Below are 144179 nucleotides of genomic sequence, written 5' to 3'. Positions count from 1 at the left end.
CTGGAGGGAGATTTTTGACAACTTGTTCAAGGAGTTAATGGAATTTCTGAAATCTCCAGGGACTGGGGGATCAATTCTAGGTTTGCGGTTTCTACATGAACACTTGCTAGTTGGGTACAGTTTTGAATTAAAATATTGTATATAGAAGGAACCAGGTAAATATTTGGGATAAGGATAAGTGTAGTTTTACTATTGAAATAGGCTTATCCAGAATAAGAGAGCAGGGACCTGAGGATATGGAATCTGCAGCTGGATCTGCGGGGGATCTCTGCAGGTACATGGGCTGGAAAGGGAAAAGTTTGTACTGATTCATGGCAGATTTCTAGCTATGCACTTCCATGGTCATCCGTCTAATCTCTCAAGGGCAAAACACTCATTTTAAGGAGCTACAGAACCCAAATCAGCAAGTGTCTTAGGGGTACTAATAAAAGCATTTGAATGAGGGATAGGAAAAGCTGGTTCCTCTTAAGCAGTTAATCCCCTTGGAGCTAACTACCAGTTGTCCTGTGAAAGATGTTTTCGAAGAGTCAGCTCTTAGAAGACCTCTTTAAAATGTTGAAATCTGAGCTCCTGGATAGTAAAACTTGAATTTAAGACCTTCACTTTTGTGCCGGTACTCTCCAACAAGTTCAGGGTTCAGTAGCTTCCTCAGAACGCACTTTTGTGATAATCATTACCCTTCACAATCCAGATAACACAGGTAGTTTAAAAGGGTTTATTTCTTGGCATTATTTCCGCTCTTATTTCACATTTGTTTCAAGTTTTAACTTGTATGGACTGCTCATAAAATAACTGGCTTTTATAAATACACGGCTAAGTACAGCTCATTCCTGTTCTTGCAAAACCTGTACAACAAAAACTCAGTCATTCCAGACCCCTGCGGACTATACCAAAGACTGAACGTCCACTTCAAATGCCCTTGTACTTTCATCCATTAAGTTGTATTCTGTTATCTCAAAGTTCTCTCCCAGGGAGCCTTTCTTGTCTGCATGGGCAAAGGGAAGGATCATATAACTTTCCAAGCACCAATTCCCTTCATCTTTTTAAATCATCTATTTCAACAGAATAGGAATTTATAAAATAGACCCTACTTTCACAATGCACGATCTCAAAACACAGTTAGGTACACCTTTAAAAGTAAAGAAACTCTCCAAATTACAACTAAATAATAAAACAGAAGGATATGGAAATCATCTTTCCTCTTCCATATAGTTTTTACTCAGCCAAACAAAGGATCAGGACCACAATTCAAAACCCTCTGAGGATTTACAGCCACTATTTTCACTGTTGACATGAAGTAGAAAAAATAAAATAAAATGAAAGTATTCCTATTAAGTTATTCTATAAAATGCTAATCCATGTAAAATCTTGTATGTATATTATGTGCTCTCCATACATTATGCTCTTCTTTTAAGGGTGAGATTGGCAATTTCCTAGGCAAAGAAACAGATTCAGATTTTAAACTGTGTTCTGTCCCTGAAAAATCTATTCACTCCACAGTTAAGAATTAGCTCCAGGCAAATATGATTGCTGGGCGTGTTACAAATAATATGATTTTAATTTGCTTCACCCACAATATGCCTACTAAGTGGGGAGATAAAAGCGAAATCCTGTTAAATAAGAAAAAATAATATGAATTAGTGGACTTTTTTCTTTTCTTCCTTCTTTCCTTCCTCCCTTCCTACCTTTCTTTTCTTTTTTAAGATTTCATTTATTTATTTGACAGAGACAGACAGAGATAGCAGCTAGAGTGAGCATAAGTTGGGAAGGGAGAGGGAGAAGCAGGGGGAGCCCAATGCGGGGCTTGATCCCCTGACCCTGGGATCATGACCTGAACCAAAAGCAGACACTTAACCAACTGAGCCACCCAGAGGCCCTGTGGATTTTTTAAATTTTGGATTGCAAAACTACCTTAGATTATAAATTACTTAAGTAGTTTATGTCTATATTTCATTTGTGGCATTTAGCATATTTTAGGGATTTGAGCAACATTGGTGATAATAATGAGGGCATCCTTCCAGTTAACAAACACCTGAGGGGACGTAGCACCAATAATTTAATAAATGATGTGACACTATAGTAGTTAAAGATTAAAGAGAAAAGTTTACTCGATATTGTTTACCATATTTCTATCTCATAGTTGAAAACATATCCCATTTTAAACAAAAATGGTCACTTTAATTTGGAAATATATGAATCAACTTAAAAATCTAGGTTCTTTCACTTAAGACATATTATCAGATATGTGTATAATTATTATTTATGATAAGTTATTTGGTAAAGACAAAAATATTTTCTTGAAGAGACATACTGGTGATACGAAATTTGATTTACCAGATAATTGCTAATTGTTAATTTGTGCTATTAGGGACTGCTTTAAGGTCACCAGGCTAAGGTCATATTCATCTCAACTGAAATGCTTCCAAACGTATTAAATTATGATGATATGAATGATGACCTATCAAATTTTTAGTTATAATACCTTTCACTTGGCAAAGGAATATTCTTAAGAATTTTCTTTTCTTTTCTTTTTTCTTTTTTTTCTTTTTTTTTTTTTTTTTAACCCCCAATATGCTTCCCAGAGCCTGTTCATTTCAATCCGGAACTAATCAAAGTTGAGTTAAAAAAAAAAAAATCTACTTGGCATCTGTTGCTGTTACTCTGTCAAATAACTCACCCATTGTCTAGATCTCAGTGGGGGATATGTGGGAGGTCCCACCGTTTCTTTCCAGCTGTTACTTAGTCTGGGATAATGTTTTTGGTTTCATACAACTCCCAGCATGCAGTCCGCTCCTGACAGCCTCAATAAAATTCCACTTAAGCAAATGAATTAAAAGTCCGTGTAAACAAAGTTTAGAAAGAAACAATTAAGAACTCTTCCTGAACTGACTTATGACTTGGAAAGTTTCATCTTCAGGAAACCTGTCACCTTGAAGGATCTAACACCACAGGCAGCTTTACTGTAGTCTGAGCCTACCTTTTGCTTCTCTGAACAAACTCTTAAAAGAGTTAGAAGAGTTTCTACGGAAGTGTCTGGAGCTTAAGAGCTGGCAGCATCTGTTCAGTATGATAACAGTAGCAGCCTCCTTGGCGGCAGTCTAAACCCTGAAATCCCCAGATCTACCCCAGACCTAGCACTGGAGAAAAAAAGACTGCATTAAGCCATCATTTTTCAAACTTTCCAAAGGGAATCACACCTGAAAGAGAGTTGCAACCCCCTCCCTCCCTCCCTCTGCTCCTGTCTGCCTCTCTGTTACACACACACACACACACACACACACACACACACGGACACAAGTGCACACATAGTCACAGGGAGAATAAGATGCTACAGAACAGTCCAGAGTGAAGTGAAAGTGCTAAGTGTGTATCAGAAAACTTACTAAAGGGAACATCATGATTACTCACTGAAGTAATCACTGATAATGGTAATTTGTGGATAATCAAACCAACATGGATCAGTAATATGTCAATATATGAATAAATATAGATTACCAAGAAATCTTAATTTTCCAACACCTTTGCCTACACCTATGTTAGCATGCCTTACTTACACTGGCTCTGCCCGATGTGTGTATATTATGCTATTATCATCCCTCACCCATGCTGCTGATTATCCAGCCTATTCTGGTACTTCTACTCTGTCCCAATAGCTGCTCCTGGGCCTCAGGTTCCTTGCCTGCAAGTGACTATGATTATAGCACCCACCTCTACAGTTACTAAAAAGATTAATGAATGAACATACATAAAGATCTTAAAATAATGTGAAATAATAAAGACATGTAAATGTTTGTTATTCTTATTTCTCTTTTTTCTAATAATTTACATCGTTTACTGAAATCAATCATATATTTAGTTGAAAGCATCAGCAAATGAACTGCAAACTAGAAAAGTACATTCACATCTTATAGTTTCCCTCTGAAATGATGCTATTGTTCAAATAAATGGGATTCTTAAAATGGGAACACAACTGACATATTCCCCAAATCATTATATTGTTTTCTGGATATTTCACATATATAAGCATTGACAAGAAACAGGTTATATTCATTTTCTTTTTAATCCAGCATCCTTAAGTGACATATTAGCAATCGAGTATTAAAAACAAACAAACAAACAAACAAACAAACAAAAAACAGTGTCATATAGGAGAATATCTTAACAATTTTTAAGGGCTAAGTACTAGTTTGTCTTTGATTTCAGGAAGAAAAAAAGAAGTGTCATATAGACCCTAAGTGGTTAAGAATTACTTCAGGGCCCACAAATAGAATTTTAAAAAAGTCATTTCATGGCTTTGAGCTATTCTAATAGGTTTTCTGGATTTTTTCATTGTTCAATTCCTTATACTACTTAGAAACTATAGGATTACTAAACAAACAAACAAACAAAAAGCCACCAATTTCTCAGGGAGTTGTTATATTTCAGTGATTTAAGCAAGATTTTAGTAATTCCTTCTCGACTTTATTTATGGAATTCATTAATAATACCAAAATTTGACAAGATATAGAATAATCAGTTACTAAGAAATAGGCATAGAAAAATTTTACTTTAAGAAATATTTTTCTGAAAACTAATGACTTAAGAACACACTCACATTGAAGAAAATTATACCAAGTGCTCAAATGGATTCTATTGGTCATCCATATCTAATTGGTTTAAATATGATGGGACTTAGAGATTGAAACGTGAAAAGAGTATGATGGTCGTAACTTAGACCATTGTTCGTAGTAAAATAGTAATATTTATTTCTGAAATGCGTGACTTGGTCTGGGGCTATGGAAGGGTATCTGAGCCAGTGCCCCGGGGCCAGCAGAGGGCGACACAGGCCTGCCCCAGCGGTTTTGGGCTCCGGAGTCAACACTGAGAAGTCTGTGGATGCTGGTATATATGATGCCTTCTCCCTGATTTCTTATCTGTGGTACTTGTGTTCCGAGGAAACTCTGAAGCCTTCTAGAGATTTCAGTTCCAGCTTCACATTCCTTTGTATTTTTCCCTTAAATTCTGAGCAGCCCAATTTGATACTTTCGAATTTTAAATCAAATATCCAAATGGCAGAAGGTGCTTCAGCACCTCTAACCATTGAGGCTTTTGTGATCAACCCCTACCAGTAGAGTCCCTTTCTATCTCTGTCTGTTTCAACGTGTTGTAGATCAAAATATGCTATGTGTTATATTTTGAACTCTTTTTCACTCAAGAGTGCTCTAATTTGAACTAAAAATTGCATGATTACGCTAACCGTTGGAATTTAAAATCTGGGCAGTTGTGGGGCACCTGGGTGGCTCAGTGGGTTAGGCCTCTGCCTTCAACTCAGTCATGATTTCAGGGTCCTGCGAATGAGCCCCTCATGGGTCTCTCTGCTCAGCAGGGAGCCTGCTTCCCCTGACGCCTCTGCCTGCCTCTCTGCCTGCTTGTGATCTCTCTCTGTCAAATAAATAAATAAAAATCTTTTAAAAATCTTGGCAGTTGTAATATGCTTATGTTTACCTAAGAAATACCCTTTCTTCCAAGACAGGCTCCATCAAGGTGGGCACCTCATCCCTGAGTTCCGGGGCTACTTTGCTTCTTTCTCATTATGCAATGACTGGGGATTGACACATTTTATAATCTTGATTTTTCCCAAGCTCCTTAAAATAAGAATGCCCTGTCCTAAACCTTCGTCTAGGGCTATTGACCTTGGTCCTTTCAAGGATCTGTGGCTTCCCTTAACTGTCAAATTCTCCATAGAAATAAAGTTCCCAATTTATTATCTAGCTTGGAATATTTGGGGAGACCACACTTAAGGTTTGCTGAAGTCTTTCTGCTTGGCAAAAATGTCAAGAGAGGAAAGAGGAAGTACAAAATAACAAGGTCCGTGGTGTTTATCTCCTTTCCTTTCCTATGTCTTACATTCTGTAAGTACTTCTTACCTTTTTCATTTAGAGACTGCTTTTGAAAAGAGTAATTGAAAAACAATAGGATGATTTTGAACAGCTTCTTTCTATAGGGAAATTATTGATAGAAAAGGAATGCAACTCTTTAATTTTTTACCTTAACAGATGACAGAGTGTATGTACCACAAAATGCCTTCTAAATTCTTATAAAATAAAATAAAATTCTTATAAAATAAAACTATCTTTGGATTTCAAAATACAATTGTAAAGCTCTATGATTCCCTATTGTTATCAAATTAAGAATAAGTTTTAAGTTCAGACAGTCAATGTATTTCTGTGTATTATCTTTAGAAATAGGACTGTTCGTGAATGAGAAAAATTGTTGGATACTAGGTCCTAAATAATTGTTTCACATTTTTACACTTAACCCCTCTTTCCCAGGTAAGTTGTAGCCCAGCGGTTGCTGCATCCTATTGAATATATACGTCCTTCATTTCATGACTTCTATGCCTCCTCCTCAGGTAGTTTCCTCCCTGAGAAGGCCACTGAAGAGTGTCCACACATCACGATCCATTTTGATATCTCTCATCTCCAAAATGTTACTCCTGATGCCCTAGGAAATTAGATTGTTGATTACTTTGTCCATATATAACAATTTTCTGAACATATTTTAGGACTCCCTTTGGGCACTGAAGTTATTTGAAAATAGGAATTATGATTTATGAATCTTAATTCTCTCTACGGTGTGTAGAATGTGTGGAATGTAAAGATAGGGCAGTATGAATGATAAACACTAGATTTTTTTTGAATTAAATTAGTTTTTAATAGGAAGTATGTAGTTTTAAGTCAATCATTTTGAAAGTAGCTTTATGTACAAAAATATTGTGCATAATATATAAAGCATTCTAAGTAATAGCTGCATATTATATACACATTTATCTATATGTATAATCTTTCTATAAATTTTTTTACAATTCTCTGTGATTTTAATATCTTAGAATTATTTACTTGTGATAATGCTTTATTTTTATTATTCTGTCAATGAACTTAGTTTTAAGTTCTCAGGTCAAAAACATGAGTTCCAAAAGTATACTTTACCTGTCAGAAGGAAGTTTCTTTGTATTATGAGACATATTCTAAGAAAACAAATATGAAAAAACAGGTAATTTTCTTCTTCTCACCTTCCTAAAATATTGTTAGCATTCTTAAGGATAGGAGAATTATAAATATAATAATTATGTATAATTTTTTATAATAATTACTTTTTCAATAAAGATATTTTAATATGTAGATAGGTAACAAAATATGGGGTTCATATATCTGCTTTTCACATTTTATATCTTATAATGACTTGATTTATAATTATTTTATGGAAAAGAAAGCCTAGACTGATGGGCATTTAAGAAAATACTTATTTTGTAAAGTAGCTGATATGTATACACTCAAATATTTCCTGGGCCTCATCTACCTCTAGTTATCCTTTTCTGTTTATTCATTCAACTTGAGAAGAGGAAGAAAACAATTGTTTTTCTTATAAAAATGATTTTTTCTATAGTTTCCCAACTGTGTTTTCAAATGTGTTGTAGATAATGTATCAGAAATATCTTTAAAACTTTATTGGTTCAGAGAAGTTGTGTAGTACCAAATTTATCCTGGCACCTGTAATGAATTTTTGATGTACCAAATGTTCTTTTGAAGACTCATCTTATGTTTTGCATGAAGCATTTCCATTTTTCCTCTGAGAGTTTGAAGGAAAGGAAGTGAAATCACTAAACAGTTTTTCAGAGGTTAAATTTGCTCACTTATAAAAATAAGCCTAATTACTGCTTAAACACAGAATGTACAGAATTAACAAGAAACTTCACTTGAGTACTCTAGTTTGTGAAATACAAAACATCCAAAGTTTTACTGACAAGATTACATAATTAGAAATCTCTAAACTGAATAATCACTCTATAAAAATTAGAATTATTTAAGCATGCAAGATTTTATCTATGTTCTAAATATTATATCCATAGAGCAGACAATTATCTTTAGGTTGGTAAATAGAGTTTTACATTAACTCTGGCAAGAGGTAAGAATAAAAAATGAGGATGACAATCTTAAAAATTTATTGATAAAAATATCTCTAACGACAGCTTTTCTTGTTCAGATTTTCTGACAAAAGTTGGTAGAGCAAATTAACCTCATATATATTATATGTGCATGTATATAAGCATATATAATGGAGATAATATCATGACTATAAAGCTGATATTTTTTCACTTTTTCCTACAGAAGATAAATCAAGTCCCTCTAAAGCCATTCAAATATCACAGTGACAGTAAAGGCTCAAGGACAAGAATTACTTCACGAGGAAGGAAAAAATGTTGCAAGGAAGTCCTGCTTCCTTGTATACAGAAGGCTCTGGAACGTAGAAAGAGGAGGAAAAGGAATAAAATAGTCAGGCATGAGTATTCTGATTCCCTGTACTTACACACCCACCCACACACCCACCCATCCACACACACACACACACACTCACACACACAAGACTGGGAGATTATAAAAGAAACAGAAGTGAAAGAACTTTACGGTAGACCCGATTCCATGGTGGTACTTTTGAAAAAGCCTATTGCCACAGACCATCCCTTACTAAAATAACCATGAACCCATTAGGCATAGAAGGAGACACAACTATCGCTCACCACCATCCTTCTGCTAGCATTGTTAGTTAAATTCTAGAAATGGCAAATATTTTCTGGCAGACACAGAAGGTGCTTACAGGAGAGTCAGAGCCTGGGGAGCTGATTTGGGTAAGAGCCAACAGGCTTACCAGTAACTTGAACAGCTTAAGTGAGGGACCATTTAGAGAATGAAAGTGTGATTCAGAAGAATTTACAGTACCATGCAGAGCTAAAGATCAACTGAACCAACAAAACCATTTTGCTTTAGCCAAGAATTATGCCTCCATATTTCAAGTGAACGGAGGAAGAACAGTGAGTGATTGGTTAAATTGGAGACATCTCCCAGAGAAAAGACTTAGAGAACAATGTATAGCCATTCTCACCCTGCATGACAGAAGGGTGACCCATCTCTCCATGCCTGCAAACCTGAAATCTACCTCTCCTTGGACATGAAATCTCCTATGTACCCCCACTTATCCGTCATCCATCTGTGTTCATGTAACACTAGAGAAGTGAGTTATGTCGACGGTCGGGGTCACACCCCTAAGATGGCGCCGGTCGCGCCCCTAAGATGGCGCCTGCTACATAGCCCGAGCAGCACAGACAGCCTGAAAAACATCCACCCTGGCCACACGTGACCTTGTGCTCGTCACATGAACACCACATGCCACCACTGCCTACGAGCCCCAGATACCTCCTGTTCATGTGAACACCTCTGTGATTGGCTGTATACCTCCTGTTCACATGAACACCTCTGTGATTGGCTGTTATGCCCTATATAAGGCAAGGGAACTTCCCGGGGGGGGGGGAGGAATCGACCAGGAAATAAACAAGAGCTTGTGCATCGACCTGTGTGTGTGTTGGTGTTGCGTCATCTCTGTAGGCAGGGAGAGCGCAACATTTGGTGCCGAAACCCGGGAACTGTGAGTATATTTAAAAATAGCAAAGATATAGTGAAGGTAGAAATTCTGATACTGGTTGAGATATGTTCTGATTTACTGATAATATTGAGGTATATTTAACTTTTAAATTTTATGTGCATTGATCTCACATTGAAAAGTTTTGTCAGAGTGAAATACAATGTTTCCATTTTGTTTACTTGATTTTTAGAAGTGGTACTTCTAACAGGAAGATTTCATGGAATAGAAGTTGTGCAGCTTTTTAAACTTAGCATTTTGGGGAGAAGGTGAGAGAAGGCAATACATGGGTACCTTTTCCCCCTCGTCATATTGCACGTTCGTCACTAGGACGACCACAAAGGAAAGGTTAGAAGTTTGCTAAAGAGCAACCACGAAGGGACAGCAGCTGTATGTTCATGGATCGCTACTGTAAAGGTAAAGATAATGGGGTCGGAAATTTCTAGACTCCGAATGGAGAGCCCCTTGCGGGCGCTTTTGAAAGCTAACGGAACCCCTCTTGAGAGTTATTTAAGAAGTTGTTTTTCAGGAGGTGGGAATTTGAATAGTAAACCTGCGTCATCTCTGTGAAACCTTAAGATGATGAAATAGAACCTTTCTTTGTTCCTATTTCTTTAGTTATCACTGTCTTATCTAACACTTTGAACCAGTTAACTCAGTTGGAGCATGGTGCTAATGTGGCTAAGGATGGGAGTTCAATCCTTTTATAGGTCCCTTAACTTTACACACTTACACAGAACTCTTCATAGCTACAGATTGCCACTTCTTGTAGGTATATATCTCGCAATTCAGCTCTTAGTCACAAGGAAGGTGAGGAGTATAGCTTAGCATAAGCCTTTCATCTCAAATGGAAAGACAGCTTAAATAATTGGTATATGTGATACTATAGACTTTTAATCTAATATTTAAATTAAACATAATAATGTAATATCTAAAATATGTGTCACTATAATTTTCTCTGGGTAAGACCATTTTCTAAATAGTATCTTAAAAATTAAATTTCAATAAATTAAGTTTCAGTAAAAATTAGGTACAAATACAAATAAAACATAGTAAGAAAAGGTGAAATCCTGTTAACACTGAGTTCTTGTGCCTAAGTTTGGGTTTATAAGGCAGCAGAGTCTTCAGTTCACATATACTATTCAGAATCACACAACTCCTAATTTCTGCTCTTGGCCTTTGCAGTTTATGTTAGTACTTTTCTCAGTTATGAGTTATGATTAGTATTATTTTTAGTACAATTTTTTAGTAAAAGATGTTAGATAAGTAAATATTGTTAAACACTTCAGTTGCTCTTAAGCTCCTCACATGCTGTTTAATCAGAAGAGTGTTGATTTGATCTCCAGAAAGAACCAAAGAAAGAGTTTACAAAGTATTTTGGCTGTTGTACTGACCTAGATTAGGATAGTTGCTGTCTGTCATTGAAGTACAATTATGGGCCATGGTGCAAGCCTGGCCCGCTCTTCTGCCCCTCTCTAACGACTCGACAGTTTTTCCTTTGTTTTTCTCTACCAATGCAAGTACTGGCTTCCCATCTCTACCATACGAGAACACCGAAGCAGCTTACAACATCACTTCCTTACTCCTTCCCGGGAGCCTTTGCTTCTTTGTTCGTTTTAACCATTCTTCTTCCTTTCAACGCCTTTGTATATCACTCGTAATGATCCTCAATCAAAGGGTAGATCTCCTCCAGGAACAAATGAACCTAATGTCGCAAATTCTCTCTACCAGTTGTATCCAGCCCTTATCGGGCATATGCATCACATCTAACTTGTATTCTAATCTCTCCCGAGCAGTGAACCTCTCCCGAGAACTATCCAAGATGCTTACAGGCAACTGGAGTGCCAGATTCGAGAATCTGACAATACAGCTTCGTGCTAATATTGTTAACGTTAATTCCAGTAAGGTAGAAGTAGCTTCAGTATCTCAATTTGTTGCCTTTATGAAAAATGTTGTAGGATGGGGGAAGCAATGGTTTGGGACTATTGCACTCGGCTGTATTGTGCTCTTCATCCTCCTCCTGGCTCTGCGTTGGATAAGGGCCCTCCAACGCACATTAGCCAGAGACCGGCAGGCTGTACATCAAGCCTTGGTAGCCATAGAGCATGGTAGCTCACCCCAAGTATGGCTTAGCATGCTGGACCGGTAGTCAATGATGGGTAATGAGGACGATAACGGCGTACTAACCTAAGACAGAAGCTGCAGCATGCTCTGCAGTATTTGATGACGGGTAAGGGCGCAAGTTGATCGTCCCAACCTAAGACAGGCACAGTCCCTTATCCATACAAATAAATAAAGAAGGGGGAGCTGTCGGGGTCGCGCCCCTAAGATGGTGCCGGTCGTTCCCCTAAAATGGCGCCGAACAGCACGGACAGCCTGAAAAACATCCGCCCTGGCCACACGTGACCTCGTGCTTGTCACATGAACACCGCATGCCACCACTGCCTATGAGCCCCATATATCTCCTGTTCACGTGAACACCTCTGTGATTGGCTGTTATGCCCTATATAAGGCATGGGAACTTTCCCGCAGTGGGAGGAGAGAGATCGACCAGGGAATAAACAAGAGCTTGTGCATCGACCTGTGTGTGTGTTGCGTCATCTCTGCAGGCAGGGAGAGCGCGACAGTCGACTAAGGAAGATTTGTTCAATAAGATTATTCAGGAGTCCTGTTCTTCTGTATGTGGTTCTTTCCACTAAGCACTAGGGTGTTTCCATCATCTCTATATTTAAAACTAGATCCACACCATTATGTTTTATAGATCAACAGAAGGGAAAATGAGGATTTTGAGGCCAAACAATCTCTTTACAGAAAGTGATTCAGAAAGTGGTGCACATCACACTGGGAAACCCAAATTGCAAGCAGGCTGTGAAATATTATCCTAATCTCAGTTTCCATGTCCCTCTAAAATTCTACTACCTGGAAAAAGAAAAAAAAAAAATGAAGAGAATTTGCCCATCTGCCACACTTACTGTTTTTCAAAAAGACACTGAATTTGAAAGAAATTAACTTTAACACTCCACCACTAATTATGTATGCCTACAGTTCATTGCTGTCCAGCAAGATGGGGAAAGCACAGTAGATAGGATTAGCTACACAAACTAAAAAAATATATAAATTTTGTTTGCTGATTTAATTGGAATTATGAAAATGTGTAGACATATTCTATATATATTCTGTTGACTTATGTGTTTAAATTAATTGGGATTCTTGGTGACTAACACTTCTTTTGCAAGTTTAATACAATTTCTATAACATAATCTGAGATTCCCGAACGATCATGGATATGTAAATTTCTCCAACATCATCTCAATTGCTCTCCAAATTCCTCACTGTGATCCAGGCTCATTGAACTCTGCCTCTATTCCTAGAACATACTAATCTCTTTTCTTCCTTAGAAATTCTGCACTCTTTGTGACCTCTAGCTTTATCATACCTCTAGTTCTTCACCCACCCACCTGGCTCCCCCTTCTCCTTCAGATATCTCCATAGCTTCTCCAGAAAGAGTTGCATTTTGCATGAGGATTCTGTGTAAATCTATCCCTTACCTATCTCAGTTACATCAACCTGGGCATTCATTTCCTTCACTGAAATTTTCACAATCTGCAATTATCTTATTGATTGATTGATTCAGTAGTGCACTATTTGTATCCCATACATAAATGTAAGTCCACATCTACCACCCCACTATCCTCTCTGTCTTTTGCAGTAAATGACACAAAGTGAGGTTTAAAAATGTTTGTTGATTGAGCGAATGGTGAAGATAAACACTTTGAGAAACAAATATAAATAGCTATGTGTGTACGTGTGTGTATATGTGTACTCTGAGCTAAATATTACTATTCCTCAAAGGATGGGCTAAGAGAACCTTGTTTACAGAAATCTCAGGCAAGTTTTTCATAACAAGTACTGATAATGTATCGCTATAAAAATCATGTTGTTACCCTCAAGGCATTATGAAATCCAGCCAAAAATGGATTGTTGATGACTAAATCAACACTGTTTCACATTCTGCTCCATACTCAGAATAGAACATATGCCTTTGTAGCCCCTGCTTTATGCAAATCTGTGTTGTTTTATATTAGTTCTTTGATTTTATTTTTATGTTTCTGTAAAGGAGTTTTAAGAGCAAATTTCCATAAAGATAGGGCTAAAATTATTCTACCATCAGTAATTACTCTTTAGACTACATGATAAACAGCGTGATTCAGTTGAATTTTATTATATTGTTTTATGGAATAGTATGGTATAGGTTTTTCTAATGACCCATAGATAAGATTTTGTGCATGTTTAATGACCTCGGGCAAATGACGAAAACTCTTCAGACTTCAATTTCTTCATCTAGAATAATGGACAGGATATCAGCTCTAATACCTTAGAACTGTTGTGAGGATCAAAGATGTATTTGTAGATACTACATAGTAGAGGGTCTGCCACTAGCAGGGAATCAGTGAATCTTAGCATGTTACTGGATGACTACTCAGGGGTTCTCTGCTAAACTTTGGCACTATTTAAGGTTGACTTGTTTAAACCTCCCCAAAATGAAGCAAGTTAGAAATTATGATATCTGTCCTAAAGATGAAAAAATTGTAGCTCAGAAATGTAAATTTCCTACTGCTACACAGGTTATGGGCAGCTAAGCCAATTTATTTTCAATTTATTTGCATTATCTAGCTTTTAGTTAATAGCCTACCTTCAGATTCTTTTCATTTCAGACAACCTGGCAACCAGAACTAGAAAATAAATGTTTAAATTATTGTTTCTCTTATTTGGAACTGTTGGTGTGTTGGTAGTTAAGCAAGAGAGGGTAAAGATAAGAAAAAGTGAGAAAGGCAGAGGAAAAAAATAGAAGAAGATCAGAAAAGAAAAGTCTAAAGTGCTAAAGACAGCATAAACTTTAAGAAAACTAGACAAGTAAGTCATCTCTCTTTCTTGTCCCTATAAACACCTCAGTAGTATAATCTTTCCAATTATTGGACAAATGTTTTTAATCAGGAAGAAATCAGGGGATTTTGTGAAAGAATACATGTCTTATTATACTTATTCTCTTTTAAACATTTAAACTGGTATTTAATTTCAATGATGGGGGTTCAAAGATGTGTGTATTCCATTCTTAACTCAGAAGATGTATTCCAGAGCAGAATTTAAAACATACTGTGCTGCCCTTTCTATGTATTTTTCTATAATTATTTCTATCTCTTTCTATCTCACAGGCAAACGTAGTTGGTCAGAAAGAATGTGAAGTTTTGAGGACATCAAAGGTGGAAACTATTCTAATTACTGTGCAGAGCTGATGTACTTTTGATTGTGAAACAGCCCATAAGTTCATATTGGTAATTAAAATCTACTATTTCAAAAAAACTAACATATTTCATAAATCATACACCCAAAGTACACTAGACATTGGAGACAAATGGAAATTTGAATCCTGAAAAAAATGAACTTGAGATTTTTCTCTATGTTATTATTCTCTCCCTTGGCAATGCAAGAGTGCTTCTGTTTCATTTAAATATTATCATTTAATATTTAATAATATCCATCCTTTCTTGGTTTTTGCTCTCACACACTGGTGTGGCAATGACTCATGTCTTTTCCTGAAGTCTCTGTATTCTAGGATCTTTAACATCACTGTCCATGCTTTCTTCTTAGGACTGAACTGCTTCAGCTTTTTCTGCCTCTTACTTCCAAAAACATATCAGCAGCAAAAGGAGTCTTGAATCATCAAAGATTAATAATTTATCTCTCTGGGAACATAGGAGTCTGCCTCTCATGCTCATCTGAAGGATTGATGGCTGTGTGACTCTCTCAACACTTCCCACAGAGCAGCCCTGAGCGTCAATGGACCCTTCAGGTCTTTCCCAGCAGCATGAGGGCAAAGTGATCCAAAGGAAAACTACTCTTATCCTGTTATCTTGTTTCATTGCATGAGACCATGGGTGTGTGTGTGTTTTATTTTGTTTTGTTTCTGTTTTGTTCGTTTGTTTGTTTGTTTTAACCTACATTCATTGACTGGGTTTTGAAAAATTTTTCTAAGTTCTTGGCCATTTTTTGACTTCTCTTGTAGTCTTAAGATTAAACCAGGATAATGCTAACTTCTGATTGTTTAACTTACATACATTAAATCAAAGTTTTTAAGGAATTGGTGGACGTGATTTTTTTTTTAAAATTTTAAAATATACTTATTAAAACAGAACAGATTTTTTTTTAACTAAAGATCTTAAAAATGCGAAAATGCAGCTACAAAATCCTCTCACTGTTCAATTCCTAATGTCTGAAAGTGACCTACCTACAGATAAACAAATCTGGGCATTTGTGTAAATGAGAAAGGAACCATGGGAAAGATTTATTCCCATGTATTGCTGTAGAACACAAGCATAACAATCTACAAAGAAACTTCAGCAGTTAATATTCTCCATACAACAATAATTCGCAATGTGATTGTACACTTCACCAAATATGTCCAAACAACAATACTCTTAGCTGCTCCAGGCAATCAACTGTAGAGAGAAATCACAAATTATGTTTTGCAAAATGCATTCTTTTTTTTTTTTTAAAGATTTTATTTATTTATTTGACAGAGAGAGATCATAAGTAGACGGAGAGGCAGGCAGAGAGAGAGAGAGAGAGCAAGCAGGCTCCCTGCTGAGCAGAGAGCCCGATGCGGGACTCGATCCCAGGACCCTGAGATCATGACCTGAGCCGAAGGCAGCGGCCTAACCCACTGAGCCACCCAGGCGCCCCTGCAAAATGCATTCTTAAGGCTACATTCACAAAGACTTTTTGATCGTACTCTGCCTATCAGAAATATGGTAGAACACATGTCAATGAGAAGCCAAGGTCTTACTGTGATGTTAGCTGTACTTGGGTTGGAATAGCTTCCTTGGACTAATTATCTTATCTAAGCTGAATTTTCACATTTCTAACTTAAAAAGCTGGATTTAGCTTATACAATTGGCATATTCTAGTAATTTAAAATAATGTCTCCATGGAAAAAATGCTAAATAATTTATAAGTATTATTAAGAAGTAAGTTCCAAATTCTGAAAAATTGTTCTTGTTTTCTTGAATCTTATTTCTTGGGAATTCATCGATCACTCTTTAATTTTTTCTTCAGTGTTCCAAGATTCACTTTATTTTTTTATTTAATTCTATTTTTTCCATGTTCCAAGATTCATAAGTTATGCACCACACCTAGTGTTCCATGTAATATGTGCCCCCCTTAATACCCACCACCAAGCTCACCCATCCCCCCACCCCCTCACCTCCAAAACCCTCAGTTTGTTTCTCAGAATCCACAGTCTCTCATGCTTAGGAAAGGAAAAGTGAGTTGGGGTAAATTGGAGGGCAAAGCAAGGAATGATCACTCTTTCAAGTTTAGATTTGTTAAGTTTATCACTCAAGATTTAGTTATATTGAGAATGACCAAGAAAAAAAATAAATTAAACTACAAGTGGCTAGTTATAATACTTTTTAAAAAATTGCAGTATTTTTTCTCCCATTCACAGAAATTAAGTACAGAAGAAGAAAATCTAGGGCTAATGTCACAGCTTACTCTACCACCTTAAAAAATATAATTTTAAAAAAAGTAATAGTGAATATGCCTTTAGTGCTTCCAAAGCAACAGGAACATAGCAAACAGTTTTACTTGTATCTCATTTAATACCCTGACAATCATAAAATTTCCCAATGTCATACATGAAATAACTTGGGCACAGAGATAATAAATATATTGTCTAAGATCACACAATTCCAACAGTTGTCATGTCTACAGCCACAACATCTGCATTAAAGCAAATAAGATGGAAAAAGAAACAAAGAAAGGTATGAATTTTAGGAAATATCTTGAATTTTACATTTGAAATTCCACCTTTATCTCCTTGGCCTCAACTCAGTAACAAATAATACCTACTTGCAAAGGATGCTGGGAAGGATGGTCCTTATGTTGAAAGACAATATACCTCCTTAAATACTTGGAAGTTCTCCTGTTAGACAAGAGTGCATATTGAAGGACATCAGCCTATTTCTCTTTCAAGGATATATGCAATTCTGTTAGATTTTGTCTTCACGGTTTAGTGCTATACCTTTTACAAAAACATACTTTATTCAAATCTATAGTTTTTTTTTCTCCTTGTAGTATCTTTCTACTAACAGTAGACCAAGATCTCAATCATCCCCAGAAGACATTGTGTATTCCATACAAGACAGGTTAACACTCAAATCAAATCTCCTTCAAAATCTTTGCTACTGGTGATCTCCTATATTTTTTTCAACTTAATATAAAAAAAGTTAGTCTTTTATAGACAAGTTCAGAAATTTGGGATTTCTGATCATTCATTAATTATGTATACTTACACTATATAGTATTTTCAGGCACTTTTTTAGCACTAGGTTTGAAGAGATAAGTAAGTCCCTATTTTCATAGATGTTATACTCAAGTGAGGGGAAATAAATGAAAAAGTAAGAAAATATAAATTCCTATATTATTTACTGGGTGACTGATATATAAGTTACATTTTCTACTTTTGAATATTTTTAAATATCATGTGATAAATGAATATACCCATAGAATTACAAGTATAATCCTATGTTCCTACTAATGGTATAAATGATATTCATTGTGGATAACATCAAGAACTATGAAGGTTCTGGGGCGCCTGGGTGGCCCAGTGGGTTGGGTCTCTGCCTTTGGCTCAGGGCATGATCTCAGGGTTCTGGGATGGAGCCCTGCATCAGGCTCTCTGCTCAGCAGGGACCCTGCTTCCCCCTCTCTCTGCCTGCTTCTCTGCCTACTTGTGATCTTTCTCTCTGTCAAATAAATAAATAAAATCTTAAAAAAAAAAAAAAAGAACTATGAAGGTTCTGGAGTTTTTACTCTACTTGCAAACCAGTAAGTTAGCCTACTGTGATTTCATAAATGGTGAAGACATAAGTTTCCTGTATCAGAGACAAAGAATGCAATATGTGCCCTCCTTAATACCTACCACCAAGCTCACCCGTCCTCCACCCCCTCCCCTCCAAGACCCTCAGTTTGTTTCTCAGAAATACCATAGAACACATGTCACAATTGACAGTTGTCATGGCTAAAGCCACAACACACAGCATGAGGTTTATCTTCATACTAATTCCCTTTGCTTTCCAGGTCCCATGGGGGTGATGAAGACTGGCCCAGTCAACACAGCATATACAGAAGTTCTGTGTCACAGTGAGAGACCCAGAGCATAAGAAGCCCTGATTTTTCAAAAAGGACCTGCTAGCAAATCAGGTCAATCCCTTTCCTTGAAAGGGGACATTATGTTTATCACTCAGGTTAAGAAATAAATTTTCCCTCTGCTCTAAAGAGAAACACTGTCTCCTTCTTGCAAGGTGAGTTGCTATACAAACATCCATTAAAAGGTAATCCAGAGCAGGAACAGATCCAAATGTTCAGAGACATCATGGAGAATTGTTTCCCACTAAGTATATAAGACCACAAGGTTAGTCATTGAGATGGCTTTCCATAAAATAAGAAGTGTAGGTATTTAAATAACTCAAAAAAGAGATCATTGCTTCAGTCCAGATACATAAAGCAGAGATTTTTTTTTTTTTATGATAGATTACAAGATCTGGTAAAGATGAAAGTAAAATAAGGATATTATTAAGTGCATAGAGAAATCAGGCTTTATCCTGGGGAATACAGAGAGTCAGTTAAACAAGAAAAATGGTAGTGAAATAAAACTTTGAGGAAGATTTTATAGACTTGTTGGAGTGGGATTATTACCACAAACTCTGGTGAGAGACATAAGCATGGGGAGAATCCCCTGATTAGATAAGAAGGACAAAGCGAAGGAATATATCCAACACATTTCCAGTGTTTTGAGCCTGAATCATCATGATAAGTATGACATACACAGAAAACAAATAAGTCAAGTCAGAAAAAGAAGTATTTCTACAGCTGGGAGAATCAGGCTGATTTGAATTACATTTAATTTGATCTAGTCTGAAAATATCTCGTAATGGAAAATATCCAATAGGATGTGGGGGATTTGAGATTAGAAGATGTGTTGAAATCAAGCATTTGATGGATGTGAAATTGGCAGACTCACTTGTGAGCTTGGAAGCAAAATAGAATCTCAGAACCTTCTCAGTTCCTGACAATCTTGTCCATTGTGGATGGGGAGGGGTAGAGATTCCCTAAGTAATGCTAAGAAAAAAGAATATTCTGTACAAATTGAGGTCACTTCCTAACATGAAAGAACTTTTTATTCTAAATGTTAATAAGTTTCTATATTTCACAGACCTGAACTTTAGTTCCAATCTGAAAAAAAATAAAATAAAATAAAATTACGTTTCATGCAGTCTGGCAAGTACGGTGCTCAGTCTCTTGTTGGCCCAGAGCATGTAAGTACACTGGATTCAGTTAATTAGTAAACTAAATCTTCCTTGTCTAAAAAGTCCCTGAATATTTCTTCATTGCTTTATATACTCTGTGGAGTTATATCAGAATTTGAGGACGATTTAACTGTAATTTGAGTTAGCTGAATGGCACAGAATGCTCTTCAACTTTTCCCTCTGGCAGTTGATTTATTCATTCCTTTACACACACATTTAATTATACAACAAATTCTTCTTTATCAACAAGTTTGTGGCAATGCATTGTGCTAGGTATTATATATTAAACAACAATGAATCAACACATTTTATATTTCATTTCTTGTTAAAAAAAAATGTCTGCATTGAAACTTAGGTTTAACAATTGAAACAGTGTGGTTGTGCCTAAAAACCTGTCATCGTGCCTACCCCAAGTAAGACTCTCAGCCACAAGCAGCATAACTAAATATAGTTGACTTAGGTAGAAAATAAATTTGTTTATAATACATTTTTTCAAAGGAAAGACAGATACTGCCATCACTCTGGGAATGCTGTAAAATCAAGGTTGAAACATGAGCAGAAGGAGAACATGGGGTCAGAGCAAAAACCAAATGGGAAGGGGTTTGGTAAGAATAGTGCATGCTTCATGTCTGTATCCTGAATCTTATACGGCCACTGCCGGAAGCCAAGCACATGGTATGTCAATGGCCAGGCTCTATGGATATGTCTGGACATCCTGCTACAAAGCATTTCTTGTGCTCCAGCCTTTTACTTAGACTTTGCAGGTGTCCATCCTCCTAGCTATTGGGACCACTCCAAAAATTAACAGAATTAGTTAACCAACCATGAACAAATCCAGTGTTAGACACTTTATTTTACAGTCTTAAATTAAAATATATATATATATATATATATATATATATATATATATATATATATATAAAATTTTAAATAGCAGTTAACCTTTCCAAGATATTTTGGGGTGTCTAATAAAGTCTTGGGCCATGACAAGTATTTTGGGTACAAAAAAACAAAAGACGCTAACTTTGCCTTCAGGATGGTCACTGCCTAGCCATAAAAAAGCTAACTATCCATTATATTAACTATTACAGAATAAGTAATCTCATGGAGTTTTGTGGCAAGAATGATGAAAATGCAGATGAGAAACTACTGCCTGCAATAGTCAAGAGAAGCTGCAAAAAAAGAGATGCGCACGGCCTTTAAAATACCATTCAGGCGTGGACATAATTCCTCTACTTGTTCAGAGTGTGTATCTCCCACTGTATTTTCAGACAAACATGCACAGTTAATTTGTATTTTGCAGGGCTGAAGTAGTAAACTGTACCTCAATGAACATAATTTGGCTAGCCTCAAACAACATCCCCAAATCTACAGTCATAGAGCATTTTGGTCCTATCCTCCCAAAGCCCTGGGCAACACAATAAATTTCCTTAATATTACAGTTGTTGGATGATAAGGGGAAAATAACATGTAACCAGAAAATAGGATTTTAAAAGCTGTTTTTAATGTACTGAGGAAACGTATTCTGGAAATGAATTCTTTATCTTCAAGATTTAATCTGCCTGGGGAACATTCTTGGGATGAGAGGAAGACAAGGCAAAGGTAGACATAAAAGGAAAAGTATTCAAAAGTTTACATTTAAAGCTTTCCATTTGATATTTTAAGGTGTCGTAGATATTTTTGTGAGCTCTCTCTGTGTGAGCTGAATACATCAGCCTGCTTATCTATGGAATATCACGAACAGCTCAGCAGTGCACTCAACACAGAACACACTTTCCTACATTGTTCAGAATTTGGTGCCACCGTTGCAAAAATGTGACTCAACTTTGGCATTTACATCAATAAGAGGCATTTTATTTTATTTTATTTTCATGAAGTGGAATTCCTGGAATAAGGGCTTTATCCCCTTGTTGACAGATTCCAACGTGGGCTGGGTTGGGTCACCTGCTTCAAAGTGTCTCAATTGCCCAGTGCATCTTCTCACTCTGAGAGGGTATGGACCTTGTTCTTTCAGGGATGTGAAGTACCTGGCATTTGTGAAATATCTCCTTCCAGTCTTTACTTTCCCCTAAAAAAAACATTCTGGGTTTGTTTCTGTAGAAAATAATTGCTCCGAATCATAGAAGTGTCTCTACAAGAAAATCTTTAAAAATATAAGTATATAAGAAAAGTTCTATATTCTAGGAAGTAGTACTTTTTTTAAAAACTTTAAAAATTTTTTTTAAGATTTTTATTTATTTGTTTGATAGAGAAAGATCACAAGTAGGCAGAGAGGGAGGCAGAGAGAGAGGAGGGAGCAGGCTCCCTGCTGAACAGAGAGCCTGATGTGAGACTCGATCCCAGGACCCTGAGATCATGACCTGAGCCAAAGGCCAAGGCTTTAACCCACTGAGCCACCCATGCCTCCGGAAGTAGTACTTTTTTTTTTAAGGTTCATTTAAATTTATTTGTCAGAGAGAGAGAGCGCAAGCAGAGGGACGGGCAGACAGAGGGGCAAGCAGGCTCCCTGCCGTGCAAGGAGCCTGATACAGGACTTGATCCCAGGATCCTGGGATCACGACCTGCACCAAAGGCCAACCCCCAATGGACTGAGCCATCTAGGTGCCCCAGAAGCAGTACTTTTCTAGAAACATTTTATTTACCAATAAATTGCATGATATATACCACTACGGTAAATCCAAGAGTGGACATATGAATAAGTGGATGGATGGAAATTTGTTGTCCACAACTTTTGACAGCAAAGCCTAGGATAAGTAAAGATTGAGACACAGGATACATCAGATTTCTATATTGCAAAGATTGGTAAATCCCTAAAGTAGGGAAATTTTCCAGAAATAGTAGGATCAAAGGATCTATCAAACTGGAAGTAAGCCAAAATATAGATAATCTGTCTACAGAAAATGAATTGAATGGAAAAAAAAATATGTCGCCTGATTTGACAAATACATGTTGAAGGATTTACAGGGTAGTCTCTGTGTGTGCACAAACATGTGCATTTGTGTTTAGCAAAAATTTGTACCAAAGCTTTTTGATGGCAGACATTAGTCCCAAAAGGCTGTGACCAGATGCCTGCAATTGCCAGTTAATACTCTATTAATATCTTCAACAAATACTTTGCTCCATTGATTTTCCTAATTTGAATTTTACAAAAACACCCTCATGATGTTAAGGATTATCTTGCAATTCAGATGACTGTGAACACTGATCATTGGTTATTTGATTAGTTTGTTGTTGTTGTTGTTTTGTTTGTTTTTTTTAAGCCTGATTGCCCTTCCCATAGAGAGAAGATGCTGAAAAAGCCCAGGACTGAAAATTGATTATACCAATTAAAGATTCATGGAAGTTGTGAAACAAGTGTTTGATCTGCCTTGTGCATACCATCATTGTTGGGCCTTGTATTACTTATCTCCTGCTTTATAAAATATGACCCTCAAAGCTTAGCCAATCAACACAGCATGCCAATTATTGTCTCATGGTTATTGTGGGTCAGAAATTGAGGAGTGATTTGGCTGGGTGATAGTGAATCAGGGTGCATTATGAGTTTACAGTCATGATTTGTCAACAGAGGGATCAACTGAAGGATAATCTACTTCGAAGTTCACTCCATATAGTTGTGGTGATCCTTATTTAGATTCTCACTGGCTATTGGCCGGAGACTATACCTCCTCACCACATGGGCTTCTCATTATCTGACTCAGGTGACATTACATGGTAGTAGGCTCTCCCAGAGTGAGTGATGAGTGATGACATGTAAATACAGATGTACATAAAGAAGTAGATGTAGATGAGAGGAGGAAATTCAAGACAAAAGCTTCTGTCTTGGGTAACCTAATTTCAAAAATTGACATACTGTCACTTCTGCCATATTTTGTTGGTTACCTAAACTAACCTTGGTGCACTATGGGAGGAAATTACAAAAGGATTTATACTAGGAGGCATACCTGACTGGAGGTCATTGAATGGTGATCAAAAAAAATTTATTTTTTATTCTGGCATCTGAAAATCTGTAGTTATTCACTAATGGTTAGACTGAAAAATAATGAAAAAAAAGTACAAGAAAAAAAAAGAAAAGAAAAGAAAACATACTAAGTTTTGGCCTGTCAAATACAGTAAAATTCTAAGTCTTAGGCCGCCTGGTGCCTCAGTCAGTTAAGTCAGTTAATCAACTCTCGATTTCAGCTCAGGTTCTGATATCAGGATTGTGAAATTGAGCTTGAAATTCTGAGGTCTGCTTGAAATTCCCTTGCTCTCCCTCTTCCCCTCCCCCAGCTCATTCACACACTCTCTTTCTCTTTTTTCTTTTTTTTTCTTTCTCTTTTTTCTCTCTCTCTGTTTAAAATACATTTAAAAAGCTTTAAAAAATTCTAATAGTGTCATTTTCAGAAGAGTAAGTTGAGACTCAGAGTCTTGCTTAATATGTAAAACAAGCATTATTAATCAAATATATACCATCCCTGTGATATTTCACTGCATAACAAACTACCCCCAGAATAAGGGTCCAGGTCCAGAATAAACTTTGTTATTTTTTTAATAATTTTTTTAAAAGATTTTATTTATTTATTTGACAGAGAGAAATCACAAGTAGATGGAGAGGCAGGCAGAGAGAGAGAGAGGAGGGAAGCAGGCTCCCTGCCGAGCAGAGAGCCCGATGCGGGACTCGATCCCAGGACCCTGAGATCATGACCTGAGCCAAAGGCAGCGGCTTAACCCACTGAGCCACCCAGGCACCCCAAACTTTGTTATTTTTCACAACTTTCTGATGAGGCTACACAATGTGTTTTGTCTGAACCACTGTTACTGATTTCTGTGGGCAGCTCGTGGTTGAGCTGAACCTTGATGGTGTAGAATATCCTCACTCAGAAGTCTGGTTGTGGACTAATGTTATGTGAGGTGACAAGGATGGTTTGCACAGGCATCTCTTATCTAGATATTAGCCTGGACTCACTGACATGAGTGTAGTCAAAGTTTTCCCAGGATTAGCAAAGTACAGGAAGTCTTCCAATCTGTGCTGGCATTACATTTGTTATTGTCTGTCCTCAAAGTCTCATAGACTCTGCCTCTTGATGTAAAGTGCTACAAAGTCATATTGCAAAAGGACCTGAATATAGGGATGAAGATAATTGGTTTCTTATTTTGTTGTCAATAAAATCTCTAATTCTTGTTAATACCAATCTATTATTTCTAGGAAAAATCCAAGAATGTTGTTAATTTTGTCTTTGTGTGGAGCATACTCCCAGCCAGAAAGGGAAACTAGGGTTTACATGTCATAATCTAATTTGAAAAGTCATGCCAAAGAGCAGGAGAGGGAAGAGTGACAAAGACATTTGAAAAAATAATAATAATAATAAGATAAATTAAGACAATACAATGGTAAATTCCTTAAATGATATACTTGGGACAACGGAGGTTTGATCTAACCAGAACCTTCAAAGGACACATGCTCCATGAGCCTCTGAAGAATCAAATCCTGGAAGAGGAGAGCTTTTTCCACCAACCATCACACTCTTTTTGGTCAACGGCTGCCCCGTGGCATATAATGAATGCCCTTGCAATCTCAGGACATTCTGGCATTAATACGGATTTCCCTTCATGTAAACCTCAGGGTAGTTAAGGAATTCCCTGAGAGAAAACTAAATATGCACAGTGCATCTCAGAGACTGGTGACTACACCAATGCCTAGAGAAAAATGTGGACCAAGAATTATGTAGAGCACAAAAGATTTCTAAACAGTATTTGAGCAAAGTTATCACATTTTATGTAAAGAAAGTATGCAAAAGTTGTTATATGTTAAACCTCATTTGTTATAGGATAAACCTCATTTAACCCCCACTACAACTGTCAGAAAAATTAGGTAAGTTCCCAAAGCCACAGAATTAGTTAGTGAAAGAACAAAAATATGAAGGTAGGTTTTCTAACACCAAAGAATAAGCTTTTCCAATGTATTTTACTTCCAAAAATTCTCATATGTATGGTTGGAGAGTGGGGTGCGTTCCCCCTTTTTTTGTGTGAGGGATAGAGATTGGGTGTGGGTTATCAGTCATGGAAAGACATTATGAGATCTCTCTCATTACTCTATAATGCAAGTCATGGATCTTTTATAATTTATTCATTCAAAAACAAAGAAACAGGTTTATTTAGAGACCTTTCCTGATAAAAAATGGGGGGGGGGTATGAAGCCAAACACATACAAATTGATATTAACTGAGTTCGAATTATTTTTCTCATCAGAGTGAAGTTGGTTGATAGCGCTTTCTCTCAGGCCACATAATTCCCGGTCCCTCAAGTAAGCAAACAGACAAGCAGGGAAATTAGGAAATAAGGGTTATTTTAAGACATAGTGAGTTTAAAGCATTTGAATGGAAATTGTATTTCCGTGATTGTACAGGATCTAAAAAGGTTGGTTTACTCGCCAGTGCTTCAGCCAGAACTCCTCATTAATGATCATTTCTTTACATCTTTCAGTAAAATGAAAACTGATAGTCATAATGATGCCCTAATATATTGTGAGACCATAAAAATGTCTTCTGGGTTATCATGGCAGTGAAATAACTCTCACCATGGTTTTCTCATTGATTTTATTTTATTATAAGTTTAGAATATTACTGGTTCATTTATCATACATATAACTTCATTAACCCTAAGATTTGATTAAAAAGAAAACTTTATTCTCCGGCTGCGTAATAAAATAGAGAATTACTATAGAAGCAGTTAAGTGTATATGTGTTGCTTTCATGAATGAACAAAAGAGGTCAAATAGAGAAACCTACTGAATTTTATTGCTGTCTCATAAAAAGTGTATATAGCACCCATAAAGAATACAGTAGGAAAGTAAATTATTTACTGTGAGAACCTTGGCTGTGAAATCATTTATATACCACTAAGGGATTTGCATACAGTGGAGGAAGACTGAGAATCGTATTTCTATGCCTTCCTTTACTTTTCCATCAGAGTATAAGCTTCTTAGATTTTAGTCACACGATCAAAATGTCTATCACGAATTTTCTGGGAGATCATTGCTGAGTGGATTTCTGACATTTTAAATTTTTAATTATGGCTGTCTTTATTCCTTAAACAATATAATGGGTTTTCTAGCATGTTTAGTGTGCTTAAAAGTGTATTACCAGACACTTCGAATGTATATTATGTAAATTGAAATATTTATTAAATACCTGCCATAGTGTTCTTTAGAGAATACACTGTGACTCATGTATATAAGAAGCAGAAGAATCCATGCCACCTGCAAATAGACTATGGCTTATAGGAGTCTTCCTCACCGTATAATGATACTCTATGAAGAGTCCTGCATTCTTGGAGAATATTCAGGGGAAAGAAAAAAAAATTCATATTGCAAACCAGATTGCCTCTTCACTGAAAAGTAGAATGGCGATCAATTATTTATGCTTTTTAAAGCCACTAAATGTTAATATCTTGGCACATTTGAGAAGGAACAACAAAGAAACATCTTTTGAGTTTGAAATCCTATCTTTCTCAGCATTGCACATTAGAGTTTCCAAAATGAGTTCACATACATTGTTTTAACCTCAAAGGAAACACTGGTATTAGAAATAAGCATTGTGTCCTTCTCACTTTACAAATGGAAAAGCAGAGGCTTGAGGAGGAAGTGACTTTTCCAAAGTCAGGGAGAGAGATAGGACATCACTGAAGCTGGAACTGATTTATTTTGTCCCGTGCATTATTTACTTAGAAGCACCATCCCCTTCTCCAGTCTGTCTGAGTACACAGCCATGGGCAAGCTTCTCCCCATTCCCCTCCCTCTCTCTAAGAGTAAAGCTGCACTCAGTTCAGATGAGGTGCCCTTGCTCTCAGGTTGAGCAAGATTTTGTTTTCTCAAAAATTGGCATAATTTTTCCTCTGCAACTTTATTTAGCTCATTGGCCGTTATTATACACACATAACTCTGTGGAAATAAAAAAAAGTAGGATAACAACATTTTTTTATTATACATGTACTAATATCAGAATAGCAAAAAATAAAGTTGTGGATTCGATCCTGTTAGGGTAGTAAATAACCCATTCCATGTCTGACTGACTGATTGTACAGTCCTGACAGAAAGACTAATTTCATATACATTTCCCGACAAGCTTTTATCACCACAGATACAACGTAAAGTAATGATATTTCAACGTCCTGATAGCCATATTAATGTATTTGAGAGAATCTCTCTCTCTCTCTCTCTCTATATATATATATATATATATATATGTGTGTGTGTGTGTGTGTGTGTGTGTGTGTGTATACACATATACATATATAATAAAATATAATTAAATAGAAAATAAAATAAAATAGAAAATAAAAAATAACATTGCAGTAAACATTGTTTTTTCTGCATTTCTTACAATAAATTTTATTTTTTTATTACCTACCATTTTCTAAGGAAACTCCATAGTATAAAAGAAGATTGAAATTATAAATTTGAAGATTAAATTAAAAATTATTAAGCTATTTATGAAGCATACTTTTTAGTAATGTATTTTACACAATTTTTTAGTAATGGATTTTTTAGTAATATATTTATGAAGCATACATTTTAGTAATGTATTGTACACAGTTTTTTATATCACAGATTAAGAAACAGTGGCCCAGGATACTTCAAAAGTTCACGAGTCAAGTTAATGGTACGTATTGCAATTTACACTAAGTCTCCCAATCCCTACAAAAATATTTTAAAAATTTTGTCTGCCATGAAGCCATTTATAATTTGCTTACTTGTAAGCTTACTTGTAAGTCACTGAACACAAATTGTGTATCAGGGAGGGTTATTAACTAAAACGTAAATATAAATTAAAAAAAATTTTTGAAAGGATGCCTCCAAAAATTATTAGTGGGTCTTCTGAATGATACTCAGAAAATGGTTTGAAATCATGGTGGCTAACAACCAGAGGGAAACTGATATCATGTGCCAGGAACTCTACAAGAACTACAAGATCACTCCTGCCTTTGGACAATGGATGCTGCGAATCCCATTTCTTCCCCAGAATGCTTATCCCTTAATGGTGAGAACCTGAAAAAATTATATGCTGACTTTTGGCTTTAATCATGTAAAGGATTTGGTCTCTCACCAAAGCTTTCTAAGTACAAAAAACAAAAAACAAACAAACAAAAAAATCTAAGCACTCATAAAAATTAAAGGATAAATGCATTAGAGACATTAATAATTGAAAGAAATATGCAATTACTAAACTATTGAAAAATTTAGTTGCATATTTATATCAAAAATGTGTTGCATTTGCATATTAAACTTAACAATATAATTTTACATCTTTAATTCATCTTTTTCTTCTCAGAGAAATCCTAATAGGTAATGGTAATAGTTTCTTCTCCTTTATATAAATTAAGGACACTGATTATAGAGAGTTCCAAAAATTGGGGCAACTTTAACTGAAAGTGATAGCAGAAAAATAACCGGAATCTACAAATAATTTTGATATCTCAAAAGATAAAGGGATATCTATAGAATCAGTTCCTAGAATAGAATATGATGCCATTTTATCTCTGCTTCTTAAAATCATGTATATAAGCATATTAAATTTATTATATATATATTTAGTTTCAAATGAAGAATTTTGTGATCCATCACTACACACAACACCCTCATGTTCATCACAAGTGCCCTTCTTTATCCCCATCACCTATTCAACCCATCTCCCCACTCACCGCCCCTCCAATAACCATCAGTTTGTTCTCTATAGTTAAGAGTCTGTTTCTCGATTTGCTTCTCTTCCCCCCAACCATGTTTATTTGTTTTATTTCTTAAATTTCACTTATGAGTGAAATATTATGATATTTGTTTTTCTCTGATTGACTTACTTTACCCAAAATAATACAATCTAGCTCTATCTACATCATTGCAAATAGCAAGATTTCATTCTTTTTTTTGTGGTTGAATTACATTCAATTCTTTGTATAATTTAAGAGTTTCCAAGTCTTCAAAATTTTGAGTAATTATTATTAGAAAAGAAAAAGATAAGATAAAAGTCACTTTTCCTTCTTATGCATTTTTTTGTTCTCAAATTGTTATGCAATGTTAAGCTACATTTTTTTTTTTAAATAATTGGACTACTACAAACACAGAAGATATTTGCAAGTGTCTTTTTCTTATCCTTTAGAAAATATCAGGAGTTTTCAGTTTGCATTGCTATTTTCAAAAGTTTAATGCTTTGTTTGTAAGTAAGGATAAAAATGAAAATAATTGATTCTGGGGGCTTAGCTTTATACACATACTACAGTGTTTCTTCTTACCACAAAAGTTTTTGTTTGTTTGTTTGTTTGTTTTAAGATTTTATTTATTTATCTGTCAGAGAGAGAGTGGAAACACAAGCAAGGGCAGAGGCAGGCAGAGGAAGAACCAGGCTCTCTGCTGAGCAAGGAGCCCAACGAGGAACTCGACCCCAGGACCCTAGCATCGTGACTGGAGCAGAAGGCAGACGCTTAACCAACTGAGACACCCAGGTGTCCCTACCACAACAATTTCAATATAGTACACTCAATTGATAGATATCAATACAACCACATTTAATATTTGACATTCTGTAGTGACTTCTTCAAGACTAGCAGTGAGTAGGGAAAACTTTGGTCTTTATGTACTCTTTGCACAGAAAGCTTTTATTTTTCTCATAAAGTTAAATCACACTTATTTGAATCAACCAGGTAACATTTATACTTCTACTTTCACATGTGAAAATTTGAACTAGAAAAGGAGAGAAATAGGGAAAGAGAGACAAGGTGTATTAACTAACTCCCACTTACCTGACTCACACTCCCGGTCTCCATGCCCCTGTAAATCCTGTGCCTACAGCATACCACCCCTCATAACAAAGTCAGTCCTATGTTTGCAGAATTGAATTTTTGTTTCCAAACCTGTGATATCAGTTATATTTATTATTATAATGAAAAAATAATTAAAATTACACAAATATATAAAATATATTTGAAATTAAGATGATTTATCTTCTCATGCAGTACATTTGTATGTTTTTGGAGTACTTAGTTAAGGTTTGCCAATGAATTTTTGTATAGGGCGATGGTAAAAAGTTAGAATACAGGTTGCTTTATAATATCTAACCCTGTTGAAATGGCAGAGATGCATTGGGGTTTGAATTGTCAGCAAAACTCTTTTTTATAATTTAAAAAAAATTTTTATTAACATATAATATATTATTAGCCCCAGGGGTTCAGATTTACACTTCATAGCACTCACCATAGCACATACTTTACCCAATAGAATACTATGCAGCCATCAAAAGAAATTAAATCTTGCCATTTAAGATGACGTGGATGGATATAGAGGGTATTATGCTTAGCAAAATAAGTCAATCAGAGAAAGACAATTACCAAAACTCTTAATACAAAGGTATTACCAGGAGATTAAAATAGAGAGAAGGGGAAGATTGGTTCCAATCTAGAGACTGGTGAATAAATATGTATGTATGTGTTTTATGTGAAACTAAAGTATTTAAAATAGGGTAAAAGGCAATGTTAAGGTTTGATTTCTACTTAAATCTTGGTAATCTCCTATCAACTTCCACTTAATTCTATTCAGAATTCCAGTAAAGTAAGTCATCCTCACTTATTACTCCATACATGTGTTATTTCCATGATCCTTGTGCATTCTACACATGCCTTGGACACTGAAAAATTCATGTGTATCTGCGGAATAGATGTATGTTTATTGAACTCTAATTTCACAAAATTTAATAATACAGATATAAATTAAATATTTCTTTTTTAAAAAGATTTTATTTATTTATTTGGCTGACATAGATCACAAGTAGGCAGAGAGGCAGGCAGAGAGAGAGAGGGAAGCAGGCTCCCTGCTGAGCAGAGAGCCCAATTCAGTGCTCCATCCCAGGACCCTGAGATCATGACCTGAACCAAAGGCAGAGGCCTAACCCACTGAGCCACCCAGGCATCCCAAATTAATAATTTCATAATAAAAAGAATGCATACTTTTATTTGGTATAAAATCACTTTCCTTCAAATTTGGAAAATAATTTAAAATAAAAACATTGCCTATCAAGGAAAAGAATTCTTAAATAATTCTGTGATTCCCCCAGAAACTAGAAATATGTTAATACATACTGGGTACACACTCTGCGCGTATTGTCTATCAAATTGTAGAGTTTTAATTTTAAATTTCAATTGTAGATTTTTAATTTTAAATTTTTTTATCTTTGATCAATTTGTCTCCATTATATGCATATAGATAATATGTCTGTGAGTGCACAAGTTTCTATAGTTTTACTAAGTGACAAAACTGCTCTGTATTTTTATTCCACATTGTGAGATAAAGATAATAAGTTTTTGTGAATATTGAGAGGGTTAATATATTTAAAATGTTAACAAAGGAAAAAAAACTAATTTTTGATATTTTTATTGATCATTAAACACTATTAACCAAATGATATTGAATGCTGTGTTTTAATTTATTTCATTGTTAACTATTAATAGAAAAAAGGAAGACAAGATTTGATATTACTGTTTTCAGAGCACATGCCCTACTCTTTTGGAGAGTGATGTGATAAATAAATGGTCTCTTTTTTCCTTATCTGTATAAAGTTTCATTCTACTTTCCAAATTTCTAAAGTTGGTATTTTTAACATTCAAGGAAGATACACTCACAAAGTAAATCACCAGAACACTTGAAATCATAAATTTATTCTATGATCATTTATTTACACTCAATATACTGACAAGAAACTATAATAATGGAACACAAAAAAATATTTTTGTAAAATAAATACAGATCATTCACTAAACGGAAATTTGCACACTTTGAGAAATAAAGACCTTACTTAGAATTTATTTCGTGAAACTATTAAAGTAATTTTCTTCAAAAAAATTTTTTTTTTTATTAAGAAACTGTATGATCCAGGGTGCCTGGGTGGCTCAGTGGGTTAAAGCCTCTGCCTTTGGCTCAGATCATGATCCCAGGGTCCTGGGATGGAGCCCCACATCAGGCTCTCAGCTCCGCGGGGAGCGTGCTTCCTCCTCTCTCTCTCTGACTGCCTTCTGTCTACATGTGATCTCTGTCAAGTAAATAAATAAAATATTAAAAAAAAAGAAACTGTATGATCCAATTCAATACACACTAAGTTATCAAGCTCTTAATTTTAATTTCTCCTTAATTTCTCTTTTTGATGGATGTGAAGATAACAATGTTACACTAAAGAACAGTAGGCATATTTTTATAATTTGTGTTTTTGGTCATGTCTTCTGAGAAAACTAATTGAAAGTAACTAACTAGAATTTAAACAAACTACTTTAAAATAGGATAGGTGGGGAAACCTGGATGACTTAGTGGGGTAAGCTTCTGCATTCGGCTCAGGTCATGGTCTCAGTGTCCTGGGATCAAGGCCCACAGAGGGCTCTCTGCTCAGCAGGGACCCTGCTTCCCCCCACCTCTCTCTGCCTGCCTCTCTGCCTACTTGTGATCTCTCTCTGTGTCAAATAAATAAAAAAATCATAAATAAAAAAAGAGAGAGAGAGAATAGGTGATTTATTTATCTCTTTTATACTCCTATAGTTTCCTTTTATAAATGTGCTGTGTAAATGAATGGAAAAATACACATATCACATACTGCAAAAGTGTAAATACTAAGATAATTGTCAGTTGGATATTGTCAAAGAATAGGATTATTCAGCAATATTTCAATTTCATATATAAGGAGAGATGATAGCAGATATTTGGCTTAGATTAGATATATTGATATATGCACCATTTTTTGCCTTTTTTTCTATATTTGCACCAAAATACAAGATATCATGAAATGTAAGTTATTCCTTGGTTGAGCTTACTCTTTTAAGATTAAAAGATACTGTGAACATTCAAAAACAAAGGTATTGAGCACTTAAAAACTCTACAGATATTCAAAATTAAAAATTTGGTGAAAACATTTTTCAAATGTCTTCATGTGTCATGTTTTGTACAGGTGATGGTCACAGAATTATTGAGAACCACGTTTTCATAAGATATGACCATAACAAGAGTTTCTAATGCTCATTTCTCTAAAGAGGTGAAGAGTGGAGTCCTCTAATTCCCAGTTCAGTCACTATACATTTGCTCCACTGGGTCGCACCTCATTATTAACAGTTACACCCATTTAATGCAGCAAATCTTTGGGATAGGATCAGTGACATATTCAGTCAGTGTATCAAACTTTTCTCATTTTTCATAATACATAGGTTCTTTCTCATTTTTCATAATACATAGGTTAAAGAATTTCAGGTGAATTTGATTTTAAATTGGTTTTAATTTGATTTTTAAGACTCCCCTTATAATTCTCCAGGTTCTTGAAAAATCTATTAAACAATTTACAGTGTTTAAATGGTTCCAGTGTAAAAATGTTTTAGTGACTATGTATTTTCCTAGTAATTTTAATATTTATTGTGTTCTCCTCCTGTATTTTTGTTACTTTCTTTTTGAAATGATCATGTGATTTAACAGAAACTGTGATACAGGAAAGTGAACATTCTGCCCCTCGACCACAACCCACAGATAATAAAGTTCAGAATTATTAGCATGCAAATCCTTATCTTCCAATTCTAAATATTATACCTTTTCCCCAAAGCAGAGTTGCTTGGATATGTACATCCTAATTTCAAATCCTGAGAAATAAAAGTTGATATCACAACTTCATGTGAAATTTCTGGGGAAGGAATTTTAGCTACACCATTGATTTGGTCAATTCTCAAAACTTTATCTTATAACAACACAGTACTACAAGAAGTCTCTGAATTTTATACAATTTTACCATTTTGTAAAAAATCAAATATACTTCTGCCAGGAGATATGGACAGCTGTGGCATGTTCTGGACTTAACTCTATACATTTTGAAATCTACTAGTTTATCAAATGCATTCTTCTAAAAGAATCATCATGCTTGATCTTTAAATCTACAATCTAAGGAATCTTCTTTAAAAAATGTTTAGTTATATTTCCAAGTCAACTAAAAATATTTCTGAGTGTAAGTTAGTTACTGCATTCTACTTGGTTTGGTGAAGCTACCAGCTTCATATTAAATGTGACTTGCTGGTTTTTCTGGGATATTCAATAGGATGATGGTTAGGATCTTTCTTTAAACCACAAAATACCTATTTTTGTTAAATATAAAAATGCTGTTTTCTTAGGTTATTTATGTTTCAAACATGATTTTTTTTTTTACTTATTATGCCTTTATGCAAAAGTTCTGTGTCTAAAAATTTTCCAAGCACAAAAGACTTGGAGAACTTTGAAACTAGGAATAATAATTAATAGTAGAGTTCACTCAGCTCACCAAATATATGCAACTATTCACCAAATAAAGTAGCATCTGTACACTTAACATAATTGGTCAGTTCCAACATTTTACAAAAATCAAAGGGTTTAAATATCCTGCTATTTCAAATAACAGAATGAGTGTACACTGATTTAAAAGTAAAAAGAGAAGAAGGGCCATTTATTTTGCTCTATGTCTTTACTTAAAAAAAGTGATGCTTTAAAGAGATCATTTACTTATTATTAATTTTTAGAGGACTGACCAGGGAATTTAGTCTTAAATATGCAATAAATCCAAATTGATGAAAATCTCTTGGGTGGTCAAAGTCAATATCCGAGTGTGTATCTCTTGAGACAGGCCAAGTGTTTCTATCTCTAGAGCCTGAGTGATTACACCATAATCTAGGATGTGATCATCAGTATTTTAGGACAAGACAAATCTATTTATCAAAGGTAGACTCATACTGATAAAATTCATCTGACTAAGAAGAAAATTAAAAAGAAAATTGATTCATTATAAATGAGAAATAGAGCCTCTAAGGACGCACTCTTGGATACAACAAATTCATTCAATATGTGCAAGATGAATTTGCATAGTTCTCTTATTATTCATTATGTATTGATATGAAAATGTCAGTTTTAAGGACATTTTTCTCATTTCCATATTCTTTGGGAAGTCTTCACTGAAGCCTCTTCTTCATTTCCCATAATGTGATATCGTTTCTTCACCTCCCCAAAGGGGGAACAAAAAAAAAATATTCTTGACAAATGTAAGGTCTATTGGGCCAATTTTTAAACCAGTATCTATTGTGAGAACATTCAACCAAATTTCCACCTAAAAATAATGTAAATCTGTGCTTATATCAATCTAATTGCATTTTGCCTGGCAGTCCATTATTTGTGGTTTTTGTTTCCTTTGGTTTTCAGATACATTAGCCCTCAGAGAAGCCTTTATTCCAGTGCACAGAATGGCTGCTCTACCTCTGTTATGTTCCTTCAGAATCTGTGGCAATCAGCTTCTCTTTATGTGCTGGGGTGGACGTTTCTCACCTAAGGCAGTCATATCAGCTTCCAAAATAGAAGTATGCATGATGGCCCTTACCACACACTTTTTTACAAATCTCATAGGAAATTGATCAGCTTTGTTGATAAAGCTTGAGATGTTGGACCAGTTGACATTTAAAGTGCCCTCTTTCTATTATATTTTAAATAATGCATATGCTCAATGCAGAATCAAGTGTATTTTATTATTCTTTTAAAAATTTTCAACAGATCCCAATTTAATGAATGTATTTAATAAAATGTTTTGGTTTGAGAGGCAACAAAAATTTTAGCATATTTCTAAGATTACAGTTTGTCCACTTTATGGGAACAAAAAATTCCAACAATTTATTGTTTCTCATGAAGACATCTTAGCCAAAAATCTTTTTATGTTTCTGTATTTGTTGCCAAGGTCTGAAAAAAGTATTGAAGATTAATTATAACTTTTCTTTGTTGGCACAGCATGGTTAGTAGTAGTTAGAAAAAAGAATTCCCAAATACTCTGCACTCGCTGATCCAATTTTTTTTTTCATTTATATCCACAAGGGAATAGAGATTCTAAGAGTGTATTCAATAAACTATTTAACATACAAAGAAATTTCCATTTGTAACTCATTAGTTCACAATGAAATTTTAGAGTCTAAAATGCAGGGTCCTAGGGTAGTTCTATTTTTAATTTCTTAAGGAATCTTCACACTGTTTTCCAAAGTGGCTGCACCAACTTGCATTCCCACCAACAGTGTAAGAGGGTTCCCCTTTCTCCACATCCTCTCCAACACTTGTTGTTTACTGTCTTGCTGATTTTGGCCATTCTAACTGGTATAAGGTGGTATCTCATTGTGGTTGTGATTTGAATCTCCTTGGTGGCTAATGATGATAAACATTTTTTCATGTGTCTGTTAGCCATTTGTTGTCTTTGGTGAAGTATCTGTTCATGGCTTCTGCCCATTTTTTTGACGTGATTATCTGTTTTGTGTGTGTTGAGTTTGAGTTCTTTATAGATTTTGAATATCAGCCCTTTGTCTGTAGTGTCAACTGTGGATATCTTGTACTATTCCGTGGGTTATCTCTTTGTTTTGTTGACTGTTTCCCTTGCTGTGCAGAAACTTCTGATCTTGATGAAGTCCCAAAAGTTCATTTTTGCTTTTGTTTCCTTTGCCTTTGGAGACATGTCTTGAAAGAAGTTGCTGTGGCCAACTTCCAAAAGGTTACTTCTATGTTCTCCTCTAGGATTTTGATAGATTCCTGCCTCATATTGAGGTCTTTTATCCATTTTGAGTTTATCTTTGTGTATGGGAAAAGAGAATGGTTGAGTTTCATTCTTCTATACATAACTTTCCCAGCACCATTTATTAAAGAAACTATCGTTTTCCCACTATATATTATTTTTCCTGCTTTGTTGAAGATTAGTTGACCATAGAGTTGTGGGTCCATATCTGGGCTCCTTACCCTGTTCCACTGGTCTGTGTGTCTGTTTTGTGCCAGTAACATGCTGTCTTGGTGATCACAGCTTTGTAGTAAAACTTGAACTCAGGTAACGTGATGCCCCCAGTTTTTTTCTTTTTCACATTTCCTTAGTGATTCAGGGTCTCTTCTTTCCATACGAATTTTAGGATTCTTTTTTCCAGCTCTTTGAGAAATGCCAGTGGAATTTTGATCAGGATGACATTGAAAGTATAGATGACTCTAAGCAGTATAGACATTTTAACAATGTTTATTCTATTCTAAGCAGTATAGACATTTTAACAATGTTTATTCTTCCCATCCATGAGCATGGAGTGCTTTTCCATCTTTTTGTGTCTTCTTCAATTTCTTTCTTTAGTTCTTTTTAGAGTATGCTAAAAGTGCTCAAGATGATACAAATTCAGTATCAGTGTAGTACCTACACTAGTCTCATAATCAGTGCTGCTTCAGCTGATAGAGAGATAATCAATATTATCTCAATGTAAGTTTTTGTAGAAAACATTAAAATTGCAGTTGTCCTTCTTTTAACGGGTCTCTAAGGAAGTGTTCATTCTGGGGTAGATAAACTGGTGAGATGTGAATATTGGGAGACTTTCATGACTACACACAGAGAAAGTCTGTTCAAAGAATAAAAAGAGACAAAGAAGCATTGTTGGAGTCACTGGGCCTAACCAAATCTGAAGTCTACTAAATGGATTTTCCGTATCAAGGGTCAATAAAAACTATTCCATTGCATCATTTCCTTCCTTCCTTCTTTTTTCCTGCCTTCCCTCCATTCTTTCTCTTCTTTATTTGGCTTGTTTTAAATTGTGTCTTTGTTATATGTAACCAAAGTGTTCTCAGTTAAATATATTAATCTAGCTAATATTTAATCTAGTTTCCATCTACTTTATATCTTGTGCCGAGAACAGTATCTAGGAAATAAATATTGCTGAACAATAAGTGAAATTTCTCAGGATACCATCAAATCTTAGTCACCTAGATGTATTTCTTTCCCTGTAATGTGATTTTAAATATTTCTGTTTTGATCTTATCCTCAGAAGCCTGTTTTACCCTTCTTACTACCAACTTCTTGATGGAAAAGTGATTGTAACTGTTTTGATAACATTCATTAAATAATTTTGTGTACTTAAATTTAATATTTACTAAAAAGTTTAAAGAACAAAGTCATGTGCTTCTACTGAAGATAACTTTTAGACTTAACCTAAATATTTTTTGCCAATGCTTAAGAGACTTCTATGAAACTTTTATAAAGTAGAGTAACATAGAAAGATTAACTGCCCTAATATAAAGGAGAAATGTATGAAAATTTATTTAATAAATATTAGAAATAAAAGATTTAAAATAATAAATGAAGAAGGCTAAAATGCTAATTTCCCTATCACCTTATATTACAACTATAAGATATGCATGGGTTAAAATCTCTAAAAGAAATTTTCATGAAAACAAGACACATGGTTTGAAATACTTTGGGGAAACATATTGTCCATTCCATTCCCTATGCACTGTCCCCAACTCATAAGGGGAGCATGATAACTTATAACCTCCAACAGGAGGTTATAAGTTATCTTTTGCTTCAGTTCACCTAGGCATTTCCCATATTGCAACCATAATAAAATTCCTAAAATACAATATTAATCTATTGCTCCCAAGTTAGAAGCCTTTCAAAAGCTGGACAGTGACCTCAAGATAAACTTCTCACTCGTCTCCCCTGACTCTCAGACTCTCTTTCATTACCCACTACCTGGCACTGAGCCATCTCAAATACTGTCGGGACTATAAACACTTGTTTCTGTGAACTGTGGTATCTTTCATGCTCCGCTCCTCCTGGTCAAAAACTTTTCATCATCATTGAGGCCTCTCTTCACCTTTTCTTTCTCCCCCACTCCCCAATCTCAAAGCTTTTCCTCATCCCTTGAAGATTTCTCCATGGAAAGAATTTAGAATAGTGACCCTGCATCTCTGGTACCTAGAACGTGGAAATCATTCAATTAGTATCTTATGAGTGAATAAATCAGTGAATGAGTGACTGAATGATTACTGAAAAAGACTAACTTGAATTTCATCTAAGACCTTGATTCATCTATCTTTGCCATTTCTAGGTTTACCCCTGGTTAGAGAAAAAGCACAAGATTAAATAGTTTTCTGAGGCTTCATTTAGCTTTTGCCTTGAAAAGTAAATTATGTATTTTTTGCCTTGCTAGGTATCAAAATGGCTCTAATCACACCTGGAAAGAACAGAATGATATCTAAACACCTCAAAATAAAATTATAAAAATTCTGCCTGTTTCCTAATCTGTGTTTTCAGCTCAGCAGCAGAAAATGCAAGCCTTTTGTCATCTCCACTTTCTGTCAAGGAAGATAATAGCAATGCTTGGTTAATGGTTCAGGGAAAATAAAATGAACCCACTGAGTTCTCTGTTTTATTTATTCTATTATGATATTTTATAGCATGCAATTTCATTTATGGCACTATTTATCATTAAGTAATATACCATAAGTGATGTGACAGGGCTTGAAATAATGAGAAAATATAAATATAATAGTTTATCTGTTTTAACTTCAAATTTAGGATTGGAAAGAATGCCAAGGCATCTGAAGGTGGAATTTTTAGAGAATATGGACTCAAATAAACAAACTGGAAAGTTCTAAAGAAAAAACTTGTTCTAAGATCTCTTTAACCAGATTAAATTAGTGGCCATTTGTTGAGTCTGATTAATCTTAGATCATTCAAATATATTTCTTAAAATAATATGAAATGTTAATACAACTTCCTGCTAAAAATAACTTACAAAATACTGCTGAGCCATTAAACATTTTGAGATTATTGGTATCTCAGCATATTTAAAGTAGTTTATATCTCTATTTTTTCCCTTTTGTTTTTCACATGAGTTAATGGAATCATTGTAAGTCTTTTACAATTAGGACTCTGTCTCTCTTCAGGATAATCCTCAAATTGTCTAGTTAATTTTTATGTTAAATTCACAATATAAAAGAGATTACTTCTCCTGTTGGTCTCTCATTCTCTTTTAACAGCCTGTAAGCCCTGCAGGTATCAATTCAATGACTCTCACTTAAGTGTCCTCAAACATATTAAGTGAAAATAAATCTATTGACTCATATATATAGGCTTACATTACTATAGCTAGATTCAGTATCTCAAAAAAATATGATTTTATTTCTTTCTCTTAGGTCTTCTTCCCTATGTTTGGGCTTCAGATGGTAGCTCCATATTCAGACCCAGCAGGAAAAGACTGACTCTATTTCAACAATCCCAGCAAAAATCTTACCATATGGTCCTGATGCTTGTTGGATCACATGTCTATCCCTGAAGCAAAAATGTTATCCAGAATAATTAAGTTCTCAGTGGTGAGACCTGAGTTAATAAAAAGAGCATGGAAGTATGGTGAGTAGTCTAAAAATGATAATACTAATATTAAGAATAATACTGATGTTCAAAACAGAGAAAGTATAGTGTTGTTCAAAACAACACAATTTTGTGCTAGTGATTTAAATACATGCATATCAAGAGATACATTCTTAGAAATATAGAATGATTTGTATTTTTCTTATTAAGGCAGGTATAGGCTAATCACACTGTCCCAAATTACCCTAAATACGCTGCCCAGTAATTTTTTCTTTTAATAACAAAGTTATTTTTTCACTGTTTACCGATAGAGAGGAAATAAGAAGTTCTAAATAAATTATAGACAAAATAAGTAAAAAATAAAATAGAAAACTTAGAGACACTAATATGTACAATTAATTTCTTTGACAAGTTGCTATTATTAAAACATGTAGTTGATCCTGGTGTCTTATGCAAAAATAACTATTGAAACATAAAAAATGAAATATCATTGATATTTATGCAAATTTCAAGTTTATTTTCTACCAGAAAATGTGTTTTTAAAACAATACTATATTAGAATTTAAATTTTTAAACCCTACTTCAATAGGAAGCTGGATATATTTCCAAATGTATGATTAATGATGGATTTCTGAAACAGAGCTATTAAATTAATTCTCTGCTTTATTATATACAGTTATAAAATATAATAAAAGGCTTAATTAAAAAACAATCAGATATATTTATTAATAAAATGTATGTTTGTCCAACAAATTGCAAAGCGTTCTGTCATTCCAATTTTGTTAAAGTAAATTTTGTTTATATCTTACAACCCTATATTGGGAGCAAATTTTTAAATATCTCCCTATATTTTTGTAATAAATTTCAAAGGACATTGTCAATTAGCATAGGTAAAAAAAATATTTAGAATGCCTGGAATTAATAAGATAATGCTCAAACATTTGTATATACTAAAATAAAAAAAAAAGAAATTGCTGCCAAGAATAAGTGGTTCTATAATTAAAATATATTATTTACTGAAAGGATATGAAGGGGAACATTGAAATTACAAGGGATGGCAGATTACAGAAATGAATAAATAAATGAAATTCTTCATTAGAATGTTGGTAACACATGAAGTGTTGGTAAAATGTCTAAATTTACCCAAGGACACTTCCATCAACTGAATGGCTCAGAAAGATTTGAGAAAATTTTTGCATTTTTTTAAAGTGTGGCAATAAAAAATATAAAGAAGTGATATAACAGAAACACACATAGTAGTTCACAGAACAATTTAGTTCACTGCAAGTACAATGAATATTACCAAAAGTTATAGAGGACATTAGCCTTTGCAAGTGTTCAACTGAAAATTAATTACTAGTGAACTCAAGTAAGCTTCAGGTTTGAGATTAAAAACAGATAACTTAATAATGATTGCATAATAAAAATATTTATTTATTTGACAAAGTTTGTTAGCAAGTTATTTACTTGTTCCCAAAAGAAATAACAAGAATAAGAATAATGATCATGGTCAGTATTAAGTTAACTCATGGGCATTTTATTTAAAGTTAAAAAGCACTTAAAAAATGAGATATAATTGAGCCACCTGGGTGGCTCATGTGTTAAGCCTCTGCCTTCGGCTCAGGTCATGGTCCCAGGGTCCTGGGATCGAGCCCTGCATCAAGCTCTCTGCTCAGTGAGGAGTCTGCTTCTCCTTCTCTCTGCCTGCCTCTCTGCCTACTTGTGAACTGTTAAATAAATAAATAAATTTTTTTAAAAAATGAGATATAATAGAACTGCCTTATTGCCATATTGTCAGAAGGATAAAATATATGTGTGTGTGTGTGTGTGTGTGTGTATAGATAGATAGGTAGCAATCTATGTATATATATATAAATATTTCACATACTAATAGTTCAGGAGAAGAAATCTTTTTTTTTTTTTTAAAGATTTTATTAATTTATTTGACAGAGAGAGATCACAAGTAGGCAGAGAGGTAGGCAGAGAGAGAGAGAGGAGGAAGCAGGCTCCCTGCTGAGCAGAGAGCCCGATGCGGGACTTGATCCCGGGACCCCGAGATCATGACCTGAGCCAAAGGCAGCGGCTTAACCCACTGAGCCACCCAGGTGCCCGGATAAGAAATCTTTTAAAAGTTCTCCTTAATTTATTGGTATATGCACAATAATGGCAGATTTTTTAAATAAAAAGAACACTTCATTTGTCAACTAAAACAAAGGACATCTGATGTAATCAGCAGTTGTTGATTGATCATTTGGAAGAATAGAAAGGCATATTTATAGGATTAAAAGTAATGTATTATTTTCCCAACCCATAACATAGTTTAATATTCTTAGAGTGGATGTTTATAACCTGCTGAGTAATTTTGAAAATAGTTATGATTCCAAGTAAAATGACATTTAAAAATTAATTTAATAGAGTTTCATTTATTATTTTGAATGCATATTGAAGTGGTATGTTCTTTTTATTATGGCTATTGAAACAACTAGATAGGTTAAAGAGAAAAAACTTGATCTATTTTAAATGTATTATTCTAAAATATATCTACATTGACTATTATGTTAGTTCTTATCCAAATATAAACTTTAATCAATATGTGTGAGTACCACAAACTATTTGTTCATTTATATGATTTTATATGCATTTATTATTCATTTGTAAGTCTTTTCATAGGGAGTCTTCATTCCCTATGCAAAAAATTGAGCTAAACATAAAGCTAAGATAATCATAACCACAAAGAAGGGATCAAAATTAATCTTTTGAGTAAATATTTAAATGAAGATAGTTTTAGCCATCATCAAATAATTTTTATTTTAATCATTTTTAGAATAATCATGACAGTTAAAACTTTCGTTTTTTACAAAATCTGTTGATTCATATTAATATCAAATTTCTGCATAGAAATAATCAAATTCCTGTTAAGATTGATGGAAAAGGCAGAAAATAAAGCTGAACATGTGTGGTAACACTTTCTACAGAATTAAAATTGTACAATTATTAATAGGTTTTTTGGGGTGTTTAGGAAAACTCCCCTAGTCAATATCTTGGGACAAATAGAAGTTGGTTGGCTATTACAAAAAGGTAACATAAAAGTGGAGTCCTAGTCAGCGGTGCACAAAATATTCTGAGAAATTTGATTTTAAATTTACACTTGGAAATTTGCTTTCATTCACCAATATTGTGGAAAACCAAGGACTTATCTCTCAAAATAGGCGAAACTTGAACTAAAAACCACAGAGAAGGGGCCCCTGGGTAGCTCAGTAGGTTAAAGCCTCTGGCTTCAGCTCAGCTCATGATCCCAGGGTCCCGGGATCAAGCCCCAGGTCAGGCTCTCTGCTCAGTGGGGAGCTTGCTTCCTCCTCTCTCTCTGTCTGATCACCTCTCTGCCTACGTGATCTCTATCTGTCAAATAAATAAAATCTTTAAAAAACAAAACATATAAAAACCACAGTGAAGAGTGCTTTGTGACTTTTATTTTTTTATTCCAGTTGTTTTCAATGTCTTAATTTAAGTTAACTCTTGAATATTTTAACAATTTGTCTTTATCAAAACTTTTCAAACATCCATTTCCTGCATAATGGATCTAGTCAGATAAAATTACTTGTTTTTACTCAACACATTATACGTTTTCACATCCACCTTCATCAAATTACGATGATCCTTGTTCCTACAATCCAGTGTTTCTTAATCCAGTTTGGTCAGTAGTATCAGCTTGTTGATTAATAAAAATAACATTTTTTGCTCAAATTACTGTTATGAATTATGTAAAATTTTCTTCATTGTCATTGGAAAAATCTTATTAACATCTTAGACTAATTTCACTTTCACTGTTTTTATAACATACTATATTCCCATGAAAATTTTTTAATTTTATTTCTTTAATATCTAATTTATTTATTTTTATTTTTTTAAGATTTTATTTATTTATTTGACAGAGAGAGAGAGAGATCACAAGTAGACAGAGAGGCAGACAGAGAGAGATGAAGGGAAGCAGGCTCCCTGCTGAGCAGAGAGCCTGATGCGGGGCTCCATCCCAGAACCCTGGGATCATGACCCAAGCTGAAGGCAGAAGCTTAACCTACTGAGCTACCCAGATGCCCCTAATATCTAATTTAAACACCCTTTTAACTCTTTCACCTTCTATCCCTGTAAATCAGACACTGCTTCTTTGCTGTCAAGAGGTTGGCTTACTTTTCAAATACTCCTCCTTCCATATCCATGCCTCCGGTGAGCCTTATTTTATAATGCAGAGAAAGAAAGGCAACATATTTTGTTTCACTAATATATCCTCAGTGTCTAGAAGAGTACTTAACATATTTAATACTGCATAAAAACTTATTTAATGAATGAAATAAATACAATAACAATCTTCCTATTTTATCATAATCCCTATGGAATAGCAATATAGTTGCTTATGGACATACAGATGCTTAAGTATTCCACTGACTGAAATTAGTCTTTTTACTCCCTAAAACACAAATACTTTAAATAATATATTAGTATTTTCACTCTCATTTATTTTTTTAGCATTATGAGAATTATAATAGATGATATTTTAACTAATGATAAAATGAGGTTTTTGTGTATGTGTTAGTAGAAACAAAAGGTTAATATCACCAATAGGATCATTGTAGGATCAGGATTATAATAGTTCACTCAATAAATAGACCAGATCCTTTCTCAGGGATTATTGACATTAAACAACTAGAATTTTTCTTAAACATTTGAATATTTAAATTCACAGCATTTTATTTTGTGTTAATTAAGTAGTTACACCATAAAGATTGTTGTGAACCAAATATATGTATAATAAATTCACAACAAATAGACACTTTTGCTCTTTTAATTCATTTCCGTTGGATGCAAATTAAAGTCACACATTTAATAAAGTCTTGACTTCTTAGAAGTGCATTAGAATAGAGCTAGAGCTTATAATCACATTCTCTTCAGAATTTATTTCACATGCACTGAAAACAAAGTCATCCTTATTTACAAATGTTGATCCATAAATATGAAAGAAATGATATGATAAGGGTTAGGCTTTGAAGTAAATGGAAACATATGAGTAAAATAAAACTCTCTTAGTGACACAGCAGTGAGACAATAAAATCCATTACCAATGGATTTTATTGTCACTATTATTTTGTCACTCCATTTTCTCTGCTGTTAAAAAAAATTACAAAGCAGTGTGACAAAATAATAGTGATAATATAATTAGACAATTGAAAAATACAGAACAATTAAAAAGAAAAAGTAATATTCCATTTAAGTATATGATAGTATTCAGTAACATTTTTACCATATAAGTATGATCTCTAAAGATAATGTGTGTGTGTGTGTGTGTGTATATATATATTTGATAAACTTTTTACCATATAAGTATGATCTTTAAAAACAATATAATAATATAATAGCATATTAAGTCATGTCCGTTTTTTAGTTTAAATACTAAATACAGACATTTTGTTCAATATAGTGACCAGATCTGTTCGATAAGTGATGATAAAAATAAAATCCATGAAACGTAAGTAACTTGAGTAAGGAAAACAAAATTGGTGATAATTTTTGTAGTGATATCTTTTCTAAACTCCTTAGGTATTACTGTACAAATTTCTCTATATCTGTATATAAGTAAATATTCATTACATATTAATAGATATTTCTATTTTAATGAGATAACTCATTTTATTAAGAATATTAGCTCTGAAAATACAGTTTTATAACACTATGAGAATTTAGTTAATAAACTGACCTATATTCTGCAAAGCAATAGACAAACCACTGAGGGGTGATTTGCAGGATCCATTTTCAGAGTGAAGTGGGAGGACTATTCTAGTTAATATAAAAAAATGCTAAAAAATATATTTAAACTCAAAATAAAATAATTTATTTGATAGTTGCATTGGCTTCATATCAAGAAACATAGTGATTTTAACAGAGAACCTTAATTTTATTTAAAAAAAAGAGTCTAAGAAGGTAGAAAAAAAAAAACTCTTCAAGTTCATCATATATTTATTTTTGCAGCATATACACATGATTAAAACACCTGCAAACTTACTACATCTATAACATATAAATATATATATATATTTAATTCAGCAAACTGCTCTGGAGACTATATATATCCAAGCTTATAGAAATAAATCTGACTTAACAAAAAACGCATAGAAGAAAAACTATAATAAATCTTATTATTCTTACTTTTCATGTGAATGAGGAAATTGACTACTTGTATTAATCAAGCAAGTTTACACTTCTGAAGATAAATAACTGTCCTTGACACTATTTTTGTCTGTGATGATTGAGAATCATATCATGATACCCGTTGTTTTAGAGTCTATTACATAACTAGACAGTAGAAAACTAGAACAAAATTAAATCAATTAAAAAAATTTGTAGACAGGGAGGTATGAACTCTACTCTCTCAGAAAATAACAAAGAATCAATATATCACAATGCTCCATAGTAGTTCTCTATATTACTTTATAATGCATAAGTACACATCAATTTTGATAATACTTAATATTCTATAATATAATAAATGATAATAATTATTCAATGAAGACTGTGGCATTGCTATAGAGGATGTAGATATATAACATTCTAAAAGTGGAAATTAGAATAAGCACTGTTTAAAATATACCTTTTGGGAAAGCATATTAGTCACAAAGGCCTTTCTTACCTTCTTTCTGTAGTCAAATTAATGTCATACAGTAATAAACCACAAATTCAAGGCAGGTGGTACCCTAAATGAGGAGGTGAGGTGTTTTAAAATTTTTGGATGTTTGCTTTATAGCATTATCATGGGGAGAGTATTTTCAGAAAGACTTTCAATAATAAGAATCTTACAACAGCTACATAAATTACATAATCAAAATAAATATTAATTAGTTAAAAAGCAGGGGTCATCAAAATGTATAAAGAATAAAAAAGTCATTTAAATGTTTTCTAGAAATACATAACTTTTACAAAAAATTTAAAAGTAAAAACACTAGAAAGATATTTTACTACTAACCAAAACAGACAACAAATGCTGTCAAGGATGTGGAGCAACAGGAACTCTTATTCAGTCTTGGTGGGAATGCAAAATGGTACAGCCACTCTCAGCCACTTGAGAAGATAATTCAGCTGTTTCTCACAAAGCTAAACATAACTTTACTATATAATCCAACAACTGTAGTCTTTAAACAAGTTTAACAAGTGAGTAAAAACATAAATTTAAACAAGTGAGTTAAACAAGTGAGTTAAAAACATATGCCCGCATAGAGTAGGAAGAAGGAGGAAGAGGTGGAGGAAGAGGAAGAGGGAGAAGGGAAGAAGAAGAAGGAGCAGGAGGAGGGGATGACAAGGGGGAGAAGATCCTGTATACTAATGTTTGTGGTAGACTTTAATCATGATTGCCAAAAATTTGAAGTGACAAAGATTTCCTTTGGCTGTTTAATGAATAAACACACTGTGGCCATGCATATATGGAATATTATTCATCAGTAAAAAGAAAAGAACTATCAAGCCACAAAAAAAAGACATGAAGGTAAATTTAATTCATATTGTCTAGTAAAAGAAGCAAGTATGAAAAGGCTACATATGGTATGATCCCACATATATGATATTCTTCAAAAGACAAAAATTATAAAGGCAGGAGAAAATTAATGTTTGCCAAGATTTTAGGGGAAAGAGGAGAGGAATAAATTGGTACAGCACGGAGAATTTTGGGGGCAGCAATACTATTTTGTATGATATCATAACAGTAAATACATGACTCTATGCATTTGCCAAAACTCAGGGAACCACACAGTCAGAAATGAAAATGTAAACCATAGACTTCAGTTCATAATAATGTATCAATATTAATTCAGTTATAACCAATGCATCACAACAGCACAAGATGTTAATAGGAAACTGAGTGTGGAAGGAGAAAGGAAGTATGTACTTTCTATTCATTTTTTTGGTAAGTCTAAGATTCTGTAAAAAATAATCTATTAATAAAAAAATAAATATATAAGCAAGTAAAACAAAATTTTAAGTAGTCATATACTCTGAGGAACGATGCTTCCTTGGATTATAAAATCCACACTAACAAAACTTTTCATTGATTAACAAACACAAACATTCCATTCAGAGAACACAAAACATTTCCTCATACTAGAAATAGCCTGATTATTTAATCATTTTATCAAAATTTTCTATATCACTTTTGTAATTCTCTGAGTAGCACTTTTTGTTTTTGGCCAAACTGGCTGACACTTTAACTCACTGCCCCACGCCCCCCATTCTGCCTATTAAATTTTATTCAGAGACCTCTAAACAGAACTCAGATAGTTACCATTTTAAAACAATTTGACTTACAATTTTTCAACTTTATGTTGGTGTGAAAGCAATACATTCAGTAGAGACCATACTTTGAATTTGAATTTTCATCTCTTCCGGGGCTGGAGATATGCTATATGATACTCCCTTCTTTGGCAGTCGGTGATCACAAGGACAAATAACCCATTCCGTTTTTTCACTTTCAGTACAGTACTCAATAAATTACATAAGCTAATCAATATTTTATTGTAAAATAGGTTTTGTGTTAGATGATTTTGCCCTACTGTAGGCTAACATAAATGTTCTGAACACACATAAGATAGGTGAGGCTAGGTGTATTAAATATATTTTTTATTTACTGTATTTTCAACTCATAATGGTTTTATAGGGATATAACCTCATCATAGTCCAGAAAGATTTGTAGTTTATCAATTAAAAAAATAAAGATATATGAATGGTTCATGGAATAAAAGGGTGGCAAAAATTTAAAAAAAAATTAAAACATCTTTAAAAAATGTTGGTCATTACCAGATATTAAAAATATCACAGAATATGTGAGAGTAAAGTTGGGACCTCAAAAATAAATAGTAAAACATAAGAGAGGAAGGGGGAGGAAATTCTAAGAATAAGAGGTAAAATAAAAAAAAAAAGTCACAGAGGAAATATGAGATATAACACAATAAAAGGAAAATATGTAAACTAGTAGAAGTACCAACACAAAGAAAAATTCATTAGCATATGGAAGGCTGGGTTGACTAGTTATTTAAGCAGCTGCCTTCTGTTTAGGTCATGATCTCTGGGACCTCAGATGGAACCCCACATGGGGCAGGAAGACTGCTGCTCCTTCTTCTCCTCACTTGTGTTCTCTTTTGCTATCTCTCTCTCAAATAAATAGATAAAATCTTTTTCTTTTTTTAATTCCTTAGCAGAAACAGGCAAAGGAAATAGATAAACATCATAAAACTCTGGCATGATTCTGGACAGCTGAGAAATCCCTCATGCCCTTCATATACTTCCTCCCAGAAGAGGAATAAGGAAGGGACTAATTATACCCATGCTGGACAGAATAACTGTTTATTTAATTTGTACTACATAGAAAGCAATTTCCAGTTTGTTTGTTTTTTTTTAAGATTTTATTTATTTATTTGATAGAGATCACAAGTAGGCAGAGAGGCAGGCAGAGAGAGAGGGGGAAGCAGGCTCCCTGCTGAGCAGAGAGCCCAATGTGGGACTCGATCCCAGGACCCTGAGATCATGACCTGAGCCGAAGGCAGCGGCTTAACTCACTGAGCCACCCAGGCGCCCCTGCAATTTCTAATTTTCAATCATTTCTAAAAGTCAATGGAAAAAGCAAGTACATTTTAGTTTTATATAATTATGCTTTCTGGATCTTGTTGTTTACCTAAAGTTCCCTTTACATTCTGTTATGAGGTGGAGAAGAATAAATGTAGATATCAAGAATAAATGTGGCATCTTTAGTATATTATTTTCTTAGCCTGTGCAGTTAATTTTCAACTAAAGTTTGCTAAAGTTATTCCACTATTTTATTTCTGTTAAAAATGTTTCAGTATTCCTCCTGCATGAATCTACTTACACATTTTCGAGTGTTTTCTCTCTCTCTCTCTCTCCCTTAATGCCAGCTAAGTTCTAATGATGGGAATTTACTGATTCCCTTCCGTCTGTTCTTAAATTAGACATTTTCAAATAAATTAACATTATAAAACTAAAAATACTGTCTTGTCTTTAAAAAAAATTTAAGTGGACATGGGTGGGACAGTTGCCTAAGCAAAGAACTCTTGGTTTCTGCTCAGGTCCAGGTCTCAGGTTGTGAGCCCAAGTATGGCTCCACACTCCACATGGTGTCTGCTGGAGATTCTCTCTCAGTTCCTCTGCCCCTCCCACTCGTGCTTTCTCTCTCTCTTTTAAATAAATAAAATAAATCTTTGAATAAAATAAATATAATATTCTTCCGGTTATTTGATAAACTAGTCTGAATTGATTGTGTTTGATTATTTTTTTCTTAAGTATATTATGGAGAATAATAACACTTGAAATGATTTCTTTAGGAAACATTTTCAACACTTGCAAATGAAGACCATGGTTTCAGATGTTGACTTTAACAGATAACTCTGGAAATCTGTTAGTTAGAATAAGCATATTGCAGACCTGGTTGGAACTCCTGTTTTGCACTTTGCTGCGGTTTCCACCAAGTTCTTCATCCATACTATTGGCAAATTTGAACATCTACATAGTATGACAATATTCATTTACAAATGTTTCTATTTAAAAAATCTACAGAATGGATGTTGCCCAACTTCAGGTTAAAATGAAGCTCTTAGAATCATAGTCACATTTTATATGAATAAACCATAGGAAAGCTGATTGATTATAGAGGTCATTGGATAAGTTACATGTTGATTATAAAATATTCTAAAAGATCTCACTGAAGAATTCTGCTTTCTTGGTCTGTTAAAAACATTTCCATAAATATTTCTTCAGAGAATTAAAAAAAAAACTAATTTTAAGAATGTTAGGAAGTTATAACAAGAGATTCAAATAGATTTTTCTGCCAAATCATATGAAAATTGTACTTCTATATTCAGCTAAAATGATTATGAGAGATTTTTATGTAGAACAGTCTACTTTGATATTTTTTATCTTATTTTCCACTTTTCATCCTTAGTATACCCTTGCTGGATTTATTATAAATATTTATACAGAAGCTGAATGCTTATTCTTTAACTAATATGATTTCCTCATCCTTACCTTTGCTCCAAGTTTTCATGAGGACTTCTACCCACGCTTGTGCTAGCAAAACATAAACACTTCTATAATACTATGCTTTTCTCTCCTGACATATCATTGTGCTGCATAGGTTCATTTTTGACACAAATATTTCCTTTTATGTCATCTAGCATGCATATGTTTGTATGTTTTTTCTCATAAACTTTGTTCATGACAAAGTTAGATTTGTTTCTTTTTTTTTGGTATTTGGAAACACAAATCATTTTGTAAAGTACTCTGCACACAGTAGGTGCATCAATTTATCTGTCATATTAATGTTGTCAACATTTGCAAATGCTTACCTCTTCATTTATATAGCATTTTATGTAAGAAACATAGAAATTAGAACAGAAATACTTTCTAAGACCTATAAAATATCTCTTTAAAAGAACCTCTTTATATAGAAAACTGGACCATTCTTTGAAAATGAATGGATTTAATTTAGTAATTACTAATAAAAATGTGTAAACAAACTCAATTTTTATTTGTTGACACTGATTAACCTAAATATTTTATGACTTCACTGACACTAAAGATATTAGTCAAAATGAAATATTTTTGAAATAATGAATAAAAATTAACAGCTTTCAATTTAAATGTTACAACTGTAAATGAAAATGATTACACAAGACATTACATAATTAGGGTAACGTATATCCATGTTTTATTTGTCAATATACAGATGAACAAAGGGTAGTTTAAAAGATGCAATAAAGAAAAAAATGTATAAGCTTTGAAACTAAAATCTACCTGTCTTACATGAAAGTTTAGTAACTATGAGTGACTTACTAAAAATTCTTTTTTCGAGGTGCCTCGTTAGCGCAGTAGGTAGTGCGTCAGTCTCATAAAAATTCTTTTTTTGGCTCTTGCTCAGCAAATGGACAAATATTTCATAAAATTTTAAAATACTTTATTGAGATATAACTGACATAACATTGTAGAAATTTTATGTGTACAATATATTGATTTGATACATTTACATATTGCAATATGAATACCACCATAGCTTCAGCTAACACCTGCATCATGTTATATAATTATTATTTCAGCTTGTGGTAAAAACATTTAAGCTCTAGTGTTTTAGTAACTTTGAAGTACAGGCATATCTCATTTTATTGCACTTCCCTTTATTGAGCTTCAAAGATAGTCTTTTTTTTTTTTTTTTTTTTTTTTTAACTTCCTTTTTTAATTTTTTATTGACGGATAGTTAACATACAATGTTACATTAGTTTCAAATGTGCTTAGAGTGGAGAAGGGAGTTGGGGGAAATTGGAAGGGGAGGTGGACCATGAAAGATAGTCTTTTTTTTTTTGCACAAATCGAAGGTTTACAATAATGCTGCATGAGCAAATCTATTGGTGCCATTTTTCTAAAAACATTGGCTCAGGGACGCCTTGGTGGCTCAGTGGGTTAAAGTCTCTCCTTTGGCTCAGGTCATGATCCTGGGGTCCTGGGATCGAGCCCTACATTAGGCTCTCTGCTTGGTCAGGAGCCTGCTTCCACCCCCCTCTCTCTGCCTACCCCTCTGCCTACTTGTGATTTCTGCCTGTCAAATAAGTAAATAAATAAAATCGTTAAAAAAATAAAAAAATTAAATTAAATTAATAAAAAAATAAAAAATTGGCTCAATTTGTATCTCTGCCACATTTTAGTAATTCTAACAATATTTCAAATGTTATTATTACACTTTGTTATGGTGATCTGTGATTTTTCTTTTTCTTTTTTCTTTCTTTCTTTTTTTTTTTTTTTTTTAAAGAGAGTGAGAGAACACAGCTGGGGGAGTGGGCAGTGGGAAAGGGAGAAAGAGAATCCCAGGTAGACTCCATGCTCAGCACCCACTACCCTGAGATCATGACCTGAATTGAAGTCAAGAGCCAGACATTCAACCAACTGAGCCACCCAGGCACCCCTGTGATCTGTGATCTTTGATGTTACTGGCGTAATTGTTTTGGGATACTATGAACCACACACATATAAGATAGTAAACTTGATTAATTGATAAATATTGTGTTTGTTCTGACTGTCCCCCAATCTTCCATTCACCTGTCTCTCTCCCTGTCCTGAGACCTCCATAGTCCCTGAGACACAACAATATTAAAATTAGGCCAATTAATGACCTTGCAATGACCTCCAAGTGTTTAAGGGAAATGAAGTGTTGCAGATCTCTCACTTTAAATCAAAAGCTAGAAAAAATTAAGCTTAATAAGAAAGTCATGTCAAAAGGTGAGATAGATTGAGGAGGAGTCAAGATGGCGGAGAAGTAGCAGGCTGAGACTGCTTCAGCTAGCCGGAGATCAGCTAGATAGCTTATCTAAAGATTGCAAACACCTGAAAATCCATCGGCAGATCGAAGAGAAGAACAGCAATTCTGGAAACAGAAAAACAACCACTTTCTGAAAGGTAGGACCGGCGGAGAAGTGAATCCAAAGCGACAGGAAGATAGACCCCGGGGGGAGGGGCCGGCTCCCGGCAAGCGGCGGAGCAACGGCGCACAAAATCAGGACTTTTAAAAGTCTGTTCCGCTGAGGGACATCACTCCAGAGGCTAAACCGGGGCGAAGCCCACGCGGGTTCAGCGTGGCCTCAGGTCCCGCAGGGTCACAGAAGGATCAGGGGTGTCTGAGTGTCGCAGAGCTTGCGGGTATTGGAACGGGAAAGCCGGCTACAGAGACAGAGCCGACAGTAAGCTCACAGCTCGGTGTTACCTTGAACTGGTCGCAGGCTCGGAGAGCTCGGAGCGCGGCCGGAGGTCAGGCAGACGGGAGTAACTGGGCGCTGTTCTCTGAGGGCGCTCTGAGGAGTGCGGCCCTGGGCTCTCGGCTCCTCCGGGCCAGAGACCAGGAGGCCGCCATTTGTATTCCCGTCCTCCGGAACTCTACGGAAAGCGCTCAGGGAACAAAAGCTCCTGAAAGCAAACCCGAGCGGATTACTCACCCCGGCCCCGGGTAAGGGCGGTGTAATTCCACCTGGGGCAAAGACACTTGAGAATCACTACAACAGGCCCCTCCCCCAGAAGATCAACAAGAAATCCAGCCGAGACCAAGTTCACCTACCAAGGAGTGCGGTTTCAATACCAAGGAGAGCAGCAGAATTCCAGAGGAGGAGAAAGCCAAGCACGGAACTCATGGCTTTTTCCATGTGATTTTTTTTAGTCTTGCAGTAAATTTAATTTTTTCTTTTTCATTTTTTTTTTTTTTTTTCTCGCCTTCGGGTAAAATTTTTTTTTTTTTTAACTGTTACCTTTTTCTTTTTTAACGATTTTTTACTAGTTTATCTAATATATATATTTTTTCTTTTTTGCATTTTTCTTAGGTGTTTTCCTTTTTTTTCAAAATTCTTTTCTTTTCTTTTTTCTTTTTTTTTTCTTTTTTCTTTTTTTTTCTTTCTTCCTTTTTGAACCTCTTTTTATCCCCTTTCTCCCCCCTCACGATTTTGGATCTCTTCTAATTTGGTTAAAGCATTTTTTCCTGGGGTTGTTGCCACCCTTTTAGTATTTTACTTGCCCCTTCACATACTCTTATCTGGACAAAATGACAAGACGGAAAAATTCAACACAAAAAAAAGAACAAGAGGCAGTACCGAAGGCTAGGGACCTAATCAATACAGACATTGGTAATATGTCAGATCTAGAGTTCAGAATGACAATTCTCAAGGTTCTAGCCGGGCTCGAAAAAGGCATGGAAGATATTAGAGAAACCCTCTCGAGAGATATAAAAGCCCTTTCTGGAGAAATAAAAGAACTAAAATCTAACCAAGTTGAAATCAAAAAAGCTATTAATGAAGTGCAATCAAAAATGGAGGCTCTCACTGCTAGGATAAATGAGGCAGAAGAAAGAATTAGTGATATAGAAGACCAAATGACAGAGAATAAAGAAGCTGAGCAAAAGAGGGACAAACAGCTACTGGACCACGAGGGGAGAATTTGAGAGATAAGTGACACCATAAGAAGAAACAACATTAGAATAATTGGGATTCCAGAAGAAGAAGAAAGAGAGAGGGGAGCAGAAGGTATACTGGAGAGAATTATTGGGGAGAATTTCCCCAATATGGCAAAGGGAACGAGCATCAAAATTCAGGAGGTTCAGAGAACGCCCCTCAAAATCAATAGGAATCGGCCCACACCCCGTCACCTAATAGTAAAATTTACAAGTCTCAGTGACAAAGAGAAAATCCTGAAAGCAGCCCGGGAAAAGAAGTCTGTAACATACAATGGTAAAAATATTAGATTGGCAGCTGACTTATCCACAGAGACCTGGCAGGCCAGAAAGAGCTGGCATGATATTTTCAGAGCACTAAACGAGAAAAACATGCAGCCAAGAATACTATATCCAGCTAGGCTATCATTGAAAATAGAAGGAGAGATTAAAAGCTTCCAGGACAAACAAAAACTGAAAGAATTTGCAAATACCAAACCAGCTCTACAGGAAATATTGAAAGGGGTCCTCTAAGCAAAGAGAGAGCCTACAAGTGGTAGATCAGAAAGGAACAGAGACCATATACAGTAACAGTCAACTTACAGGCAATACAATGGCACTAAATTCATATCTCTCAATAGTTACCCTGAATGTTAATGGGCTAAATGCCCCTGTCAAAAGACACAGGCTATCAGAATGGATAAAAAAACAAAACCCATCTATATGTTGCCTCCAAGAAACTCATTTTAAGCCCGAAGACACCTCCAGATTTAAAGTGAGGGGGTGGAAAAGAATTTACCATGCTAATGGACATCAGAAGAAAGCAGGAGTGGCAATCCTTATATCAGATCAATTAGATTTTAAGCCAAAGACTATAATAAGAGATGAGGAAGGACACTATATCATACTCAAAGGGTCTGTCCAACAAGAAGATTTAACAATTTTAAATATCTATGCCCCCAACGTGGGAGCAGCCAACTATATAAACCAATTAATAACAAAATCAAAGAAACACATCAACAATAATACAATAATAGTAGGGGACTTTAACAGTCCCCTCACTGAAATGGACAGATCATCCAAGCAAAAGATCAGCAAGGAAATAAAAGCCTTAAACGACACACTGGACCAGATGGACATCACAGATATATTCAGAATATTTCATCCCAAAGCAACAGAATACACATTCTTCTCTAGTGCACATGGAACATTCTCCAGAATAGATCACATCCTCGGTCCTAAATCAGGACTCAACCGGTATCAAAAGATTGGGATCATTCCCTGCATATTTTCAGACCACAATGCTCTAAAGCTAGAACTCAACCACAAAAGGAAGTTTGGAAAGAACCCAAATACATGGAGACTAAACAGCATCCTTCTAAAGAATGAATGGGTCAACCGGGAAATTAAAGAAGAATTGAAAAAAATCATGGAAACAAATGATAATGAAAACACAACGGTTCAAAATCTGTGGGACACAACAAAGGCAGTCCTGAGAGGAAAATATATAGCGGTACAAGCCTTTCTCAAGAAACAAGAAAGGTCTCAGGTACACAACCTAACCCTACACCTAAAGGAGCTGGAGAAAGAACAAGAAAGAAACCCTAAGCCCAGCAGGAGAAGAGAAAACATAAAGATCAGAGCAGAAATCAGTGAAATAGAAACCAAAAAAACAATAGAACAAATCAACAAAACTAGGAGCTGGTTCTTTGAAAGAATTAATAAAATTGATAAACCCCTGGCCCGACTTATCAAAAAGAAAAGAGAAAGGACCCAAATAAATAAAATCATGAATGAAAGAGGAGAGATCACAACTAACACCAAGAAATACAAAGTATTATAAGAACATACTATGAGCAACTCTACGCCAATAAATTTGACAATCTGGAAGAAATGGATGCATTCCTAGAAACATATAAACTACCACAACTGAACCAGGAAGAAATAGAAAGCCTGAACAGACCCATAACCAGTAAGGAGATTGAAACAGTCATTAAAAATCTCCAAACAAACAAAAGCCCAGGGCCAGACGGCTTCCCGGGGGAATTCTACCAAACATTTAAAGAAGAACTAATTCCTATTCTCCTGAAACTGTTCCAAAAAATAGAAATGGAAGGAAAACTTCCAAACTCATTTTATGAGGCCAGCATCACCTTGATCCTAAAACCAGACAAGGATCCCATCAAAAAAGAGAGCTATAGACCGATATCCTTGATGAACACAGATGCAAAAATACTCAACAAAATACTAGCCAATAGGATTCAACAGTACATTAAAAAGATTATTCACCACGACCAAGTGGGATTTATTCCAGGGCTGCAAGGTTGGTTCAACATCCGCAAATCAGTCAATGTGATACAACACATCAATAAAAGAAAGAACAAGAACCATATGATACTCTCAATAGATGCTGAAAAAGCATTTGACAAAGTACAGCATCCCTTCCTGATCAAAACTCTTCAAAGTGTAGGGATAGAGGGCACATACCTCAATATCATCAAAGCCATCTATGAAAAACCCACAGCAAATATCATTCTCAATGGAGAAAAACTGAAAGCTTTTCCGCTAAGGTCAGGAACACGGCAGGGATGTCCATTATCACCACTGCTATTCAACATAGTACTAGAGGTCCTAGCCTCAGCAATCAGACAACAAAAGGAAATTAAAGGCATCCAAATCGGCAAAGAAGAAGTCAAATTATCACTCTTCGCAGATGATATGATACTATATGTGGAAAACCCAAAAGACTCCACTCCAAAACTGCTAGAACTTATACAGGAATTCAGTAAAGTGTCAGGATATAAAATCAATGCACAGAAATCAGTTGCATTTCTCTACACCAACAGCAAGACAGAAGAAAGAGAAATTAAGGAGTCAATCCCATTTACAATTGCACCCAAAACCATAAGATACCTAGGAATAAACCTAACCAAAGAGACACAGAATCTATACTCAGAAAACTATAAAGTACTCATGAAAGAAATTGAGGAAGACACAAAGAAATGGAAAAATGTTCCATGCTCCTGGATTGGAAGAATAAATATTGTGAAAATGTCTATGCTACCTAAAGCAATCTACACATTTAATGCAATTCCTATCAAAGTACCATCCATCTTTTTCAAAGAAATGGAACAAATAATGCTAAAATTTATATGGAACCAGAAAAGACCTCGAATAGCCAAAGGGATATTGAAAAAGAAAGCCAACGTTGGTGGCATCACAATTCCGGACTTCAAGCTCTATTACAAAGCTGTCGTCATCAAGACAGCATGGTACTGGCACAAAAACAGACACATAGATCAATGGAACAGAATAGAGAGCCCAGAAATAGACCCTCAACTCTATGGTCAACTAATCTTCGACAAAGCAGGAAAGAATGTCCAATGGCAAAAAGACAGCCTCTTCAATAAATGGTGCTGGGAAAATTGGACAGCCACATGCAGAAAAATGAAATTGGACCATTTCCTTACACCACACACAAAAATAGACTCAAAATGGATGAAGGACCTCAATGTGCGAAAGGAATCCATCAAAATCCTTGAGGAGAACACAGGCAGCAACCTCTTTGACCTCAACCGCAGCAACATCTTCCTAGGAACAACGCAAAAGGCAAGGGAAGCAAGGGCAAAAATGAACTATTGGGATTTCATCAAGATCAAAAGCTTTTGCACAGCAAAGGAAACAGTTAACAAAATCAAAAGACAACTGACAGAATGGGAGAAGATATTTGCAAATGACATATCAGATAAAGGACTAGTGTCCAGAATCTATAAAGAACTTAGCAAACTCAACACCCAAAGAACAAATAATCCAATCAAGAAATGGGCAGAGGACATGAACAGACATTTCTGCAAAGAAGACATCCAGATGGCCAACAGACACATGAAAAAAGTGCTCCATATCACTCGGCATCAGGGAAATACAAATCAAAACCACAATGAGATATCACCTCACACCAGTCAGAATGGCTAAAATAAACAAGTCAGGAAATGACAGATGCTGGCGAGGATGCGGAGAAAGGGGAACCCTCCTACACTTTTTGGTGGGAATGCAAGCTGGTGCAGCCACTCTGGAAAACAGCATGGAGGTTCCTCAAAATGTTGAAAATAGAACTGCCCTATGACCCAGCAACTGCACTATTGGGTATTTACCCTAAGGATACAAACGTAGTGATCCAAAGGGGCACATGCACCCGAATGTTTATAGCAGCAATGTCCACAATAGCCAAACTATGGAAAGAACCTAGATGTCCATCAACAGATGAATGGATCCAGAAGATGTGGTATATATACACAATGGAATACTATGCAGCCATCAAAAGAAATGAAATCTTGCCATTTGCGACAACATGGATGGAACTAGAGCGTATCATGCTTAGCGAAATAAGTCAAGCAGAGAAAGACAACTATCATATGATCTCCTTGATATGAGGAAGTGGTGATGCAACATGGGGGCTTAAGTGGGTAGGAGAAGAATAAATGAAACAAGATGGGATTGGGAGGGAGACAAACCATAAGTGACTTTTAATCTCACAAAACAAACTGAGGGTTGCTGGGGGGAGGGGGTTTGGGAGAAGGGGGTGGGATTATGGACATTGGGGAGGGTATGTGCTTTGGTGAGTGCTGTGAAGTGTGTAAACCTGGTGATTCACAGACCTGTACCCCTGGGGATAGAGTATTATGCCTCCATCAGAAAGGATGAATACCCAACTTTTGTAGCAACATGGACGGGACTGGAAGAGATTATGCTGAGTGAAATAAGTCAAGCAGAGAGAGTCAATTATCATATGGTTTCACTTATTTGTGGAGCATAACAAATAGCATGGAGGACATGGGGACTTAGAGTGGAGAAGGGAGTTGGGGGAAATTGGAAGGGGAGGTGAGCCATGAGAGACTATGGACTCTGAAAAACAATCTGAGGGTTTTGAAGGGACGGGGGGTGGGAGGTTGGGGTACCAGGTGGTGGGTATTATAGAGGGCACGGATTGCATGGAGCACGGGGTGTGGTGCAAAAATAATGAATACTGTTATGCTGGAAATAAAAAAAAAATGAATAAAAATAAAAAACCTTACTAATAACCAAAAAAAAAAAAAAAAAAAGGTGAGATAGATTAAAAGCAAGGCCTCTTGTACCAGTCAAGTTGTGAATTTAAAACATAAGAATATGAAATAGGCTGATTGCTGATATGGAGAAGGTTTAAGTGGTTTGGGCAGAAGATCAAACAAGCCACCTCTCTCCCTCCAACCAAAGCCCAATCCAGAGAAAAACCTTAACTCCCTTCAGTTCTGTGAAGGCTAAGAAAGGTGAGGAAGCTGCAGAAGAAGAGTTTGAACCTAGTAAAGGTTGGTTCATGGGGTTTAAGAAAACATATAAGCAAAAAACAACAACAACAACAAAAAGAAACCTCTCTCCACAACATAGAAAGGCCCTCTGAAGAAGCAAGTGCTGATGTAGAAGCTGCAACAAGTGATCTGGAAGATCTAGCCAAGATCATCCATAAAGGTGGCTACACTATACAGCAGATTTTCAATGTAGATGAAAAAGACTTCTGTTGGAAGAAGATGCCATGTAGGACTTTCATAGTAGGAAAATTCAGTGCCTGGCTTCAAATCTTCAAAGGACAGGCTGGCTGTCTTGTTACAGGCTAATGTAGGGGGTGCCTTGAGAATGATATTAAGTCTACTCTGCCTGTGCTCTGTAAATAGAAGAGCAATGCCTGGATGGCAGCATATTTGTTTACAATATGGTTTACTGAATATTTTAAATTCACCATTGAGACCTAATAATAAGATTAAACAAAAAAAGAAGAAGAAGAAGAAGAGAGAAAAAAGGCTTTCAAAATTTTACTGCTCCTTGGCAATGCACTTGTCACTCAAGAGCTCTGATGGTGATGTGGAAAGATATTATTGTTGTTTTCATGCCAGCTAGCACATCCTCCACTCTGCAATTCATAGGTCAAAGAGTCATTTCAACTATCAAGTCTTATCATTTAAAAAGTCCATTTTGTAATGCTCTAGTTGCCATAGATAGTGACTTCTCTGATGGATCTGGGCAAAATCAATTGAAAAACTCCTGGAAATAATTCAGATGACATTAAGAACATCCAGGATTCATGGAAAGAGGTCAAATTATCAACATTAATAAGAATTTGGAGGAAGTTGGCTACAACCCTCAAAATCACCTTGAGGGGTTCAAGGCTCCAGTGGAGGAAGTGACTGCAGATGTGATGGAAACAGATGTGGCAGAGAACTCAAATGAGAAGTGGAGCCTGAAGATGGGACTGAATTGCCACCATCGTGTGATAAACTTGTGATAAAACTTGAATGGATGAGGAGCCGCTTCTTATGCATCAGCAAAGAAAGTGGTTTCTAAAGAGAAAATCTACTCCTGATGAAGATGTTATAAAGATTGTTGAAATGATGACAAAGGATTTAGAATATTACATGCATCTTACTGATAAAGTGGCAGCAGGATTTGAGAGGATTGACCCCAATTATGTAGAAGTTCTACTGTGGACAGAATGCTCTCAAACAGCAACCCATTCTACAGAGAAATCATTTGTGAAAGGGAGAATCAATCAGTGTGGTAGACTTCATTTTTCTCTTCTTTTAAGAAATAGCCACAGCCACTCCAGCCCTTGGCAACCACCACTCTGATGAGTCAAAAGCTATTAACATCAAGGCAAGACCCTCCACCAGCAAAAGTATTAAAATTTGCTAAAAGTTCAGGTGATGGTTAGCATTCTTTACCAATAAAGTATTTTGTAAGGTATATAATTTTTTTAAACATACTTCATAGACAATACTGTGAACATAACTTCCATATGCAGTGGGAAACAAATTTTTTTACTTGACTCTATTATAATGTTCACTTTGTTTTGGTGGTCTGGAACCTAACCCACAATATTTCTGAGCTATAGCTGTATATGATACAGGATTATCAACAACAACCACAATGTTTTGTGTTAGATCTCCATAACTTATTCATAATCTATTTGAAAGAACATATCCTTTGTTCAACATCTCTCCAAACCCCTATCCTCAAGCTCTTGGTAACTGCCATTCTACTTTCTGTTTCTAAGAGTTTAACTTTATTACATTTTATATATGAGTGATAGCATGTTATTTGTCTTTCCCTGACTTACCTCACTTAGCATAACACATTCCATTAGATCTACCTGTGTTGTTGTAAATGGTAGGATTTTCTTCTTTTCCATGGCTGAATAATATTCCATTATTTTTATGTAGATAGATAATATAGATATAGATGTAGATATATATCTCTATCCAGTAATCTGTTGACAGAAACTTAGGTTATTTCTACATCCTGGATCTTGTGAATAATGTTGCAATGAACATGAGAGTGATTTTTTGAAAAATATTTTGTTTTCATTCTCTTCAAATATATACTCAGAAGTGGGATTGCTGGATCATGTCAGAGTTCTATTTTTAATATTTTGAGGAATCTCCATACTGTTTTCCATCATGGACAAACGAGTTCACATTCCCAATAATAGTTTATGAGCACTTTCTTTTCTCCACATCCTCACTAAAGCTTGTTATCTCTTGTCCTCTAGTCTTTCCAACAGGTGTGAGATGATATCTTATTATGATTTTGGTTTCCATCTCCCTGATGATTAGTGATGTTGAGCATCTTGTCACATACTATTGGTCATTGTTATGTCTTCTTTGGAAAAAAATAAAAAAAGGTGTATTCAGATCTTCCCATTTAAAAAAAAATTAGATTATTTGGGTTTTTTTTTTAAATTGAGGTGTATAAATTATTTGTGGAATTTTGATAGTAATACTTTATCAAATACATGGTTTTCTAATATTTTATCCATTTCATAAGTTAACTTTTTATTTTGTTGATTATTTTTTCCCTGTGCAGAGCTTTTTATTTGTTTGTTTGTTTGATGTATTTTCTCTTGTTGATTTTGTCTTTGTTGCTTGTGATTTTGGTGTCATATTTAAAGAAATAATTGCCAACACTAATGCCAAGGAACACTTTCCCTTTATTTTCTTCTGTAAATTTTATACTTTCATGTCTTGTCTTTAAATATTGAGTTAAAAAATGCATCCTTAATACAGTCATGGTCACATACTAAACATTTGATTAATACTAGGACATATCCTCTCTTTCTTCTTTCTCCTTCATTTCACATATCTGAAATGTCTGTATGCCTAATTATATTATGCCTAAAGAACACAAGTGTAGTTAATTTTCTTGAGAGAAGAAAAAACATTTCAAATATATGTAATACTTTGTATAAATAAAAACTTCTAGCTTGATTAAATGTCAACAGATAAAAATGTGTTTGCTTAACAGAGTTCCGTGGTAATAAATTCAGACTTGTAAAATTCAAGGACGTTCTTTGTATAGCTGGAAAAATTATTTAGCCTTAGAGAGGTCCAACAGCAATACAATAGTTAATTTGCTAATTGCTTTTCCTTTTATGAAAATTAGCTGGGTATAATTCAGTTATATTTAAAATAATATATATGCATTAATATAGTTGATACTACTCATGACTCATTGACTATTTGTTTTTATATTTTAGGCATTAAATATAAAATCATATTTATGTAAATTTATTTAAATTCTGCTTAAACTTAATTTAATAATATAGTTTAATATTAATATATAAAAATCTCTATATTGACTAATTTTCATTTGTTAATAAAATTAGATTATGCTTAAAGTCAGTCAACCCCAACAGAGGGGTACACAAACTTTTAAAAATGCAATTTTTTAAGATATCCATTTATCCTCACCAAACCCAAGCAAAATGTATTACTGCCAATTATCCTGACCATCTTGTGCTACCATGAAGGCTCACTCAGGATTAGGATTCATCACACATAAAACAGGTGCTCTAAATATCTGAGCAAGAGAAAACCAAATATAGAAACACAGAAACAGTACTGCAAGCAGAGTGACTAGCATTTTTGCTGCCCCTATAGTTGGGCAATATTGAGATATTTCAAAGGAAAAAATGCATCGGCAAACCCAAATTATTCTCATTTTCAAGGAAGGGTGGTTGGGGTAGTATTTTCATGAATAAAGGATGTATATCTTTCTGTATGACTACTCCATAGATCAGAGAAAATTAATCATACCATTAGGACAAACTGAAAATGTCTGAGACCACCCTAAAATGCAAAAGATGTGAGTGAAATGTTGGAATCATGTTTAGAGCTAAGAAGGAAAAGGGAAAGTCCATATCCCTGCCTCAACCTTAAAAGAAGCTAGGCATACCCTGACAAATTATCTTTTTTTTATTTATTTTTTTTAGATAACTAGCTTTTTTTTTTTTTTAAAGATTATTTTAATTTATTTGACAGACAGATCACAAGTAGGCAGAGAGGCAGGCAGAGTGAGAGGAGGAAGCAGGCTCCCTACTAAGCAGAGAGCCCGATGCGGGGCTCGATCCCAGGATTCTGAGATCATGACCTGAGCCGAAGGCAGAGGCTTTAACCTACTGAGCCACCCAGGCACCCCCCTGACAAATTATCTTAACTATCATAAATTACATAAGTAGTGGTTACATGAAATATCACCAAGAAACAAATGTAATGACACACAATAATATGTTTTACACAAGAAATCTTCTTGACCTAGGAAAATATCTCATAAATTTTTATCAGATGTTTGATATTTCATAATCTGCTGCTATTCTCCTTTATGATGCACCTCTTTTGTATATATGCCTATTAAGTTAGGTGTCGAAAAAAATTGTATTGTAGTCCTTATTTTGCTTATATCTAAGGCAAATTTATTCTTCTACTCAGTGGTTTACTTTTCCTCTGTCTTAATTTTGTACTCTGATAAACAAAACTTTCTAATTCTATTGGAGACCATTAACCAATCTCTTAATTTATGGTAGTGCTTTATGGGCTTTAGGAAATCTTTTCTACCCCTAACTTTATAAAATTATTCTCCAATGTACTCTTCCAGAAGATTTATTGATTTACCTTTGAAATTTATATCTATAAACTGCCAGTAATTGATTTTTTTCTTCAATGTATAGCAGAAAATTAAAAAAAAAAATTGCTTACTACATGTTAGAACATTGGGCATAATGTTGGAGACAAGTGTGATAAAGTACATTATTGATTCATTGACAATTGACATTTTCAGTATGGGTAGAATGGCTACTGTAGATTTTATACTCTTTTTCATATTATTGAAGCTCTCTTTTATTTAGTTTTCTGGGAGCTTTTATTTTGAATGGGTGTTAGAGATTCATGCAGATATAAAAATGTTCTATCTTCCTTATGGATTGGTGTTTTTAAAAAAGGTATTCTGAAAGGCCACTCTTCATTTTTGGAAATGTTTTGACTTTAAAAGCTACTTTATGATATACACTATCTATGACAGCTGTCTTTTGATTAGTGTTTATATGACATAGTTTTCCCTTGGTTATAGTACATCCTTCTTATCTTTTTAATTTAGGCATATGCACATCTCTCATTGGTCACTAACCCCTTCTTCCCATTCCAAAAATCTCATCATTCTACTGAAGTATCTTGTTCCATTTATATTATATACCTAAAATTTTCAACTCTGAAGTCTTCTGTTTTTCTCATTCTTTTGGATTAAATTATTTGTATTTCAATTTTTTATTCTATCAGTTTCTACTCTATTAATTTTACTTTATTAATTTTTAGATATGTACTTTTAACACATTTATTTATTTATTTATTTATTTATAAAGATTTTATTTATTTATGTGACAGAAAAAGAGAGAGCATGGGCAGGTAGATCGGCAGGCAGCAGGGAGGGAGAAACAGGCTCCCTTCTGAGCATAGAGCCCGCCAACAGGCCTCCATACCAGGATCCTGGGATCATGACCTGAGCCAAAGGCAGATGCTTAACCAACGGAGTCACCCAGGTACCTCTAGATAGGTACTTTTAAAAATATGCTATTCTACCTGTGGATACTCTAAAACTGAAAAGGTTCTTGGTTAATTCAAATATATTTTTAATCATGATTTTACAACTTCTAGGATGAAACAAGGCACATGGAACATTAAAACTTAATTTACTCCCTTCTTTGCTTTTATACTATAGTTCTAATCTGTTTAAATTGTGGATATATTTAAATTCTGTTAGTTATTGCTATTATTGCACCAATATTTATTGAGATGTATCTATATCCTTGCACTCTGTACTGTTCTTTATTCTTTCCTACATTTCCATACTTTTACCAAAGAGCATTACTATCATTTTGTTTGAAAATTCATATCATTTAGTGTTTGTTAGAGATAGTTTCTTTTGGAGCACCTGTGTGGCTTAGTGGGTTAAGCCTCTGCGTTCGGCGAGGGTCCTGATCTCAGGGTCCTGGGATGGAGCCCTGCAGAATCCTGTAGAGCCCTGCATCAGACTCTCTGCTCAGCAGGGAGCCTGCTCACCTCCCCACCTGCCTTTCTGCCTACTTGTGATCTCTGTCTGTCAATAAATAAATAAATAAAATATTTTTAAAAGTCATGCTCTATTAAAGATAGTTTCTTTCAATATTTGTATAAACAAATCATTATTTTGCTTTCAATTTTAATGGTTTTTTTGGGGGGAGAACTACAGAATTATAATTCAATGGGTATTTTCTCAGAACTGCAAAAAGTTTGTTTACTTTGTCTTTCCCATTAATTCCGTTTTCCATCAAAGCTGTCAACCTTATGGCTGATTTGTTGAAAATAGTGTGTCACTTTGACTTCTGATTTCTTTTAAAGTTTTCTCCTTGTCTTTGACTCTCAGCAATTCTGCTGTTTTTTTCCTGGACATGGGTTTCTTTGTGTATTTTTATGCTTGTGGTTTATAGCATTGTTTAAATCTGTGTTTTGATGTGTCTGATCACTGTCAATATTTTTTTCCGTTAGCTTTTAAAATATTGTTTCTAATTCTCTTTCTCTCTTCTTCCCCACCTCTCTCTCTCTCGTTACCTTTCCATTGCTCATGATACATAACTCTCAAATTTCCCATAAGATGTCTTCATTGTGTGCCATATATCATATGCTAACTTTGGACTTTTTCCGTTATTTTCTCAAATGCTTCAATCATCATTTTTTTCTGATCTATCATTCAGTTTGCTTATCACCTTTTTAGCTATGACTAAACTGTTATGAAACCTATATATAAAATTCTCAGTATGCTAAGGTATTTCTTATTACAATAATGATCATTAGATTACCTACATATAATTTAATTTATCTTGTACTCTAGTCCATGTACATATTAAATATACATGAAATATCCAGTTTCTTGTGAATTTGTCTTTATTTTCTGCTTTTGTCTTCTAACTTGGGTTTATAAATCATAGGTTTATTTTTCCCTGCAGTATTTGGTAATTTTTTAAAATTTATTTCTTTTCAGCATAACAGAATTCATTGTTTATGCACCACACCAAGTGTTCCATGCAATACGTGCCCTCCATAATACCCACCACCTGACTCCGCCAACCTCCCACCCCCCACCCCTTCAAAACCCTCAGATTATTTTTCAGAGTCCATAGTCTCTCATGGTTCATCTCCCCTTCCAATTTCCCTCATATCCCTTCTCCTCACCATCTCCCCATGTCCTCCATGTTATTTATTATGCTCCACAAATAAGTGAAACCATATGATAATTGACTCTCTCTGCTTGACTTATTTCGCTCAGCATAATCTCTTCCAGTTCCGTCCAGTATTTGGTAAATTTTTAATAGATGCTACACCATGTATGAAAAGTCTACGGAAAATTTGAGATCTACATGGCATTGTTTCTCCAAAGAGGATTTCCTGTTGCTTCAGACCAACAAACACATATAGTATATATAAGATATTTATATATTTGTATATTTATATACAGAATATATAATCCATTTATATTTATACTTTAAATTGTATTGTTCATCCTTCCATATCAGACCATCTGGATTTTTAAAATTTTTATTGCACATAAATACAAATTTACATGTAGTAAATATAGCACAGGGTATTTTAGAGTATACTTTACCTACTTTCCTCAATCATATAAAACCAGTATCTGAACAAGTTCATTAACAAAACCACAAAATCACTATTATTACAGTGCTGATAACTCAACAACTATTCAGACCATTCATGGATACAACTCCTTATTCTTAATGGGTGAATTTTATATTATTTTATAAGTCTACCATAATTTAATTAACCAATGTTATGATAGTCATGTTACTTTTTGTTGTTTTTTTTATTACAATTGTCAGTGAAATTTATCTATATGGTGTATATATTTATGAATTTATGTGAGATTACCTGTAGAATTCATTTATTGAAAATGATTGTTTATTTATACATGTTTATGTTGATAGATGTTGCCAAAATATTTTATAAAAATGTTATAGATTTGTGATTGTAGTAGTCAAAATCTTTCCAAAATGTTCTAGTATCAAACTTCACCAATTTAAGTTAAATAACTATTTATTGATGTGTTACCGTGTATTTTATTGAGTAATTAATGTTAAATATTGTTTCATGGTATTTGTGTACTCTGTGAACTGTCTGCTTATATTTTTTTTCCTATTTTGTCTAATGGTATATTAATCTTAAAAGCACTGTATGTACTCATGAACTTAGCACTTTTTCCATATGAACTGGAAGTGTATTATCACTTTATAATTCACGTTTTGCAGTATCTTACCTACTTTCTATGAAGATTATGTTTTATGTAGTCAGATTTATTAATCTTGTTCTTCATAGCTTCTGAATTCAAGTCTTTTTCCTATCCAACAGAGTTGTAAATTTATCTCCATTTGTGCTCCACACTTATTTTAGTATATTCATTCCTGGTGATTTTACATTTTTTCTAGTAAAATGGGATTTTTCTCCTTTTTCAATTTTTATACAGCTTTAAAAATTACTCAAAGTCAATGGTGTTTTTACTTAAATACTGCATTTTCTTATTTAAAAATGTTTCTCATTGATTCCTTTATATGTTTTAGATATTCAGTCTTATCATGTGAAAATAATGATAATTTTGCTTTTTCCTGTGTAATATTTGTATCATATTTACTTTTCATATCAAAATGTCTTGACTAGTACACCCAGAAAAATGTTAAGTGATAAAGATCAGCATAGATATCCTTGTGCTGTCCTACACTTTGATGGAAAAAGATTAGTAATTCTCCATTTAGAATGCAACTGACATTTAATTATTTATATATCTATATCCCTATAATATATCTATGTATATCCATGTACTAAATAAGAATCCATCTGTTCTTGTTTCATTAAATGAAAGTCAGCATTGATTCCCAATTAAACATCAGAAGACATTTATAATTTATGGAGTTCATTCATTTTTTTCTTTTTTGATTTATTGTTCAGGTGAATTATATACATACATTTGTAATAAAAAGCTTGGAATTATAGAATTTTATACATAAAATCATTGAATTCAAATTACCAAATGGATTTTATACATAAAATTATTGAATTGAAATTGCCAAATGTTTGGTAAGTGTTTTGTGGTTTTTTTTAGTAAACTGAGTCTATGGTGTCTGATTTTGTGTTTTGATTGTGTTACTTTTTAGAAATTTTGGTATTTATAGAAAAGCCTGAATCCAAAATTTAATTAAAATCTTTTCCAATGTTTTTGTGCTCTGGAATATTTTCAGTAGTATCAGAATTATTTCTTTATTAAAATTTGAGAAAATTTACTTGGAAAATCCACAAGCTTAAACTATTTTTCTGGTAGTTTTTTACATTTTTTTCTCACATTTCCATCAACAAATCTATGTTTTCACATGAGATTGAGTAGAAGCAATTCACTTTTAATGTGTAATTTAAACTCTGGCATACTTCCTGAATTTTCAACTGTACAATTTCCTTTATAAAATCAATGGCTCCCTTTGAATGTCTAATACACTTGAAAGACTTAATACATTCATGACCAAGCTCTTGGTATTTCTCAACTAGTTTAGCTCTGTGGTTAATATGTTAATAACCTTTGCAGAGATGTAAGTGTTGTGTAAAATCTAAAGAAGTAGTTATAGAATCTAAGTATCCTTGTACATGAACTCTGTATATCACAATATAAAGTTCACCATCTGGAGGTTAGGGCTGTTTTACACCTACTTTTGTGAGAAATAAATTTGTCTTTATCATTCAATGCTTTTGTCATTTTGTGGGTTTTTGAAAAACATGAAAAAAATATCTTCACTTTTTACTTAATTTTTTATTAGGTGTCAATTTTTACCCAATTTTTAATTTTTTTTTAATTTCACTCTATTGTCAATAAAAAAGAAAAAAAAACACATTAAATCCTTGTTTACATTATCAGATCAAAATAATTCACTCTTTCAGACCATGTTAATAACAAACTAAACTCTTTTAGACCATGTTTCAACAAACTTGATTTATATTTCTTTCTGATAAACATTTTTGGGAAATCTTTCCTCTAATTAGCTTCAGAATTTATTAAAACTTCTTACTTCCTGTGGAATTCCTTTCCTTACCATGGTTCTTTTAATTAGTCTATTTATATCACTATGTTATACTGAGGTTTGAGTGACATGCTCAGTAACAGAAAAGAAAAAAGAAAATAACAAACTTGTGGGAATTACCTAGGAGATTAATAGCACCTTTCAGCATTTCCATGACTATATCCATAGAGTCACAAACCAGGCCAGACCAAAAATGGAGGTGAACATCTTACTAAGTAATTTCTGGGGTGTACCGACTGGGGAGGGCTAGTGCAATGGGAGGTGAAAGAATTCACCCAAGGCAGAACAAAAGAAATGTATTGAATACACTGCAAGGGAACAGCAGGAGGACAGCAAAGAAGAGTCTGTGTGCCATGAGGTGGTGGTGAGGGGCCACAGTAATATAGCAGAGTAAAGGAATATGGAGATGCATTGAATTTCCTTCTTTTGATAATTGTGCCTGGTTGTAAGTAGCCCATAAGTTGTAAGTAGCCCATTGTTTAGGGAATGTATTACAGTTTTCCAATAAAACAGAACCAAAGGGGTGCCTGGGTGGCTCAGTGGGTTAAAGCCTCTGCCTTCGGCTCAGGTCATGATCCCAGTGTCCTGGGATCAAGCTCCGCATTGGGCTCTCTGCTCGTCAAGGAGCCTGTTGCTCCCTCTCTCTCTGCCTGCCTCTCTTCCTACTTGTGATCTCTGTCTGACTTGTGATCTCTGTCTGTGAAATAAATAAATAAAAATCTTAAAAAAAAAAAAAGAACCAAAAGTATATATATGCATGTGTGTGTGTGTGTGTGTGTGTATCCACATATGTGTGTATATCCATTTATATATGAATTCCCTTAAATTTTAACACAATATTTTTTTAAAAGATTTATTTCTTTATTTTAAAAAGAGAGAGAGCATGAATGGGAAGGGCAGAGAGAGAGGACAATGATCTCAAGCCGACTCTGCCCTAAGCACAGAGCCCAATGCAGGGCTTGATCTCACAACCCTGAGATCACAAGATAAGATAAAACCAAGAGTGGATGCTTGACTGACTGTGCCATTCAGGAGTCCCAATTTTAGCAAATTTTTTTAATTGAAATTTTAGTTTACTTAAATTTTTGCTAAAATTCCCAAACATATTACATATTTAGATTAATGAAGGCACTTTATAGTTTTGCAAAACTATTTCTCAAACCATCCTAGATGATAGGTCTTTTATTTGGAGAAACTTAGACTGAAAATAAACTACCCAAGGTCAAAGGGTAAGGAGGAAATTAAACTTAGTTCTTATTACTCCCAGACATTCCCTCTCCAATATCCTAACTTTGTGTGCAGACTTTGGGTGAGGCAAAGTTTCATATTGCTTCTCCAGAAGACTTAACTTCAATGAGATTAATCTCTGACCTCAGCAGCATCATCATTTAATAAGGATAATTCTAGTACATATCCCAGATGATTATTCTGGGTATTAATTGATTTAAGATATATACAATATTTAGGTTTTTGTTCCATAATAAACCTGTACATGTTAAGTAATTCTATCATTATTGTTACTATCATTTAATAACAGCAAGTAGCTCCAGTGCAATGCTGGTATATATTGAACAACTGACACTCCAGAAGACATAGAAAGCCCTTGCTTTCTCATTTCCATTATCTACTCCCCCAACCCCCCACATACAGGTGCACTTATTTAAAGCTGCCAGAGCAACATCACCAACTGTAGAGTTGGGAAGACGTATATGTAATATGTATGATATGATTCCAGCATACCACTGTTTGGCACCATTATTTCTTTAAGCAATGAAATTAGGTTTCTTGTAAAATATACTGTGATAACTTACTTAATGTAGAGTTTAAATGTGAGCAGGAAAACAGCAGAGAACTTGCAAAAGCTTTGTAGGACAAAAACAGGTAAATTTGTGTTTCTTGCTGGGAGAGCGAGAGAAGAAAGTAACAAAAAAGAAGGGATAGGAAATCAGGAGACTAACAAGTGAAGAGTCAGTGGGTGGGAGACAGGAATTAACCCAAGAGTAAATGTTTGGTTGGCAAAGGATTTTTTTTTTTTTCTTTTAATTCCTGTTTCATTTTTTTTTTTTTTTATTTCCAGCATAACAGTATTCATTAATTTTGCAAAGGATTTTTAAAAGCAAAGTTGTCTAATGTTTACTCTAAGCATTTTTTTAATGATTTTGTACAAAATATTTAAATTCTTTTATAGTTTATTTCAGTTAACCTCATGGTTTACAGCTCTTGGAATCATTTGCTAGGTACCCTTTAACATTCAGAATAAAGCTTTCCTGAAACTCTGAGACATGTGCTGTAATGTGTCATAGGTAATGGTGATTATAAACTTTCTATAGTAATAAAATTTTTAAAACATTTTTACAAATATTCAAAAATTTACAAATGTTCACATTATATTTGGACACCATTTGTATGGCTTCTTTTGCGGGCTTCCCAGATGTAAGCTACTGTTATCTTGGTAGTTTTTCCATTTATTAGTCAGATTCCACCATCAGAGAACAATGAGTCCTCTAGTGGCTTACTTCAAATTTTCCCACTGGCTTCTGTTATTACTTTAGGCTGAATGTATTTATCATCAGTAAAATTATTTGCCTGAATTTTAAAAACATTTAGCATTTCGTTTTCATTCCACTTAATTAGCATCTCTGCAAATTTATTATATTATCTTATTAAGAAGGAAGATATATCCAATTATTATTGTGTAATTAGTAATATTTGAAGTATTAGGTATTCTTACATAAAACAATGAATTATACTAATATTCTTATTTTTCCCCTACTTTATTTTATTTATTTTTGAATATGAATTGACTTAGTTTCTTTGAGCAAAATAAAACCACAATATTTATCTCTAAAATTAAATAATTATTGAATATAATTTTCATATAAATCCATGCATTCAAGGAAACCAACATGGAGGACATTGGAAGAAGGCAAGGAGAAATGAGTTGGAAGAAATCAGAAGGAGAAAGGAATCATGAAAGACTATGAACTCTGAGAAACAAAATGTGGGTTTTGAAGGGGTGGGGATGGGGGTGGGGAGATAGGCAAGCCTGGTGGTGGGTATTAAGGAGGGCACGTATTGCATGGAGCACTGGATGTGGTGCATAAATAATGAATCTTGGAACACTGAAAAAATAAAAATAAAATAAAAAAATACACTTGTACAGTTTCAAAAAAATTGCAGAATAATTTTGATGTTACATGACTTCACAAAATGTGAAATATTTCTTATGTTATCAAAATTATACTCATCCTCAGAAGTGTATCACATGTTCAAGGAAATACTCCTCAGAATTGAGATGAACGGGACCTCCTCAGAACTCTGAATTTCAGCTCTACAGGGCCTTGCTAGTCTGCTGGGGCTGCCATAACAAAACATCATAGACTGGATGGCTTAAACAAGATCAAGGTGCTAAAAGGATAAGGTTCTCATGAGACCTCTTTCCTTGTTTTACATATGGCCACCTTCTTGCTGAGTTCTCACATGACCTTTCTTCTGTACATGAACATCCCTGGTATCTCTTCCTCTATTTATAATGACAACAGTCGGGACGCCTGGGTGGCTCAGTTGGTTAAGCAGCTGCCTTCGGCTCAGGTCATGATCCCAGAGTCCTGGGATCGAGTCCCACATCGGGCTCCTTGCTCGGCGGGGAGCCTGCTTCTCCCTCTGCCTCTGCCTGCCATTCTGTCTGCCTGTGCTCGCTCTCTCTCCCTCTCTCTGACAAATAAATAAAATCTTTAAAAACAAACAAACAAACAAAATATATATATATATAATGACAACAGTCATATTGAATTAGGGCCCCTTACAAACTCATTTAATTCATTTAACTCCCTCATTAAAGGCCTTATCTCCATAGGCTTCCACCAGTGAATTTTGGGGAACATAGTGCAATCCATTATAGGGACACTCATCTATGTTTATAGATTTCAGCTATCTGAAACTCCTCTTTTTGTTCTCTGGATGTGGACCTGAGTCCTTCTATTATCTAGAAAACACCTCCAAACCTCATCAAGTCTTTGTTAAATTATTGTTGAATAACTAGTGTGGATTCCAACTCCTAAGTGACCTTGACACATACAGCATCCAACTAATATTGGTCTCCACAGTTTGGCTTGTCTTGGCCAGTGTGATGGTGGCTCACCTGACAAAGATGTAATTGTGCTTATCTCTTAAGCTTCAGACAATTACTATAAGAATTTAGAACTTTCCTTATGTAGCTGCTACCTCTCAAGACTGCTTTTTAAAATAAGGACTGTGGAGCCCCAGTCACTATAACCCAAAGCAGAACTGGCCAGATGAAACCAACACCGATCTAGGAGAATAAGTCATTGCTATTGACTGACAATAGGGGTGGTGGTTACTTAGCATCAGTTGAAAACAGTCTGTTGATGTAATACTTTTCTACATGTTCTTCCTTAATGTTTCTATTGGGTAGTTCCTTTCCACAATAATTAAGATACTCACCCCAACAATACAATAGAACTTAAATCAGAGCCTTAGATTATGATTGATAGATTAATCAGAATGCCTTTCCTTATTAATAAGCTCTCAGTTGTGAATTAGCCATCATCATTATCATTATTATTATTATTATTGATCTATATTACATGTTAAACATGCAGATTATTATTTTTTAAAGATTTTATTTATTTATTTGACAGATAGAGATCACAGCAGGCAGAGAGGCAGGCAGAGAGAGAGGAGGAAGCAGGCTCCCTGCTGAGCAGAGAGCCTGATGCCAGGCTTGATCCCAGAACCCTGAGATCATGACCTGAGCCGAAGGCAGAGGCTTAACCCACTGAGCCACCCAGGTGCCCCAAACATGCAGATTATTGAGTTCTATCTACACTTGCAAAAATCTCTGAAGTTGGCCCAGAAATTCACATTTTAATAAGTTTCATAGGTAATTCCAAATGATCCTTATAATTGATCTTCTTTCTGTGAATAATTTCTGATGCTCACTTTCCATTTTCATAAGTCTTTTTATTTATTTTTCTATTGTCCAAAAGCATTTACTACTTAAAAATTGATGACATTTTTCATGTTGGTATATATCTTTCCTATTAATATATACATTATTAGCCAGTTTTTTTTTTAATTTTGGGGGGACAAGAGTTATATACTTATCATTTTTGCATATAATGACTCTCCATAGTGTGTTTTCAGTAAATATTTGCAGAAAGACACAGGTGAAGAGAAGGAAGTAAATGATAGGAATGGAGAAAGAGGTGATTTAGAGCTGGCTTTAGGGACAATGAGGGGAGATGTCCTGACTTGAAAGAGTCTTAAAAAGTAATAGTTCAAGGATTAATCTTGCAAACTTGGTGAATTTGTCTAAAACCACACTCACCTAATTAACATTGACAACCACGGCTCTGACAAATATGTCATTCATTTCTACTGCCTACACTTCGAAAACACGACATCTGGGCACCAGGGTGGCTCAGTCAGTTGCACGTCTGCCTTTGGCTCAGGTCATGTTCTTAGGGTCCTGGGAAGGAATCCTGCCTCAAGGTCTCTGCTCAATTGGGGGTCTGCTTTTCTCTCTCTCTTTCTTTACCCTCCCGCTCCTGTTCTCTCTCTCTCTCACAAATAAATAAAATTGTAAAAAGAAAAAAAAAGAGAAAAAAATAGGAAATCAACTGCATGAACAGGTGGAAACTGTCAAGCACTTCAAAGACATCATATCATTTAACACTATTTCTTTCTTTTTTTTCTAGAAATATTTTGGTTAGACTGTATCTCATTTCTACTCTCAGAATTTTGGATTATGATTCTACCTGAAATCTGAATTTATATATAGGCAGCATATATGTGTGCATATATATATATATTTTTTTAAAGACTGAACAACATTTATACTTCATTATTCACTGAATTCCCAAAAATCTGTTTAATCTTTCTACACTCTTGCTCCTGGACTCATACCTGGATTAATAGTATTATATCTCTCAACATTTACACAATGTCTTACTGTGCTTTGCCATCATAAGGCAGCTGTGAAGCATTATTCAGTGTGTAAAAACATTATTAAGTCACATTTCAGTTGTATGAAGGTGGAAGGAGTAGTGCAAGCAGAGGGCTTGACCTAAGACTTTAGCATACAGCCTTCTTCCTTTCTGATAAATAAGCTTAAACCTAAAGAGATTAATTCAACCTATTCCACAGTGGCCTGCAGCCTTGAAAGTGTACAGAAGATGCCAAAGGCGTCACAATCAGATAAAAACATGCTCTTGTTATTTTCTATAGTGGAGCAATAGAGTGGCAATGCTATTTGTAAGGAAATCCCTGACCTACTTGAATGCTTACCTTTTTATCCCATTGAGAGCATTATTCAACCTAGAGAAATGGATAGCAGAAGCCAGCAGGAAGTTATTTGATTTTACAGCTTTGTATCACATAACAGACTTTGAAGGTTTAAAAAATTAAAGCTTCATTAGAATAGCATAATTAATCCCACAATAGAAATACTAAGAAGAGATACAGGAAATCAGAGGATTTATAACACAAAAAGAAAAATATGCCAAGTATAGGGGACAGTAAAGAAATCATGGCCAAGAAATGTGGTTAGGAACTTAATTGACTGGACTGATTTCACTCAGTGGGAATTAGAGGAAAAGAAGCTAAGAGCATAAAGGAGATATCTTAGTTTTATTCAGTTTGGCTGCTATAACAATCTACCATAGAATGGTTGGTTTACAGACAACAGAAATTTATTTCTTGTGGTTCTGGAGGCTGGAATCTCAAACTGGGGTGCCAGCATGATGATTTCTGGTGAGGCCCCTCTTCTGAGCTACAGATGATCAGCTTCTCCTTGCTTCCTTCCAAGGTGGAGAACAGAGATGGGAAGAAAACTCTTTTGTGACTCTTAAAAGGGACACTCATCCCATTGGTGAGGGCTCCATCTTTCTGATCTCGTTTAATCCCAATTATTTCCAAAGGCCACATGTCCTAATATCACATTGGGGATAGGATTTCAACTTAAATGAATTTTGGAAAGACACATTGAGTCTGTAAGAGAACAATAAACATAGGATGCCAATAAGAAACAAAAATTAATTAAATTATCACAAAAGACAGCTTAAACATCTTAAATTGAAACAGTTATTTTATTTTATAAATACATAGTTGTCTCCAATTTTCATTACAGGGCAATTTGCTCTATTTAGTTCTTGTCAACTTCAGAAGCTTTTCTTTTTTTTTTTTTCTTTCTTTTTTTCTTCTCTTTTCTCTCTCTCTTTTTTTTTATATTTGAGAGTTGTTTTGACTAATAATGAAATTTACAATGTAATTTTCTTATCACATGACAATAAAAGCTGCATTTCTTTTAACACTAATAGGCTGAAATGACAACTTCCTTTCTATACGTGTTTAATTATATGTTAGAATTATACCTTAGAAGCCAATGTTCTTTCAAAAATAATTTTAAAACACATAAAACAACAATGCCATCCTATTTTTTGTTAAAAGTATATATTTATAATCATGTTTTTCCCTGCTTCAGGGCAAATCCTTTATTTAGCCTCATCTATTATTGTGGCAATTACTATTTTTTCACCAGGTAAGACCTTATAAAGCTTCACTAAGCTCAGGCTGTTTCTACCTGTGAATGAGTTAATTGCTAATTTGATCTCTTCTAAAGGAAATGAAGCATCCACACCCAATCAATCTTCTGAAGTAAGCATGGGATGAATGCCTTTTTTCAGAAATCAAGAGAGCATATCCTCCTCCAGTATTTCTGATGAAGGATGTAAGACTCTATAATAGAATTGGAATGCTCGGTTAATTACCATTGCTTGCATAAGTGAGTGCCCTCATATGTCTGCTTAGTAGGACAAAGCTATTTCAGTGAGTTTGCAGATAATGTTCAAGAGTTTATGTATGTTTCCTAATAGAATTTGCATTAGTTATAATGATCTTTTTCTAGGTTATTGATATAATAATAGTAATAGCAAGTGTCTATTAAAGACTTCATGCTGGACTTTTTATACACTTTCACACTTTTATATTTTTACTACTTAATCAATAACCCTTTCTCAATCAAGAAGGAAAGCTAAGTTTTATACGTGATAATGACTGTGGACAAAGTCACAAAGGGCAGAGCTTAGAAATGACACCACACAGTCCATCTAAATCCAAAATTCATTCCTTGAGCACTTCAAATCATTTATCATAATATCTGCCCTCTATTCCAAAACTACAATACTTGTTTCCTTATTCCAAAGATTTGAAAATGTGCATAATAAGCTTTTTTTCCCGTTTTATTTCTTTTCAGTGTTCCAGAATTCATTGCTTATGCACCACACCCAGTGCTTCATGCAATATGTGCCCTCCATAATACCCACTACCAAGCTCACCCATCCCCCCACCCCCTCCCTTCTAAAACCCTCTGTTTCTCAGAGTCCACAGTATGTCATGGTTTGTCTCCCCCTCCGATTTCCCCTATCTCACTTCTCCTCTTCATCTCCCCATGTTCTCTGTGTTATTCCTTATGATCCACAAGTAAGTGAAACCATATGATACTTGACTCTCTCTGCTTGACTTATTTCACTCAGCATAATCTCTTCAGTCCCATCCATGTTGACACAAAAGTTGGGTATTCATCCTTTCTGATGGAGGCATAATATTCTATTGCATATATAGACCATATCTTCTTTATCCATTTATCTGTTGAAGGACAGCTTGGTTCTTTCCACATTTTGGCAACCATGGTCATTGCTGCTATGAACATTGGGGTACAGATGGTACTTCTTTTCACTACATCAGTATCTTTGGGGTAAATAACCAGTAGTGCAATTACAGGCTTTTTTAAAAATATAGTTTGAAGCAAAAATTTCTAACAATTTATTTTTTTCCTACTTATACAAATCATTGTATTTTTAGTGGATTAGCTGGAAATAAAGGATGCATCTAGAAGATTATTGAATTAGACAGGTCTCTTACAAAAAATAAATTATACTTCTTTTGTTAATAGATTTCTGAACTTCAGTTAAACAAAAGTCAGGATAATCCTAGAAATATAAATAATCATAGACATTTATAGAGAGTTAAGTGATTATTATACATGTTTTTATTAGAATTTAAAACTAACCTATAAAATATGATGTACACATTAGGGGAAAATGTTGACTTTAACTTATTCTAACAGCATTTTCCCACACTAAGGAGCTTTTCTTTTCCCAGACATTTACATTTCCAGATATTTAGAGGCTTGACTGTAAATAAGAAAATAAGAAGCAATAAACAAGGCACAAGCTTTTTGTTTTATATTTTCCACAATTGCTGTAAAGATATTTTACACATTTATTAGAGTCCCAAGAATAATTGCTGCACTAAATTTAAATTTTCCAAATCATGCTTGGTAAAATACTACATGTGTACTTTTTATCTTAATGAGTAAATCTGTAAGAACTTGTTCTAGGACATATACAAACCTGCCAGTGGAAATAATATATTCCGTAACCTCAAGGAAAATTTAATCTAATCAAAGACAACTTTTGAATTTTACTCTAAAAGACAACACCCCTAATCCAGTGCTTTGAGACATATATAAATAATACAGCTACAAGTCAGAAAAAGTAATTTTCATCAAATTTGGTCTATTGATTTTTAAAGTTGAGAATATATATTCCTGCCAGTACCTGTTCTCCTATTCTTATCAATAGGACATACAATAATTTACCCTAGCACAAGCTCAACTAGAATAAAAAGTGTGGTTCTCAGCTCATCTTGCATCTTGGTAGGGTGATGTGATTAATATTTTGCCAACAAGACATCATAAAAGGTTTTCTGTTTATCTTATGGGAAATACCTTTAGGGAATGAAGACATTCTCTTTTCTGATTTTCTTCTTCCTTTCTGTTACAATCAGAAGTGACATCAGGAATTTTATCTTCTATTATTGGTAGAGTGATCATATAATGTATTTTCCTGTCTGGAATATTAGAACATGGAAGGAGGTTTGTTTTTTTTTTTTTTTTAAACCCAAACAACAGATGAAATAAGCAGTTTGTGCTACTTAAAGAATCTAAAATGTTTTTACTGTCTTTCTATAGAAGGAGGTCAGTGAAGATATGAAGGTTATAGTTTGGAAAGCTAGAAATCTTTAATGTCTTGGCAAAATATTTAGTTAAATTGCTTCCAACTGTTTCAATAGGGATTGGCTGGATCATGCTACAAAACAAAAACAATAAAATCTCAGTATTTCAATACAGTAAGTGTTTATTATGGGAGCAAATTTCATATTTGGTTCTAAGCAGCTATTTTTCACATTTCACACTACATAGATTTGGGGGTAATTCCATCTTAATGCAGGAAGAGAAGTGGGTATTATTTAATAGCTCTTCTACCTATAGGCATGACTTAAGTAAAATTTGCTTAATTTTCATTAAAAACAGAAAAATCATATGGCACTGTTTAATTTCTGGGGGTGGGATGTGCAATTTTAAAGATAAATTGAAAGGGAAGAAACCATACATATTGGTAAACACTAGTAAATTCTACCATGTCTGTTAGCCCTAGAGGGCAGACCAAATGTGAATAAAGCTAAAACACTGAGGCAAATGTTAGGAAAATTAAGAATGTTGGAATTTTCTGTTTTTCTTTTTTGCTTTTTAAAAGTAAATTCCTGAAAAAGAAAGAGAGAGAGAGAGATAAAATTAGGCTGGGATGTATCCATGTACAGAAATAGATGGAACAAATTTAGATTTTCTAAAGAAGGTATTCTTGCATCTTACAGTGCAGATTTATACCCATAATTTGAAACTTTAAAGTGTTTATTTAAAAAAAAAGAGGGAAAAATAGGAAAAGAAAAGGGAAATTAAAACAAAACAAAACAAACAAACAAACAAACAAAAAACTGAGGTCAGAAATTGATTAAGAGACTGTCCTCATTCTCAAAATTACACTGAGCTGGGGGAAGCAGATATTCTTTTTTTTTTTTAATTTTATTTATTTATTTGAGAGAGAGATAGTGAGAGAGAGCATGAGCGAGGAGAAGGTCAGAGAGAGAAGCAGACTCCCCGTGGAGCCGGGAGCCCTATGCGGGACTCGATCCTGGGACTCCAGGATCATGACCTGAACCAAAGGCAGTCGTCCAACCAACTGAGCCACCCAAGTGTCCCGGAAAGCAGATATTCTAAGATAGAGGACAGTAAGTAATAAACTTGAATTTTTGTGCTTGTGACCATGACAAGAGAAGAACATTGACATTGGTTATATTTATCGAAAGCTAACTAGACAAGGACCCTTAGATCCTGGAGCTGGAATTCTAATGGGAGATACAAAAAAGAAGCTATAAATAAGTCACATAATATTTTGCAACATGATAAGTGCTTTAGAAGAGGCCATAAAATGTAATCAATGATGAGGGACATTTATAGCCATAGCCATGGGATACACATACATTTTTAAGTAGATTAAAAAGATTAGTTACGAAAAATAGACATTTGACAAAAAACTGAAAGGAGACAAGGGATTAGCCTTCTGAACATGAGGGAGAAGAGTGTCTCTGTCAATGCACAGCAGCTAAGGTGAAAGTAGACCTATCACTTTCAATGAGCATTAGAACAAGGAAGACAATATGATGGAAATATTAGTCACTCATGAGATCTGAGAATAAATATTGAGGCGTATCATGTAGCAGATGTTGGTCTTCATACAGACTGGTTTTTTTTCTCTAAATGAAATAGCAGGTCACTGGTAGGTTTTGAGCAGAGGAAGGACGTGACCTGATTTTTCTTTCAAAAATTACTCTGACTCCATCCTTGAGATTAGGTTAAGTAGATTAGTCAAGGAAACTACCTGTTGAAAAATACTCTATTTTCACAGTGACCAAGAAAAGAGATGATGAGTTGATAACAATGAATGTAGTAAAAACAACAACAACAACAAAAACAAAAACAAAAAAACAAAAAAACTATCAGATCCTGAATACATTTTGAGGATAAAATCTCTTTTGACAATTTTCACTTGAAAGAATAAGCAGAGTTCAATGTAATCTCATTCTTTATATTTTTTACTCAACTCAAATGAGTTTTTTACTCTTTATATTTTTTACAATTCAAATGTTGTCTTAACATCTACTTAGTTGAAGAAAACCATAAATAAGCAATTTAAGGGTTGAGGTGTAGTTAGGGAAATAGAGATCTGATATTCATATGGATGTGTTAAATTTCAAAATCTGTCATATTTCTAAGCAGATGTGTTAATTAAGCCACGATATATACCAGTCTGGGTTTAAGGGGAGAGGACAACCTGAAGATCTATCATTAGTACATTGACAAACAGATGATATTTAAGCTCTTAAAACTGGATTACATCATGAAAGAGAAACTATACATAGAAAGAAGGAGAAGGGGAAAAATGATTAGCCTGAGAATACTACAATATTAGAGTGTAAGGGAGAGAAGAAAAAAAAAACCTGAAAAGAAGACTGGACTGGAGTGAACACAATAGGAGGAGAACCATTAAAACCTGGTGCCTTGGATGTAAAGTGAAGAAAGTACTGTCAAAGAAGCAAGCCCAGAATCATCCAAACTGCAAGGTCTAAGAGAACAGTTCCTAAAGACTGTCATCACTTCTAACACTGATTGTAAATTGGCCAGGGGAGGGGGTGGTCCCTAAACCACACTCAGTTGCAATAATTCACTAGAAGTGTTTATGGAACTCACTGAAAGCTATTACATACAGTCATGGTTTATTAGAGGGAAGGTATACATTAAAATCAGTCAAGTAGAGATGTACATTGGGCAGAGTCTGGGAGGTTCTCACATGTGAAATTCCTATTGTCCTCTGGACAACTTACTTTCCTGACATTGATGTGTAACAGTACACAAAGAATATTTCTGACCAGAGAAACTCATGGAGCTTCAGTGTCCAAGACTTTTTTTTTTTTTTAAGATTTTATTTATTTTATTTGACAGACAGAGATTACAAGTAGGCAGAGAGGCAGGCAGAGAGAGAGGGGAGGAAGCAGGCTCCCTGCTGAGCAAAGAGCCCGATGCGGGGCTCGATCCCAGGACCCTGGGATCATGACCTGAGCCGAAGGCAGAAGCTTTAACCCACTGAGCCACCCAGGCGCCCCCTAGACGTTTTATTGGTGAATCATTGTAGGAATAATTGATTGTTTTTCTACATGGTTGAACTCAGTGTCCAGTCTCCTATTCCCTGGGGATTCAGCTGGTATCATAGGCCTCCACTAATCAGCTTGTTAGTATAAATTATCAGGTGTAGCCCCAGAGCCTATCAAGAAAAATAAAGACATTCTTATCATTCAGGAAGTGCCAAGGGTTTAAGATTATCTCCCCTAAGCAGTGGACAAAGACCAGACCACTCCTTTGGCAAAGCTAAATTCTTTGCTACACATAGAATGAGTGATTTTATCAAATCCTGCTGAAAGTTCACATAACTATGAAATAAAATAACATTTTTATATGCTGATAATAATGGTCCACTGGGGAGTAAATTTTGACAATGTATAAGGGGGAAGGGAGAATTTCTGGAGCAAAGGTTCTAAGTATATATGATCAAACAAGATCTAATCCAAAGGCAAAAGACTGGCTATAGATAGTGATAAGCAATACGATGATTCACCAAATTAAGGTAGTTAAGGGGAAAGGAGCAGTAGATGACTGCAGATACTAAAAGATGAATGAAGTGGTAGAAGTCTATAGAAATTATTTTCTGAACGCTACAATCTTTCATGGAAGTATGAAGCAAAGTTATTAGATAAGAATGAAGAAGGGAGAGGAGATATTGAAAATGTAAAAGGAAAAAAAAAGAAAGTCTGGAAAATAATCAGGCATATTGACAAACTGATGGATTAGAAAGAGTACAGTATGGGGTGCCTGGGTGGCTCAGTGGGTTAAAGCCTCTGCCTTCGGCTCAGGTCATGATCCCAGGGTCCTGGGATGGAGCCCCTCATCGGGCTCTCTGCTCAGCAGGGAGCCTGCTTCCTCCTCTCTCTGCCTGCCTCTCTGCCTACTTGTGATCTCTGTCTGTCAAACAAATAAATAAAATTAAAAAAAAAAAAGAAAGAGTACAGTATGATTTCCTTCCACAATAAGGGTTCGCAGAAGATAGTCTTAATTAATTTAAATGCTTCTATTCATTGTGGTTTTTTAAGGTTTTCCTCCAGCTAAATTCAGGTGAGGAATAGGTAGAGAGTGGAATTCACTAAGACTATGGTTTTGCCAATTACACAAGTGTTTCATCATCTGGCTCCCTCTTTCTCCCCCACCCCAGATTTACCATTTAAATTTTAAGCACTTACTTTGCATCCAGGGAGGTGGAGCCCTATAGGTAGCATTACCAGAACCTTCTGCAGATGACTGAAATGTGGGGCTGTAGGGGCCAAGGGAAGGCCACCTTGAAATATGCCACTTTTGCATAGAGATTATTTTGAGCTGAAAATAATTAAATACCAAAGGACTCAGGATGAATTTTCACCTTCCCACTTACAGCCAAAAAGTAATTTAGATAGAGGACCTGCTCCAGAAAGACAGTTACCATCACAGATAGCTACATTATAATATGAACTAGGGGTGGTATACAGGAAGGAATTTACCCCAGTCTGTTTGTTAAAATTCCTCTCTATGTTCTATTGTCTCAGTATGGCATGACAAACTCTTTCTTTTATTTTTTTTATAAACATTTGTTCTCCCCATCATCCTATGAATTGTCTTCCACCTATTAATGTCCCAGAAACCCATTCTCTTCTCCTTAGCTCAGGATGGCATATAAGCCGCCATTGTCTGACCATTGGGAAGCCTCTTGTATCTTTATGGGAGAGAAAGAAATTAGCTATATAATTAAATTTTATTTTTTCCTGTTAATTTGTCTCATATCCATTTAACTCTTAGTCCAGCTAGAAGAGACTTAAAGGCCATATACATTTTTTTCCTCCCCATCAAGCTTCACACAATGGAAGAATCTGGTAGGAAATTGGAGGGTTGGAGGGAAAAAAAGTTAAAGCTATTTATTTTCATGTCCTGTTTGCTCTGGAAGTTCCTTCTTGGCAGTAATAGATTTTGAATTTGAAAAGGATTTTTGAGGGGCGCCTGGGTGGCTCAGTGGGTTAAACTGCTGCCTTCGGCTCAGGTCATGATCTCAGGGTCCTGGAATCGAGTCCCGCATCGGGCTCTCTGCTCAGCAGGGAGCCTGCTTCCCTCTCTCTCTCTCTGCCTGCCTCTCCATCTACTTGTGATTTCTCTCTGTCAAATAAATACATAAAATTAAAAAAAAAGAAAAGGATTTTTGAGAGTAGAGATTACATTTCATTATTATAAAAATGAGATAATTGAGGCCCAAATTGGTTTGTTTCGTAGTCTTTAGATTTTATTGATTTTTTTTTTTTTTATTTAACAAATTTCTCAAACCAGGCAAATGACAGAACCAGGACTAGAATTGTGTTTTCTGATTCTTGATTCAAAGGTGTGTGTGTGTGTGTGTGTGTGTGTGTGTAGTTGTATTTAAGGCTGATCTGTGTCCTCACTAAAGGACAGAGATATGTTATATTAGTTGTAATTTTAGAATAATCCAATAGTCATAGCAAGGCACCTTCAACTTAAAAAAAAAAAAAAAAAAGAGCTGTTCAGGGCTAACTCAGTTTATTTTTGGCCCTTTTAAACAATAGATTCACTCTCAATATTTTCACAGTAAGGGTTTATTTATTTGAGAGAGAAAGAGAGAGCACAAGCATGGGGGAAGAATAGAGGGAGATGCTGACACCCCACCAAGTAGGGATCCCCATGTGGGACTCCTGAGCTGAAGGAAGATGCTTAAATGACTAAGCCCCAGGTGCTCCTCCCCAAGTGCCAGAATCTTGATTTCGGCTCTGGTTATAATCTGGGAATAGTGAGGCCATGCTCCATGTCAGGTTCCATGCTCAGCATGGAGTCTGCTTAAGATTCTCTCTCTCCCTCTGCTTTTGCGCCTCTCTCTTTCTCTCTCAAAATAAATAAGTAAAATCTTTAAAAAATAAAATAATAATAATAATAATAATAATAATAATAAACCTTGGGGACTGTGCTACATTCACAGCTTACTTTCATTGGATGTTTATTTTTCTTTCTCCTCAGGTTTCAGGAGAACAATTGAATTTTATGTATAGATTGGATTTTATGTATAAATTATTTACCTCAGGAAAAAAAAAAAAGAGCATGTTCAAGCAGACCAAAGAAATAAATATTGTCTGATGAAACCTTACTACCAACTGCTCATTCAATGTCCACATGATGTCTTGTGAAAATAAAAATGATTTTATAAGCTAGTTTATATATTGCTGTATTTCTTCTATCCTTTGCTGCCAAACTATGCAAAGGACTGAAATAAATGCACATTAGCAGAAGACAAAATGTAAATGAACCTAATTTGAAACTAGAAGAAACAAAATTGTAGAAAGCTAATTGCTTTGTTTATTTAGAGGGATTGGAATAGTACTTCTTGCTCAAAGGCACACCATAACTTGAAACTTTATATATATATATATATATATATATATATATATATATATATATATGTATATATATTTTAAATCTGTACACTAGAATTTTAATACAAGGGGTAGGAAGATTTGGGTGCTTTTAAGGGCATTCTGGCTTGCTAACTAAACATCAAGGATTCACAATGTGGGTATTTCTCTGGTGAATTTATCACAGTTTAGGGTTTGAATTGCAATTTTTCAGGCACTGCGTTGGTTATTTTGCATTTATTCAGAGTTGATAAGACCAAAGAAAAATGAAAGAACAGCTTTCTCTAGAAAAATTATATTATACATATATAATTTATTTATCAGCTCAAAATTCATGCTCTAGGACCCTAACCCCCAAACTTCAGAATCTGACTATCTTGGAGATAAAAAGTCTTTAAAGAGGAGAACAAATTAGAATAAGGCTGTTAGAGTTGGTTCCTAATCCAACTGGACTGGTTTACTTATAAAAAGCAGATACTTCATGACATCTGGATGGCTCGGTTGGCTGAGCCCTGGACTCTTACTTTCAGTTCAGGTCATGATCTCACCTGTCCTGGGATTGATCCCTGTCTTAGATTTGGTGCTGAGCACAGGGTCTGCTTGAGATTCTCTCTCTCTCCTTCTGCTCTACTCCCTTCATGTTCTCTCTCTCCCTAAAATAAATAAATTAATTAAAAAAAAAAAAAAAAGAAGAAAAAGAAAAGACTTCAGGGGGTGCGTGCATGGAGAAAGGCTGTGTGAGGACACCATTAGAAGCCAGTCTTCTGGTTGCCAAGAAAAGAAGTCTCAGAAGAAAACAAACCTGTTGACGCTTTGATCTTGGGTTTCTAACTTCCAGAACTAAGAGAAAATCAATTTTTGTAGTTTAAACCATACAGTGTGTGGTATTTTGTCATGCAACCTTAGAGAATTGTGCAGGTATTAATTATTACAGAATGAGGTATATAAACATGAAATAGACCAAATCTCATGTCTTCTGATCAGCATTTTTCTTCATAAAATAAACTAACACAGCCAGTATGTTAATAAGCAGAAAAGAGACACTCGTTTATATAGTTCAATAATTAAGATTTTCACACCAGGAAAGCCCAGTTTGGGATTCACAAATCCAGGTCCAATAATTTATGCAAACCAGAATAATCTTTGGAGAAATAAAAATATTGAAGATCTTAGAACATATTTTCTTATTAAATGTACTCAAATTGTATTACTGTATGATACCTTAATATTGCTTTGGCTTTTTATTTTGTGTGTATGTTTTTGTGGCCTTGGGTTTGGAAGTACACAAAAACAAACTATGGTAGATCTCCTGATACTTTCAATAGGCAAAATAAGAAGAGGAAATCTCGGTGATTTCCCCATTATTTAATTCTTTCTTATCTACCAGGATTTCACTTGGATCTAGTTTTCTCATGTAACACATATTCAACACTAACAGTAATTATTTAAGTCTTTTTAAATTTTCTTGCTCTTTAATTTGAAACTTGTAAAATTTATCTTAAATATTTCTACTGTAATTAATTTCCTTTTTCCAAGCATGAATATCAAGGAAATACTAATAACAAAAGACCTTTTATTGAGACGTGTCTTTTATAATAGGGGACTCCTTTCACAGGTGTGCATCTCATTGTTTCTAAGCGTATCACAGTATAACTCTTGGCTGTGAGATGTTCTCCATTTTAGAAGGCGATAAGGGGGAGATGGATTTTGAGGGCCATAGACAGCCAATGGGCAGACTGAATCAACCGATTCATGAATTCAATAGCCTGTATAAACATGTCTTATTATGCCTAATCTCCTCAGGACAGACATTCTTCCTCATTGGACTTGTTGATTTGTTTGCCTGGGTTAAACTCTCCCATCAAAAGTGTCCTTCTGGATGCACCTTGCTTTATATCCCAAAGTGGCTTTCTTCTATTCTTCAGTTCTGATAAGCTCTCCTTCCCCACCTCTTAGTGTTGTTATTTTCTACCTTTACCTATGTAAATGTGTTTAGTCACGTTAAAGTCAAATATTACAGGGCGAAGAGGTTACTCTGCCTTGTTAACTTTAAGTGTCATTATTGCTACTGAGACTCAATGTGTTGAGTAACATGACCTGTCATAAGACAAAGTGTGAAGACCACTGATACACTGTGAAGTGTATAAGATTTTACCTACTTGCAATCTAACAAGTTAGCCTACGGTTTTAAGGGTGTTGCAGAATATAGACTGAGAAGAGTTTACTCATGACAGCAATAGTGTTAGCCAGGAGGATATCAGCACTTTTATTTTTATTTTTTGCATTTGTTCTTCAGTTTCTAGTTTCTACAGGGTTATACAAGAGGGCCAGGAGAGACCTGCATATGTCATGGGTTTGTTAAAGGAGAAGAATTCTAAGTGTAGGGGACCAGAATGTTTTGTAATGGTCATTAAGCATACCTGCCTTTTGTTCTAAAAGCAATTGTTATATCTTTCAAGACTATTTGCAATACAAACATCCATGAAAAGATAATCCATATGAAAGAGTAGTTAGAGCCATGCCCCAAAGACTTGCAGATATGTTAGACATCTGTGGGTAAGTATATCCACCAATAAAAGAGATGACCTCGCCCCCTCCCAAACTAGACATTTTGACAGAGTTACTGGGAAATGGATGGGAAAAACTCCTATGATATCAAGGTCCAAATAAGTTAAATGCATATTTCTTTTTTTTAATTATTTTTTTATTTTTGTATAAACATATAATGTATTTTTATCCCCAGGGGCACAGGTCTGTGAATCGCTAGGTTTACACACTTCACAGCACTCACCATAGCACCTACCCTCCCCAATGTCCATACCCCCAACCCCCTCTCCCAATCCCCCTCTCCACAGCAACCCTCAGTTTGTTTTGTGAGATTAAGAGTCACTTATGGTTTGTCTCCCTTCCAATCCCGTCTTGTTTCATTTATTCTTTTCCTACCTCCCAAACCCCCCAATTTGAACCTCCAATTCCTCATATCAGGGAGATCATATGATAGTTGTCTTTCTCTGATTGAATTATTTCGTGTTCACAATAGCCAAACTATGGAAAGAACCTAGATGTCCATCAACAGATGAATGGATAAAGACTATGTGGTATATATAAACAATGGAATACTATGCAGCCATCAAAAGAAATGAAATCTTGCCATTTGCAACGACGTGGATGGAACTAGAAGGTCTTATGCTTAGTGAAATACATATTTTTTTAAGATTTATGATATGTTGTTTCATCTTAAAGTACAGAAGGAAACTCTCTCTTCAGGAAAAGAAAAGGAACCAACAAAATTTACAAAATGTCCAAGGCAATTATTTTTTTCCATAATGGTTGTTCTTAATTAAATGTAAAAATATATTATCTTGTACATAGTATAATTTGCATCTATTGTTTTATAGTTCAATGAAATAAGAAGCTAAATAAAATTCTACTAAATAGCTAGATGCAGTATGCATTACATAATAGAATCTACCATTTACATACTGTATAACTGGAAATAAAATATTGAAATGCAAGAACATACTTTCATTTACAATTATAAATGCAAACTAATCCATGCTACTTTACTTGTTGTACCACAATTAAATACCTTACTTGAGGGATGCCTGGGTTGCTCTGTAGGTTAAGTGGCTGCCTTCGGCTCAGGTCATGATCCTTGCGTCCTGGGGATTGTCCCGGGGTCCTGGGGATCATCCCAGAGTCCTGGGATCAAGCTCTTCCACTTTCTCTCTCTGCCTGCTGCTCAGCCTGCTTATGTTCTCTCTCTTGCTCTCTAATAAATAAATAAAATCTTAAAAAAAAAAACTTACTCGGAAAAAAACTTTTTATTTTTATTTTTTAAAGATTATTTATTTATTTATTTGACAGAGAGAGATCACAAGTAGGCAGAGAGGCAGCAGAGAAAGAGGAGAAAGCAGGCTCCCTGCTTGAGCAGAGAGCCGATGCGGGGCTTGATCCCAGGACTCTGAGATCATGACCTGAGCTGAAGGCAGAGGCTTTAACCCACTGAGCCACCCAGGTGCCCCGGAAAAAGACTTTTTAAATTAATTTATAATTTTGAATAGTGGTTCAGCTGATGAAGCAACACTACTTGGGTAAAACGAGGTTACTTCACACATGAGATGGGTAGCACGGGGTCTACCTTATGCACTATTCATTCAGGATTGTGTGACTGTCCATCAAGAGCTGTGAAGGGTCTGGAATTTTTCCTTGCTTGTAAGAGGACATGTTCAATTGCAGCAGTTGCTCTGAGACAAAGGTTTCTGTTAATCATGGTGTCACACACAGACAGTGTGAGCTTCATATTAGCCTTGGTTCCTTTTGCCCCCCATCCCTCCCCCTGCACCGCCAAGCCCCTCACCCTGAAGGAGGGAGGATTAACTCAGCAGGCCTGCGTTGTTCAAACTCTGTACATTCCTAAGGAAAAAAAAAACAAAAAACAAAAAACAAAAAACTATTTTCAGGATCCTTGGTTTCCTGCTGGGAACTGAGTTCTTGGAATGTTCCATTTAAGTGTTTCTGTATGCTTGAGGCCTGGGGACATGCTATACCAGTCTGTCCAGATAATTTGTGCTTAGCAATGTGATTTATGGTGAACATCTGCTTTTTATCGAAGGGCCTTCCATTTGAGTAACTGAGGGTGGTCACCCAGGTACTGTACCCCTCCATGACCAAAGCTCAATTTAAACTCTGTACATCCAAACTCATAGGAATCTCCCTGATTGGTAGCACTTTTCCAGTATTGTCTGTCACACACTGCTCCTGGAAGAACTAGTGTGTTCTCTGTGACTCCACCAGGAGGGGGCAGCCTGATTTCCTCCAGACTGTGCTTAGAAGTTTGGGACTGTTTTCCTTCAGATTTTGCCCCAGGGCTGTTTCTCTTTGTTGATTCTACTCTGTATCTATTAGCTTTAATAAACTATAACCATGAATATAACAACTTCTGAGTCTTGTGAGTCCTAGCAAATCATCAAAGCTGAGGATGATCCTGACACACACCTCGAATCCCAGGCCTACACTACACAGACTGGCCGTGGCCATGTCAGGCACACCATGCGTTTGTCACAGTTGAGGGACACTGAGTTTAAGAGACCATAATATTTTAAAAGAGCCAAAGCAATTCTGTCCAACCATTGCCCTGAAGCAATGCATTGTGTTTATTATCTTGCTCAGGGAACAAATCTAACCTCTGTCCTTGAGGAAATCACTACTTCTTCCAAGGCTGTTTGCTATTCAGATGTCTTTTACAAAGAATAGTCTGGGAAGAAGTTGTTATAACCTGTGACAAACATACCTTAAGGTGATCATAATCCCCTTCTTCTGAGCTGAGCTGGGTCTGTGACTTTCTGCTGACCCATATAATGTGGCAAAAGTAATGGGATATCACTCCTTTCATTTTATCACAACATACACAACACACACACACATACACACACACATACAATGGGTATGTGTGATATATTGTACATCGTATGTTATTTATTAAATGATGCTTTATATGTTCATATCTATCTATTACATATCATGTTATATAATGTATAATTATACATTATATTGTATGTTACATCTTATATACAACATGACATATAAGATAGATAGATAGATAGATAGAGGTAGATATATATATATCCATCTTGACAGCATATGTCAGAGGAAAATCTTTTCTATTAGCCTTGCATGTTATGGATGATCTGTGAAGAAGGCCATGGAGTGAGTAGCTATTGTTGTCATGAGGAGAACCTCCAAACTACATCAAGAAGCTGGGGCCCTCAGATATGGCTACAAATAAAGGAAATCTGTAAACAGCCGGAATGAGCCAGGAAGCAGAATTATTCCTAGCTGATTTCCCAGGAGAGTGGTGCATGGCCAAACTTGAGGGCAGTTTTTGAAACCCTGAGCAGAAGACTCAGATAAATTGTGTCTGGGTTTCTGATCCATAGGAAATTAGTGGTAATAAATGTATGCTTTTTTTGAGCTGCAAATCTTGCTGTAACCACATCAAAAAATTAATAACACCATGTTTTTGTCAGAAGAGATGGAGAAGTGCCAGAGTCCCGTGAAGACTTCTTTCCCAACTTTTTACTGAGGCACTCCCTGAATATACTCCAAAATACATCATGTCGAAGTAAGTGACCTTCCCAGTTAAATAACGAACCATTAAATCCAACAAGATAATTGAAAAGAGGCCCCTGAGAGTATATTTATTTCTCTTTCTTTTCATCCACACGAATATTGTAACACCCATCTTTATTTTGTAGGTGTTATGATAGTACATAATATAAAGGTGAATGAAATATGGATAATGCCTTAAAGAGTTTTCAGTCAAGTGTCAAGGGTAAATACTGGCTCACAATTCAATTGTCACTTTCTTTGCTGGGAAATAATCTCAGCTCTACATCCAGCTAATAATATACCCTCTATATACAATTCTATAATGTGTCCAATTCAAAGTGTTTTTTTTTTCCAGAAAATATGATGTACTGAATACACATAAAGTGAAACACCCTGTTTTTCTTAGCATTCAAATTTTCACTACTCTTCCACCCCATCCCCATAATAAAAGAACATATTGAAGGTGATATCAGCCTTAAGATACTTAGGATACAGAGCATAATCAATTGAAAGCTTTCCTAGAATCCTGGGTTTTGCCAGTAACTATACAACTTTTGTTTTGCTCCAAGGCATATGCAAGCAGAAAGACAGTACTGAATTATTTAGGAAGGAAGAGTAACTTCAGATGCTATTTACGGACAGGGAAAGAGTAAGGTAGAAGGTAATGCAGTGATGTAGCTAGTGGTCAGAGACCATCATTTGAGAAAGAACAGAAATTATTTATCTGTTTATGTATCTATTTAAATACCTATTATAAATACTGTGCTATCACCTGATGTACAAAGAAAATAATTTTCCTGCAATTCCTTGACATTTCAATAGGATTTATAATTCTGAGTCTTATCTTTTAAGGTTGTTTTCTAGTCATCTAATCTTAACAAGAATAGATTACTTAATAAGAATTCCTTCCCCAAGTATAGATTGAAAAAGAAAGAAAGAAAGAAAGAAAGAAAGAAAGAAAGAAAGAAAGAGAAAGAAAATGCAACAGTTGCATGGGAGCCCAGCTACACTTGAATTACAGTTTTAATGAAATTGTAAATTTACATGCCTATATCTTATCAGATAAGCCATAAACTACTTTGAAATTCTTTAGGATAATATGTGCACATGTTATTTATGTTTGTATGTGCTGCACTTAAGTCTACACCATTGTATCTTGGCAAAGCATATAACAACTTGCCTGATTTTTTTTTTAATAAATATATAGACGAGGACTTCAATAGAAGTTGGCAGACAACAACTGCCAATAGAAGTATTATGGCTAGAGGCTAAATGAAGGCTAATTTTCCTTTATACCCACTGACTTCCATGGGTTTTCTTTTGTTTTTCCAAATCTTGATTATAAATATTTAATACATTGAGTGATTTAGCTATCATGTTTTATTAAGTATAATTAATTTCACAAAGAGTAAGTCGAAATCAGATGCCTGCTATCTTGCCAAATATTAAAATATCATTTTGATTCATTTAAAGCAAGCATATTATCACATGGCAGAAAGTAAAATAATTAATAAGATACTGAAGTCTGGTATTAGTATTAAAGCACGTAAGAGTCAACAAAAATGTATCCAAGAAATCAAGTCATCTGTTAGTGATATGATTAAATTATTCAATTTTGAAAATCCTAGGTGTGTGAAATATAATTTTTCAGAAACTGATCATAAATTTAATATTTAACTTTCTTTACATTTGCCATCAAAACAGAGTTGTATTTTATTTAGTTGAAAACAGTGTTTTTCCTCAAAGAAACAGCAAGACATTGTACATGTCAGCACTGAGGTTCCATTATTATGCTCACTCATAGAGATAGAAAATCCAGATTCTTCATTACAGCCATGATATAAAACAATGAAAGATTTATTCTAATTGGGAATTTCTGAATGATGTCTTATTCAATTCTAAGTGTATTAGACATTACCATTTGAGGTTTTAAAAATTGAGTGAACAACATCTAAACATTGTATGCATGCATTATATGCTATATCATAAATTATGAAAAATATATGTTATATGATAAATTAAGCATTAGGTTGTATGCTGCACTATAAATTATAAATAACTTTACAAATATGAATTATATATGTACTTCTCTTTGCTGGTGCTGAATAATTATCACAGATGATTATCACTTTTATATGACATAAATCCATGTAAGATATCTGAAACAAGATTTCAAGTAATAAAACACATTAATCCTGTTTTTGGAAACAGAAGATTTTAAAACAAAGAATTTATATTACATAAATAATTTCTAATAGAGCAGACACAGAAACTAGAAAAATAAAATTTGTAAAACAAAGTACAGGATATTAATTTTTGTGTTAGTCACAACACTTTGTTGCAAATCATCAAAACCCACCAAATCCATTTTTAGTAAAAAAGACAGTTTTTTTAAAGATTTTATTTATTTATTTGACAGACAGAGATCACAAGTAGGCAGAAAAGCAGGGAGAGAGAGAACGTGGAAGCAGTCTCCCTGTTGAGCAGAGAGCCCGATGAAGGGCTCAATCCCAGGACTCTGGGATCATGACCTGAGCTGAAGGCAAAGGCTCTAACCCACTGAGCCACCCAGGAGCCCCAAAAGGCACTTTTATGGAAAGAAAATGGGATTTCAGTCTAATGGAAGCATCAGAACAACTCTAGGAACCTCAGGATAAAGAAGTTTGGACTAGAAAACTCACAGAAAATTAGAACACCAAGATGCTCTGTCTGTGTTTCAATTCCAGGCATTGCATGAATTTCATGCCTGGTTAAGTGATCTACTGAAAAAATCTGCTTCAGAAAAAGGAACAGTAACTTAGTAAATAGCTAGGGAATTGTTCTACTGGGGGTATCAAATTTTGTTTGTTTGTTTTCCTATGTATGTGTACATTCTTTTGCCATTTAGATTTTAAATACATACCAGAATTTACTTTTTCCTGTGGAGATACATGGTCATAATAAACAGTTCCATTTTTCTTTTGAGAAACAAAAATAGGAGTTAAGAGTATTTATACACACTTTAACTAAAATGTTTGAAAAAGTCAGTAAGAACTGAAAATTATTAATGCAGAAAATCTATGGCTAAGGTTAAAATCCCTTTTGGTTTAGCTGATAATCTTTTAGAAGACATGCTACACAATTGTTATAATTTCAAAGACATGGAAAAGTGATATTAACTAGATAAATCCCCTAATTATGCATTTGAGGAAACTGAACCTGATAGAAATGAAATGGTTTGAGCCTGGGCATCTAGCTAGTTAACAGAGAAATTAACATGGGATACATTTGGTTGGTTTTTATAAAAAATATGTATATAAATTATTATATAATTCATAAAATTATATTATAATAATCATATAATATAAATATGTTGTATCTAAGATATATATTTCCCAGACCAAACAAAAACATAAGTATATATACATCCATATATACATACATATACATATTCATATCTTCATCTCTAGCAGTTTTCTTTATATTTCAATATTTCAATTTTCAATATAGTCAGTTATATGGCAAATATGTTCTTTAAAATGTTTAATTTGAAGAGCATTTTGATATATTTACCATTTTCTACCCCTTGCAATTTTGTGTCATTTTTGTCTGTTGGCCTTTATCTATCACCCTTGAGATATCACTTAAGTTAGTGAATAATGAACATTGCTCCTAGGTGAAATACAGCATTAGGTTCCTAGGAGTCTCTGTTCGCATTTTTGTCAACCAATCAACCCATAACCTTGTTTTTTGTATGTTTGAAGACATTTTATTTAATATACTTTGTTAAATTCATTAACATTGAATTAATGACCGAAAGCACTATACTTTGTATCTGAAAAAAGCCTACCTAACACACTCTGTAAGGCACATCACACCCATCTTGCACTTTGGAAACCTTACACTTTTGATACTACACTTGGGTGCCATTTTAAACAGTGAAATCATAGGATGACTGGGTGGCTCAGTTGGTTAAGCAGCTGTACTCTGCTCAGGTCATGATCCCAGGGTCCTTGGATAGAGTCCTGCATTGTGTTCCTTGCTCAGCAGGGAGCCTGCTTCCCTTCTGCATCTGCCTGCCGCTCTCCTGCTTGTGTTCTCTCTCTCTGACAAATAAATAAAATCTTTAAAAAAATGTTTAAAAAATAAATAAACAAACAGTGAAAATCACAACCAAACAAACAAACAAAAACAGCACAGGAGCACCTGCGGGGTTCAGTCAGTTAAGCATCTGACTCTTGGTTTCTGATCAGGTTATAATCTCATGGGTACTAGGATCAAGACCTGCAATGTGAGGGGCTCCGGGCTCAGTAAGAAGCCTGCTTGAAATGCTTGTCCTCTGTCCCTCTCCCAACTCCTGTGCGCAGTTTCTCTCTCTCTCTCAAAATAAATAAATAAATAAGTCTTTTTTAAAAAGCACAATAAAATGCAAAAAATATGGTACTAAATAAGTCATGGGGGGGGGACCTGAAATCTGAGCTGAACAAGGTGACCAAACAACACTTTGTTTTCCACCCGTAGGAAACTTGTATGTTGGGCAACTCAAATTTTTCACAGCTTTGCCTATGTTTGTAAATGACTGTGAAAGCTGAGTACTGATTTTGAGTTACAATAAATTTTAGTGAGTGGATGAATCCATAAATAATGAAAATCAACTGTATATGAATCACATATGTACCCATATTCCCTGTTACAAATATATTCTCTGTTACACTTGTAAATATAGAGTTTATATAGAGTTTATTGACTTTTCATAATATAAAACTTGATGTCATGAGCCATATTCATTAGGGAGATTGCTGATTGAAGAGATATATATTTATATTTATATTTTACTTTAATAGATTTTACCATCCTGGAAATTAATAGGAGCTGTACCTGTTTTAAATTTGTTTATGATTGATTATTTGAATAATATATTTTTACCATTCTTGGAACTTGAAAATCTTCCATCTGTTTATGTAGCTTTTGGATTTTATAGTTCCTATATATTTATTCATATTTTTTAAACATGTTATTCTATTTGACCATTTTTTCCAAATACTTTATAAGAACTCTTGGTATCATATTTTCAGTATTTCTTTGCCCATAATCTGCATAACTGATAATCTTTATATGTTATGGTTATTGACTTTGGTTTTATATATTGTGTCATGCAGTCTATTTTTATTTTTATATAGTGCAAATTCCTGTTATTTTTTTTTTTTATTCTGAAGTATTGGTGTCTGTTTATTCAGGACTGTTATATATATTTTTAGATTTTTTTCTAGATTTTTCTACACTAATGGATTCAAACAAGAAAAAAAAAAAAAAATCCCAGCAGCCTGAACTCTAGCCAAAGGATCAGGAAATGGCAGAACCTTTCAAGTTGGAAAAATTTTATAAAACAACTGGTATAGTACAAGCAAGTAGCATAGAAAAATATCTGGCTCCACTTCTACCCATAATCACAAAGGTCAAATAGAGAACATTTATGGATCATAAGGAAGCAACCTAATTTTTCCATTGGGGTGGTGTCAGGGTTGACTAAGTAAGGAGCCATGACTGTCATTCTTGTCAGTCTGTAAACTCTCCTTTCCTCTTAATTTCCTTCCCCAACCAATATCAGTCAAGACCAAGTAGGGACTATGACATCAATACCCATCCCCAATGGAAGAACAATATACTTTTCAAGAAATGGTACTGTAGCAATTTGACATTCACAGAAGGGGGTGAGGGAGTCACTTAAATTAAGTTTCATACATCATATGAAATTTTAGTCAAAGTGAATCACAACCTTAATGGGATTTTCAAAACTATAAGACATTTAGAAAACAAAACAGAACAAAACAAACAAAAAAAACCAGAAGAAAATCTTTGGGATCTAGAACCAGGCAGGGAATTCTTTGAGTGACTTAAAGGCACAGAACATAAAAGGAAACCGGTAAATTGGACTTACCCTGTGAAAGGCTCTGTTAAAAGGACTGATAAAATTACTTGCAGAAAATACTTGCAAGCCACATATCTGATGAAGGGCAAGTATCTAAAATATCTGAAGAACTAAAAACAAACCCACAACAACAAAACCAAAAACAGTGTTATTAGAAAGTGAACGAAAGTTATGAAGAAATACTTCAATGAAGATAACACACAAATGAAAATTAAAACCATAATGAGGTATCACCACACATCTATTAGAATGACTAAAATTTAAAAAAATAGTGACATCATCAAATGTTACGGTAGGAAAAACAAATATATTACTGGTGGAATTTAAAATGGATAGACATTCTGGAAAATACTTGGGCTGTTTTTTTTTTTTTTTTTTTTAAACAACAATGTATGATATATACCCACACACAAAATATGTAAGTACCATGCGTCTTTAAACTACAACTTTGGTCATTTAAAACAGATACATAAAATTTTATGTTCACACAAAAACCTGGGGTGTGCCTGGGTGGCTCAGTTGGTTAAGCCCCCAGCTCTTGATTTTGGCTCAGTTCATGACCTTAAGATCCTAGAGTGAAGTCCTGTTTTGGGCTCGGTGCTCAGCAGGGAGTCCGCTTAAGGTTTTTTTTTTTTTTTCTTTCTCTGTGCCCCTACCCTGCTTACTTGTGTTCTCTATCTCTCTCAAAAAAAAAAAAAAAAAAAAAAAAATCTTTAAAGAAAAACAAAACAAAGCAAAACAACAAAGAAAAAAAAAAAACAAAAAACAAAAAACCATACACGAAAGCCATAGCAGTTTTATACATGATAGCCAAAAAGAAGAAAATCTAGTTCTTCTTTAGCAGATGCAGGGTTTAGTAAAGAAATTTCTTCCATTGCTAACCTGTAGTTTAATCACAATACCTGTCTGGCATAATTCAATTATTCTTAAGGATCATAGGCTGCTGGGTGCTTCTCATATTACTTTCCCCTTTTTTTATGATATTAATGAAAGTTATTATTATGATATCATGTCTCTTCTCTAGTATTGTGTATTTTGTATTTTGTGTGTGTGTGTGTGTGTGTGTGTGTGTGTGTGTGTGTGTGTAAGGAGAAAGGAAAAATAAGAATTTATTCTAGAACGGTTAAAGGAGAAAAAGTTATATAAAATAATCCATGGGCAACCAAATATTTTCTTTTTCTTCTACAGCCAAAGGAGAATCATAGAAGGTTTTTGAGCAGGACGATGACATGATCAGAACTGACCTTTTGGAAGATTTATTTAGAAGCAGTACATACTAGATATGAGTAGTAAGAGCCTGGAGGTCGTCTATGAGCTAACTGATCTTCAAGGCTTGTCAGTTATATGTCTTAATTTCAAGCTTTCCTCAATAAATAGTTAATGATTACTTGATATACTACATTTTGTGAGATAAATTTAGACAGTAATGTGCATCTAAGAACGGTGCTAAAATCTCTTAGGATAATATGGTAGTTTCCCTTTATGTTGCTTTCAAATTGATTATCTAGTGCTTGAACTTCCATAACTTCACAAAATATATATAATATATAGCATTCTTATTTTTGTTTGCCTCACCATATGTTTAATAAGACCTTTTTTTTAAAGTTCTTAATTTTTTTTTTAGGATGAAATAGCTCTCTGCAATTTTATAATTTGGAATTTTGTAGAATTTATATTCATTCTAACCATATTTTTCTAATTTTATTTTATTTTATTTTATTTTTAAGATTTTATTTATTTATTTGACAGACAGAGATCACAAGCAGGCAGAGAGGCAGGCAGAGAGAGAGGGGAGGAAGCAGGCTCCTGCGGAGCAGAGAGCCCGATGTGGGGTTCGATCCCAGGACCCTGGGATCATGACCTGAGCCGAAGGCAGAGGCTTTAACCCACTGAGCCACCCAGGCGCCCCATTTTCTAATTTTATAAATGGCAATAATTCCTTTCAAACTTCCTTTTAATTGGGAAAATTATTATCATATTTTTTTCTTCCACAGGTAATACAATTTTATCTTGGAACGAACATGTGCTCTGGTGTCTGTCCTATTTATCGATACCTGCTTCACAAAATATCAGAAACTTAGTGGTATAAATGCCATTTTATTACAGTTCAGATCTGGGAGAGCTAGAAATTCAGGCAGAGCTCAGTTGCATGATTTTTTCGTTTACACGACATTCATGGAGTCCTTGTGTTGCACACAGCTGAAGACTGGGCTACTCTGTATGTTACTTTGTAGAGATTGGGTGAAACTGGTAACATTTAGGTGTTTCTTCTCCTTAGGTCTCAGAAATTCTCTAAATGGTCTCTCTAGCAGAATAACTGGAATTTTAAAATAATGGCTCACATATCCAAAAACAAGTGTTCTACAAGCAGGAAATGACAGTGATGAGATTGACAGTTCAAGTCAATCTCTTGAAATCTGGAACCAGAAAATGGGAGACTGTCACATTCAATGGTCAAGAAGTCAAAGACCCCAGATTATGTGGGAAAGAACATGGGTTTCACATTGCAACAGGAAACATAACAAAATGTGTGTGGTATGTTGAGAGTACCAGTGTCACAACTGATTATCAGCATTTTCAACAGCTAACTACCTTTGACATTGAGCATACAACTCATACAACATAATTTCTCAGATTTTAGTTTTTCTTTTACTTTTTTTTTTAACAGTTTTTTATATTTATTTATTTATTTATTTATTTATTTATTTATTTATTTGACAGAGAGAAAGAATGAGCACAAGTAGGGGGAGAAGCAGGCAGACGGAGAGGGAGAAGCAAGCTCCTCACTGAGTGGGGAGCCCAATGCAGGGTTTAATCCTAGGACACTAGGATCATGACCTGAGCCATAAGCAGAAGCTTAACAACTAGGCCTGTTTTTAGTTTCTTAATCATAAAAGTATATAATTTATCATCACATTGAGTTTTGGCCAACGTTAATGAAAATGTTATCTATAAAAACAGGCTACTACTTTTCCCATGATAATGTTTATCACATCTGAATTTTCTTTCTTTTATCTTCACTCTATCCTTACACAGACTATCTTACATCAGTGCTTCTATTTGCCTTTTCTGGACATCTACAAGTATAGAAAAAGTTGATGTTATTAATAGAAATAGTTTTATTTTTTCTTGTGTTAATCAACTATTATATTGTAAGCAGACATCAGCCCAATGATGATTGCAATATGGAAATCCATGAAAAATATGAACAAACATAATTTAAAATAAAATGAAAATATAATTATCTACACTGATATTAAGAAGCAGTTAGAATGCTTAAGGTTTTTCTCCACGTGCAGTAAACCTAGTTATGGGACAAAGCAATTGCTTTTAAGTAATGGAAAATTGAATTATCTGTCATGGCCTCAGGAATGCAAATACCAATGGCAATTAGACATTATCTAAGTTCAACTTATTAAAATCTATTTAATGCACAGAAATCAAATAGGTCCATAGAAGATATAAACCACACAGAAGTATCTTAAATCAAGTTGAAATGCATATCATATCTCTTCTTCTAAAACAGGCAATGTGCCTTTAAATGTATTAATACTAGTTGACATGGGGATTTAAAAGTTCATGTAATACAATGACTTGAGATGAGAGCTGTTATATTCTCTGGTATAGTCTTCCTAACAAGCTTAGAGGAAATTAAATTTACAAGACAAGCTTTCCGTCTGTGAGTTTATCATTCTGCTATACAATTAAGATTGCAGATATCGTCTCTCTTCTTATTAAATCCTGTAAATGTGCCTAGAGGCTATTGCAAAGGGAATATCCACAAAATGAGATCAAGAAATACATAAATAAGAAATGTGAGTTTAGTATTCATTACTCATGATTTCCAGAGTGTGCATGGAGAATGAACAGAACATTTATATTCATTCGACTTTACTAATATTGACCTAGCAGAATGTTTTCCGTACAACATTGTGATGTCAGGGACTATTGGTAAAAAGGAACTTCTAGATCACTAGCTCAAGACAGCTCCTTTGACAGATGAAAAACAAACAGATAAATAAAAACAAGCAAGCAAGCAAACAGATTATCTAGGCCCAGAAAAAGAAAACGATCTTCTGAAAATTTAAAGACCTAGTAAATGACAGAGCTGAAACATGAATCTGAGAATATAACTCCCAAGTTTAGAATTCTCTTTACTAATTCATTGCTAACACCTATTCTGAAATGTAATTGATGAAGACCCTTACAACAAACATCCCAAGATTATAAACTGCCTTTAATCCACTTGGAGGACCAAGCTGATAATATGACAGCTTGCATTTTCATGCGATCTAAGGTTTCTACACATACTAAATATATTACTAAATATGGTAAATGTATATAACTATATTTTATCCCGACAATTTGCAATGATAGAATTGCATTACTTCAAAAGCAATTTATCTTCTGGTCCTGAAAAAGGAAATTAGAATTCAGCATTCAGATACTTTAATGTAACATCCAACCAAAACAAGATTGAAAAGCCAACAATAATCTCAGAATGCCCAGAGCCTTGAAATGTAATAAGAAGCATACTTTTCAGAAAATTTTTATGAAAGTGATCCATATGATATTTTAACATGTTGTGATTAAATACACAGGATTATTAGTAAGACAAACTTGAATTATAACACCTTGTAAATAAGACTAACAAAATGATACTAAACAATTACTTAGCCTGGTTAGTTAATCCTTCATCTCATCATCTGCTTGATGAGATTATATGTCTAGTGTTATGTCTGAGCCTTCGGCTCAAGTCATGATTCTGGACTCCTGGGATGGAGTCCCACATCGGGCTCCCCTACTCTGCGGAGAGCCTGCTTCTTCTTCTTCCTCTGCGGCCACTTCCCCTGCTTGTGCTCTCTCTCTCTCTGTGTCAAAGAAATAAATGAAATCTTAAAGAAAAAAAAGAGTGAGCTTGAAATTGATTGCTCAGTGATAAGCACTCACTAAATTTTAAGCAGACAGCTTGTTATAATGATTTAGAATTTGATTTGGGTTTAGTAAATGGGGATTTGAATCTTGTCTTTATCACACTGGAGAGGGATACAACCTCAGGAGAAAATATAATTCATTGAGTTTGTTTCATTGTGGGCATAATAGGGATAATTGTACATATCTCTTTTGGTTTTTATAAGGATTAAAAATGGACTTCTCATTTTAAAATGGAATCAAAAAGTTGTTACAAACCAAAATAATTCAGCAAATGGGAGACATCTCTGAATAAGACTCTCAACATGCTTTATGGACATTTAAGTTCTATTTAATTATTATTCTTTCTCACAAATATAGTTTCTTCCATAAGGAATTAAGCATTTATCCTATCAAAGGTATAATTGTATCCCTGTGTTGATAAAGGAAATTTTTAAAATTTAATGTTTTTAAGTCCTGTTCCTGGGGTCCCAGGAAAGTTGCAGTTTAATATTGACCAAGGTCAAAATGAATCAGCAAAACCTCAAAGCATGGGCTCTATTTCCACTCAGAGTATACATTGTATGTCTGTTTAGTTCAAAAAAGAAAGGAAAAAAAAAAGCAACGAAAAAGGAGCATTTCAAACATTAAGAAAAACAAATAAACAAAAAATCCTCCTGGTTTCCATAAGATTAAAGTCATAGTGGCCTTGCTCATACATGCTAAAAACATAAGATAAATTCTGTAACTTTCTAGGATGTCTTTTGTCATGATGATTTGTAATTCTTTATGTAAAAAAACATACATGCACCAAATGTTCCTTCTCCGGAGCACTCTCCTCTTTGTGAAGACTGTGTATCTCAGCCAGCTGTCTTGGACTCAAATAAACTCTTTTCCTCTCTCTTTAAAATTTTTAAAAAAGGTTTGTTCATTTTGCATCTAGAATGTTACTACTTATAATTTGGATATACAAATAAGTGTAGAATTTGCAGCCATATTCAAAATAAGTATGTAAATACACATTCATCTTATATAGGAAAATGAATATCCTGGTTAAAGCAGCATATCTTTTCTAAACACCACTCATTATAATTATAGTTTATTTATAGAGAACATTATGATGTTTATATTATTAAAACAAAAAAATGCTGATTTTTTGCATTAAATATAGAAGTGAATGTAATTTGTAGAAAGAAAAGAAATGGGAACTTCGAAAATCTTGTGAAATTTTAAAACTATATGAAATTATAGGACATTAGTATAGGGTAGAATATATTCAGCTCTATTTGGCCTCCTGAAATTGTGATGAACATAACTCAGATGCAGGAAACAGTTATTCATTCAGCAAACATGAATCAATGCCAATTATGTTCCAGGCTGTTTTCCCAATACAGGTTTCCCCCACTCTCTGAAAGTAGAGCATTCCTATGAAATCTTTTGTAAGCTAGAAATAGAGTAAAGTGAAGAAGCAATTATCATCAATTTATATGGAAACATTTTTGAACATTCCCAGACTCAAAACAAAAACAAAAACAAAAAACCCTAACCCTCTTACACTTTCCTAATACCTTAGGACACATCTTGCTAATGGATGTACATAATCATCAAGACAAAGCATAGATGCTCACAGACACAGTTCAAGACACACAGACACAGGGGCTTGATGCTGAGATGCTGATGGTAGTTCCCAGGAAAGGAGCTGGGTGGGGCAGCTCCAGCTTCTCAGGACGTGTGCTGCCCCTAAAACAGATTGCAGCAAAACAAACGCTATATGTTATTTTTGCTTTTTTGCCTTTTCATTTTAATATAAATGTAAAATTCCTCTTTGCATTTCCTTCAGTTAGTGAAAATAGCTATTAATCTGGGTCTTTGGTAAAATGCAAAGTGGCCTGATGGGAACTTCCAAAAAGCAGGGGATTCCTGGACCAAAAACAAGAATGAGTAAGATACAGTGCCTGTCCTGCACTCCCTTACAGATTTGTGAAGGAAATCGATATAGAAGCATATGTGAAGGGAGCAGAAAGAAGGGACAAATGTCATGTGAAAGGCTCTTCTGAGTTTACTTTATCAACTTTGCTTAAGGAAGCAGGACGGAAGTCTGATTTTACAATAACAATGACTTCGTGATATTAGTCATTTGGTAGTGAGATTATTCCTGAACACAACAACTGGACAGAGAAGATAATTTTATTCAAGGAAAACTGGAGTCTAGAAAGACCCTACACAGGTAATCAGTATTTCATCTTTGTCTCTGAGCTCTCCTCTGCCAGTGGTGTGGCCAGGCTGAGTAGAGAAGTATCTGGACTGGAAATGTATACATATCTTATGTTAGGTATGAAGAGCCCTTCCCAGTGCCTTTCCCATAAATACTCCATAGGCTGTGATGGTAATAATTATTCTCTATGTCTTGAATTATTATTTTTTTTTGCTTTGAATTAAAATAGCTGACCTACCAAATTAATGGGACTGTCAAGAAGATTAACTAATTTCTGTATGCTATGGTAATAACATATTTTCCCTTGTATTGTATTCAAATAAAGGGAATATTGGAAAGTTAATTTTCTCCATTTTAAATATGAAGATATTAAGACTAAGAAAAGTTCAACTTCTCCTTTGAAGTACTATATCTATTTATATATCTGACATAAAAGAGTTGAAACCATATTTTTTATTCTGGTGCTTTTTGTCAGCAGCATGTTGGAAAGTGATTAATAAAGTTTACATATCCTTTTTCTTTATGGTGGTTTATTCATCCTTTCATCCAAGATTTATTTTTTAAATTAACTTATTTATTTTAGACCAGGAGAGAAGCAGGGAGAGCAGGAGGAGGGAAAGAGGAAGAGAGAGAATCTTAAGCAGACTCCCCACTGAGCTCAGAGCCCAACACGAGGCTCAATCTCACTTCCCAGATCATGATCTGATCCGAAACCAAGAGTCAGATGCTTAACTGATGGAGTCACCCAGGTGCCCCTCATCCAAGTTTTACTGAGAATCCAAGCTCTCGAATTAAGTGTCAAGAGAAGAGAATAAAAGAAAAAAAAAATCCCTGCACCCCAGTTAATTTCATCGTAATTGGGGATAGAGGGTATAGATGACCGACAACTCAAATAAAATGTATAGAAAGTTAAGTAGTGAAGGGGGCCTGGATAGCTCAGTAGGTTAAATCTCCAACTCTTGGTAGCAGCTGAGGTCATGTTTTAGGGGTCAAAACATTGAACCTGGCATTGAGCTCCATGCTTGGCATAGAGTCTGCTTGGGATTCTCTTTCTCCTTCTACCACTGACCCTCCTTGTGCACTCTCTCTCTCTCTAAAGTAAATATATTTTTTTCTTTTTTAAGTTTAAAATGAAGGTTTAGCCTTGGCTGATTTTCATTCATAGGAACAGATTGGTTTTGTAGGGATATGAGCACAAGTGTAATTGGGTGGATGTTCTTTTCCAGTTATTTTAATTTCTTCATTAAACTAGGAAATACAGTCACCAGGTGAAAGTAGAGAAAAAGAATGAGGTGTTGAATAGTTGGGGAGAGGAGAGAAATGGCTTAAGATTTTGGAGGAATTAATGCACTACAGCCCAGGATATGCTTACCAAGCAATATTAACAGCCTGTTTGAGATAAATAAACATGAATACACAGTGAGAATGGTTGTAGGAGGAAGTTTAGGTACAGAGTTCGATTTAAACAGAGTTGGAGTTTGGCCGTATGAATATAGGAAAATTTGAGAGAGGCCCAGGAGTTGATTTTACATACAAAGGAGAAATTGAAGTGCATGACTATGGAACTTAAATATAATTTTAATCAATTTTTCAATAGCATTTACTGATTCCCTTTAATGTATCCAGTACTGTGTCCTAGTGGAGACCTAAGAATATACAAACGTCAAATATTCAGGCAAAACTTGTTCAGTGCTTAGAAAACTAATTTCTAGTGGTCAATCATATTATATATGTATATTTATAAATTACAAGATATTAGTATAGGAGTATTCAGCTCTATAGGAATTCCTGAAATTGTGATGAGCATAATTCAGATGCTAATAACACTTATTCATCCATTCAGTAAACCAAAAAATAACAGATTTTTGAGTCAAGAATATAAGAGAATATTTAATTAAATAAAATCATAATTAAAATGTTAGATAACTACCACAAATGAGTTAAACACAATTTCATAAAGTCTGATAGAGAACTGCAATGAAAACATTCTAGTACTCTAGACATTATATTGTGCTTTATAATATGAGGAATTCTACATAGCTCTGTGATGGCTTCATTCACTCCTTCATTCCACAGTTACTGATTTTCTATTTTTTGTAAGCCGTTGGTCTTTTCTGTTACTTGTCCAACAAATAAACTACCACAAACTTAGTCATTTAAAACAAAAGAAGTTTATTATCTTACAGTCTTGATTATCAGAAGCCCAAAATAGTCTCATCAACTACCAAGGTGTCATTAGGCCTGATTTTTATTTATTTATTTATTTTTCCCATAGAAACTTCAGGAAAGAATATGTTTTCTTGTCTTTTTCAGCTTCTAAAAGCCACCTTCATATTGTGGCCTCTTTACTATATCTCTAAAGCCAGCAATATCATATATTTCTGGCCTTTTTTCAGGAGTCACATCTCTTTCTCACTGACCACAACCTGAAATGGTTGTCTACTTTTCAGGACACATGTGATTAGAAGGGGCAAACCTGCGTAATCTCCCATCTCAATGCCATTCACATCAGCAAAGTTCCTCTATCCATGCAAGGTAAGATAGTTCTACATTTCTGTGGTTAGAATGTGAACATCTGGGGACAAGCATTTTTCTGACTGCTGTAGCAATGGATACATTGTTCTGCCTCAATGGAGGTTACATTGGAGTGGACAAGAATTTTTCCACATGGTGTATTACCATTAATTTATGCATGGTCTAGTCAGGCTCTGTAGCATTTGTATGTTAATCATACTGTGTTAGAATTCAAAACTGTGACAAAAACCAACTGTGGTGATATGTTAATTATTAGATGTAATAATTCATCAATACATGTTTAGAGAACACTGTGGAACACCAGAACACCAACAACTGTGTAAGGTGACAGAGTCATAATGTTAAATTTCACCCTTCATTTTCTTATGTCATAATTAATGAAGGTTTTGCTGGCTTTTTGTTTGTTTGTTTATGTGTTTTGTTTTGGGGAGATAACTGGAAGTCCCTAAGTGGGGAGAAGTGAATAATTCTCAGGACAGTCTAAAACAACACCAGTTACACAGAGCGTAATGCTGAGGGAGCTGTGACTGAAGATTGTTGAAAGGGAAGATTCACAGTACATCAGGAAGCAAGCTAAGTTTCATCAAGGCACCTGGCTCACGCAAATGTGGAATTCCTAGGACAGATCCTGCTTTCTCAGGATATCATTGCATTTTATTCTGCAAAGACATCTCTTCATAGGGGCTAAGAGAAAAAGGTCAGTTTATTATCATATCCTTTAATTCCAATACCTTGTCAAGAGTCCTTCATATATCCCAGCAAACTTGAGAGAGAGTTTGCAATCTCTCTTGAGACAGGTTATATCAAATAAGCAACTGGAATATATACACATTTTTTTATTACAGGCTATAATGCCTAAGTTTGAGAGAAGTTAAGTGATGGAAAATATCTAGACCAGGAATAATTAATCTTTGGATGTTCAAGTCTCTGTTTCTTTGAACAATTTTTCTCTATGGTCTGTTGAGACAGAGGAGAGGATATGGAGCTAAATCATATAGAAGGGATTCATTCTCATTATACTGAAGGGTTTTCTATCTTGCCTAAGCTTTGAAAGTTTTGTTTGTCTGCTACGGAACACCTCAGCACATTTGTAAAAGAACTCCTTGGCAAGCACACTTGTCTTCATCAACAGAGTCAGCGACTGTCAAACACTTTGTCTCCAAGTTCTGTCATCTCTCTTTCTGCTCATCCGGCACCATATTACACAGAGCTTTTGCTCAGGAACTTTCACACGAGCTCAGTGTTTCAGGCTGACTCAAGCCAATTTGGTCTTGACAACTCTTAATAATGGCGGCTGCCAAAGTGAACATTGGATGAGAGTTAGTCACTTTCCCAAAATCTCATCACCAACTAAATTCTGCTGCATATAAGAAGATTTATTAAATAAATATTTACTGGGAAGAAGGATGCTCTCGCTTGTCCAATAAAATGATGAAATTCCATCTATCCATTGTTTCAGCTTCTCCTAACATACTTTTCATGAAAAGGTTACTTATGTCAGATACAATAATATTTTGGAGTCAGGATTTAGCTAACAGAATGAGGCAACCAGAATCCAATAAATCAAGATCTAGACACAGAAAACATTTTGAAGTAACTCCTATGCACCATCCCTAAGGGTCCAGACCCTTAGTTTCCCTATAGGCAATAGTGGAAACTGTCTCTAAAAAAATGTGGCTAATCTACATGCCCTGAGCACCAATCATTTTTACCTATGATAGCCTATTTCTAAAATTTGTTCTGATAATTAATAAGCTTCTGATATCATAAATCAAAACTGTTTTCTAATATTTGCTATAGAATTAGCAAAGCTTTGGTGGTAAAGATAACTGAAATATTTATGCCACTATCCCTTCAGAGTATGAACTTTCTGATTGAATTGTAGATGACTCCCCTGAGACTAATTCCCTGATTAGAACAAATAGCAGGTACTGCAGTTCAGACTGATATACACATAAATACATACAAATACAAATATATGTGGGGTTCACAACAAACCTCCCCAAAATGTGCTACTTTAGCATGTGGATAATTTTGAGCTGAAGACAACCAAGACTGAAAAGACAAAGTAAGAGCTGTAGCCCACCTTACGTTAATTGCCTCAAAGAATTTAGATAGAGGGCCTGGTCTAGGAATAGAGTTATCACTGGAGATAACCACAAAGACGAGGCTAGGTTTGGTAAGCTGCTGGAACTCACAGGAACTGTTTGGTCTTTTCATCTCCCTGTAATTGTTTTTCACTTTTTTTTTTTTATTTCTTTCTTTTCTTTTTAAAAGCTCCAGACCCTTATACTCTACCCCTAAGCTCAGGATAGCACATATGCCTCAATTGTGTGATTGTCTTTGAAACTCTCAACACTTTGTGGGACAATGCACATACAAAATTCAGTTTGTTCCCTCCAGTAAATAAATAAATAAATAAATAAATAAATAAATTCTCCCTATTAATCTTCCTAATGCCAATTTAACTAATAGAATAACTAAAAGAACATAATAAGGCAGAAAAAATATTTTTACTCTTCCATAATATAATGCTGGCATAGTTTTAAATAAATTTCAAACAATGTAGTATGCAGTTAGTCAATAAAAAGTCATAAAAGAAGTAGAGAATATGAAAATTCACATTACAGATGGAGGTCTGGTAAACACAAAATCATAAATTTCATTTGCACATCCAATTTAATTTAAATGAATTTGAAGTACTCGTAGAGAATTTCCTCCTTTCCTTTCCTGGATAACTCCCTCTTCTCCTATTTCCTTCTTTCTCAAGATGTACTTGTGCTTACTATGTTCCTGACCATATTTTAGGGATCTGAAAGTAAAAAATAGCATTACCTTTTTTTCTCAAATAATGCAAATTGAGGAAGTTGACAAAATGTTTTTTTAACCATCCAAAATATATCATTAACAATTTAGGGATGAGGGGAGAACCTAATTTTGTCTGTGAATTTCAAGATATTCTTCATAAACTCGTTGACATTTGAAATAATCTTGAAAAATGAGCCCACATGAAGGTCAGTCTATATAGCAGGGGTTGTGCATTCAAAAGAATATAGATTGGAAAGAGTATCATGCATTTAGGAAACCACAAAATAGTTAACAATTGTTGATCGTATAATGTAAGAAAATGTCAAGAGATCAGAAAGGTAAGCCAGGGTCAGATGGCAGATAACACTGAAAGCCCAATTGAAGTTAAGATTTATGATGAAAATGATGAGGGCCCATTGAAAGGGAGAACCATGATCAAATTTACATAGACAAAAGAGAGGATGTATTGAGCAGAGACCAAGGAAGAGAACAGAGTTGTGAAGCCTATGCTATAATATCCTGCAATCCCATTTTCAAAAGTTAGATACAAACAAACATTGGAGTAGATTTAGCTATGACAAGCTATGTACAGAAAATGTAGAGGAAAAAGAACAATCATTTTAAGTTTAATGCAGTACAGGTGAGAAGTGATAATGTGATCCATTCTGTAATGGGAGAGATTGTTCAGGAATATGAAGCATGGATCTGACTAACTGCACCTGGGAAGTTCAGAAGATAAGGAAGAGGATGATTCTAAGATTTCTTCTTCTTTTTTTAAGACTTTATTTATTTATTTGGGAGAGAAATAGAGAGAGCACACAAGTAGGCAGAGCAGCAGGCAAAGAGAGAGGGAGAAACAAGCACTCCACTGAGCTTAGAACCCGATGTGGGTCTCTATCCCAGAGCCCCAGGATCATGACCTCAGCTGAAGGCTGACGTCTTAACCTACGGAGCCACCCAGCACCCTGATTCTAAGATTTCTTAGATGGGAGACATGATAGCGTTCGCCAAAATAGAAGACACACAACTTCTATACACAATAATGAAAAATAGTTTTAAACATTTGAGATAACTGAGCAACTTTCTGAAAGATTACTCTGTTTGTTACTAGGTTAGGTTCTCACTCTGGCAGATGTCTGTTCTGTTTAAACTAATCAATACTTCTTGTTTCCCACAGAAATTTGGTTACTTTGTCTTAGTTCCTTCCCTGGCTTTTATTATTACTCCACTCTGCAAACATTGTGTTGTTGATAGGCTCAGTTCTTGGTTCTTTCCTCTTCTCAGTCTGTGATCATTCCCTTGAAAATTTCCTCCTGCCCCATGCTTTAAAAAAAATATCTGTAGGCTGATGATTCTCAAATAAATCTTTAGTCTGCCCTTCATTTCTGCATCTCAGATTTATATACTGTTTATCTCTTTGACATTTCAACTGGATATCCACTAGGCTTCTTAAACTTACCATATGCAAAATTAAGCTCTCCTTACAATATTCTTCCTCTCAGAAAATGAAAACATTCTGTCAGTGTGGGTGACTCAGACTCACAACTGGAGTCTTCTTTTTCACCTCTCTGTCTCTCACAACCCACATTAGATCTGTCAGCCACCAACACTGACATCTTTTTCTTCTGACTAGTATCCCAGCTTCCATACTTGTTGTCCTTCAGTTGTAAACATAGGAGTCAAGAGACAATTCCAATTATATTACATTCATTCTTGAAACTTGATAATGACATCTTATAATTCAGGGGAAAAGGCACAGTTCTTAACACAAACTTATAAGGTACTCTACAGTGTAAGCTTTACTTTTAATCAAAGATATGGAAACTGATATTGTTATCTCCCATTCAGATCTACCCTCTGAATTCTACTGCTTGCTACATAACTTCTCGAGAATCTCTAATAGCATGTCAAATCCAATATATCAAAATAACATTTTGATTCTTAACCCATTTCTTCCAGTCTTTGACTTTGCACTTCCCTTTTTTGGTATATGAAACTTGTATGCACCAATTGTTCTCATCAATAACCTATGAGTTGTATCTCATTTCTCTTTTTGTCTTGTTTCTATCTTCTCTTAACCTGACTACAAATCATGTTCATGCTATGTAAAATTCTTCCTACTTTCACCGACATCTCTATAGTTAAATACACCATCATTTCCTGCATAGCTTAGTCAAATGGACTTCTAACTCATTTCTCCTGCTGTCTTCACTTGAGCCTTTCACTACATAGTAAACAGATCAAACTCTTCCAGATTTAAATCAGATAATAGAATTCCAAGCTTTAAAATAATCAAAAGACCTCATTGTGTAAAATAAACTCAGGACACTTTACCATGATCTGTAAATTCCAGTATGGTCATTCTCTGCCTCATATCATGATTTCTTCTTTTTCATCTCACTCCAACTATATTGATTATGTATTATAAAAAAATCATAATAATTCAGATTTTTAAAATGCTTACATCTCTTCTATTATGAGTGATAGAAAAAAATGAGACTGTTTTTTAATAAAGCTGGAATAAACAATGATTTTTACTTAAAGAAAAATGCTTTATTTAAAATAGGTACTGTCAGTGGTCTCTCTTCACCATCATTAAAATACTGATTGACGCACATCTCAGCAGAAGGTGCTGCTCTCCGTGTGATAACTCTTTCTTTGACAGATAGAAGAAGCTCAGAAGAAATATACCAGCAAAGCTCTTTTGTTTGTTTGTTTGTTTTTTCACATTTAGAAGTAGATGTGCTCTTTAAAATATGAGAATTGAGAAGGAAATATATCTATTCATATTATTACAAAGTATAACCTTCCCTTCCCACACTGATTAAACATGAGGTTATTCATACCAAACCCTCATTATGAAATCATCTTCATTATAACTATTGGGTTTTTTGGTTGACCTTGACCATTATTCTGGTTATCTCATGAAAAAGAAGGAGTCTGAAGACCATGACTCTTAATGTATGTTTTTAAACTGAAATTTTTCCAAAGTACTGATAAATCTATTACATTAAGAACTTGTAGTAAATCTAAAACATTTCTTGGATGATAAAACTCTCCACACTTGAGACTGAAACTATTAGGCTATAGGAGAACCTTAACTTCCAGGAGGGACATTACCATTGTTAGGAAGCGGGGAAGTGATATTTAACTAAATCTATTGATGTGAATGTTCTTGTGTCTTAGATAATATTATCTGAATATGTAGAAAAACTTCAGATTTTTTTTAAGAAATGCCTGGTGGTGGGTATTGAGGGCACATATTGCATGGAGCACTGGGTGTGGTGCATAAACTATGAATCTTGGAACATGAAAAAATTAAATTAAATTAAATTAAGATTTAAAAAGAAAAGAAATGTTACCAAAAAAAACTTTCTGAAATTCAATAAATGACTGAAGCTTGTGAAGAATTTCAAGTTGAATAATATAATGTAATATTTCTCACAAAAAGAAGAAATTTTCTAAACTAACACTATTTTACCTTAAAGTATGTCATCATAATTAAGGGATAATTATCATACACTTAAGGGAATCAAAAATTTCAATACAACTAAGGTCTTTCTCCCTCTACCTTTTAATGTATCATTAAATAATGAAACATGCTAACAACACATTTTAGTTCTGTATATTTTATTTCTTCATTGTTTCTATCTTTGAATTCTTTTGCTCTTAGGGTAGTTACTTTTTAAAATTTCTTTTTTAGTGAGGCATTGTCTACCACCTTTTAAAAAAACAGTGACAACTTTTGTGTTACTGAAGGTTTCAAATTGTTGGTTAGATTTAGTACCAACTTGTAACATTTTAATTGGAAGCTAAGCTTATTTTACACTTGGGTGGGGATTTTGCCAACTATAGTGTTTCAAGGTCATTTAAAAATTGGTTCTACACTTCTCTTTTTTTTCTTAAATACAACTAGATCTTTGGGAGAAAACTTGATATTCAGAAGTTCAGATTCACAAACAAAATGGAACTATTAGAGACTTTTTTTTTATTAAAAGCATATTCTTGAGAGGTTTGATTTGAATTGCACTTTTCTCCCATGCATATAAAACAGGATTTCATTTTCAGAATTAATTTCTATTTTCATTAAAACATTTATTATATGAACTGAAGTAATCCTGCAGCATATTTTTATTTCAATTTGATCCTTTCATTTTTTCACTAAAATATTCAAGTTACTTCAGAGAGTTAAAGAAGTGATAGCCATCAGTCTTGCTAACAAATGGATATCAGAGTATAGTATAACATAATAATGTATATATCTATATTTTGATGATTTTCAGATTTATCCAGTTTCAAGTTTTATTCTTCGTTTGATTCAGTTAATGATATCTTATTAACAAAGAGGAAAAAAAAAAGCTACAAAACTATTATTTAGTCTCAGTCATCATATTATGAAAATAAGTGGAGAAAATTTCATTTAAAATGAAGTTGGGAAGCCCTGAAGGGGAAGCTTCGTTCACGTTACCACTCATCGGAGTTCACAGAACCGGCAGGAAGACAAAATGCCATTCCCTGTACAACACCGGAGCATCAACTGCCGCTTGCACCAACAGCGACAGCCTTGAACTCTTGTTCTTGCCTGCTTTGGTCCAAGACAACTCTTCATAGTTTCTTCAAGCCTGATAAAATATGACCTTCTTTTTGTTTCTTTGGACTTGCATACATTTTTTCCCATAGTTTGCTTGTTCTAAATTGTACTTTCTTTGTTATTTCTGAATAAACTTGTTTTGCAACAAACAAACAACTGGCTATTTTGATTTTTAGGTTGATAATAAGAATGAAGTAGGATTTCATTTTAAAAGATTAATTTAGTTATCTTTAAAGACAATATATTTTGACTATATTGAATTTTCCATTGATCTCAAGTGCATTATCAAACAGTTCTAATTAATAATGCTTTCCTGACTTTTTCTTCTGCCACTTTCCATTATAATATCAAATGCCCAAATCCCACCAACATTAATTGGAGGGACAACATGGACTGGGGGTGAAGCACTTAGATTCTGGAATCATACCTCTTCATGAGAATGCTATGGTTCAGGGTGCCTGAGTGGCTCAGTCAGTTAAGCACCTGCCTTACACTCATGGTCTGGAGTCCTGGGATCAAGCCCGACCCCATATTGGGGCTCCCAGCTCTGGGCAAGAAGTCTGCTTCTCCATCTCCCTCTGTGTGGAGTATCTCCTGCTTGTGCTCTCTCTCTCTTTCTGTCAAGTGTATAAATAAAATCTTTTAAAAAAGAAAAAGAAAGAAAGAAAGAAAGAAAAGAAAGAAAGAAAGAAGAGTATGGTTCTGTCATTTCACAGATAAGTGAGCATGAGTGAGTTACTTAACTTATATAAACTTATGTTTTACTTAAAAAATAAACTTCATGAAAATATCTAATTTCACAGGATTTTCGTTGCCAATATTTTTGCACAGAATAGGAACACAATATATTTTAATGAATATATTAGAGAGTTTAAATTTGAAACAAACATGGAAAGTTATCTTGGAAAAAAGTCTTAATCTGTAAGTCTTTTTAACTAGCCATTCTCATTGATGTAATTAAAAAAAAAAAGTCTGATGAAATCACTTTTTGCTAAAATATGCTTCATTGGAGAGAGCACATCTGATAAAGCCCTGCAGTAGTAAAATGCTTAGGAAATCAAGGTTCATCTTGATTTTTTTCCTGAAAAGTACTTCAAAATCAAAAAATCTAACCTACTATATTGATGAGCACCTGAATTTCAAATGTAGCAAAATACTTTCCTGAAAATAATGCAATGGACTGCCATGGTTAATATAATGAAAAGAAACAGACCTGATCTATGATTTGATAGTTTTTATTTCAGAGGCTGTTTTTGGCATTCCTTCTACAATCTCCATTGTATTTATTATATTTTCAAGATCAACTATATAATATTTAAAACTGTTGTTATATTTCCTGAGATGGATTTGAAAAAATATAAATTGAGCAAAGAAAATAAGCTTTCAGAGGTAAAGTTTTGTGCATTGACAACTGTTTTGTGTTTGTTTGCTTGGTAAAATAATGCTACTTGAAATAGAAACTGTGCCCTGGAGAGAAAGAGAGAAAACAAACAAACAAACAGAAAACCAGCTTAAGAGTTTTTTTTTTTTTTTTTTTCATTTGAATATGGACTGATAGGACATAAAATAAATCATTATCAAGTGCTATCATTTTCTGGTACCTTGTGTGTGATAATCATCTATGGACCAAGATGATCTTACTGGTTCCCTTAGCTTGACTGAACTTCAGGCAGGTTTGTTCCTAAATATGGACCCCTGACTTCCCTTTTCTTCAGAACATCAGAAAACTTAAAACCATGAATTCTTTCACTGCACCTTTGAATTGTACATCTTTTCAAAAGGGTCTCTCCAATTGTATAATCCAGAAACGGCTTTCTCAAGAATGTGGGAACCATCCCTTTGAAATGTAATAATTTTGCCTCTATTCTCCCAGTCTCCAAAGGATGGTAAGGAGACTAAATTCTATAAAAAGGCTATGGATTATGTGATCACATTGAATAATCTTCCCACTAATGCCCCAGTACTTTTCTGGTAGCTCCCCAAGTGCTTAAAAACTTGACTGCGTTTTGTTTTAGCAGAGTTGAATTTAATTTCTCTATTCTAATAATAGTAATAATGATAATAGTCTTGACCTCTGTTGCAGTAGTCTTGAACATAGTCTTGTTGCTGGTTTAACTCTATGTAGTACGATTTTTTTTCTGACACAGTCATAGGCCAAAAGATGTTTCCTATTGGAAAATGACCCCAAACTGGATTTCTTAAGCTTCATTTCAAGTAATTAATAGTTGTTTGAGCAAACTTTGTACATAGGTATACTTTTTATGGCTGATTAAATCTTATGCTTATGATTTCTACCTTCATGTGTATAAAATTCTGCTCAAGGCCTTCTTATGGGATGAATATGCTCTTTTAGAAATTTCAGGAATGATAAAATGGTGAAACAAATTCCCACAACAGTGTCAATAAACTGAGATCATAAATGGATGTTGTAATTGGGAATAGTCTACACTTAACGTTTGCTTCGTAGGTCACTGCTCAAGCTAGTGGTGGCCAGCTCTGTTGTTGATTTGTTGACAGCATACTGAAATTCACTTACACACCTTAAAAAGAAAAGCAGGTACTCCCTGAGTTTAAGACAAACTCAATGTGAAAGTTAATTCAGCCTAAATATTCTGAAAAAGATTTCTTTGGAGGACCAGGTATTATGTTACTGAGAATACCTGATTTGTCATTTTTAGGATGCAATTGAATATGTTATATTCTTAAGCATCACATTCAACCTCATCTGTATGATAATTGCCTTTTATATTTAATATTTAAATGGACTTTTTGGTGATTATAAAGAACTAAATATAAATGAGGCTGTTTGCAGGTTTATTTTCATCTGTATAATAATGAATAGTGTTAAAATTAGTGGAATAGAACTACCACAATGGTTTTTATTTTAGTTAAATATGGCATTTGGTTCAAATACAGTTGGGACCAATGAATTAATTAACTTATCATGAAAAATAAATCTTAATTCATTCTCGGAACTGACCGGTCTATCATCAGACTTGAAAAATGTTCAAAAAGTGAAAAAGCAATTCTTCTTATGTCTTTCTGTGTGTCTTCTATACTTACACAATCAGAACTGATATAAGAAGTCTATTACATATCTAGAAACTAGGAATTCTTTTCTAGGTCATCTTTCAACTTTAACAGATGCAGCTACTCATTTAGAAAATTGGTGGTTATATGTATGTTAATCCTCTTCCTCTCAAATGGCTTGCCAGTTTTCTGACTCTTGTTTCCTAAAATGTTTCAATATTTTTACCTATAAATATATAAGACAACACAGCAAAAATTGAAGTGTGGGTAAACATGCTTGATAACATCAAGGAATGTGTTTCAAAATGACAAAGACTATATGATCTTTCTGCATATTTTGTTTTATTTAAGGAACGGTCGCATCCCCACTCTGTAATGATTAAGTTACAATTTCAATTTTTTAAATTTATTCTAGAAAAAAAGTAGTATAAAGAAGGTACCAATGTGTACATTTCATATTGGTCAACAAATGAATAGCATTATAAGTCTAACTTTTGATAAGGTGATGCTGCTTTAGGCAAGAGCTGATGGTATGTGCTTGTGGAAATCAGTAAAGGGATGTGGAATATGCCACCTCAAAATGTGTCTTTTTGGCATATTGATTTTTTTTTGAGCCAATTATTTTTAAGAAAAAGCAGACATAGGAGAAACTGAGTAGAAGTTACCATTTTAGAAGAGACATTTACAGTTAGAAGGGAAATTTCTATTTGTAAGAGTGCCGCTCTGTACAAGTAAGAGAAGGGTAACTCTAAATCTTTAGAAACTCTTATCAATGGAGAAGACAATCCTTAAGTTTGCACAGAAATCTTGCTTTTGTTCACTGTTCTCTTCCTGGTAACCTCCCATAATCCCTTCCATCCTGCTTCCACCTCCCACCCACCCTCTTAGTTGTAAATGTCACTTGATATCTTGGTGGCTTGGACCATTTTAGGGAGTTACTTAGCTTTCCTGAATATAGAAACTTACTTTTTTTTTCCCCTGTTAATCTGACTTTTATTACTGATGAACATCTAAGTTTCTGATTGTCAAAATTCTCACTCAGCACACTCATAATTTATTCCATCCAAGTATTGCATATCTAGGACGTGTCTGTATCTCCATGACTATCGTTGGCAAAATTTAGTCTATCGTGCGTTTTTTCCCACAAGATGAGGATTTTTACCACAACCAGTTTGGACCACATGAGAAAAAGTGATCAACAATCATTTAGAATAGTGCTCTATTTTGATTAATAAAAGTGTTTCCTATTGAATATTGCTGAATGTACATTAAATGTGTAGTAAATACCTTCCAACAGCTGGCATTTCAGTACCTTGAACCTAAGAAAACATTATACTTTTAGATGGGATGAAGGGACTAAGTTATAGTGTCATAATACTGGTTACATGGAAATTAGTAAAGATGATGATACTAAGTCTACCTGGAATACAAAATACCAGAAATGGGTTATGAAATATTAGATAGTCAAGGTGTATCTCAGATATTTCAGTTGGAAGCCTACTTTGTTCTTAAATTTGGCCTAAATTATCCTTTTTTTTAATTTTTGAAGAATATCTATTTATTTATTAGAGAGAAAGAGAGAGGGTAGAGCAGAGGGGAAGAGCAAAGGGAGATGGAAAAGCAGACTCTGCACTGAGCAGAGAGCTCAATTCAGGGCTCAGTCTTGGGGCCTGGGATCACCACCTGAGCCAAAGGTAGGTGCCTAATCAACTGAGCCACCCAGGTGCCCCTAAATTATTATTTTTTTTAACTCTTACATAATACTTTTTATGTATCAGAACTTTTCCATCTCTGATATTAAATTGACTTTATTAGTTTCTATGTCACCAGCCCTAAATTCTGTACACTTCAAGCTGAAAATTCAGGTCCCTTCATTTTTCATACCTTCAACCAGCATCTGGCACATATAATGCATGAAATAAATAATGATTCAACTATATATTTTCCTTCCCATTTATTCAGTTTTAATCAAATCCTTATAAATGACTATGCCTTATTGCATGTTGCACTCCAGAGAGAACGGGAACTGAGCAATCACAAAATAGGTATGAAGGCAACCTTATAAGAATAGATAAAAGTGAAAAGGACATCTCATAGTTAATGTGGATGTAGCTTTAAACAAACAAACACAAACAGGAAATCTAAAGGCAGGCCCCAGACCGATAAGTAGGTACTGTTGGGAAGTTAGTGACTATGAGGTGCCACAACATGCCAGAGCCCAAGCAGGGTATGGAGTACAGGACACTAGTGAGGACCTCATGCAGGAGTCTCAAGACACCATTGTACAGATTGCCTTTTAATTGCAAAAAGATGAAAGAATAACTTTGCGATGGGGAAGTCTTCCGAAAGACCCCACCTAAACTGAGAAATCAAAGTCAACATCACCGATACTAGGACAAAGTGAAATCCTAAGCCAGCTGGTGAGACACAAGGAGAAGAGCACAGTGTCTTTTCTCTGACACTTTTTGCTAACATGAGGTAACAGCAGACAGCTTCAAGCTTGGTGACATTCTTCAAAATAATTGGCTTGCAAGAGTCAAAATTGCCAGCATCATAAAAGCCAAGGAGAGAAACTGCACAACTACTCTAGACACAGGGAAATAAAGAAAGGTTTTTAACGAAATTCAACACATTCTAGATAATGTTTCTTTCCTCTGAAGGACATTATTAGGGCAATGGATTAAACTTGAAATTACTCTGAAAGTCAGATGCTAATAATGTATCAGTAATAACTTCTTGACATTGATAAGTACATTGTGGTTATGTAAGAGAGTGTTCTTTCTTGTAAGAAATACACTTATTTAAGGTATTAGGACATTGTATCAGCAACTTACTCTCAAAAAAGTTAGGAAAAAAGAACCTCTCTATATTTTTCACTTAACATTTAAGTGCGAGATTGCTTCAGATTAAAACATTAAAACATTTTAAAAAGTGGTTTGTCTTAGTGGCTTAGTTGGTTTAAGTGTCTCTCTGGCTCTGGTCATAATCCTGGGTCCTGGGATTGACCCCTTCATGCTCCCTTTCCTACTTCCTCTGCTGCGCCCCCTGCTTGTGACCAATCTCTCACAAATAAACAATTAAAATCTAAACAAATTAAAAAAAAATAAAAAAACATTTTAAAAAGTAAAAAGTTAGTACAAAAATGTTGAATATCTGTATGTCATATCCACAGCAGAACAATGGAAAAATATGTGCTTTGAGAGATATTAAAAATTTGCATTAGATCGAGTGTGAAAGTCAGAAGCACACTCTTACCTTGGGGTGAACTCAAATTTCTCCATGTGCTATTATTTTATAAAAAAGTAATTGTTACATTTTCTAATCAGATGCAACACTGCAGTGAACTTATTCTAAGATGTGACAATACATCTCTTCTTTCTTGCTACCTCCAAGATAATAGTATTATAAAAAGCATATTAAAATATTAAAATGATGTACATATGAAAGCATTTTCCAACCAGGCTGTTGGAAGTGTTGATACCGTAGGGTCTCTTTGAATATCATATAGGGGCAATTGTGTGTGTGTGTATGTATCCATGCATATATCGCTTTGAAAAGCTGGGGGCCAGTGGTATAGAATAGCCTTATTCCCCTCTAAAATGGGCTCATGAAGAAATGGCTAATTCTACTCCATCAGGAGTGGAATAAATGAAAAATGTAGCTTTTAACATTTTGTAAGCCAAAAGAAGGAAATGCTCCAAAACTACTGAAGATGTGTTAGAAGTATACAGATCCCAGTGCAAAGAGAACCATGGCCAAATAAAATTTGAGCATTTAAAAGAATAATAATGACAATATATTTTATTGAAACAAAAACAAATCAAGAGGACCATAATAATTCACAAAATTAGGAAGAACAAGGGAACACTTTTATTTAGAAAAAATATAAATTAGACTTAGGAAATAATTCTTTTACATTCCTTCGAGAGTTGATTCTACAGTCAATATATACAAAGGTTTGGGAGAATAATATTCACACTGCCTGATAATGCCACCTCGTTGTGTACTTATTATTTCAAAAAAGAAATAAATGATTTTCTTAGAGTGGAGAGATCACAGAAGGTTCTTCCTTGAGCAAATAGTGAAAATTAACATCGCAGATACCAGGAAAAAAAAAACCTTTCATGACTGTGGTGTGACGTAATGAGGAGCACACTAGATCAAATACAATAACCTTTAGTCTGCTAAAAATTTTTATCTTGAGTCTGCTCAACCACAACAATGAAGCACAGTTAAAGTTTTGGAAATTCCATAAGCCAACTGGCCTGAACCATTTAGTAGCAGCAGTATCATACAAGATTTTTAAAAAAGGGGAAAGGGGCTAGAGTGAGCTCTTCTAGATTAAAAAAAAAATAACTGAAAATAATGACAAGAAAATGCAATGTGTGACTTCTTATAGCATCTCGGTTGGATGGGAAATAGCCATAATGGAAACCCTGAGGACAATTGAGAAATTTAAAAAATGAACTGTGTGATTAGACAATATTATGATGTCAGTGCTAATTAACTTCTTTATGTATATAATGTTATTATAGTCACGTAACAGATTGCCCTTATTTTTAGGAGTTTAATGCTAAAGGATTTCTAACGTTTCAGTAAGGAAATATGAGGGAGAAGGGAAGGAAAAGGAAAGAGGAATATGCAAGAGAGAGAGAGAGAAGGGGTAAACCGATGTGGCAAGTGTTAACAATTAGTGACTTGTAGGTGAATGGTATATAGGAATTATTTACTCTAGATCTTCTCATCTTCTGTAAGATTGATGTTTTTCATAATAAAATATTGGAAAATATATAAACATGTGGTTCACCTATTTATACCAATGCATGATATATTCGTTGTTATTCATGGTATTTCCACTTCACCCACTTAAAAAATCTTCTGAAAATTCAGACACATACTTCCATGAAAATATACATTTACTTCTTCTCTATCAGGGATATTTATATATACTAATAATTTCTGTGAACAGGAATCGCTATTTGTCTAACACTGATCATTGTAGTGTCATGTACATTTATGATGTTATTTAGATAAATGAAGTAATACTCAATTTGTTATACATTTTATTGCACTCCACTAAAATGAAATAAGCATTTAGAATTGACATCTTGCATAAATATTGGACTCATATTTATTTATTATCTTTGTCATACATTTATAATAAGATAATATATTCTATTCTATATTTCATGACATTTGCTTTTATAATCTGAAAAATCACTTCAATTAATGTATAAAATATTCACAACTGCTATATGGCAAGGAAAAAAAAACTACATTTTAAAAGTATTTCACATTCTTAAAATTTTCCTGTTAGAAAAATTGATAGGATTAATTTCAGTAGTCTCTTATAAACATTTCATACAGTTCCCTGACCCTTTTTCATGCAGTTTGGGCTTTAGAGAACATTCCTTCAGTGTTTCATAAAAGGGCATAGCAGGGAGAATTAATCTTCGGTGCTCAGTTGCAAATAGGACTACAATTCTTCCCCCTTTCCTGTATCTTCATCCTTTGCTGCTGACAGCATATTTTCCTTACTTAAAAGGCAAAGCCTATTTCCCTGTCAGTGAAATCTGTACTGGCCTTGTAAGTTGTTTTGGCTGATAAAATATGGCTGAAGAAATTGCATGCCAGTCCAGAAGCCAGGCCTCAGGAGAGCCCCATCCCTGGAAAGAACCAGAAAAAAAGTTACAATGCATCCATGAAGTAACACCAGCCTGGTCAAATACTAACCTCCAAAAGCTGTCACTGCATTTTTATTCAATGCCATTTTTCATTTCATTTTTTACTAGGGTCATTTTATGTCTAAATATTATGATTTTTGTTTTATATACTTCTTTATAACTCATAAATGTGTTTTAGGAAAACCTACTTGATGCTACTGATCTTAACCTTTTTAACCTCTGATATTTTCTCCAAAAAATGTACATATAGTCGTAAAAGGTATATATATAAAATAATGTATATAAATATATGATATATGCAAATATTATAATAATTCCAGATAATTAATATCTAACAATACATATATAAGTATAGAAATAACTGAAAATAAAGATTATTTATAGATGCAAAAATATTACATATACATAAACACATTCACGTATATGTAGAGGCAGAGGCTGAGAGTGAATTGATATTTAATCAATTGAAATTAAAAAGCTCTGTCAGAAGTTCAGGGCCACCAGGATGGGCTCATCATATCTTACAAGCTGCATTTAACAGTCTTTGTCATAGGGCTAAAAAACTCTAAAGGAGTATTTTTCCCCTACCTAGAGAAAATGCTGATGACTAGGACAGATAATTTCCTGGTTAGCTAATACTGTAACATTATTTCTTGGCTCATTTTAGTGTTTCCCTTTTCAACTTCCCTGTTCTTTTTAATTAAATGAGTTGGGAAAAAAAGATGCAGAGGAAGAAATAAAAAGTAGCAATAATCTTCCCTTACCAGGTGGAATTCTCTGTTGCCTTGGTCCTCAAACATGAGAAATTTCAAAGCAGTCATGAACCTTCATGAATTAACACAGTCTTTTTTGTGAGGCGAAAAGAAAAAAGAAAAAAAAAAGAAATTTGGCTCACTAAAGCTATAAACAATTCAGTGAAACTATGTAAGTAAATAAATATTTACTCTAAAAAATCTACATGAAAGCAACCTGAGAGAAAAAACTTAAAGCCACAGGTTTTTTTGTTGTTGTTGTTTTTATTTATTTATTTTTTTTAATGTAGGACAGTAAGAATAACGTGTACAGGTTTTAATATTGTTCATTTATGTTTGCTGAAAAGCTCTCAGAAGGCTGAATTCTCATGAGTTAGTATAATTAAAATAGGGTTTGAATATGTGAACTTCTCAGAGTTGATGAAAAGAAGCAAACTTAATTTTATAGGAAATAACCATGGCTAGGTTTTCAGAGTTTCTTCTGCCCATCTAGGTTACAAGTTTCAGTTACTTGAGAAACTGCTTTTGATTAACAATGTTTGGAATTAATGAAAGCTATTTAATGAAGCTTATTTGTGAATGATTTTTACAAACTACTACTTTTATTGGGAGAATTTCTGCTTGACATTTTGTGTTTTGACTGGCATTTTCTTGTTGCCAGCTGTCATAAAAGGGACGGCAACACATGCCGTTAGCAGCATATGCCTTTTTGGGTGCTGAATAGCATTTTCATACAAAAAAATCAAATGATCCATAACATATTATGCTGTCATTTGAAAACAGCATCAGAAACGAAACATTTTTCATGCCTGTTAATATATTTTGTCCCCCAAGGCTCAATCTAGCATTTCCTCACTACTTTTGAAAATATAATGAGGTGAACATTTATTTTTTAATTGACACTATTAGAGTTTTCAGAATAGGAATACTTTTTTTTTGTAGAAATTGTAAAAATACATTTTAGAAGGTTTAGTATATTCTGTTTAGTTAATTATTATCTTCTTAGCATGCTGTTCCTCAGGAATGCTCTTTCAAATACTCATTATGCATCAGTAATTACATATACTTAACTCCATGGAAAATGACATCTAAAGGCTAGTTCATACTTTGAATTGGTGCTCACTTAAAAGAATATAAGCAAAACAATGCAAAACATGCAACAATAGATTAAACTGTATGGCTAAAATACAACATGAATTCTATTATTTTGCTATGTTATATTTGTATCAAATAACAGCTTGGGATTTAAATTATAGGGATAACACTCAAATCTTTAAAAATAATAGTTTGAAATTGGAAAAACCTTTTCCCAGGTACTCCAATCTGATTCTCAAAATTTGATATTATGTACTTAAATATAATTATTTATTTATCTATTTATTTGCTTGCAAAATGCGGTTTATTAAGGCTCCAGAGAAATGGCACTTCATTCTGAGCTGGGGCACCGGTGGTGCCAGGTGAACCCAAAGGAGCTGGGCCCAGAGAGGTTGGAAGAACCTCCCCCAAACAATTATCCCGAGGATAACTTATTTTTAAAATGTCTCTATCTTCTTTAGTTAATTGAGTCTCAAGGAAACAAATGTATTTGTTTTCTTAAAGAGTAGTCCATATTTGTGTGTGTTAGACAAAAACACAGCTGAGCGTGTAATTACCTCTGCTTTATATTTCTGGATTTTGATGACTAGAAAAATGTACTGTATTTCTGGATTTTGATGACTAGAAAAACACACTAAGTTGTGTAAAATGTCTGGTTTGTGTATCTTAATTTCTCTTATTTGAAATAGAGGGTTTGCTTTAGAAATGAATATCTGACTATTTTTCTCTTCTACCCAGTACTTGTATTGGTCTCTGGCACAAACATACTTATTGTTATTTGAAGGATTAAGTGTGTAAATGATAGAATGAACACATAAATATATTAGACAATGTTAATTTTTAAGAAAAAAAATCATTGATTATTGTGTGAAAATGGTAAATATAGAGACATAATTCTAAAGGAGTATTAACACTATCAAGCATACTTTGGCCCCTGAGAACCACATAGCTTCTGAAGACTCTTGATCATCAAACATCACTTTAAATCAGGGAGTTCTAAATCCAGTCTCAAACACCGGACATTGAAGACACCTTTGGAATGACCTAAACAGATCTTGATAGGACAGCCAAGATGCTGACTACCCAGTACTAACAGTGGAGAAAGTGAAAATTTCAGTCCACATTAGGACACCAGCAGTTTCCTAAGATAAGGCTTAAGTGCAACACTCAGCAGGGATTAAACAAGTTTTCTGTTTTTAACCTTGAGAACAAATGTGCTTCATACTGGTGGATCCCTTACTGAAAATAACTTGTAATGTGTGAGGACAGATAATTCTGAAATGTGTTATGAATTAGCAACCATCCAGATATTGCCAGGACTTGTGATTCTCATTCTCTTAAGAAGACTGATATGCAGAGTGAGTTTGAACTAGAGGTTAAGAAATTTACCTTAAATGTTTTATGACAAGACTATTAGGGGGTTTAAGTACTTTGCTCTAGAGGCTTGTCAGTGAGGAGATGGATCAGAAGAAATAAATTAAGCTTAGAAAGTGTTAAGCTGAAAGTATCATTGAGCAGGCATTTGGTTATAAATCAAAATCATTTATATTTCATGAGAAAAATTTTGTTTCCCTTGAAGCAAAACCAATTTATGCCAAAACATTCAACTCAAAGTATACTAACCTCAATGGTTTTGTATCATTACTAAGGTTATGGAGTAGAACCAAAGAGAAGGAGACCAGAGACAAGATTATCTAGATAAAATGACAAAAGTGTTTCTGAATGAAATATATAAATAAGACAAAAGCATTTTTCAACATGAATAATCTACGTGGTAGTTTAAATTTGGTGCATATGGGATCAGTTATTTGACATCGTAAAACCATGCTCTCACACATTACCTGAAAGCAATTCAAAATAGATTGTAAGTTAAACTTTGTGTTTAATATTAATCAGACATATTTTGAACATAGAAAATAATTTAAATTAAAAAGTTAAATTAAAGCATGGTAAGGTGCTAAGGGATTTTCAGTATAATAATTATTCAACAGTTATTGCCTGTGTGTTCCTCATATGCATCACTGAATACAAAGAAACCATTCTCTCTCCTGTCTTTAAGAAAGTACATTGAGATTAAGGGGTGGGGGGAATTTTAAATGTTGAATTAAGGTTATCATCTTTCACTTTATTTGAAATGAAATATGTATCTATACATTTCACAGATATAGCTTTCAAGTTATGAAATCCATCATTTTATATCTGGTTTACTTCATATGGAATATAGGAGGAAATTATTTTTAGCTAAAAATATTCATTAAAAATGTGGCTTAAATGGTATGAGTGGACCTTGAAGAAAATATGGAAAATTTAGTGAGAAAATGAGACAAAAATTCCTAAGAATATTTGACTTAATTGGAAAAGGAAAAATAAGTAACATCTATCCATTTATTTGTTTTTCCTTAAATATTCATGATTTTTTTAAATAGTAACAGCTTTGGTAAAGCAATGTAAACATATGGACAAGAGCAATAGCCCGCCAATGGTAAATATATTTTCCAAGGGGATGACCAAATCTCCCAGAATAAGATAAAACAATTTTTTTAAGATTTTTTATTGATCTGCCAGGAAGAGACACAGTGAGAGAAGGAACACAAGCAGGTGGAGTGGGAAAAGCAAAGCAGGCTCCCTACTGGGCAGGGAGCCTAATGCAGGGCTTGATCCCAGGGTCCTGGGATCATGATTTGGGCTGAAGGTCAATGTCTAAAGACTGAGCCACCCAGAGGGCCCAGATTTAACAATTTTTTTAAAAGGAAATGTTTAAGATATTTGAAATGTATCTTCAGCCGTTAACCTGTCTTAATTTCTGATGATTTAAAATATTTGAATCTCAGCAGAGGTATACCATAGACCAAAAAAAAAAAAAAAAAAAGTAATACCATTCTCTATTTATGTCTTTTGTGGTATTTACCTATGAGAGATTGAAGATAAAGTTGGACAATGGTCTGTTCTTACATGGAAACAAATCTCTGATTCATCAATCAGCTAGGGATCCCACTCCATTTCTGTAAGAATTTGACCAGAATGGACAAGACTTGGTCAGTAACTGCCAGTTTCCCTCATTTTTGGTTTTCTCCTCCCAACCTTTCCACTCTTCTGCCTGAGTCTACACATACGAGTGATGGTGGCTGGCTTCCTAGATAAAGCAAGTTCCGAATAAGTACTCTCTGCTTGTTCTTATTGAGAGGACTTTATTTCTACATTGATAATGTTCAAGAAATTTTTATTAATTTTTAATTGACTAAACATAGCACAATTTCAGTAGTGGTATTATCCACATAACTTCCTTTTGAACGCAGCACTGAAGTCCTTAAATAATTAATATACTTTCATTTTTTTTTTAATTTTTATTAATTTTTTTTTTATTTCCAGCATAACAGTATATACTTTCATTTTTAATTGAAATCCCCAATTAGATGCAATTGAAGATCCACCCCTTTCTGATTTTTTTTTTTACTCTATATTCTGTCTTAGGGAAGTTTATGATTGCATTTCTTCCATGATTATAGATTATGTACATATGACTAGAATGAGCCACTAGGGTGATTTGTGAGAAATGAGAAGTCTACCTGGATTCAAATTACTACCTGGATTCAGATAATGGCTTAGCCACTTCTTAAGGCTTTTGTAATATACTTTTCTCTTCACCTTTCTGGGTCTCTGTTTATCACTTACAAGATAAGGATATTGGCTTATATGCTATCTAACTCATTTTTTATAACTCTTAAAGTCCAGTCAAATGTTGATTTTCTTCTCTCTTTTCACTTTCAGCTTTCACTTAAGGCTTACCTATAGCTTTACTTACTTGAAAGGCAACGTAAATAAGACAGACCATCCAAAAATTTTCAAAAACATCACTATTTATTAGACCCCACTGCCAATAAATCACTTCAACCATCATCTAGCTCACACTAGTACCATCCATATACAACACAAATGTTGTCTAATATTTCACTTAACTTAAAACCTTTTGTGAGATCCCTTCTGGATATAGGATGAATCCATATCCATAATCTATGAATTGAGATATAGTATACTATATCTGTAGTATACCATTATAGTAAATGTTACTTAATACATCTACGTTACCTACCAAGCCAGAAGCCCCTAAAAAGTTGAGATCTGATTGTATTCGTCTTTGTACTCCTGGGTCTTAGCATAAAGTAAGAAATTATATAAGCACTCAGAAATTACTTAAGGAAAGATGGAATGAAGAATAAGTTCATCTCTGAGTTTTAAGGAGATTTGAAAATACTGTGCAATTAGTGACACTGAATTAGATTTCCCCTAATTTTTTTTTTTTTTTTTTTTTTTTTTTTTTACAGGTGGTGGGTATTATAGAGGGCACGGATTGCATGGAGCACGGGGTGTGGTGCAAAAATAATGAATAGTGTTATGCTGGAAATAAAAAAAAAAAAAAAAAGCAAAAAAAAAAAAAAAAAAAATTTCCCCTAATTAATGGTCTGTCTAAATACAAGTTTACCACCTACATAGGGACCTTGCAAAGAATTCCTCAAGATTAAAACATAGGCTGAAAACAACACCCCACTGACATCCTGAACTACAAAGGGTGATAAATTTTGCCCTTGGACTTGTCAGTTCACTCCATGACATTAACAATCCCTTGAAATGTGCAGCTGATAGAAAGCTCATCCTTAGCATTTTGAAATGTCATTGTGAACATTCTCCCAAAAGCATATTTTGTTTTACTTAATGGACTTCAGCAAGACAAAATAGTATTTATATTAGAAATATAGTATTCAATAAAGTATTTTCCTAATTATTAATATTATTATAATAGAACATGCAGCTAAATAATATCTTAAGAACAAAAGGTATTTTTGGAATGTCTAGGTGGCTCAGTTGGCTAAGCTCCTGCCTTTGGCTCAGGACATGATCCCGATGTCCCGGGATCTAGTCCTGCCTCAGGCTCCTTGCTCAGCGGGATCCTGCTTCTCCCTCCAGCTCTCCCTGCTTCTGCTCTCCTGCCTCTTTCTCTCTCTCTGACAAATAAATCAAGTAAAATCTTTAAAAAAGAAAAGGAATAAAAGGTATTTTTAGTTTAAAATTCTTAACTTATTTACATAATTTTCAGTGAGAAAATGTTTTTCCGGAGGAAAAAAATGTTTTTGAGAAAATTCATAAAGTAATATAAAATAAGTCAGATGTAAACTCAAAGTATAGAAAATATAAAAACAAATAAGTTTTAATATTTTGAAGCAAATGAAAAGAAAATAGATACTAAATTAAGTCCATATTTAACATGTACAAAAAAGTGAAGCTAACCAATGATTAGCTACATACTTAAACATAGTTCGTCTCCTAAAGTGTTTCATAACTGTGTAATAGTTATCTGTCTGAAATGTTTGATATGCTACACTTTTAATTATCTAAAATGACTGAACATTATTTTTCTATGATAGTCAAAATAATTTTTAAATGTGAATTTCTTTGGGAGCACAACTAAGCAGAAATTATGGATAAACAATTGATGAAAATTGAGTCCTTATACAAGAAATTGTATCTATCTATCTGTCAATCTATTTATTTATATTTTTTAAAGAGTGTCAGGGAGGGAGAGGGTGGACAGGGGGAGGTAGAGAGAGAATCTCAAGTAGGCTTCACTCTCAGTGCAGAGCACAACTCAGGGCTGAATCTCGGGAACCCAAGATCATGACCTGAGCTGAAGCACCTGAGTCACTCAGACATCCCAAGAAAATTTATTTTTATATGAATCTCCCATCACCTACCAATGACAGGATATCAAACTGAAAGGAAAAAGGGAAAAAGTTGAGGAGTTGCATATTTATAGGAAGGGAGAAATAAGCTTTTGTTTCTGTTCTAGCATCTTTTTAGCTCTCCGTACCTCCATTTTCTCATTTATATGATGAGGTTTAAATGACTTAAAGATGCTATTATTAAATTATTAAAACTCTCAAAATAAATTATTCTTTGTTTTCACTATAATGTGAATAGTAAACCTTATTTGTTTAATTTTATTAGTGTTATTTTTCTATTTCTGAAAATATGAAATTTCTTCCAGGATGTTGTGCTCTGTGTGTGTACGTGTGTGTGTGATTTTCTCAACATGGGAACTGCTATTATTGCTCTCGTATTAATAATATTTACCCAAATTTAAAAAAAAGAGATAAATTAGAAAACAATGCCAAAGAAAAAGAAGGTTTACCAAAAATGAACTTACATAATGAGTGAAAACTGCATTAATAAATATTATGAGTTCAACCAACAAAATAAACAAAAAAACCCAAATTCTGTACCTGAGCTTATCCATTACACCTCCTTTTCATAATTAACACCTATTTCATTCTCATTAATTCACTATAAGAGTATCTTTTAAAAATTGAAATATATCTGTATCTCCGTTTTTTCTTTTCCTTTTAGTGTATTCTTTTGCTATGGGTTAGTGAACAAAATACATATAAGATATAAGACATAGAAGAGAAAATTTTTGAGAAACATGCTACACACACACACACACACACACACACACACAAGATATAAAAAATGTATAATCTATGTGTATTTTTTTATTCACTAAAAGACTATAACACTGATCTGAAAACCTTGATATGTAGACAAGATCATACATTGAGAAAAGTTAGCTCTTATTTTTTCTTTCTTTCTTTCCATATATATATATATATTATATATATATATTTTTTTTATATATATATATATTTTTTTTTTAGTATTTTTTAATCTTTTGGCACACCATCATGAACAGGTGTCACTAAATGTACAGAGACATGTGGAGCCAGGGTGGCAAGTCTGTCAGAAAAGAGACTTCCCCGCACTTTTCCAATTTCACAGATGTCGTAAGGAAAATTCTGCAAGACGCCTTTCTTAAACTCAGTATTACCTGGCACCTCAGGCTGTTGCCACTGCTGCCAAGGGTCTTACCAATCCTTGAGTAGGCAGTATGCCATGGAAACAGATGGGCACAAATACAAGACCCCAAGATATAAAACTTAAAGATGAAGCACATATTTCTAGGGATTGTCATCTTAGGTGGGCACATTGACATGACTGGTACCGTATGAATTAAATATCTTCGACAGTGTCAGATGCAAGTTACCTGTAAAGGAAACCAAAACTAAGAAAAAAAATGAATTATAAACCCACTTTCTGCATTAATGCAATATGGTTGTTATTGATAACATCCATCTTTCTTCCGTGCTTCTTTTGTAAAAAATATTTTATTTATTTGAGAAAGAGAGAGGTGAGGGAAAGGAACAGAAGGGGAGAACAAGGAAAAGCAGACTCCCTGCAGAGCACAGAGCCCCACCCCCTGAGATCAGGACCCTGAGATCAGGACCTGAGCCAAAATCAAGAGTGGGACGCTCAAATGAGCCACTCAGGTGCCCCGTTCTTTTTCAGTCACGTTTCTAATTATTTTGCTAAAGAATTCACAATTACTTATTAAACCCTGCTGTCAGTGTTCTTGCTTGCATTGCTCCTCATAAATTGTTTATTCACTCTTCCTCCATTTGACTTCGTAAAGCGTAATACCAGCAATACTACTGTTCCACACAAACAAGAGCTTGTCCAAAATTTCAGTTCAACTCATGTGCTATATTTCTTGACCAAAATAACTCATCCTTTTTGTTTTTATATTCATTGTATCTTTGTTGGAATAACAATGATAATTTTTATTTCATTCTTCTTTGTATGATGTCTTTTTTTTTTAAAAGATTTTATTTTATTTATTTGACAGAGAGAAATCACAAGTAGTTGGAGAGGCAGGCAGAGAGAGAGAGAGAGAGGAGGAAGCAGGCTCCCTGCCAAGCAGAGAGCCCCATGTGGGACTCGATCCCAGGACCCTGAGATCATGACCTGAGCTGAAGGCAGCGGCTTAACCCACTGAGCCACCCAGGCGCCCCTGTATGATGTCTTTTTAGTATTGTTCTTCTCTGCCATCAAAACATAATTATATTGCAGCCGAGAAGCTATTTAGTTCAACTTTATAGTTCTAAAATTATAAAGCATCTTGTTGGTATGTTTTAATTATACCATGTGAAAATATTTTTGCACGTGTAAAATTAAATAAGATTTTGAGATTTTAAGAATCTATCTAAAGATATTAGAAACATGTTTATCAATTTGGATTAGTGTTTAAATTGATTAAGGTCTCAGAGTCAATCAAATGTATCCATAAAGGCAATGAGGTTTAACTTGGACATTAAGTATTTGCTTGACTTTAAGCATATAATTGAAAACATTCAAATTGTGAAAGATGAAGAAATATATGAAATATAAAGTAATAAAAACTCACTTAATGTTCCCTGGCAAGCATAGCAATGATGTTAAAAGGAAAGAAAAAGAAATCAGATTGTTTATCACATAAAACTAATTAATGAAGTGATTTAAATATTGTACTACCCATGTATTTGCTGTTAAAATTTTTCAAATATTGAATAAAAATATTTTCTTTATATTATGGATATTTTCTTTATGTTATCTCATGCGTATTGATGAAGAGCGAAGAGATCGGTGATGCTTATTAGTGTCACCCTTGTGAAACAACATCAATAACAGTCAGCATTCATGCTCCAGTTTATACACCATCGCTGCCTCTGGATAAAATGCAGGCTACAACCAACAGTCTAATTGCAATAAATTTTCCACAGAACTCTTCCGTCCTACCATGTAATAAAACCTCATCTTCATAGTGCCTCCAATTCTCTTCTATTGGTGAAAAACAAACAAACAAACACAACTATTTTTGTTTCCAGTCCCCAAATTAATTGAAATACAATCCTACTATGGGCACCTGGATGACTCAGTAGGTTAAAGCCTCTGCCTTTGGCTCAGGTCATGATCCCAGGGTCCTGGGATCGAGCCCCACATCAGGAGCCTGGTCTCTCCCTCCTCCCCTGCCTGCCTCTCTACCTACTTGTGATCTCTGTCAAATAAATAAATAAAATCTTAAAAGAAAAGAAAAGAAATACAATCCTACTCAAAATATTTTGGCTATATTAAAACTTTTAGCTTTTTAATTTTTTAGATAAATAAAACATTGTGGCAGTACTTAAAAACTCTGCCTATTTGAAGATGTGGAATTCTAAATTGGTTGCCAAACCTGTGAGACTCTTAGGTGATAACCACAAATATGAGTGACTTCCTGCAGAAGTATTTATAAACACTTGTATTAAAACTATTCTTAATGTTCTAATTTCAGATAGAGTGTTCAAAACTTGAATTCTAGAATGCAGATCTCTGCTGGCATAAAAATGACACTTCAAAATTGTTGTTGTCAGTTAAAATAAGCAGAAGAAATAAGGTGGCCCGTATGGGTAACTCAAGTGGAATAAACTCAAACAGTGAGCAGAGAAAAAAAATACCAGAAAACATTAAAGAATAAGTTCTACAAAGGAAGTGACATAGTAGCAGAAGAGAATAGCAGTAGATATTATTCCCACTAGCAGGAAACAAATGCCTTGTGTAAACACTGCTATCAAATAACCACTGTGAAAATGTGCATGATTTTTCCTCTCAAATTACAAGTATTTCAAAAAATTATACATACTTTTTAAAAATGTGAGATTGGCAGGAAGGCAACATCCTTTATATTGAAAACTGCAGGACTTTAAAATGATGAATAAGGGACGCCTGGGTGGCTCAGTCAGTTAAGCAGCTGTCTTTAGCTCAGGTCATAATCCCAGGGTCCTGGGTTCTAGCCCCACATCAGGTTCCTTGCTCAGCAGGGAGCCTACTTCTCTCTCTCCCTCTGCCTGCCACTCTGCTTGCTTGTGCTGTCTTTCTCTGTCTGTCAAATAAATAAATAAAATCTTTAAAATGATGAATAAACCAGAGAAACAATGAGTGGAAATAAGTATGAGTAGTAGCTTTCAATTATTGACTGCTAACCAAATAGCAAGATATATACCAAAGGCATTAAATATACTCATTCACCAAACTCAAACTAGTCTGTGCAGGTAGTGTCAGACACATTCCCCCACTAATTGGGGGAATGAAGGGACAGAGTCCCACTAATGAAAGGACAGATTCCCACTAATTTTACAAATGAAGGGACAGATTCCCACTAATTTTACAAATGAAGGGACAGATTCCCACTAATTTTACAAATGAAGGGACAGAGAGTTTAAATAGTATGCTCAAAGAAAATTTTAAAGTGGATATAATGCTGAACACTTGAAAGTGCAAGCTTAAAAGAAGAAACATTTATTCAGCCCATAAGCTTATAAAAGAAGGGACAACACATATCTAAAACAATATTTATTTTCGTTCCTAAATTATTCAACCGAACTGATGACCGGAACAAAGCAAAGAATGGCCATGTAGTCATTGTATTCAGGGATTTTTATACACAGCTTATTCTGTATAGTGACAATGAACGAATATAGATTGTGATGTCCACTGAGCCCTAAAGAAAACTGCTGGAGGAAAGAGGGGTAGAGCAGTCAGGGAACAGATGCAACAGCACAGAGCCAGTCACTGGCCTGAGCGTAGCTCGCTTGTATAAGCAGTGGAGGGGGTTGTATAAAAATGGGAGTTTGAAGAATTTTCTCTCATTTGATCCACTCAATATTCAATTTCTAAAAATCTTATGAAGGATTCTCATGAGAATATGTTTTTTTAGTCATGTATAAAATGACCAACTATTTCTACTAAAAACTGTCATTCCTATTATTTATCAAAATATAGCATTAAACTTATCAGATTTACTTATAAGCTTTAGTATGGGCTTTCTGCCGAATATTAGAGGATTTCTATTCTTTCTTAACTCTAAAACTAAGTACAAACACAAAGAATCAAAGTTAAAAAGAGGGCTGTTAGAATTCCTTTGAAGAATATAAAAAGACTCAATTTTTGCTACCATGGCAGTGAAGTGAAATCGGAGGTTATCCACTGTGGGAGTAACAAGGTTTTAAGGTGAGACATTCAAAAAGCTCTTCTTTGAATCCACTTGTTGTGCTTTTGATCCTTCCTGAGAAATAGAAAAAAGGAGGGGAAAAAATAGTGTGTTACACTGAATATGGCATGAGCTCCAGAAATACCTGGAATAGCACTGCATTAAATCTATCACATTAGAAGATATAAATAACACACAACTGATGGTTTGGCAGTAGTTGAATGGTAGTCAAGTGTAAAATGCACTTGCTGTTTTTTGCACAATTTCTCAAATGGCATGAACACTGCAGCACTCAGTGCATTAGATGTCACCAATTTCATAGAATTTCTTTAACAAGTGAAATAATCTTAAAGTAAGATCTATCCCAGCAGCTGTCCTCTGACTTAGCATGCTTTCTAGAGAGCAAAGGACAGTTACTATTTTTTTTTCACTGTTGCTATTGTATTTTCTGTAGTTGTAACAATACCCCATATCTACATATTCTGTTGTTGATCCTGAAAATGAAAATACATAATCAGACCACCTACTGTTGTTTTTATTTTCAATCTCTGAACAATGGAGGTGAATTTATTTTACTTTTTACTTAATCTTTGGTGTTGTAGTGTTTCTCTTTTCCTTTCTCTCTAACATGCAATGTAGAAGTAATGTTTCAAAGAATAAATGGAGTTCCCTGTAAGCTTGAAAATCAAGAAAGTTACAAGCATCTAAATTGCCATCCAACTGGCTATTTTAAAAAAATGAATAGGGCTATTTAAAAAAAAAAAATCCATTTGAAAAGAGAACAGGTTCAGTCCTTGTTATAAGGAGTCACGAGTATTCAGGGAAGATGAGTCTCATCAGCTCTCACAGGAATTAAACTTCCGCATGAATCCTTTCTCCTTTTCATACTCCAAAAAAAATTGTCCTTTTCCTAACAAATGAAAAGGGGGAAAAAATGTAATAACTTTAAAGATCTTGACAAACATTTTCTTAAACACTGACTGACAGACAGGTTGAATGGTTCTTGCAAAATAGATTAAAATGAAAATGCATTTGAGGAAGGAGGGGAGAAACAGAACTGCTCATGTCCTGCCAGAAAGACCCTCTGTTGAGGTCAATCGCGGAAACATGCTTCAGGGACACAGAATTTTGCAGCCAAACCCCTCAGTGAGGCCAAGGTTAGTCCTGAGCTGGGAAAAGACAGCATGAATTTCACCTTGCCAGCAAGTTGCAATCTGTATCCAAATTGTTGTGACAGAGCTTGCCTACAAGGCAGAATGTGTGTGTATGTGAGGCCCTGCCGGCAATGGGCAGAAGACTAAAAAAATTTAGTTACTAAATTGTCTTATCTGTGTAATTTCTACCAAACATTCATCTAGTATGGAAACAAAGAGGCCTTTAAAAATTACCTTTAAAATGACTCCCAGTGGGACGCCTGGGTGGCTCAGTTGGTTGGACGACTGCCTTCGGCTCCGGTCATGATTCCGGAGTCCTGGGATCGAGTCCCGCATCAGGCTCCCAGCTCCACGGGGAGTCTGCTTCTCCCTTTGACCTTCTCCTCGCTCATGCTCTCTCTCACTGTCTCTCTCTCAAATAAATAAATAAAATCTTTTTAAAATATAAATAAATAAAATGACTTATTTTATGTGGGAGCACAGGAGGCCTCCTTAAGGCCATTGCTCCAGCAACCATTTCTCAGCACTTTGAGCAGCTGTTTGTAGCAGAAACTTGACTTTCCCTTTTGTGAGGACTGCACGCAACCTTTTACCTCCTGTCCTAAGAGCTCCCCTGATGCTGCCCTGTGGAACATCTACAGAAATCTTTTAGTGTCCTGGCATGTGCAACCTCCAAGTGCAGCAGTGTTAACCCCTGAGGAACCACTCTTGACTGAGATGGGGAGAGAAACCAATGGGTAAAACCTTTTATTGTTGCCTGGGCAAAACTACTTTTGAGGGACACCTGGTGGCTCAGGTGGTTAAGTGTCTGCTTCAGGCTCAGGTCATGATCCCAGGATCCTAGGACGGACCCCTCATTGGGATGTTACTCAGCAGGAAGCCTGATTCTTCCTCTCCCTCTGTTGTCCCCACTGCTTGTGCTATCTCTCTCACACACAAATGAATAAATAAATCTTAAAAAAAAAATAGTTCTGAGTTGCATAAAGCTTCTCTGACTTTTCTGTGGGATTGAGCCCTAGGCACCCGAAGGGGGCTAACTCAATAATTCTTTGCATACAGTATTTTGGTTCTTTGTTTCTCATTCTTACTACATAATTTTTTTCTTTTTCTTTTTATTTCTTTTCAGTGTAACAGTATTCATTATTTTTGCACCACACCCAGTGCTCCATGCAATCCGTGCCCTTTATAATACCTACCACCTGGTTCCCCCAACCTCCCACCCCCCGCCCCTTCAAAACCCTCAGATTGTTTTTCAGAGTCCATAGTCTTTCATGGTTCACCTCCCCTTCCAATTTCCCTCAACTCCCTTCTCCTCTCCATAAAATTTTCTAACAAACTAGCCTACTAGCCTTTAATTCAGTCTGGGCTTTTGGATGAATCCCAGGTATATTAGGGGATGCAACTTATTAGAGTACGTGGGAGCATTATTTTCTAGGTAGTGATTTCATTTTTAAAGTAACTCAGATCTCTAAGTTCATCTGTATCTGAAAAACTATGGGTAAGAGTTTCTGTTTACTTTTTTTAATGATTAAACTACATTAAGCTGAGGAAATTTAGAACACATGTATGCCTTGTCAAATTGTATATGGAACAAAGTCCAAGGATGTTCACATGGCTCACAAGCCATTTCAGGATCCCCAGGAAGCACAGTCAGTCACCATCAACCACTGTTTAAGCACACACACACACACACACACACACAGTTATGTACCTACATACAAAACCTAAACTTTACCAAACTAAAACAAAATTATTCAATGCTCTCACAGTCCATCATGATTTTTTGTGTTTCTGCTTCTTTCTTCTACACAAGAACTCTTCATCAATTTGCCCATGACATGCACCTACTGTTTCTTTTGAATATCTGTAACTTGGCTCCTCCTTTCATCTATATTAGTCAGATAAATTTACATGATTCTCCGTGGGATTGTAAAAACATTTCCAGGTAGCAACTTTATAATGCACTATTTAAATAAGTACATGCTTTTGGGTGTTTTATATTACATCAAAGGTAGGATCTTTGTTCTGTTTATAGGATTATCTCCAAAACATCAGAGTAGATGCTTTATAAATGTTTGAGAATAAATCAATAATTGAATTATAGTAATATTTAACCCTCCCTTAAATACCCAACTCCTCTCTAAGGTGTATTATAGTGATGACATTGGTTCAACTCTTCTTAAAGAAATCAAATTCCATATTGTTGCCCAGTAAAAGAAATTTATTTTACATTCCTCAGTTTCAACACTTTTGGTTATTTCTCCCATATCATTCACTCATTGGACTAACATTAAGTGTGTACCCATTATATATAAGACACCAAGGAGAACACCTGGAAACAATACAGTGCTTGCTTTCTGAAAACTTAAATTAACAGCCTAATGGGGAAACCAGGAATCAACATCTGAGTATGAACTACAATTTATGCAGTTAACGATGTGATATGTAATATAAAGGCAGTGAACAGCTTGTGAGGAGAAAGCTTCACTTCAGAGAGATGAGAAACAACAACCTAAAAATGGATTTTACACTGTAAGAAAGTAGGGGGGAGGCATTTAAGGCAGAGAGGACAGCGTGTAAGGAAAGTCTGACATAGAAAAGGACTGGTTATCTTCCAAGAACTGAAAGGAAACTGGTAGGGATAGACTCAGTGAAGGAGAGAAAAGGCTGGTAAGGAGTGAATTCAGAGAGGAAACCAAACACAAAAATAAGGTCACAAAAGTCACCTTCAAATTGGGTTTTATTGGAGTTGCGGTGAAAGTTATAGAAGGTTTCAAAGGACTGGAGTTGCAAGATATAATGCGTACTTTATAAACAATTAGGCTTTCTACTCTCTGGAGAATTGAGTGGAAAAGATAACGAGTAGAACTGAGCGAACAGTTGGATAAAAGCGTCCGCAGCCTAGCAGGGAGATTGCATGTGAGATACAAATTTGTGAGTCAATATTTAAATGATATTTAAAGCAAAGGACAGAGATGAGATCTATAGAGAATGAAAGAAGTGAAAACTGTTCCTGAGTGAATGCATCAACAACAACAAAAACTCAGCCTGTCAGAGGGAAAGTCTGGAATATTCAGTGTCCCAGAAACTGCCAGATAAAAGTGTTTTGAGATGTTGAGAAGCATTAACTATGTCATATGCTCCCAAGAGTTCTAGAAAGTTTATTACCAAAGTGCATTATTTGAAATTGGTAAAATGTAGGTCATGGCCAATCTTAGAAGAAAACTGCTCATGCAGACTGGGTATAGAGACTTGAGATAAGAATGATAGGAATGAGTTGCAGTATCAGTGAAAACATATGGGTAGCTTTTGTTCTAAGTTTGTTGTAAATTTGCCTATGAAGAGGCAAATATTGGGTATTTGAGCAGAATTGTTACAAGGAAAAAATCAGAGAGTCAGAGATTATTTATGTACTTACTTATTTTTAATAAAATATGTTTAATTTTTTTTTTATTTAAGTGTAGTTGACACACAATGTTACATAAGTTTCAGGTGTACAACTTAGTGATTTGAGAAGCTTGTATGTTATGCTATATTCACCACACTGCAGCTACCATCTTTCCTGTTGCATTGTAATTATGAATCTTTGACTATATTCCTTTGCACCGTTTTCTTATTCCTGTGACTTTTCACCCCGTAACTAGAAGCCTGTATGTCCCTTTTCCCTTCACTGCTTTTTTTTAAATAAATATTTTATTTGTTTATTTGACAGAGATCACAAGTAGACAGAGAGGCAGGCAGAGAGAGAGGAGGAAGCAGGCTCCCCGCTGAGCAGAGAGCCCGATGTGGGGCTCCATCCCAGGACTCTGGGATCATGACCTGAGCTGAAGGCAGCGGCTTAACCCACTGAGCCACCCAGGCGTACCTCCCTTCACCGCTTTTATACAATCTCCATCCCACTCCCCTCTGGCAAGCATCACTTTGTTCTCTGTATTTATAGGTCTATAGAATTCTGTTTTCTGCTTGTTTATTCAAGTATTTTTCTTTATATTCCCCTTATGAGTTGAACCATATGGCATCTGTCTTTCTCAGTCTGACTTATTTTACTTAGCATAATACTTTTTAGATCTATCCATGTTGTCTCAAATTGCAAGAATTCACCCTTGTTTCATGACTGTGTATTTATCTATCATCTATCTATCATCTCTATCTACCTAACTATATATCTATCTCTCGGTCTCACATCTTCCTTATCCATTTGTCTAATATTCAGTACCTAGGTTGCTTCCATATTTTGGCTGCTATAAATAATGCTGCAATAAAAATCAGGATGCATATATCATTTCAAATTAGTGTTTTCATTTTCTTTGGGCAAATATCCAGCAATTGAATTATTATCATAACCTTCTATAGGTTTCACTGCAACTCAAATAAAACCCAAGTTAAAGAGAGCTTTTGTGACCTTGTTTTTGTGTTTGGTTTCCTTTGTGAATTCACTCCTTATCGCCTCTCCTCTCCTTCACTGAGTCTATCCCTGCCACTTTTAGTTCTTGGAAGATAACCAGTCATTTTCCTTGTCAGATTTTTCACATAATCTCCACCCACCCAGGTGGTGAAATATAGAATTTATCACCTCTTCAGAGCAGTATCT

The sequence above is a fragment of the Mustela erminea genome, chromosome 2 (assembly GCF_009829155.1).
Source record: "Mustela erminea isolate mMusErm1 chromosome 2, mMusErm1.Pri, whole genome shotgun sequence".
Taxonomy (NCBI): Eukaryota; Metazoa; Chordata; class Mammalia; order Carnivora; family Mustelidae; genus Mustela; species Mustela erminea.
This window is presented reverse-complemented; position numbering follows the sequence as displayed.